The sequence below is a fragment of the Typopeltis vanoorti genome, chromosome 5 (genome assembly GCF_054136105.1).
Source record: "Typopeltis vanoorti isolate ZY-2024b chromosome 5, IOZ_Tvanoo_1.0, whole genome shotgun sequence".
Lineage (NCBI taxonomy): Eukaryota > Metazoa > Arthropoda > Arachnida > Uropygi > Thelyphonidae > Typopeltis > Typopeltis vanoorti.
In genome coordinates, this window is record NC_143553.1 from 74,210,550 (window position 1) to 74,354,728 (window position 144,179).

Here is a 144,179-nt window from a genome sequence, read left to right on the forward strand (position 1 = left end):
TCAAAAAGAATTAAAATAGAATTTAATACTTCCTATATTTCGTCCTAGTCACTAGGACATCTACAGGGATTACAAAAACAATTAATGTAACATGCCCACAAAAACTTACAATACTAAGCCCAACCACGTGGGTGACACTAAAGTCCTATCTAGGTGGAGCGCCCTCTAAGGGCGGTCGTAGGTGGCCTGGAATGTAAGGTGGGACCTTTGGTGATGAGTGTTTCCCAAATCTTCGGAAGCTTAATGCAACCGTATTTATTTAGATTTGGTTGGTTTCTTGGCCCCATTCAATTATTCTGTTCTTGATGGTGGATTTGATCTGCGTCCAGGTGGGGCAGAGATGTTGAAGCTGGGCTGAGAAGAGGGACGGGAAATCTAATGGTAACTTCCAGGGACCCGGATCAATTTCCACTTTTTCTAGATGATGGTACCTGAGCGCTATTAATTTATGGTCCGAGATGTTGTTACTGATGTTGATGTGCCTAACCCTCTCGACTCTAGAAAGGAGCGATGGCGATAGGTAAAATCGGTCTAGCCAAGTGCCAGCACTCGGCTAGACTGATTTTACCTATCGTTCGGCTACACATGGCCGAATCATGTGTAGTCACAGGTGTGGGGATTCAGATGTCGCCAGACATCAGTGAGCTGAGCATTCCGAAGGTGAACTTCCAAACGTCTGTAGCAGGATGTTCCTGATGTTGGGTTCTCCACTACTTTATCTAGGACCGGCTCTGCCACACAGTTGAAGTCACCCATCATGACGATGTGATGGGCACCATAGAGGTAGTTGTTGAGGGTCTGGAAGAACACTGGTCTTAAAGGTGCATAAGCCAGGGCGTAGATGTTGAGAAACCGGGTGGTACAGCCCTGGTACTTCCAGTCTCTGGTGAGAATTCTTCCTTCTGCATCCCTTTGGATGTAGTGAAAGGTTCCTAGGAGAGGGGGGGGGGTAGCATAAGTACCCCAACTCCGGCACTGAATGGTGTTGGGCCGAAGTTCTAATAGGACGTTAAGGGTTACTTTTGACTAAGTTTCTGAATGTCTCTGAAATGGTAGAAGTGAGTTTCTTGCAGGAACAATAGTCTGATGTTATATGCTAGCATCAATTTTCACACCGCCTCCTGTTTGTGTGGTGATTGGAGGCCTTTGCTGTTGATCGAGGTGATGCAAAAGGCTGGTGTCGTCATTGGATGTTTTATGCCCGTTCTAGATCTTCTGTTTTCAGGTCTTTAATGAGTCTAATCAGTGATTCAATACATAGGGGATGAAGTGGAATATCCAGCCCCCTGCAGGCTTGCTTCAAGTGTCGAACACGTGTTCGCAAGGACTTCGAACTCATGTTTGTTGTTGTTTATCTTGAAGCTTGTTAATTTGTCTTCGGAGATCTTATATTTGTAGGTGTTAAATTGCGACCCAGTATATCTTTTTATTCTCTCTGTGATGTTATCTTCTCTTGGAGGGGGGGGGGGGGATGGGAATCAAACTCCATCTCTGATTCTGAAGTGTTGTCGTTCCTTGTTTTGGATTTACGTTTTTTGTCCTTTTTAGGGCCCGATTCCACTTTGCGTTTTGCTGCCTTTGATGTTTCTGGCAGTGGGGCGGCATGTCAATTATTTCCCCCTCTTCAAGGAGTGTCTTCGCTTGCTTGAGATGAAGCAGTCTTTTCCTCGGAAATACCGGCTGGTGTTGCCGGTAAGACGACGGAAGTTTCCGGTTTTGTGGTTTCTGGTTCCGTCTTTGTTGTTTCCGGCTGTTCTGTTACCGGTGCCGCTGATGTTGCCGCAGGAGTAGCTACGGGGGTGGCAGTTGTAACTACTTTCTTTATTTTTCCTAGGACCGTCTGCTTGAAGATTTTCTCCCCGGTGGTTTTGGGGAGTTGTGGGAAGTCACCTTGTTCTTGGGTCATTGTGCCAGTGATTCGATGGGTGCCCCTGCTCTTTCTGTAAATGTGCGTAACAGGCAGCTGGTAACCCGATGTTCGGGGTTGTTACATTTGTGGCGGGGGTCAGGGCACTGGCTGGATATGTGCCCTATACTGACACAAAGCATTTGGCTCGGGGCATTCTCTGCCCAGATGTTCGAGTGAGCCACAACGCAAGCATCGCCTCTGAACTCCGGGGTAGTAGACCATGACCCATGCCGTACCGATGTTCACTAAGTTGGGCACTGGTGACCTCATGCCCATTGTAAAGGTTACTTCCCCTGAGAACCAAGTGGGATCTTCCTAGGAAATGCTCCGTCTAACGTTACTCACCTTTCCCCACTTAGCAAAGGCTTGTACCAGCAGGTCGTCGCTGGCTTGGATGTACTCCATAGGGAACCTGTCTATTCTGAGCGTCCTCACTTGGCTCCCTACCATGACTGGTGTTATATGGTTCCCTTGTACAGAGAAACCCTCCAAACGTTTGTCTATCGAATCGAGGTCTTTAACCACTACGAGGTATTTCCCTCCTCCATGCGGGGTGAAGGAGTAGATGTTCTGTGTTCCTATGGTCTCTTTGAGGATCTTTTGTTAAGACTCTAGGCTCCTCCAAACCTTAAATATCAAGTGTTCTCGTCCTGGGGGGGGGGGGGGGGGGGACTTGAACAAATTTACTCATTTTAAACTCTGCATAGAAAAAAAAAAGGAAAAGAATAGACTCTAAGTCAACCGACTTAGTGTTAGTAAGTTAGTTAACATGTTCATTGCCAATCACGCGATGCGAGTTCTCACCAAACGGCCGATCACGCGTTATCGCGTTGACGTCGCTAACTAAATAAAAAAATTAAAAAACTTTGGCCACCATACGAAATTCCAATTTTCAGCTTGGCAATGAAAGTGTTAATGAGCCGGAAAGGCTAATAATCCCGCTCTAGTGGGGATACAAAAAAAGTGTCTCCATTAGAACCAGCAAGTTAGTAAATTATTAACAAAGGAACAGAAAATCAAACACTTCCGATAGAAAAAAAAGCAAACCTACAAACACCACAACACAGCTCACAACCTTCCTTGTCAAAAAGACTGTGACATCACATACACAGATTCTACCATCAGGTCTTTATGGGCTAGACTGCAAGAACATTTCCGGGACTGTAACATCCCTATTCCAAAATATTTAAACACAAAAAAAAAAAAAAACGCAACATCAAAAAGAAAAATAGAGTACAGGGAAGACGGAAATAGCAGCTCACGCCCTTGAACAGAAACAAACCGCGCAAATTGACAAGGCCATAATAATAGACAAACAACACAACGAAACAATGCTTAGAATATCGGAAACAATTGCCATAAAATGTGAGGAAAACTCATTCAACGTCCACCGACCCTACCTAATTTCCGAATGTTGGAAGCTCCAAAACATAAAAATTAGGTCACGACTTCGACCAATAAGCAATAACACAACTCTCCACCCCCAAAGCAGACACGCCAAACCGTCATGACAAAGCCCTACACTTTTCCCGTAATGTTCCGATGACGATACAGGATCGAAACGGCTCGCACCCCGTTAACCTCCCCCGCCTCCACTGTTTCCCATATAACCCTTCCCCAAAAAGCGCCCTTAAACATTATTATGTATATATATTATTTTAAAAAAACCCGGGTTTTCTAATTTACTTCCCACCTTGCTTTAAACATCCCCTCCATGTTTCCGAGCCTCCCCCTTTTCTTAGTATGGAGAAAGAAGACATCCTAACTTCCAAACAAAGTATGTGCAAAATTTCTTCCTCTATTAATCTGCATATATTTGCCTTTAATATACACTTATAATACCCTAAGAATTCTTGAGTAAAAAGCCAACGCATTTAAAATAAGGGACACTCCTAAACGAAAACAGGCAAAAATAACCGTAAAAATAATAGTTTTTTAAGAAGAGTAACACGGGAATTTCCCAGAAATAATACCATACCAACTGTTTTACTTTCGACCTAGCTCTCAGATTCACAAGGTAAAATTGGCTTAAACGCTGTCTTGTATACAGCTAGTTTAATATTCTAATTTTGCTCTTATTTGACATAAACTTATTCATTTGACTTGATATTTTAATCGACTGTCCTCGTTTCGTCTAAACGCAGTCACTATTTTAGCCGCATTCATAATCTTTCTCAACCCCTTATAAACCGACACAGATTTTGGCAGAATCAACAAGTGTCTCCCCGATTTTTAAAAAAGCACGCATGTTTATGTGTGCTGACGCAACATGACCATAGCTATTCTTGTGCCTTTAATACATAAACTCTCTCACTTCTCCGTTTCAATCACTTGACAAAGACATCTTCCACGTTCTCCTACGGATCCTTTCGGCAACGAATTGTCGTTGAAAAATCCACAACTCTCTTCACATTCGATTATAGTCCATTTGTCTTGTTGTCAACGTCATTTTGTCTTCATTAACTGTAAGCTGGATTGCACAAAATTCGCTACAAAACCTTTTAACAACCTGATTACTATGCTTTCATTTTCAATTATGACTAATAACTTTTCACCGAAATGCACTCAGCTTTTTTTTTTAGCGAATATTACTTAAAATGAAAAATTTTTTTTGCTGGGACATTTAATGTTTCGTTGGGGGGGGGGGGGATTTTAATGACTTTTTCGAATGCCGAATTGATTCGCTAATGAAATGAAAGAAGGTACAGATATAAGTACACATAAGTCTATACGATGCATTGGATCATTCTGTAGGCATCTAAATAATTATTATTATTCGTGACACCTCCAAGGAGTCCGAAGACTCATCGCGAGAGGACACCCGTTGTACAACTCTCCGTCGCCAATACTACACCGAACTTACTACCAATCATCTAAATCAGCGCCATCTACCACCACAGCCAGTATTTTTTGTCTGTAAATTGCGTGTGTTCTGAAGGGGCGATTTGTCTGTATGCGGGATGAAAAACCCGAGTTTTCGGGAGAAAAAACCCTGCTACCACCGTATGAGATCGGCTAACTCACCTTCGATTGAAAAAGTCCATATAGAGAATAAGTTATTCTTTGCCTCTGAACAAAGTACCAGTAGAGCATTGATCAATGTTTAATATAAGATGCGAAACTGAAATTCATATGCTAAAGTTTAGGATAAGACAGAACAACTTATGTAATCAAATCTTTGGAAAGTTCGTCTAAACAATAGCGACCCACCGATATTTTTCAAAAGCTGAGGTGTATAATATTTGAGCTTAAAGATATTTAGAATAATAGAATAATAGATCTTCAGTAAAAAACTAAGCCATGATGAGGAGGCGATGTAATGTTGACACATAATGGAAAAATTACATTATAAATAAGATTCTCAAACAGTTTTGGAATGGCTGATCAAATACACGATAACAATTTGGAAATCAGTCAAAAGATTTGCATAAAAAATAGCAAAACTTTTGTTTTTTTTCTTTTCTTTCATATTCAAGTGAAATTTTCTCATGAAAGTGACAAAAACTGAAAATCAACAACCAAATTACAGGATTTTTTATGAAGTGAAACGTAAAAAAAATCCTCTAACGCCTTTTATTTCCCAGGGGAATACGGGAATTCTTTTACCCTTAACTTTCGAAAATCTTGGGAAAGCCTTCCCCATCTTCGCAATGAAATTTGAGCTCATTGAAATTATCGAATTTTGAAACATGGGGAGAGGACAGCAGACAATTTCTGCCATTTCGTGAACCTAAACCCCGAACACTCGAACTGTTGTCAAACAGTGTGAGTGCTATGTTCGATTTTACTGAGATGCATGTTAAAATCCCTGATTTCCGGAGGGATACTTTACAAGCCTGAGCAAAGATTTGCTACAGGAACAGGCTGGAAAAAAAAAAAAGTCGAATAAAAATTCCTCTGAGCGGCAACTAGAACTGAAAGTTATAATAGTCTTCCTGCTCGCTGTCTAGCGCTATACTGTAAGAAACATTACTAAAAAGCTACGCTGGCATCCGAATAGGTTGCAGAAGTAGACATTAGGAAATTAATGAACATGAATAACTCACTGTGAAAAAATGATTTTATAACAAAATATTCTCCAATGTTTAACAGGCGTTTCTGCATGAAATGATTATAACACAAGAGATTACAGAAAACAGATAATCCAACAGTGCAATCAGGACTCAGTAGGAGAACAACGGGCAGTTAATAAGAAAGTCAAGTTAATTTAAAATTAAATATTAAAAATAAAATATTTAAAAAACCAGTCCGCAACCTTCGGGTTCCGGACTGGTAGGCCAGTTCTTCTTGAATTCTTACTCGAAAGGCGGTTTCCCCCCCCCCCCCGGCGCCTAAGGTGCCCAAACCCCCGAGTTCCGGACTGGTAGGCCGGTTTTCTTTGAATTCTGATGACTCGAAGTTTAAAGACGCGACACTCAGGGTAGCCCTGAGTTTCAAATAACTTGACAAAAAACGTTACATAAGAAGGCTTATCGTTTTATATCTATAGGGCAGATTTGTTTATTACAAACTACAAATAATCATCAAAACTAGCATGTTTGGTATAGAGATCATGGAATATAGTATCCCAATGACTATACATAAATAACTGACTATTGACAAAGTCAGATCTTGCAGTTATATGCAATCTTCAGATAACAGGAATCAGAGCAGTTTGTGTCCAGTTGTAGGATGAAAACGGCTCTAATAAAAGAAGAGAGCTAATTTCGTCTCCATTTGTCCAGCTAGGCTTGCAACTTCCTGAATAGGTCAATAATTCAATCACATACATTTCAACAGCACTCTATTGAAAAATCCCATGTAAAAGAATTAAATGAAGAAGAAATTTGATGATGAATGGGGTCATTAACGATTAAAAATGAATTGCCAAATAACGTTAAGTAGATTATAATCATTTATTGGCCATCCAAACGGATAAAATGTATCAAAATACATGCTTCGTATCGATTTTATTTCTATAATATTCGGAGGTTACATTGACTTCAATGGACACTTCGCATCCATGTAATTTATGGACGAATATTCGTCAGGCCGATGCGGTGGTTAAACATAATTTAACATTAGTACTTCTAAGAGCAATTTAATCATCTCTTCAGCGTTGCATAAATATATTTACTGCTCTTAATCGGAGTTGTGAGGTGGTCTAACATTAATTGATGAAAATCACTTCATATTAAACCATCATCCTGATTATGTAAGTCCAAAGTCGCCTGCAAAAGGTCATATTTGTTGTCTAGAGCAAAGTATCTAAATTTTCTAATCATCAGTCCAACTAGGTCGTCCTAGGATGATAATATTATTTAGAATGAGCCTAACAAATACAGGGTGTCCACGTTTGACCCTCCGTAAATAACGTAAATAAACAAGTGTTTGAAAGGGAAAATAAGCATAAGTGTGGGAGAGTTTCTGAAATGAAGGAAAGAGTGTTGTATGGTGACTCGTTATTAAGAGGAGTGATAGATGGGAGTTTAACTAAATCGTACTTACCGGGTACGAAATTTAAGGATGTAAGTGAGAGTATTAGAGCGCAAAAACAGGGTGAAAGAATGGATAGTTGTGGCGGGTACGAATGAATTGAGAGGAGATAAACTTTTCTGAGAGAGGACTTGAAAGTATTGTTAAAGGTAGCGACAGAAAAGAGTGACAAAGTTAGAATAGTGAGTCTGTTTCTGCGGTATGACAGAGAGGAGTATAGAAGGAGGGCCATAATCGCAAGTGACATTATGCGCAGGTTATGCAGACGGTGTGGTGTGGAATTCGTGGACGAGTGGAGTGAGTTTGATGGGCGAAAGGATTTATACATACAAGATGAATGGCCTGCATTTGAATGGATTTGGTGTGCGGAGACTGGAAAAAGTGTTGCGTTGTTGAATGAAGTGAAAATGGATGTGCAGAACCAGGGAAACTAGAACTACCAAGGAGGGGGAAGTGGATATGCGGACATCAGACAGTTGAGTGTAAGAATGTATATAATGTACCTGACTGACAAAAAATCGGAATGGGAATAACACATCAAGATAGGGGTGGGACAAAGGGACCATTGCATTTCATGTATACTAATGCCAGGAGTATTAGCAACAAGAAGGAATAAATTTTGGCCTTGATTGGCTCTTCCTGCCACAGGTTATTGGCATTAGTGAAACATGGCTGACAGAAGATGATATAGTTAGTGGGATAGAATGTGTAGGTTATAGTGTGTTTAGGAGGGAGAGAGAGAATAAAATGGTTGGAGGAGTGTTATTGATGATAGCTGATGAACTGCAGCCAAGGAGAATTGAAGATATATCTCAGGATAGTGAAAAGAGCACATTTGAGGCTGTTTGGTGTGAGATTGAGACTGGCAGAACAAAATATACAGTTGGGTGCTGCTCTAGACCAGGTGATGGAATAGATTGTGGAGATAGTATGCATAAACAAATTGATGAAATGAGTGGAAGGAGGGTAATTATTATGGGGGATTTCAACTACGGTAGCATTGATTGGAAGGAGGAGAGGACACATGTGAGGAAGGAAATGGATTTCATTCAATTATTAAGGGATAACTATCTGAGACAGCATGTAATTGAAAATACTAGAGATGTGAGAGTGCTTGACCTGGTAATAGCATCTGAGAATTTGACTGTAATGAATTTGACCATGTTGCCACCTATTGGTGAGAGTGATCATAAGGTCTTGACCTGGAAGGTGGCTAAAGGTGTGGAATTTTCGATTAAGACAGGGTATATGTGGAATTACCGTGCTTGCAAGTATGACAAGCTTAGGAGATTGCTTGGATCAGTGCCATGGCATGTACAACTGCAAGGACTGGATGTCGATAGAGCATGGGAAGTGGTCAAGGAGCATTTATAGGAGATACTGGCTGATTGTATACCTAGGGTCCGAATAGTTAAACAAGTAGGGGTTAAATGGATGAATAACACCATTAAGCTTGAGCTGCAAAAAAAGAAACAACTGTCGAGGGAATTTAAAGAAAGGGGTGACCTGCAGGCACACGAACGGTATAAAGTGCAGGCCAGAAGGGTAACGAGTGTCGTAAAAAAAAGGAAAAGTGGATTACGAAAGGAAACTAGCTATACAAGCAAAAGAGAATCCCAAACAGTTCTTTCAATATGCTGCAAGCAAGAAAAAAACTGTACACGCCAAAATGATTTTAAGGAATGACGATGGTAAGGAGGTCACTGAGTCAGTCGATATAGTGGAGTTACTGAACGAGCACTTTTCAAAAGTATATCATCCAGGTGGTGACATTGAAAAAATGAAGGAAACATTAGTTTATATACGAGAATTGTGATGAATGAAGTGGAGGTGAATAGTCTATTACAGAACCTTAATGTGAATACATCTGTGGCATTGGATGGCATACTGGCACGGGTATTGCGTGAAGCAGCTAAAGAATTATCAGTGCCCTTGACCATGTTGTTTAATCTGAGTCTCGGGTCTAGTTTAGTCCCGAAGGTGTGGAAAGATGGGAAAATAGTTCCACTGCATAAAGGAGGATCAAAGACCACGGTTGCAAATTACCGACTGATCAGCATATCAGGAGTCGTTGTCAGGGTCTTGGAGAAAGTAGTCAAGGAAAAAATACAGGAATGGATTAATGAAAATGAAATACTGTATGGGGGAACAGCATTGCTTTGTGAAGGGTAGATCATTCCTCAGTAACTTGCTCAAGTTTTATAACATAGTGACGGCTGAAATGGATAAGGATAATAGGTTTACAGTGATATTGCATAACCAAGCTAAGGCATTTCACAGGATACCACACGGAATTCTAATCCGTAAACTACAACATATGGGAATGGATATAGGGTTGGCGAGATGGATAGGTGGGTGGTTGATGGAGAGATATCAGAGAGTAGTTTATTCAGGAGTAGAGTCCAAAAGACTGCCTGTGACTAGTGGTTTGCCGCAGGGTTCTGTTCTTGGACCACTGTTGTTTAATTTGTTCATTAACGATATAGGGAAGGATCTAAGAGGAACAGTTCATTTGTTCACTGATGATGCAAAGTTCGGTAGGGCAATAGTGAATGCAGAAGATGTCAAAATCTTGCAGGACGACTTGGATAGATTGGAGTCCTGGGCTAAAGAGAATGGATGTCAATTTAATGTAACAAAATGTAAGGTTATGCATTTTGGGGTGAAAAGATTATCTGCAGTATATCACATTGGTGCAACTGTACTCCAGGAGATTGATGAGGCCAGGGACTTGGGAGTGTTGGTGGATAGGGAGATGAAGTTTAGGGGGCACATTGCAAACGTAGCTAAATCAGCTCATCAACTCACTTGGTTGTTGAAAAATACTTTAACAAGCAGAGACAAACAGGATATTGTAAGTCTGTACCGAGTCTTGATAAGACCTCTATCTGATATGATTGAGACGTTCAAATTGCTAAAGGGTTTCTATAGGATTAATTCAGAGGATATTTTTGAGATCAGGACTGGTGGCGGGAGAACTAGGGGACACCTATGGAAGCTGAGCAAGAGTGTGGTTAGCAGGGGTGTTAGAGCTGGGTTCTTTACTTTTATTGTGGTAAATGAGGGGAATAAGATGCCAGAGTCTGTTGTGGGTACTAAGATCGTGAGTGAGTTCAAGGCAAGGGATAATAGATAATGTGAGAATGACATATAGTTGTGTGGACATGATGTTTAGGGCCTCCCTCGATGAGGCTAAGGACTTCCTGGAGTCGCCCATAATAATAGTAACAATAGGCTGACAGTACGGGTCTGCATAATGGATATAAGTTGAATGTCAAAAAGTTTGAAGTTATGCAATTTGAGATAGAAAATTACAAGCTATGCACCACTTTGAGGAAATATACTTAGGGAAATCGATGAAGCCAGGAATTTGAGCACATTTTTATGTAGAGAGTTGAAGCTTACAGGGCATATTGCCAAAGTAGCCAGTGTGGCTCACAGAATTACTTAGTCATTAAAGAATGCACTAGCAAGCAGGGATATGGGAGTTTTCATTCCTCTTTATAAAGCTTTTTTACGACTACATCTGGATTATTGTGCTAAGGGCTGGCTACCTGGGTTTCTTGGGAGCAAGGAAGTGGTGGAGAAAATCAATAAGCTAGTGGCCAAGATGGTGTGCGTTGTCTTTGGAATGCTCCCTATGAGAATATGTCAAGGTTTTGTGGGTTACAAAAGTTGGTTGATCTTCGCAAAAAAAATGCAAAAAAGGGGATATGAGATATATTTAACTACTTAAAGGATTTTATAGGATTTATACAAAGGAAATATTTTTGCACTTGACTTGACAGGAGATGAAAAGATATCATCCCTAGAAGTTAGGTAAAAGGATGGTTAGCAACTGTGTGAGGATTAGATTTTTTTACTTGGAGAGTGGTGAATGAATGGAATGGGTTGGCTGAGTCAGCATTGAGTACTTTGTCTGTTAAGAGTTTCACGATGGGTTATTACAGATACTCTGATGATAGTTTGGAGTCCTAAGCAGTGGCGTCTTAACAAGTTTGAGAACCCATGGGCTAAATAAATTGGGGCCTTAATTACATTTGGATTGAGCAATAATTAAATAATACATATAATTAATTATATGCGTTATTTAATACATATATGGATCAGTGGAGCCTCTGGGCTCTAGTCCATTTAGCTCAATGGATAAGGAGGCCCTTGTCCTAAGTTCAAGATGAGTCTTAGGATTCAACGGAGGCGCCCATGCAATAATAATAATTCTTGGAATTTCTCTTCTTCGAGTAGTGGTATAACTGAAACTTTTCAAACTTCCTCTCAATAGCCCTTCATCATCCTCTTTGTTAGCTTCATATGAACCTATTTGCAATTTCCTAGATACTACGTAGTTTTTGCACCTTACTTACTTTTCGCCTTACTTCAAAGATTCATGTCTTAGTAGTTTCTTATGTTGGAAATATTCCCCTTAGAAACTTGAAACAATTGCAGTCACCTATAATAAACCTAATAATAATAAGCTAATGCCTTTTATTCCCTTATAGGCAGGGGCGGCTCATGCATAGGTACTGTGGAACACCCCCAATTTTTCTCGATATATAAATATATTTATTATCTCTGGCACGGGCAAGCGGGTTTTTCCTCCCGGAAACTCGGATTTTTCGTCCCGTAAACTCAAGAAAATCGACCGTAGAACTCACATTATTTCAGACATTAAATATATTGTGTTAGGGTTAGGGACCACTAGATGGCGGCACATTTGAGCCGTCTCTCTTCACTGTGTACCGCTTAATTAGTGATAGCCTTGGGCCATCTATCTCTGATTGGTACCAGTGGAGATTGAACTGCCCACTCAGTCTCCAAAAGTTAGATAGGGCTAAATGGCCTCGCCTACTCCCGTATACGGGAATAAAAAGGCGTTAGCTGATTTTTTTTATTTATATTTGCCTGTAATATTTAATTTTATCACCAACAATCCTATAAAATTCTCTTATTTTCATAAAAAAATAATAAATATCCATCTTGTTGCCCTTAGGAGGGCAAAGGACGCCAGCAGCACTGTGGTAAACAATATGCGTGCTAGCAGCGCTGTGGTAAAAGTGCTGCTAGGATACATATTGCTATGCACGCAAGCATAGTGAGTGAATCGACATAGTGAGATGCGTGCTATTAGCGTAATGCGGCACTGTCCGTTGCGCAGTTCCACTATGTTTATATGCAGTTTGCGCCAGTAGTAGAGTGTTTGTAGTGCTTATTGTGTTTACTCTGTCTCTTTAAATATTTGGACATTGCAATTAAAGGATTTAATTAATGTGATGTCCAAAAATTGTGAATCCATACCTTTAATTACAATTAAAGGAATGGATTTTATTTTTAAGTAATTTCGAATTATACTAAGCTGTATAATTTTATCAATAATAAACAATATTTTTTCATGAAACAAAACAACAAAAAGAATATATTTTATTTTTAAGTAATTTTGAATTATACCAAACTGTATAATTTTATCGATAATAAACAATATTTTTTCATGTTTAATTTTTTCTAAAATATTTACCATAATTTTGATATTTTATCCAAACACGTATACATTGTACTTTCAGTGTATATGTATATTTCGAAAGTTTCAGCACCTCCACGATTTCAAGCCACAAGCCGCCACTGCTTATAGGGAGTAGGTGAAGCCTTTAAAGCTATATCTAGCTTTTGGAGACTGAGTGGGCATTTCAATCTCCACCGGTAGCCAATTAAAAATAGCTGGCCCATGTCTATCACTAATTATAGGAAGCCACCCATAAAGAGATCGGCAAGCAAGTGCTGCCATCTCTTGGTACCTAACCCTAACCTGATATGTTACTGTCTGACAAACTCGGGAACCTGTCGAAGAAAGGCTTAGAAATTCCTCCTCCAGTTGGCGACTAGACTTGAACCATGGGTATTGAGCTACCCAGGCCCCTTTAATAAACCTCTGTTCGCAAAAAATAAAATTAAATAAAAATCTTCTAACTCCTTTTATTTTTTCAAAGACAGTAGGCAAGGAAGTTTTAGCCCTAACTTTTGGGAATGCTGTTCTATAGGGCATTGCTTCCCAAACTTAAAGATGTAAAGGTCCCCCTTGGAAAAATTAAAATATTTCTCGGCCCCCATCGAAAACAAAATTCGTAATACAGACATATATTATTTTAATATTTATTATATTTATATTCAATGGTATTCAATTATCAGCCATATCTGGACGATTTCAATCGAAGGTGAGTTAGCCGATCTCATACTGAGGTAGCATGATTTTTTCTCCCGGAAATTCGGGTTTTTCATCCCGCATACAGAGCGTCGCCGAAAATGAAAATGAAGGTACAAACACAGAAAGAATGGATGACTTGATCGATAATGCAAATGGTGAAATAAATGCGAGTAGCGAAATTGCCCGTTTGAATGGTGCCATACACAGAGCTAAAAGACAACTGGAGCGTATGAAAAAAATGTGTGTTGAACGTAACGACAAATAACCGGCGGAAGTCTGTGACGGCAAATAATAGAATGTTCGCAAACGTCAATAAAATGAAGGAGCGAGTGCTGTATGGAGATTCGCTATTAAGAGGCGTAATAATTGAGAGTTTAACGAAGTCGTACCAGCAGGGTGCGAACATAAAGGATGCCACCGAATCTATTCGACTGCAAAAACAGACGGTGAAAGAGATGATAATCGTGGCAGGAACGAATGATTTGAAAGAGGACAAAATGGAAATGATAGAATATGTGAGGGAGTTGTTTGAGGTAGCAAAAGAGAAGAGTGAGAGAGTTAGGATGGTGAGTATCTTACCGCGGTATGACAGTGAAGTGTTTAGAAGGAGGGCCATAATTGCCAATGACTTTATGCGTGGGTTATGCATGGAGAGTGGTGTGGAATTTGTGGATGTGTGGAATGAGTTCGATGGGCGAAAGGACATATATAATATGGATGGATTCCATTTGAATGGAGTTGGTGTACGGAGACTTGAAAGAGTGTTGATGAATGATGTGGAAGTGGATATACAGACTCAGGAAAACTAGATTTATTAAGAGGGAGGGGGGAGTGGAGTAGATATGCAGACTTTAGGGAGGCAGTAGAGTGTATGAATGAGTAGATTATGCCCGAGCGAGTACGACGGACAACAAATCAGAATGGGATAGTTAGTATAAGGCATCAAAGTAGGGATGGGACAAATGGGCTTCTGCAATTCATGTACACTAATGCCAGGAGTATTAGGAACAAGAAGGAAGAGTTTTTGGCCATTGTTGGCACTTCCAGGCCACAGGTTGTCGGTATTAGTGAAACATGGCTGACAGAAGATGATAAAGCAGGTGGGATTGAATACGACGGGTATAGCGTGTTCAGGAGTGACAGGGTGAATAAAAAGGGGGGAGGAGTGTTATTGATGATAGCTGATGGTCTTCAGCCAAGGAGAATAGAAGTTGAACTGCATGATGGGGAAAAAAGCACATTTGAGGCTGTTTGGTGTGAGATAGAATCCAGCAGAACAAAATATACAATTGGGTGCTGCTATAGACTGGGTGATGGAGTGGATGGTGGGGATAGTATGCATAAGCAAATAGAAGAAATGAGTGGAGGGAGGGTAATTATTATGGGTGATTTCAATTATGGTAACATTGACTGGAAAGAGGAGAGGGCACATGGGAGGAAGGAATTGGATTTTATGTGGTTATTAAGGGACAACTATCTACGGCAACATTTATTGGAAAATACCAGGGGGCAGAGAGTGCTAGACCTAGTAATTGCAACCGAGAATGTGGCTGTAACGAACATGACCATGTTGCCACCAATTGGTGAGAGTGACCATAAGGTCATGACTTGGGAGGTGGCTAAAGGAGTCGAATTTACAATTAAGACAGGGTACATGTGGAATTACTGGGCTGGTAAGTATGACAAGCTTAGGTGTTTGCTTGGCTCAATGCCATGGCATGTAAAACTGCAAGGGCTGGATGTTGATAGTGCATGGGAGGTGGTTAAGAACTGTTTGCAGGAGGCAATGGTTGACTGTATACCAAGAGTCCGAATAATAAATCAAGTAGGGGTTAAATGGATGAATAACACTATTAAGCTTGAGCTGCAAAAAAATAAACAATTGTGGAGGGAATTTAAGGAGAAGGGTGACCATCAGGCGCAGGAACAGTATAAAGCTCAGGCCAGGATGGTAACAAGGGTGGTAAGAAAAGCAAAAGCAGATTACGAAAGGAAATTGGCCACGCAGGCTAAAGAGAATCCCAAACAGTTTTTTCAATATGTTGCAACTAAAAGGAAATATGCTCATGGTAGAATGATCTTAAAAAATGCTGAGGGTAGAGAGGTAACCGAATCAGTTGATATTGTGGAATTACTGAGCGAGCACTTTGCAAGACTATATCATCCAGGTAGTGACTTTGCAGGAATGGAAGAACCAACAGCTTATATGGGAATTGTGGTGAATGAAGTAGAGGTGAATAGTCTATTTCAAAACCTCAATGTCAATACATCTGTGGGATTGGATGGTATATCAGCTTGTGTCGTACTTGAAACGGTTATAGAATTGTCATTACATTTGACCATTTTGTTTAATTTGAGTCTCGGGTCTGGGTTAGTCCCGAGGGGGTCGAAAGAGGGGAAAATATTTCCACTGCACAAAGGTGGTTCCAAGACTGCTGTTGAAAATTACCGGAATCATTATCAAGGTCTTAGAGAAAATAGTCAAGAGGAAAATACAAGATTGGATAGAAGAAAATGGGATACTGTATCGGGGACTGCATGGTTTTGTGAAGGGTAGGTCATACCTCAGTAACTTGCTCACGTATTATAACACAGTGACGGCTGAACTGGATAAGGGTAATGGGTTTACGGTGATTCTACTGGACCTTGCCAAGGCCTTTGACAGGATACCACATGGAATTCTAATCAGTAAATTGCAGCATATGGGAATGGACATAGGGTTGGTGAGATGGATAGGAGGGTGGTTGATGGAGAGATATCAGAGAGTGGTTTACTCAGGAGTAGAGTCCACAAGACGGCCTGTGACTAGTGGTGTGCCACAAGGATCTGTTCTTGGACCACTGCTGTTTAATTTGTTCATAAATGATATAGGAAAGGATCTGAGAGGAACAGTTCATTTGTTTGCGGATGATGCGAAGTTGGGTAGGGAAATAGTGAATGCTGATGACGTCAAAATTTTGCAGGATGTTTTGGATAGATTGGAGGTCTGGGTTAAGGAGAATGGTTGTCAGTTTAATGTGGCAAAATGTAAGGTTATGCATTTTGGGGTGAAACGATTGGCGGCAGTTTACTGCATTGGTGGAACCGTGCTCCAGGAAATTGATGAGGCACGAAAATTAGTAGTGTTGGTAGATAAGGAATTGAAATTTAGGGGACACATTGCAAATGTGGCCAAATCAGCTCATCAAATCACTTGGTTGCTGAAGAATACGTTGAGAAGCAGAGACAAGCAGGTTATTGTTCCTCTGTATCGAGCCTTGATAAGACCCCATCTAGACTACTGTGCTCAGATTTGGTCACCTAGGTTTCTTCTTGATGGGGAGGAGGTGGAGAGGATCCAGAGGCGAGTGACCAAGATGATAGCAGGCCTGTGGAATTAACCGTATGAGAACAGGTCGAGGATTTGTGGGTTGCAAAAATTGGTTGATAGGCGGAAGAGGGGAGATATGATTGAGACATTCAAATTACTGAAGGGTTTCTATAAAATTAATTCAGAAGATATTTTTGAGAACAAGGCTGGTTGTGGGAGGACTAGGGAACATCCATGGAAACTGGGCAAAAGTGTGGTTAGTAAAGGTGTTAGAGCTGGGTTCTTTACTTTTAGAGTAGTGAATGAGTGGAATGCGCTCCCTGAGTCTGTGGTGGATGCTGTAACAGTGAATGAGTTTAAGGCGAGGTATGATAGATACTGTATGAATGTCAAATAGTTGTGATGAATATGATTTGGGGCCTCCCTCGATGAGTCTAATGACTCCCTGGAGTTGCCCGTAATAATAGTAATAATACAGACAAATCGGCCCTTCAGAACACACGCAATTTACAGACAAAAAATACTAGTTGTGGTGGTGGTGGAGGTGGGCGGTAGATGGTGTTGATGGAGATGATTCGTAGTAGAGGTTCGGTGCAGTGGTTGAGACAGTTGTATGTGTCCTCCGCGATGAGTCTTCGGACTCCTTGGAGGTATCAGGAATAATAATAATAAAACATTTTAAATTTGTTTTCATTATTTCACGACCTCCCACCCTCAGCAAAATTAACTGCCCCAAGCGGGACGAAGCCCACAGTTTTGGAAGCACTGCTATAGGGGATCAAGTAATTTCAAGTACTGTACTTTTTCACAATTTAGATTTAAATATTTTATAATTTCTGTAGTTATGAAAATTTTAAATTTAGTAATAAATTATTTTGATTTCTTTCTTTGTGTGACATATTATATTTTCCCAATATTTTGCTATTAAAATAATAATACGAATTTGACATATTTTCAATACCGTTTTGGGATATTCAGGTGGCGTCATTGTTCGTCCGATGTAATATTAAAGTATCTGCTAGTCTAGAAATGAGTGATGGTAGTGAACCACGTGCCAATTCTAAAGAAAACCATGAAAGTACAACATGCAATTCGGAGGATACTTTCATGAACGAAGAAGTCCAACAGTTTTTCCCTGAACGACGAGGGGAAAATTTTTATTCTGGCTGGATTGATAAAACTTTAACACATGGACGTGTAGAAGCCCAGAAATTGAAATGTGAACAGAAAGTCTACAACTGTGTTCAAAATAGTATGTTTTCATGTTGTCAGAGAATAAATTACATATTTACGCATTTTAGGTTTCTCAATAAATTTAAATATGTGTATAATATAATCTTGTCTACTTCTAATTATTGTACTGAAGTGGCTGAAAGAAATGTAGACATTATTATTATACAAACGCCTACAGTCATCAATGGATAAATATGGCAGAAAAAATAAGCAGCATTTCCAACCCAGTATGCACACTTGTAGTTTTCTCATGTTAATAAATTTCCAAAGGAAACTTCTTTAAGCTATACGACATTGGGAATCGCAAATAATTGACATCAAATGTGTGATAGAAGTTGATGCATGTTCGCAAAGAACAGGTCATCAAAAATATCAAGAATCAACTTTTTTGTGATATATACTGGAGATTTTCACACTTGCTGAAGATGACATGCATGATTAAAAATGCTGGAATGAAGGCTGTGCAGTTTCCAATTTACAACATTGCTTTCAGGATTATATTAGTACAGTAACGGTTTCATAGCATGCAGCTGATTTTATCACAGTTATTTATTTAAGCAGCATCATTTGTCTATCTTTCACACTTTAAGTGGGGACCCAGTTTTCTGTCTGGTTGGTCTTTGCATTCTATGGTGGACAGCTTTCTTTTTTTTGACTTAGCATAGCATGATTCTGTTCTGTCACTTGGCCTTACAGCCTTAGTTATCTTGACCATAATTCAAAATCAGCCAGGCTGCGCTATCACTTGTCCTCTTTCTGCCATATGTAAGTGACCTCTTGTTTTTAACTCTATCCATAGTTTTGCTGATGGACTATCTTTCTCATTTGACTAAATGCCTAATGTACAGTATTACAAATTTAAGATCCTCTATAAACAGTGCCTTAAACACTGAACTCCATCCATTCTTCAGTAATGTTAGGACAAGTTAGTCTTTTACATTGCATAGTTCTCCTTTTTTTCTCACAAAAAAAAAAAAGAATTAATTAAACCTTCCCTTGCTATTGTTACATGACATCTCCAAGGACATATTGTGGGCAGGCACTTCACTTTGCTGAACAAAATTCACTGCTTGCCCTACTTATTCCTCTAATCACACAACAACCATACTACTGCCATTAACACACTGCTTCATCTACTGCCTGCCAGAGAAATCAGATTTCTCTTCTTGAACTAATATTTACCTCTAGCCTTTCTTTGCATTATGGGATAATTCAGTGATTGTTGTGAAGCCAATAGCCTCTGTATACAAGTAGACTTGTAGTGAAGATATTTCATCTACAGACTTTGCTTGCTTACAATTGGGTAAAGATTACTTTATTATTATTGTATATTAAAACAAGAATATAATTTCTTGTCCAAGTATAATATTAATATACTATAATATTGTATAATATTCTAATTATATTACTATTATTATTTTCTTAACTTTCATGGAATCACAAGATTCAGTATAATTATACTATGAAGGATCTTTATGTATATCAAAGATATACATAAAGATACGTTTATTTTACATTAAAGACCAGAATTTTACATTAAAAGCAAATTACTTTTAGAGAGGAAAAAACTGAGAATATAATTAGCCTGTCTATGTTCTATTTATCTGTTCTAAAAAAGCATATGATGGTATTCACAGATTAACCCTTTAGTGAGAATTAACCTCCCTATCAGCCAAAGTAGATTAAGTACATGAGCCACCTTATGAACTCCAGGAGAAAAAAAAATCGGCTTTTCTCTCTTTCATCTTGTAATTACTTTAAAGTATATAAAAACATTTCACATCATTGAACTCGCATCCCCACTTTGGTGCCCATTCACTCATTTTATTCGAAGTCTTTTTGCAAGGCCAGAACGTTTGCTCTGCTTCTCGTAGTTCATCCCAACTTTGCATCTTCTGCAAACAACTGAATATCCCCATCCAATTCTCCAATATCATTAGCATACAGGTTAAACAGCAGTGCCCTAAAACAGATGCCTGAAGCAAACAACTAGTGACTTTCCTCTTCCAGGATATTGTTCCCCCATACACAACTTGCTGATACCTATGAGATAGCCAATCTCCAATCCAACGTACTAGTCTAATATCCAACCCCATTTGCTCTAGTTTGACTATCAACTTATCATGCGGTAATAGGATGGTGAGTCTGTTGCCGCAGTATGACAGTGAAGAGTATAGAAGGAGCGCCAAAATTGCTAAGACTTTATGCACGGATGCAGCAGGAGTGGTGTGGAATTTGTGGATGTGGTAGAGTGAGTTCGATGAGCGAAAGGATTTATATAAGATGAATGGTTTACATTTGAATGGATTTGGTGTACGGAGACTTGAAAAGGTGTTGTTGAATGAAGTGGAAGTGGATGTGCAGAATCAGGAAATCTAGAGTTTTATTAAGGGGGGGGGGAAGTGGAGTAGATATGCAGACTTTAGGGAGGCAGTTGAGTGTATGAATGTGTGTAATATGCTCGAGCAAGTACGAAGGACAATAAATCAGAATGGGATAGTTAATATAAGGCATCAAAATAGGGATGGGACAAATGGGCTTCTGCAATTCATGTATACTAATGCCAGAAGTATTAGGAACAAGAAGGAAGAATTTTTGGCCTTGGTTGGCACTTCCAGGCCACAGGTTATTGGCATTAGTGAAACATGGCTGACAGAAGATGATATAGCTATTGGGATTGAATGTGAGGGGTATGGTGTGTTCAGGAGTGACAGGGAGAATAAAATGGGGGAGGAGTGTTATTGATGATAGCTGATGAGCTGCAGCCAAGGAGTATAGAAGTGGAACTGCAGGATAGAGAAAAGAGCACATTTGAGGCTATTTGGTGTGAGATTGAGATTAGCAGAACAAATTATACGGTTGGGTGCTGCTATAGACCAGGTGATGGAATAGATTGGAGTTAGTATGCATAAGCAAATAGAAGAAATGAGTGGAAGGAGGGTAATTATTATGAGAGATTTCAACTATGGTAACATTGATTGGTAGGAGGAGAGGACACATTGGAGGAAGGAATTGGATTTTATGCGGTTATTAAGGGATAACTATCTGCGACAGCATGTAATGGAAAATAATAGGGGTCAAAGAGTACTTGACCTAGTAATTGTCTGAGATTTTGGCTGTAACGAATATGACCATGTTGCCACCTATTGGTGAGAGTGATCATAGGGACTTGACTTGGGAGGTGGCTAAAGGTGTGGAATTCACAATTAAGACAGAATACATGTGGAATTATTGGGCTGGTAAGTATGACAAGCTTAGGACTTTGATTGATTCAGTGCCATGGCATGTAAAACTGCAAGGGCTGGATGTTGATTGTACATGGGATGCGGTGAAGAAGTGTTTGCAGGAAGCAATGGCTGACTGTATACCTAGAGTCTGAATAATAAGTAAGGATTAAATGGATGAATAACACCATTAAGCTTTAGCTGCAAAAAAAGAAACAACTGTGGAGGGAATTTAAGGAGAAAGGTGACCGGCAGGCACATGAACGGTATAAAGTGCAGGCCAGAAGGGTAACATGTGTTGTAAGAAAAGCAAAAGCAGATTATGAAAGAACATTAGCTATGCAGGCTAAAGAGAATCCAAACAGTTTTTTCGATATGTTGCAAGTAAAAGAAAAAATGTATATGGCAGAACGATTATAAAGAATGCCGATGGTAAGGAGGTAACCGAATCAGTTGATGTAGTGGAATTACTGAGTGAGCACTTTGCAAGAGTATATCATCCAGGTGGTGACATTGCAGGAATGAATGAAATAATAGCTTATACGGGAATTGTGGTGAATGAAGTAGAGGTGAATAGTCTATTTCAAAACCTCAATGTCAATACATCTGTGGGATAGGATAGTATACCAGCTTGTGTCGTACATGAAATGGTTAAAGAATTGTCATTACCTTTGACCATTTTGTTTAATTTGAGTCTCAGGTCTGGGTTAGTCCCGAGGGGGTCGAAAGAGGGGAAAATAGTTCCACTGCATAAAGGAGGTTCAAAGACTGCTGTTGTAACTTACCGACCGATCAGCATATCAGGAATCGTTGTCAAGGTCTTGGAGAAAATAGTCAAGAGGAAAATTGGATAGATGAAAATAGGATACTGTATGGGGGACAGCATGGTTTTGTGAAGGGTAGATCATGCCTCAGTAACTTGCCCATGTTTTATAACACAGTGACGGCTGAACTGGATAAGGATAATGGGTTTACACTGATTCTGCTGGACCTTGCTAAGGCCTTTGACAGGATACCACATGGAATTCTAATCAGTAAACTGCAGCATATGGGGATGGATATAGGGTTGGTGAGATGGATAGGAGGGTGATTGATGGAGAGATATCAGACAGTGGTTTATTTAGGAGTAGAGTCCAAAAGACAGCCTGTGACTAGTGGTGTGCCACTGCGTTCTGTTCTTGAACCACTACTATTTAATTTGTTCATTAACGTTATAGGAAAGGATCTGAGAGGAACTGTGCATCTGTTTGCTGATGATGCAAAGTTGGGTAGAGCAATAGTGAATGCTCAGGATGTCAAAATTTTGCAGGATGATTTGGATAGTTTGGAGGACTGGGCTAAGGAGAATGGATGTCAATTTAATGTGACAAAATATAAGGCTTTGCATTTTGGGGTGAAAAGATTAGCAGCATTATATCACATTATTGGAACCGTACTCCAGGACATTGACGAGGCCAGGGATTTGGGAGTGTTGGTGGATAGGGAGTTGAAGTTTAGGAGGCACATTGCAAAAGTGGCTAAATCAGCTCATCAAATCACTTGGTTACTGAAAAATACTTTAACAAGCAGAGACAAACAGGTTATTGTTCCTCTGTATTGAGCCTTGATAAGACCCCATCTAGACTACTGTGCCCAGATATGGGCACCAGGGTTTCTTCTTAATGGGAAGAAGGTTTAGAGGATCCAGAGATGAGTGATCAAGATGATTCCAGGCCTATGGAATGAACCTTATGAGAACGGGTTGAAGATTTGTGGGTTGCAGAAATTGGTTGATAGGTGGAAAAGGGGTGATATGATTGAGACATTCAAATTACTGAAGGGTTTCTATAAGATTAATTCAGAAGATATTTTTGAGAATAGGACTGGTGGCAGGATGACTGTGGGCCATACATGGAAGCTGGGCAAGAGTGTGGTTAGCAAGGGTGTTAGAGCTAGGTTTTTTTTTTTGGAGAGTGGTGAATGAGTTCAATAAGCTGCCAGAGTCTGTTGTGGGTGCCATGACTGTGAATGAGTTGAAGGTGAGGTATGATAGATACTGTGTGAATGTTGAATAGTTGTTCTTGACATGATGTTAGGGCCTCCCTCGATGAGTCTGTTGACTCCTTGGAGTTGCCCGTAATAATAATAATTTATCAAAAGCCACTGCAATCCATCTCCTTTGCCCAATGAAGCAATCACCTTATTGTAATAATTGACCACTAATAATACTGCTATTGTCAACCCGATTCTGGTTCTCACCACCCTCTCCAACACCTAAACCACAACAACTGACACACAGATTGGCCTGTTATTTGATGTTTGAGTTCTGTCACTTCCCTTATGAAGTGGCACAATCTTGCTTTCCTTCCACTCCTTTGGAACCTCAGTGCAAGACTCATATTAAACAAATATGTCAAGGCAAGTGTCTACTCCTTGGCACATTCCTTCAAAATACGTGATGATATATTATCAAATCCCATATCCTTATTAACATTGCTGAATTCCCCATATACCTCTTGCTCAATTAGTCAGTCCCTCCTAATCATCAACTGCTCTCAAACTCTCCATGATGTTACATTCACAAGACTGAAAGACCTTTATGAACTGCTTATTAAATAATATCTCAACTATATCTTCTGCAGCAGTTGTTCTTATACCATTTTTTCTCCAATCTGTCAATTTTTTTTTTTTTTGCTGGCTAGATGAAAGAAGTCCCTAGGATTTTCTCTTTTTTTTTGGCTTGATTAGCTAATTGCTACTCATACTTCACTTTTGCTATTCTTATCAATCAAGTCACCCTCCTTGCCTGTTCTTTGTAATCCTCATAGAACTGATTATTACCATTCCTTTTTGTTGCCTCCATAATGCCTTTTTCCTGTGTTTTGCATGCTTAATCTCTTCTTTCTTCCAATTTGCTTGAAATACATTTAGACATTACTTCTACTAGATAGTTCTTGAATATCATCCAAGAAGCATTAATCTCCTTTCCACTCAATTCCCCATTCCATGCTATACCTGCACGCTGTCTCCTGATCTTCTCATAATCTCAAAATGCAATTGGTTAATTTTTTTTCTTCATTTAGAATGGTTTTCAGTGATAGTATTTGATGTCTCTTTTGTGAAATGTTATTTCAACTTAACTGCTGTAAATATATGTGGTGAAAATGTCTGAAGCACATGATATCCAGATTAATTCAAAGTGTGTGTTTTATTATTGTTATTACATGACACCTCCAAGGAATCCAAAGAGTTGAAGGGAGGACACCTACTCTACAACTTCCCTTCTCCACCACTCAGTTTGCCAACTACAGCAAACCGCATCATCTATACCAACGTCATCTACTGCCTACCACCACTAGTGTTTTCACAGACAATCACAAACATCCATGCCCACTGCAGGATTTGAACCTGCAGCCTTTCGGCTGGAGAGTAGATATGCTATAACCACTCAGCCAACCAGGCCGGCACCTACATTTTTGAGGTATTCCAATTGCATCTTCTCTATCTACACCAGGAAATGAAATATAAATAACTTCCTTTTTGTGTAATTTCCTATTTGTTTGATTTGAAAGTGCACTTCAATATCTGAAATCTCTTTCTTCATTTTATTATTTTGAGAAAAGAAATAAAATAAGACCATTGTGATTTCTGCTGAAGCAACTGCTTCTGAAACTGAACTATTACTTTGCAGTTTGTAAAGTAATAGTTTCCCTATACTTATATTTATTGCATAAAAAAGTTAGTTTTGCTCTCCCTCTACTTAAGTGACTGAAGTTCCGAATATTACTGCAATTAATGCTGATAGCTTCCATTTCTAAAATTATGTATGTCTCAGGTATAGTAGCTAATAACCCTTTCTACCAAAAACTAACTAAGATTACTTCTTGTTGAATATCCATCCACGTGAGGTTGGTCAACCTATAGTACATGAGTATTGTGGATGGGCAAGAAGGAATTTGTTGACATTTACATGTTGCATTCCTTGGGAAATACATAAGATGCAGACTGTTCCAGAGGGTAGAAGTGGAAGGAATGAATGAAGAGAAGGAGAAATTTGTTCGAGTTTGGAGATGCACTGTGAGATAGTGTTGATTAGTTATTGCATGCATTTGAATGGACTTGACAGAGAGTGGGTCTGTTATTGGTGCTAATTCTGATTAATAGTGGCCATAGAATAGGCAAGCTGCAAAAACTGAGTATCTGTGTGAAAGCGAGTGAAGTGTATTATTAAAAGAGGGGATGAGTGAGTGCCATTAATCAGTCTGACTGTGCTTTTCTGTGCATAGTCTAGTATCTTTAGGGAGCCATTAGGAGGAACTACCCCAGATATGAGGACAATATTCAGTGGTCATATGGATTTGTATAAAGTTGTTTGCAGTTCAAGCACCTTGAGCAAAAAAGAAAACCTATTTTTTTGGAGGCCAAGGAGACAATATTTGTAATACGTTTATGCCAAGAGAAATTTGAAGTTAATGTTCTTCCAAGAAGATACTATAATAAATTTAGTTTAATCCTTTATCCAAGTGTAAGCAAACAAAGTTTGTGCCTGAAAATATCTTCAGGACTGAGGTAAGGTAGTGCAACACCAGGCAACTTCAAGCAAAGGTGGACCAAGCTTTCATCACTCCTTGTCGCAGTATCTCCCATAATGCAAAGCACATCTCCTTGCAGACATGTATACTGATATGCATTAAGGGAAGGACCACTACCCAGACCGATTTCAACCTTTATTGAGGTGTATTTAGGTAAAGACTTCTCTAAAAATTAGACGATCCCGAAAGATCGCCCAACTCAGCTTTGTTTCACTCAGTGAGACGCTCACCCCGTCACCAAGAAGAACTTCTCAGTGTTGGCTCTACCCAGTGGCAGGCTCACCCCACCACCACCACCAGACAGAGCCATAATCTCAGCAGTGGCTCTACTCAGAGACAGGCAAAAACCTACCCCAAGCAGAGCTTCTTATATATATCCAGAATGGGAGGCAGACCAAAACGTGGAGATACTAAGGCAGAAGCAATAGGAGAGGTCATATTTACCTATAGGAGTTGCCAGCAGGTGTACCACCTTATTATTGAATTACTCTGGATTTAGAGAAAGATGTTGGAAGTTTATTTTTCACTTGGTTAGACTATAATAATTTTAGTTTAATCCTTTATCCAAGTGTAAGCAAAGTTTGCACTTGGAAATATCTTCAGGACTGAGGTAAGGTAGTGCAACACCAGGCAATTCTGAGCAAAGGTGGACTAAGCTCTCATCACTCCTTGTCTCAGTATCTCCCATAATGCAAAGCACATCTCCTTGCAGACATGTATACTGCTATGCATTAATAGTGGAAGGGCCACTACCTAGACTGGTTTTAACCTTTATTGAGGTCTCGTCAGCAGGAGTAGACCCAAATGTGGAGATACTATGGCAGAAGCAATAGGAGAGCTTGGTCCACCTTTGCTTGGAGTTGCCTGGGGTTGCACTACCTTACCTCAGTCCTGAAGATATTTTCAGGCGCAAACTTTGTTTGCTTGCACTTGGATAAAGGATTAAACTAAATTTATATAGTCTAACCAAGTGAAAAATAAACTTCCAACATCTTTCTCTAAATCCAGAGTAATTCAATAATAAGGGGGTACACCTGCTGGCAACTCCTATAGGTAAATATGACCTCTCCTATTGCTTCTGCCTTAGCATCTCCACGTTTGGGTCTACCCCCCCCCACTGACGAGACCTCAATAAAGGTTGAAACTGGTCTGGGTAGTGGCCCTTCCCTTAATGCATAGCAGTATACATGTCTGCAAGGAGATGTGCTTTGCATTATGGGAGATACTGAGACAAGGAGTGATGAGAGCTTAGTCCACCTTTGCTCGGAGTTTCCTGGTGTTGCACTACCTTACCTCAGTCCTGAAGATATTTTCAGGCACAAACTTTGTTTTCTTACACTTGGATAAAGAATTATACTAAATTTATTATAGTCTAACCAAGTGAAAAATAAACTTCCACCAAGATATTGTAGATCAGGTGTGGCCAACTTCATTCTATACCAGGGCTAATATATGATGAGTGGTAGCATCACGGGCCGCACACTTTTAGAAATAACTAATAAAAATAAACTGCATTTTTTCAAGACAATAGTTATATGTATTGAATCATTGAATCATTGAATCATTACTATATGTGTTAAATCATTTTTCTGCTGGAAGAACAATATAAATACTTGATTGATTTAAATATAAGTTGTTAAATTAAATTTAATTACATATTTCTGTTTTTTTACATGTAGCACAACTTAATGAGAACACTGTGGGTGTTCATTTGCGGCAGCAGGTTCATTTACATATTTTTGTTTTTTTACATGTAACACCAAGGGCTCACTTTAGTGAGTATGGGAGTGGCAAACCCGAGTTACCTGATGCTGGACCATACCTTATTTCCATGTAATATACATCTGTTATATTATCTATAGAATGGTCCCTACTCTTATTTCTTTCTATCCTTTTCTTCTTTCTTGTTCCTTCCCCCCAATGCTATTAGAGTAATCGAGGGCTAGGGGTGATTCTTTCAATGTTTCTACTTTTTTCATCTCTTCATGCATAGAAGGCAACGGGAAACCACTATGCTTCTACTTTTTCCCTAGTGTGGATGAGCAGTAAAGATCAAAATGACGAGCGATGCACAGCTCAGGATGGGTCCCCTGGGTCCAGAACTGCGCAATTGACTACCAGGGAGGTCACTTGTTCCCATATGGATATGGACCATTGTTGGGATATTTGGATTGGGAGTGAGAAATGAAAGAGGAGATATACTGTTGGATTTCTGTAGAAAGCATGATTTAGCAATTATGTACACTTGGTTTAAGAAACATCCAAGAAGATTGTACACATGGAAAGCCCCAGGGGAGGATATAAATAGTAGAAGAAATCAGATCAATTATATTTTGATAAACAAAAGATATAGAAACATTATAAAAGATGTGACAACATATCCAGCAGCAGACTGTGATACAGATCACATATTGTTGTCAACTAAGATAAGGATTAATCTAAAAAAGGTAACTACAGGGAAATGGAACAAATCATGGAACATGGAGCGGCTGAAGATACCAAGTACGGCGAATGAATTCTCAAAGATAGTAGAGGAAGAAATGAACAAGAGAAATATACAAGAAAATGATGATGCAAGTGAAAAATGGAAGATTCTGAAGGAAAGCATAATTACTGCTACAGAATTACATTTAGCTAAAAAAGAGGAGGAAAGTGAGAAAAGAAAGAAACAATGGATGATGGAAAATATTTTGAGGAAAATAACACAAAGAAGAATGTTAGTTAATAGTAAAACAGAGGAGAAAAAAAAGCAGTATAAAGACTTGAGTAGGGTGATACAAAGAGAGATAAGAAGGGAAAAGGAAGAGTGGTTAGATGAAATAAGTAAAGATACAACAGCAAAGGCAGAAAGAAAGGACATAAAAGGTGTTTATAAAAACATTAATATGATGACAGGAAGGAGAAAGATGCTAAGGACTGGAGCAATCAAGAATGAAAGAGGTGAAATTCTGATAGAAAAAGAGAAGATATTACAGAGATGGGAAGAATATGTAAGTAAACTTTACAAAGACAGGGAAAGAGGAGAAAATCAAAGGAAAGAACATAGTGGGCAGAGACTATGCATCATGAGGGAGGAATTGAATTTCATCTTTTGAATCTAGCAATTCAAAAGATGAAAGAAGGAAAATCCCCTGGAATAGATGGTGTACAGATAGAACTTATAAGAAATATAGGTGAAAAAGGTATGGAAGTGTTATGGCAAATTATTAACAGAATTTATGAAGGACAAGAATTAACAGAGGAGTTTAGAAGATCGATTTTTATCCCCATTTCAAAAAAGATGGGAGTTTTAGACTGTAACAATTTTAGAACGATAAGTCTTATAACTCACACAGCAAAAATTCTGGTGCAAATAATTTTAGAGAGAATTAGGAATAAAATAGAAAAAGAAATGAACGAGGAACAGTTTGGATTCAGAACCAACAGAGGAACTAAAGAGGCTATAACTTGTCTAAGAATTATTGGGGAGAAAACACTAAACCATGGTGGAAAGTTGTTTTTGGGATTTCTAGATTTTGAAAAGGCATTTGATACAGTGAAACATGAAAGGCTTTTTGACATTCTAGAAAATACTGATATTGACTCTTATGATTTGGAAATTTTAAAGAGATTATATTGGTCACAAATACCGTCAGTGTGTGTAAATGGAGAGGAAACAGGAGAATTCCCGGTGGAGAGAGCAGTCAGACAAGGATGCAAGTTATCACCATTATTGTTTAACTTTTATAGTGAACAAATGTTTAGAGAGGCACTTGAGGATGTAGAAGAAGGAATAAAAATAAACAGAAGAATCATTAATAACTTAGATATGCGGATGATGTAGTAGTGATGGTAGAAAGTGAAAATAGGTTACAACAAATTATTCAAAGAATTGAAAACTCTTGTAAAGAGTATGGACTAAGAATTAACACAAAAAAGACCAAGATAATGATAATGGGTAGAAAAATAGAAGATAATATAAAAATAAGATGTGGAGGAAAGATTTTAGAAGAAGTGGAAAGATTTCAATATTTAGGTAGCTGGATCTCAGAGAAAGGAACTTCAGAGTTGGACATTAGAAATAGAATAGGCAAAGCTAAATCTGCATTTATGGAAATGAAGAGAATTTTAATAAACAAGAACACTAAAATAGGCATTAGAATTGGAATAGTTAAAGCAACAGTTTGGAGTATTGCAAGTTATGGAAGTGAGTCATGGACACTAAGAAAGAGAGATATGGAAAGAATTAATGCATTGGAAATGTGGTGTTATAGAAAGATGGAAAAGATTAGCTATACAGAAAGAATATCAAATCAAGAATTTTAAGAAGAGTTGGGATGGAAAGAACACTGTTCAATAATATTATGCAAAGAAAGACTAGATTTGCAGGACATCTTCTGAGAGGTTCTTCGGGACCTGACAAGAACTATATTACAAGAGAAAGTTGAGGGGAAGAGAAGACGTGGAAGACCAACTAGAGAGTGGTTTAATGACATCGTGGAATGGACTGGTTTAAGAATGATGGAAGCGACAGACAGAGAGAAATGGAGAAGAGCTGCTCATCTGCTGCAACCCTCTTGCTAGAGGATGCTACCGGACGACGACGACATGTAACACTACTTAATGAGAACACTGTGGGCGTTCATATGTGGCAACAATTCAGAACAAATCCTGAAGGTGGTCATCAGTTAGTCGGCTTCTTTGTGACGATTTAACCGCCCTCATAGTTGAGAAAGTGCATTCACATGTGTACATGCTTCCAAACATAAATGCAATTCTCAAGCTGAAATCACTCAATGCAGGATATTTTCCCTTGGTACCAGTTTCCAAAAGTCAATACCTATCTCCGCCCTTGGCTGTAAAAAGGGGTCACTTTGAAGGTTACACAACTCCAATTGAATAGTGTCATGCTGCTCTGAAATGTCACATTTTGTTAGGTTGTTAAATAATGTCAGTTGTGGTTGAATGTAACTGAAGTCAGAAAATCGCTTACTGAATTGCTCCAAAAGTTGGTCTAACATTGGCACAGAAAACTTGAAGTCAATGTCATGGCTCTCCTCCATCAATCCCTGCAGGAAGGAAAATTATAAGTTTCCTCTACTAGGGTGAATTTAAAAACCTTCAGTCAGCTTATGAACCCATCTAGGTGTCCAGCTAAATCTGAGATTGTTTGGTTACGTCCCTGTAACTTCACGTTGAGTTCATTCATGTGGTATGCGATGTCTGTTAGAAAGGCGAGTAAGCTGTTAAAATGAGGATCACATAACTTTGTGATTTAGTTCTTTGTTTGTTTTCTCGTGTTCCTCTAAAAACTGTTTTATTTCCTTTCTTAAAGCAAAAAACCATTTCAAACAGTTCCCTCTGCTTAGCCAAAGTACTTCTGTGATAACACTAAATCATCATATTCTACTTCCATTTCTTTTTGTTAGAAAAGAAAGAAACTTGCGGTGTGTCAAGGCCCGATTTCCACCCTTAATTAGATTCATACACTTTATTACAGTTTTCATAACATCCTCTACCCTTCAGAATTTTACACTGCATTATCCTGATGTATAATGCAGTGCAATACAAGGCAATTGATTCCAGCCTTCCTTAGTAAGCCAACTAAGCCTGTTTGAGTACTACGCATTGATTTGGTGCCATCTGTCACAATAGCTGTGAGATTGTTGATGTCACCAGTACCATTTACAACCTTCATAACCGCATCATAAATATCTTGGCCTTTAGCTGTGTTATGCAATGACTAATGCTAGTAGCTCCATTAATAACAGTCTTTGGAAACAGTTCGAATGAAAATTAGAAGTTGAGCTGTATCTGTTATGTCAGTTGATTCATCCAGAGCCAATAAGAAGTAAGCTGAATCTGTAACAACACTTTTTAATTTATTTAAAAAGTGTTAGTGGGACTTTCAAACTCACTGGCAATTTTATCTTTCTCAAATGCACGTGCCATTTTCACAGAACAGTGTTTTACAAATTCACCATCGATAATGTTTTTTTTTTTTTTTGCTATCTCTGCGCTTACAACAAACGATGCCAAGAGTGAGCTTTTGTGTATCGATGTTGGTTTAGTAAAAATAGATTTCTGAGCACTAACCTTTCTCTTCAAATTACGTACAATTTTAGTACATACTTGTCCAATGTATTCTTGGTGTTTAGCGGCATGGGTGCTGTGTATACTGGCGTTTGAGGTTATATTCCTTGTGCACAGACAATACTTGCAAACATACAAGTTCACTAAGCTGGAAGATCATGTTTATAAACTTAACACTGAAGAACTTCTCTAAACTACCAACAGTTATTAGTTAAATGCATGACAATTGTACATACATACATTCAGACATATAAACTTTCAACATTCATCAATAGCATTTACAGGTTTCTTGTCTCAGATGTGACATTTAACACTGTATGTGAATTGCATCATGTTTCCCTCTGAAACATACAAATCATGAAACCATATATTTTGGCAGACTGCATTACATGCTTCAACATATATGGTCATTTATTTGTGTTAGTGCCAGTTTTAATTAATCTTCCAATCCAAAGCAGGAAATTCTCTTCTTCTTAGATTGCATTGTTTAAAATCTAATATCTTTTGTTAATAAGAAAAAGCAGTCTACTGAGGGGCTCATATTCATATATACACACTATTAAAAACCTTTTCCTGTATGATAGAATAGTTCACATTTAAATTTATGTGATTGAAATGTAATATAAAAATGTTTTGTTTAATATATGTTATATAATGGATACTTTGTATTATTACTAATATGATTTTTTTTTTTAATTTTATCTTCTAGGCCCTCTTGTAAAACTGATGATGAGTGCCCTGAAATCAGCAGGATGGTTAGTAATTTACTTAAGTTATCTCTCTCTCTAATTTGTCTAAAAATCAAGACATAAGAGGAAGAATTCATCATAAAATATTATTACTAGAATCCTTTATGGTTAATTTTAATGTCTTTATTTGTAAAATTTGTATTTCACATGTTAAAAAACTTGCAGAAAAAAATAACAAGATTACTTTGACAGATTAACGTACAAGTTGCATTCCCTCCAGTTCACAAACTTAATACATTCCTTACCTCACCTAAAGACAAATATCCTCCTCTTTCTTATCCTGGAGTTTACAGAATCCCCTGCTCTTGTGGCTTATGTTATTATGGACAAACTGGTCGATCTGCACAAATTCATCTTGAAAAACATCAGGAATACATTTCTCTTAAAGAACTCAACAAATCCAGTTTAGCAAACCACGCATTATCTACAAAGCACGATTCAGTGGAACAAAACCAAAATGTTATACAAAAGTTACTTTCTTCTGGAAAGACTCTGCAAAGAAAGCTGTAAAGTGCACATTCACAACATAAACCTGAACAAAAGTGATTGCTTAAAACTTTCTCAATTTTGGGAAGTTATATTAACTAATATTCACCATTAATGTGTTCCATAATTTGTAATTAAATTTTATTTATATTTAAAAATAATTTATTAACTAAATTAATTTATTGTAATTTATTTTGAATATCTATTAATGCAGATGGAGATATTCTCCTGCAGCTGATGGTGCACATAATATCACGTGCTTTGAATTGAATTGTTGTTCTTTTTAGTGTTTTTCCTATAACTGTATTGACAATGACTTTGAAACTTAACCAAAAAATTTTCAACTTCAGTGATTCTGGCAATAATATTGGGTTGTTGCAAATGAAGTGGCCAATTTTAAGGACGATTGAAAAAGAAGAGAATAAAAAGAAGAAGAATACCTGTTTAATCAAAGTAATCTCCAACAGCATCAATACATTGTTGCCAATGTGTGGCAAGGTCATTTATATCACATTTGTAAAAATCAGTGTCTCTGGAAGTGATGAAGTCCTCCACTGCCCGATAAATTGATGCATCATTAGCAAAGCATTTCTTGGAACAACAATGGTAATCTGTTGGGGAAATGTCAGGAGAGGATGAGGCACAATTTCTTATCCCAAATTGTTGATTTGCTGTATGGTTGACACTGCCGTATGTGGTCAGGCGTTATCCTGAAGTAATAGGACTCCATGTCTATTCACAAGTGCTGGTTGCTTAAGGCACAATTTGTCATGCATTTGCCGCATATCTTACAATATTGAGCTGCATTTATCGTTTCACCTTGTGGAAGGAATGAGTAGTGAATAACACCAGCAGAAGACCACCATACAGTAAGCAACATCTTCATTGGATGCAGAGGTGCCTTTGGAGTCCTTCCTGGAGCGTCTTTCACTCCCAACCACTGCGACGAACGTATGCGATTGTTGTAGAATATCCACTTCTCATCCACAGTCACAATTCGTTGCAGGAACCTTTCTTCTTTATTTCTTAAGAGAGAAGAGCACACTTCCAAATGCCGTGCTTCGTTTTCATCAGTGAGTTTGTGAGGCACTTACTTGTCGAGCTTCCTTATTTTTCCTGTTATTGCCAAGTGCCGTGAAACAGTTGAAAAGTGTACATTTAGTGTCTGGGTGATCTCTCATACGGTTTGTCGTGGATCTGATTCGATTAAATCCTTTAATTCATTTGAATCAATGGAGGAAGGACGATGGCTACGGGATTAGTTTTGTAGCCTCAAATCTCCTGAGCGAAATTTTGCAAACCAACGGCGAGTGGATCTCTCATTAGTTGTTCTTCCACCGAATGCTTTATTAATGTTTTTTACTGCAGCCACTGCAGAATTTCCTAATTTGAACTCGTAAAGATATAGCAACCTTAATTGACTTGATGTCGGTAGTATTCAGTGTTTAATGCTCGTTGAACAAAACAAATACTACAATTGCATCACCCACGTGTGATGCTGTCACATGACATAAGAAATTTGCATATACCTCAGCGCTTGCTTTCTTCAGCAACCAGTAGAAACCTGACAGTCATTCAATGGCCATTTCATTTGCAACAACCCAATATTTTATAATGAATTTCTCTCTCACATACACACCCACACATACATACAGAACAAAAGTAAATACTGCTCATATTTTAATGAAAAAAATTGTGAAAATAATAAATCTTTTTAGTCTTCTAATCTCTACATATATGGTTCTCAGAAATGTCTCTTATTATGAGACAGTTGTACTGCAATAGCTGTTAGGTTCAGAATGATGAAATTTGACTGACTAGTGGTTCGTGAGAAATTGATGGCACAGGCATTAGAATGGCAATTGCTGTTATTTTGATTTGTAGATTGTCAGTCATTCTACCTTTCTGTGGGCTGAAGATTTTGTAGTAGTTCATCCAAATCAGTCATAGCATAGATTGTGATGAGAAGCTTGTTTCAATAATCTCTAAAGCAAAATCTTAATCAAACATCATGTATAAGAGATCGTGCAGCTAGAATACCTTCACAATTTTTATTATGCAGTGCTGAAAATCTTATTTTATTATACAGTGCTGAATATATATATCCAGACCAGTCCAGTAGTATCCTCTAGCAAGAGGGTTGCAGCAGATAAGCAGCTCTTCTCCATTTCTATCTGTCTGTTGCCTCTGTCATTATTAAACCAGTCCATTCCACGATGTCATTGAACCACTCTCTAGTTGGTCTTCCACGACTTCTCTCTCTAACAACTTTCCCTTGCAATATAGTTCTTGTCAGGACTATATTACTTGTTCCCAAAGAACCTCTCAGAAGATGTCCCACAAATCTGGTCTTTCTTTGCATAATATTCTTGAGCAGTGTTCTTTCCATTCCAACTCTTCTTAAAACTTCTTGATTTGATATTCTCTCTGTATAGCTAATCTTTTCCATCTTTCTATAACACCACATTTCCAATGCATTAATTCTTTCCATATCTCTCTTTCTGATTGTCCATTACTCATTTCCATAACTTGCAATACTCCAAACTGTTGCTTTAACTATTGCAACTCTAACACCTATTTTAATACTCTTGTTTATTAAAATTCTGTTCATTTCCATAAATGCAGATTTAGCTTTACCTATTCTATTTCTAATGTCCAACTCTGAAGTTCCTTTCTCTGAGATCCAGCTACCTAAATATTGAAATCTTTCCACTTCTTCTAAAATCTTTCCTCCACATCTTATCTTTACATTATCTCCTGTTTTTCTGCCCATTATCGTTATCTTAGTCTTCTTTGTGTTAATCCTTAGTCCGTATTCTTTACAAAAGTTTTCAATTCTTTGAACAATTTGTTGTAATCCATTTTCACTTTCTGCCATCACCACTACATCATCCACATATCTTAAATTATTAATGAATATATATATATATATATTATTATTATTATCTGAGACCTCCAGGGAGTCAAGGACTCATCGAAGGAGGTTATAAATCACCCAAAAAAAGCTATCGTCATACCATCCCTTAATTTCACTCACACTAGATGCATCACTACCCCTAAGGGTAAATTATTCCACTTACTCACTGCTCTCTGGGAGAAAAACCTAACTCTTACCCCTTTCTTGACTTCAAATAAATTTAACTTCCATGGATGCCCCCGTGTTCCCTCTCCGCACCTTCCATATAACGAAAAATTTCATCAGTTGATATCCTATAACACACACACATTCAAAATTTATAGACCTCTATCACCCCTCTTTCTCCTGTTAACCAGAGTCTGCATCCATATACTCACAATCTGTCCTCATAATCTAAATCCCATAATCCAGATATAATTTTGTAATTCTTCTTTGCACCCTTTTCACAGCTTCTTTATCCCCTTGGAACCCAGGAGACCAAATCTGTGCACAGTAATCCAGGTGGAGTCTTATCAAAGCTTTATAAAGAAGCAAAATGACTTCCTTATCCTTACATGTCAAGGTTCGCTTCAACATCGCATTATCCTCTGAGTATTTGCAACTTTTGCTATGTGACCTTTGAACTTTAAATTCCTATCCACCAATATGCCAAGATCCCTTGCCTCTTCAGTTTCTTGTAACATAACCCCGTAATATAATATGCCGCTGGAACTCTAATCACACACCAATGTGCATAACTTTACACTTACTAACATTAAATTGACAGCCATTTTCGTTTGCCCAAATTTCCAGTCTATTCAAATCATTTTGTAATTGCTGAATATCAGTAGCATCTCTGATTGCCTTGCCTATCTTTGCATAATCAGCAAACACTTGCACATCTGATGTCATTAATGTATAGATTAAACAATAGTGGTCCAAGGACTGATCCCAGAGGTATACTACTGGTCACCTTGATATGTCTGTCAACCATCCCCTGATCCAAGTCAAGAGTTTATATTCCAATTCCATATTCTCCAGTTTATACAATAGCCTTTCGACTGGTATCCTATCAGATGCCTTAGAAAAATTCAACATTATCATAGCGTATCCATTCCCTTTATCCAAACTCGGCTGTAACATTGTTATAAAATATGAGCAAATTACTAAAACATGACCTTCCTTTAGTAAACCCATGCTGTTCCTTGCAGAGCATAGCATGTTTGTCTACCCATTTTCGTATGAGAGTTTTTACCAACTTCTCTGAAATCTTCACTACCACACCAGAGATACTGATAGGTCGGTAGTTAGACACACCAGTTTTTGCACCACTCTTGTGCAATGAAACTATCATACATTCTGTCCATTCCTGTAGTATCATCATTCCTGAGAGGAGACTCAAGTTATACAAACATGTGAAAGGCATAGCCAATTTGGCTGAACATTCCTTTAGCAAATGGGCTGATATTCCATCTGTTCCCTATAGACAAATTCTTATCCAAGTTATGCAACAGCTCTTCAACCTCATTTTCATGAACCTTTAACTCTTCATCCAATGTAACACTGTGCACCATGTTACATACACCTGGTTGATATATCTTAGCAAAGTGAGCACTCATTAACTGAACAATCTCCTTGGCTTCTGGCACTCGTGTACCATCTGCATTCAATAAAGTTATTCTTCCACATTCATATTTTATTTTACTTGTGGCATAATGATAAAATTCTTTTGGATTGCCTTTAGCTTACATGACCAATTTCTTTATACTCTGATTTAGCTTTTCTCACAATACTCATTACTTTTCTGGCCTGAGCTTTATATATTTCATAACTCCTCTCACTCTTATTCTCACAATATTGTTTCTACATCATCTTCTTCTTGTTGATCTCTTGCTTAATAAGGATGTACATCCGTTTCACTCTCAACCTATTTATTCTTCAAACACTAAGGATACCTTCAGATACCACCTCATTTAAGCACTTTTTTCAAAGATTCACATGCATTACTGACATTTTTCCCATTCAGTAACTGATACCATATGATCAAAGATAGTATTCTCTTAAGTTGGTCATAATTTCCAGCTTTGTAGTTCAGCATGTAACATGTTTTAATTGGAGCATCAATATAATTGGATACTTCCCAAGAAAGTACAGCATGATCACCGTCACCAATTAGTGGTAAAATAGCCATATTATTGACAGAGATTGAATATGATATGCATCATATTTCTCTGTGTCTTAGACATTTGGGTTGATTACATGATAATCAGTCTATTAGTGACTCATAAAATAACAATATTAATAAATCTGGAATTAAGAATCTTTACCTGAATGGTAGTATTTTGAGTTCTAAAAATACACCTCCATTGTGCACTTGGGAAAAAAACAGAACATGCCTTTCAATTGGAAAAGTCCTGCATACTATCATAAACTATTTGTCAAGTCACAGTACTATCAACACTGCAGCTGTGTAATGTTGACAAATGAGGAACTTGTTACACACATTTGACCTATCAATCAAAAGATAGTAGGATTAGAGTATGGAAATAATTTCATGAAAACCCAAAACCTATATGTGTTTCTCTCACATTTCAACAAAAGTATTTGTGAAAAATGATGACAACTGCATTGCTTAACTTTCCTTCCATAGTAGATAATGGATGAAAAGCAATGGTGAAATCATTTATGAAGAAAAATGTGCTGCAGGATCCCTTGGGAGTCAAGTAACATGTCAGACAAGTCCATTCTTATTTTCTGGGTACACTTTCTAGTAGTCACAGTGTATTCTATCTGGAGATGGTGTGAGCTTTTTTCAAGTGAAGATAATTTACCTGTTCTCATACAAAGGTAATAGAGTTTTTCTCCCAGAAAATGCAAGTTTTCATCCTGTAAGACAGAAAAATTGGCCAAAAAAAACACAGGAAATTAACAAACAAAAGTACTGTCTATCAGGGCATATGATGGTTCTGCAATAGGTGATCTCACTGCAGGGTGTTGAGTCTTTAGGAGCCATTTAAGAGATAAGAAATCTAGATCTGTGCTGAAGTTCAGACCAGAATTAGGTCTGGAATATTGGAAACCTGATCTAGGAGAGAAAAATTGGGAACCTGGATTAGTGATTATACAAATCTGAGATAGGAAAATGGCTAGATAATTGATTTAGTAACTTGGGAGACTTGAGGACTACTTTAAGAAAATTTTGTGCCTACATAATGCTTCTGAAGGCAGTTTTTTTTTTCATTTTTTAAGGTTTCTTTTTTAATGTGGTATAGTATTGTTAATGTGAAGCTCAAAAGATAATAAATTATTGGCTTTGAATCAAGCATTTTAATTTTATCTTATCTTTATTTTATAATATTTGTCATAATAATTATGCTATGTTACTTTTGGTTTGGATTTAATGTATACAGAAGCGTTTAACGTTCTTGAATAATTGCTGCAAGGGGTCATAAATTATCAACTTTATAACTGAAAGTTTATGTAGAAAAAATATATAACATTATATAACATTCACAAGGCTGTGAATGTTATGATTTGCATGAATTTTTGGATTTAGCTCAAACTTAGAACAAAACTGATTGTCCTTTTATTTGAATCTCTGTCCATTTGAAATGGAAATCACTAATTTACCTTAATATTGATATTTAGTATTAAATGTAATATTTAGTATCTTCAGTTTTTATTGAATAACATGCTGTATTTCAACTATTATGCTTAAGGTTTTTCATTTTAAAAGTGAGTGTGCATGCATTTTGTGCAAACTGCGCCATAAACACATTATGCTAACTGCTGAGTCTGTGAGAGAGAGTGTTTATTAACCGACCTGTCCTCTTCAGGACAGCAAAATTAATTTTAGAGAAGTTTTTGATGCACCCCAAATATGAGGCAGTATTCCAAGGGAAGTCAGATTTAGAATTTATACAGAGTTAATAGCTATACAGATAAAAAAGTAATATTTTGAGCAAAAAAAGATGCTAAATTTTTTGGAGGCTGAGATTGCTGAAGGGGTGTATTCATGCCAGGGGTAAGTCAACCTGAGAAAGAGAAACTGCTGTTCATTAAGCTGATCTATTCACTAATCATTATCAAAGGTAAGAGGAGAAGCTGAGGCCTTTTTTTTATGAGAAAAAAGACCATCCCCCAGAGTGCTGTCATCAGCAAACTGGGCAGTGTTTTGGGATCAGTAAGAAATGGTTGTTTATATATATGAGGAGGAAGATGTATAAATATTAAAGACCTGTGTAACATGTGCATTAATAGGAAAATCTGACAACAGAATACTCTCCACAATTACTTATAATGAATGGCCTAAGAAAACTTGCAATCTAGTTATGAAAGGTGAAAGGTGTAGAAAAGGTGCATAAGATGCAGTTTGCTGGGAAGCTCTCAATGCTGAACTATATCAAATGTGAAGTGCAACAGCACAAATTTCTCCAAACTTTCCATTTGCACAGATCTGGAGTTGAGTGATGTAGGCAAGGAAATCTCTGTGAATCTGGCCTGATGGAATCCATATTGGTGGTCACCTAGTAGTTGACAATTCTCCAGGTATTGAAAAAGTTAACTCTTGATGACTTTCACAATTACTTTAGGCAACACTGGATGAGAGCAGTAGGTCCATAGTATGATGGTAGACACTTATTATCACTTTTTTGGAATCAGCTGCATATGAGCTACTTCCGTGCTGTGTAAGGTGGCTGTCAGCTGAGTATAATACATTTTAGAGATAATAAAGAACACAGGTGTTAGCTTAGCAACATATATCTTGAGAACAGTTGTTGGGATAAAATCAGGATCTGAACCCTTTTTAGTTTGCATGTCATTCTGCTAGAAGTCCACAGAAGGTATGTGATGCTGTGTTCCAAATAAAGATGGAGGTGTGCCTTGGTCCATGCAGGAGCTCAAAGAGAATGATGATTCCCAATGGTCAGCTTTATTTTTAGGTGATACTGCCATTTGGGTGAAAAGACAGATATGAGCACAAATGGACAAAAATTGTGCCCAATATTTTTTCCAAGGGACTAGAAGGCATTACTGCCATTATTGCTGGAGGTGTTTTCTCCACTTAACCTTTATTTTTCATTATTTTTTGTAATTGTTTTACAGATTTTGCATATATTAGTATGGGACAGGGATGGGCAACCTTTTTAAGTGTGCATGCCAAAATTGCCAAATCTTTGATGCAAACTTTTCTCACATACCAACTGAAATTTTGAGGAACATATTATTATTTGCTGTCTTTTAAGTATTGGGAGAACCTTTTCAAATAAACAAAAATCACACTAGTGCAGTAAAATCAAAAAATATTGTCATGTAAGATTGAATGAATGTAAAAATTAGTGACAGAATATTTACTTAAAAGTCCTTCTATGCTGTTGATAGTATGTATATTATTTATTTACCTTTAAGTGTAATCTAGCTGCCACATACAACCATGCAATTTAAAGACACAATTTTTAACATCAGCAAAAGAGTAAACAATAGTATAACTAAGATGAAAAGCCAAAAGGCTATTTTTCGGGCAAAGTTGATCAGTTAATGGGATAAAAATCCCTTATTGTTTTTCAGCCAGTAAGCGAAACAACGATCGAAAACTACGATCTGAACGTTTCATGCCGACGAACTGTCAGCATATCCAAGCGTAAGTGACCACTTGGTAGTGCCACACCACGGCAACTCGTTGCAAAGGTGGAGCAAAATCCCTCACTGTTCTTGATATTTTCTCATAATGTAAAACACACAGCTCTTAGGAGATGTAATACTGTTTTACATTATGAGGAGAGGTCACTACCCAGACTGGTTTCAACCTTTTTTGAGGTCTCATCAGTGAGTAGCTAGACCTAGAATATCAGAGTTTAAGTGAAAAGAACTTACATACTTTTGCTATACGATTGCCAGAAAGGTGTGTCACTATATAATATTATTATAACATAGTATAACTAAGATGAAAAGCCAAACGGCTATTTTTCTGGCGAAGTTGATCAGTTAATGGGATAAAAATCCCTTATTGTTTTTCAGCCAGTAAGTTCGTCGGTATGAAACGTTCAGATCGTAGTTTTTGATCGTTGTTTTGCTTACTGGCTGAAAAACAATAAGGGATTTTTATCCCATTAACTGATCAACTTCGCCAGAAAAATAGCCGTTTGGCTTTTCATCTTAGTTATACTATGTTATAATAATATTATATAGTGACACACCTTTCTGGCAGTCATATAGCAAAAGTATGCAAGTTCTTTTCACTTAAACTGATATTCTAGGTCTAGCTACTCACTGATGAGACCTCAAAAAAGGTTGAAACCGGTCTGGGTAGTGACCTCTCCTCATAATGTAAAACAATGTTACATCTCCTAAGAGCTGTGTGTTTTACATTATGAGAAAATATCAAGAACAGTGAGGGAGCTTGCTCCACCTTTGCAACGAGTTGCCGTGGTGTGGCACTACCAAGTGGTCACTTACGCTTGGATACGCTGACAGTTCGTCGGCATGAAACGTTCAGATCGTAGTTTTCGATCGTTGTTTCGTTTACTGGCTGAAAAACAATAAGGGATTTTTATCCCATTAACAGAGTAAACAATAATTCTGATTTAAAAAAAAAAAAATTTTTTTTTATAAAGCTCAATGAGACAAGTTTTTTCAAGTTTTTCCAACATATTACATTATACAATCTCTAATCATTTTACTTGACTAAAGCACAATAAAAGAAAAAAAAATTAAAGATATTCTTTTATTAATTCTTAATCCCTTATGACTAATACATAAAAATTACAGATAAAGTAAAATGTTATTTTACCTACATAATATATTAAACAGAAGTTAATCTTTAACATTTTTTAACAGAAAACATGAAATAAAAACTAGAGAAAAAAAACGAATGGACATTTTATCTATTTGGCATCAGTGAGATGTCTGCTGCTGCATCATTGATGACAGATAATTTATATCAGGTTTATATTTTGTAACTTTATAGATATCCATGCACTATTAGTTTCATCTATAAGGCTACTCCTATTACGAGACTTAAAGTTCATCACAGAACAATGATTAACAAGAATATGTAGATGCAAAAATGGATAGTAATACTGTTGCAATGGTTTTTAAACATACAAAAGTTTCTGGAATATTATTCCAAGTCCTTAGTACCTCATTTTTCATACTTCTGTTACTCCCATCTGTAATTGCTCCTTTTCAATATTTTCCAAGTCTGAGGTCAACAAATTTCTGTCTCTAAATTGAACTACTTTGAAAATCAATAAACTGCATTTCTAAATCATCCATACTTATCCACAAAAACATCTGCAAGTTTAATTCATCCAGTTTTATAGTGTCTGTAAACAATGAATTTTGAAGTCTCTTCTAATTCTCTGAACAACATATTTAGACAGAACTGCTTGACAGTTGACACAATGATGTTTAAAAATAGCTTTTGAAGGCATTATATTGGCTGTCTGTTTTATCATCCTTTTGGACATCATTGATTCATTTCTTTAGGTTTGGAAAATATCTAAATTTCTCACTGTCTCCATCCCTGTTAAAAACTCTTAGTTTCGTTTCAGATGCCTTTGTCATCAAACATAACATCAAGAGTCTTACCAGAGGCCTGTAGTTTAAAGTTCAAGTCATTTACATGTTTGCAAAAATCTGCCAAAATCATTAGTTTACAAACCCACATGATTTCATACATTTCTTTATAAGATATTTATTGATTAGTCAAAAAGAGATTTATCTCATCCAGACATTCAACAAATTGTTTCAGAGAACAAGACCAGAACAAAGCCAACGAACATTGTTGTACATTATTAGTTCATTGTACATCAAATCCACCTCATTCAATAGATTCTGAAATTATGTTTTATTCAAAGCATTTGCAGAAATGTAATTAACAATCTTACTGTTTGCATCACTTCTTGAAGTTCCTTTAGGCAAGCTTTTACACATAAAGTCTCCTTATGTATGATGTGATGAAAACCTATCAGATGTTGGATCTGTATTAATTTATTTAATTATTTTTAAAGTGAGCCTTGGGTTGCATGTCGGAAAAAGGTTGTTGTGTGCCATGTTTGGCATGCATGCCAAGGGTTCCCCACCCCTGGTATAGGAGTTAATGAAACTGGAGCTTTCTCAAACCACTTATGATTTGTTGTTATTTTTTTTTTTTTTTGGACTACTCTGTTGCACACATCTTGGAAAGTATTGCTTGGGTATTGGATGGGAATTTTGAGCAGAATGAAGGTCCTCATTCCAACATAGATAATTCCTGTCACGTGATCATAACAAATATATGGATATGAAGAAGAGAAATATTAGTCTGCCAAAGAATACAAAGTAGTGAATGGCTTAGGGGAGGTTGTACTACAAGAATGCAACTGTTATGAGATTATGATCCATATTAACAAGTATAGAGGTCACTTCAGTAGTGTACTTGGAAAGAAAACTGGTTAAGAAAAAGATCCAGAGTGTTTGGTGTATAGAGAGGGTTTTCTGGTTTTTAGAGAAACTGTTTACTTTTGGTCACTACGTACAGCAAATATAGTATGCCCATGCTCTAGAGATCTTCGCTTGGAGACTTGCCAAGAATAGGCGATTCATGCTGAAGAGGAGAAAGAAATGAAGGACGTATGAATTGATCACCAACACACGAAATCACATGGTTTATAGGTAAAATTTTCCAACTATTATACAAGCAACATAGTTAACTACAATGATCATAAAAGAGAAGTTAATTTTCCGACATGTAATAATAAACAACTCATCCCACAATACGGATTAATTACCCTATTATCGGAATGGATTCTCCTTCTGTTGACATGCGCAGAAGTCGAAGGGTCTCGAATCTGTGGGCATACTATACCTCAGCTTGTTTTCCTGCTTGGTCAGTGGAATTGGAAAAAGGGAACTAGTTGGAGTAATGGACATCAAAGTCATTGAGGAAAATGACTTCCCTATTAGGATAGTTCGATTGTAGGAAATCAAACACTGAAAATCAAAGAGGTCAAAATGATTTTCAGAATTGGGGAGCAATAAAGACAGTAGAAAAAGAGAGATTCAGTTTTAGCCATCCTCTTTTAATGATGTCCTCACAGTTTACACAGTATGACCCTAAACTTCAAGTCTCTCCTTGCCTTGCTACTCCCATATCCCTCATTTCCTCCACCTCCTTTAATATTTTCTCACCAGTTGTATATTACATATCTCATTCTTGCTTAAGAAACTTCAGCACTTTACAGTTTGTATCAAGAACTGCATGCTTGCCACTCACTTGCCCACTGACACACACGCACACACTATTCACATTCTCCTTTAAGGCCACAATATTTGCTCTGTACCTGGTAGTTCTCCCCACTTTGCATGTCCACAAACAACAGTATCTCCAAGTAGATGTGTCCTAATACAATTACTGTATTTTTCGATAGATAACATGTGCATTATCTATGCAAAAAAGTCTAAATTTGTTAAAAATGAACATGCGCGGTATACATTTGAAAGGTATGAGAGGTAAATTAAATGTAATAACAAAACTAAGGTAGAAGTATTACTTAATATTTATTGAACATTTCACTATTCAAATCCAAAAAATTCTTCATCAGACTCAATATTGAAAGAATCAATTGCGTTAAAAATTTTGTTTTTAATGCAATTTAACCATATTTCTTCAGCTTCATATTCATTGTCACCAGACACCACTGCATTCCTTTGTGCTTTAATGAAACCATTTCTAACTCAGTTTTCACTTACAGCAGCCCAACTTTCTACAATCCACGTAACTATATCTTTATATGATGTTCTTTTTATCTGCCCTGTTTTGTTATATTCATGGATGCCATTCATCATCTAGTCTTCCCACTTAGCCTGCAAATTGTTTTTGAATGGTTTATTTACTGCAAGATCAAGGGGTTGGAGTTTTTTTGTTAAACCACCTGGAATGACGACCAATTTGGAATACTTACAATTGTTTTAACTTCTGCTATTGTGTGTGCCCTACACGAATCCAACACTAACAAAGATTTTGGGTTGAAAAATGCCATTTTTCTCTTTCGCCACACATTCTCCAACCAAAATTTCATAACCTCAGAATTTATCCAACCTTTATCATTAGCAGTAACAATAATATCTTTGGAATCACAACCTTTTGGAACAGTCTTTCTTTTGAAAATCACCATTGGTGGCAGTTTGGAACCATCTGCAGTTATGCAGAAAACCACAGTAAAGTTAGACCTTTCGTGCCCTGTTGTAGCAACTGAAATATCTTTTGCTCCCTTCAGATTCACAGTCCTAGAACTAGGCATGTCAAAACTTACGGGAACCTCATCCATATTCCCAAAGTAACAAACAAATAATGATTTACTTTATGAAATATTTTAAAACAAGATGTACGGAATAATGTAACTTCCTAAAATACAAAAATTGTACACCTACCTTTCAATTGTTGATGTAACTAGTTACAAGAGAACGATGCAGTCCACACAAGTTATCTTTCGGGCCCAATGGTCACACAAAAATCATAGTAATGTCACAGTGCTCCCCAATAATGTGAAAATTGTAAAATTTGGAATTAAAAACATCGTCCACTTCTACTAGCAATGCACGTGCTTTTAAAGAATTCCTCCATCCTCTGTCTGTACTTCCTAACTCTACCGCTAGTTGGTGCATGCACATTATCTATACATCAAAAGGAGTGATGAAAATGTTGGGGGTGCATGTTATATATCGAAAAATATGGTAATATACAAATTAATGTGTTAAAACCCAGAAACTCAGGTTTTAACAGCAGTTGCCTCAAAAACAGACATGTAGGAACACAATCCTAGTGACTTTCCTCTTATGGGCATTGCTGATCCACACACACACACACACATAGCTTACTGATATCAGTCTGATAGCTAATTACCTATTCAGTTCACTAATCAGTTATTTAACAATATTCATTCCAATTTAGTTACCAACTTGTTGCGTGGTGGTCTATCAAAGGCATTTGCAAAATCTAAATACAATGCTGTATCAACTCCCTTGTCCAATGCATTTTGTCACTTTGTCATAATAATCAGCTCAGCTAATACCTTTTTATTCCCTTATAGGGAGTAGGCAAGGCTGTTTTAGCCCTATCTAACTTTTGGAGACTGAGTTGACAGTTCAATCTCCACTAGTAGCCAATCAGAGATATCTGTCCCAAGATTACGATTAATTTTAAGTGGCATCCAGAGAGCCTCCGTAGCTGAGTCAGTATAGATGAAGCCCTTTAGTCGGAAAGACCTGGGTTTGATTCCCGTCCATGACATGAGGAACCTTTATCTGGTCTCTTTCGACTAAAAGGTGAGTTAGCCATTGGGAAAAAACCCTCTACAGAGGTAGAGGGTTTTATCACCTGGAAACTTGGGTTTTTTGTCCCTCAGAACAGGTAAACCCGCCCCATGAACACACATACAGATCTACAGTCATAAAATACATACCTAATCTCTCACTAGGCAGGCTCAACCAGTCCTAAGGACAGTTCAGGAATGGGGGGGAACCCCATAGAAATAAATAAATAAATAAATAAATAAAATGGCATCCAGTGAAGAAGTGACTAACAAGTGCAGCCATCTTGTGGTCCCTAATCCTAACACAATATTTTTAATGTTTGAAATAGTATGTGTTCTACTGTCAGGTTTCTTGAGTTTACAAGAAAAAAATCCCAGTTTGTAGGAGAAAAAAATCCACCAGAGATTGACCAACTCGGGAACTTGCCAACTAGAAAATTGAACCTAGTTCATTCTTCAGGTGGCCTATCACTGAGGAGTGCAAACACAACTTCAACTGAGCTACACAGGCTCTCTTGTAATAATAAAATAAAAATGAATAAATAGTAAGTAAATTATAAACTATTATTTAATAGTCTGTATAACCATTAGTGAAAATAAGAATTTTTTTTTTTTATTCAAGTGATTTCTATTTTATCAGTGAACTAGATTATCGACGTAACATATCTTGTGAAATGTGTGGTGAACATGTTACTGGTGGTTATGATCCAGAACTGAATCAGGTTATTATCTGCCAAAACCGAGTAAAGTCTACTGGGATAACTCAGGGAGTATTGGCTCATGAGATGCTTCACATGTTTGATTATTGTCGTGCAAAATTGGATTTGAAAAATCTTGACCATCTTGCTTGCACTGAAGTAAGTATTTTTTTCACTTAGTTTAGATAATAATACTCCCTTTCTTGTAAAACTCAACAGTTAATCTGAACTCACCATTACATACAGTAGTTCTAAAAACATACACACCCAGTAGTTTTGTCCTTTAGTGTTAGCTAGGATACAGCACACCAAATTCTGAATGAAGGTAATGTTTTTATTCTCAAATACAATTCACCACAAAGTAAAGAAAATAACATAAAAAACATGGTCAGTCGTGTAATCTTCACAAAATTATCAAATTAAAGAACGATAACATGTAGACAAATGGCTTCACTTATTATATTATATGTTACTGTGTTTAATGTTCATGTACATTAGTACATGAACATTAAACACAGCAACATACAGGTGATAAGAATATGACTGTTCTTATTCCTGCATGCTCTGACTACAGTGCTGTTTGCAGTTTCTTCAGAATAACAAACAACACTGGTTCTGTGGCTTGGTGGAGATCAAATTGAATATATATTGTCTATACAAAGTTCCTGATAATATGCATATTATTGTTTCCTGCATTTTGTCTCTTTTTATTCCCTTTTGCTGTACTCATCAAATGTTACTGCTCCTTAACAGGATTAAGGTCGCGTTGTTAGGAGACCATGGTAGTAATTTTAATGTTTGTTTCTGCAGGTAATACCTAAGACTTCGGGGGTCTAGTGATAATAAAATATTAATGGAAATGCAAAAATAACCTTTATTTTTAGCCTGATAATTATTTTAACTGTCAGTATATAAATGACACTTTTTTTTATCTCCATTACATTGTGAGGTGAGGTAACATTTATTTACTCATATGTCAATCCACTTTTTTGCTAATCTTAAAATGAATATTCCTCCTGACAGAGATATGTGCAAACTTCACTTTTAATGGCATTTTCGCATTTTTCTAAATACTTCATTTTTGTAATGCTACTGTATGTATTTAACCTACACTTAAATTGTTAGATTAAGATCTGATCAGCATGTAAAAACACAAGCATATGAGACATTTATGGAGGACAAAAATGAAGTATAAAAAAAAAAAAAATCTTGGTATCTTTAACATATTTACACCCAAGGTATAAAACTTTCTCTCTCTCTCTCTCTCTCTATATATATATATATATATATATACTAACTAGTCTATCACCCTGAAAACAAGGTGATAGAGAGGCTAGTTAGGACCAGGATTCAAAACTGGGTTGGCAGCAGCAGCAGAATTCTCTTTGACAGACAACGCGGGTTTGCTAAAGAAGAAGAATCGTGTTTTAGCATTCTGTATACTTATTATAACAGGGTGCAGATGCTTTGAACAAGGAAAATGCATACACACGGTGGTTGATTTAGATTTTGCAAACACTATCAATAGATTGCCATATGAAAGCTGGTAATTAAATTGGCACAGGTGGGATTGGATGGTAGATTAACACATTGGATTGAAGATTATCTATCTGATAGGTATCAGCAGGTTGTGTGTGGGGGAGCATGATATCCCAGAAGAGGAAAATCACTAATGGTGTTCCCCAATGGTCTGCTTTGGGGCCATTGTTGTTTAATTGTATGTAAATGACATTGGGAAGGGCTTGAATAGTGATATACATTAATGATATTCAAGTGATAATGCATTAACAATAGCTATGAAGAGTAAAACAGATATTGTAGCTTTGCAAGAGAAGGGCAAGTGGGGATTCAGCTCACTGTAGCAGTGTGTAATTTTATGATTTGGGAAGTGAAAATGGGGGTGGAAAGGGTGGTGAAGTGCAACATATAGCCTCTCCCACTCAAATGTACCTCACCTTCCCGTGGTCCATCCTGTTCTAAAAGTACAAACGAGGCACTGGCGACCTAGTATGGGCGGTATAACCTTAACACCCTAACAGAGTAAATGCTGTTAGATCTGCCTGTCCAGAGGCGTTAGGTGTCAGCCCTACCACTGGAGTTACTCAGCGACAGGTTAGCAACCTGCCCTGGGGAAATTCAAAATACTTTCAAGTTTCATGCAAAGAAAAGCCGGACGGACTGTCAGGAAAAAGACCACAACCCAGGAAACGGCAAACAAAATTGGAAAAAGGAACACATAATGAAGATTGCAACATGGAATGTGAGAAGCATTGCACACAAAGAAGAAGAACTTGATAAACAACTAAACCAAGCTAACATAAAGATATGTATAGTAACAGAAACAAAGAAAAAACAAAAAGGTACAAAAGAAACAAACAACTATATACAAATCTACAGTGGGGTAAAAAAAGAAGAAAGAGCAAAAGCAGGTATAATGATTATGGTACATAAATCCCTAAAGAACAATATTGTATATTACAACTATTTGAATGAAAGACTAATAGAAATTAGACTCAAGACATTAAGAGGCCACATAACAATATTTGGTGCATATGCACCAGAAGAGGGAAAAGAAGAAGACAGTAATATATTTTATAAAGAATTACAGAATGCCATAGATAAAACAAACAAAACTGACTATTTACTGCTAGCAGAAGACTTAAATGCCAGAATAGGAAACAAAAAATACAAAACAAACATAGGTAAATTTGGCGAAGATACATGTAATCAAAATGGTCGCAGATTGCGCGATTTTGTCATTTATAATAATATGAGAATAATGAATTCAATGTTTAAACACAAGGAAATACATAAATATACTTGGTCAGCCAGAGGATACAAATCAGTAATCGACTACGTTATCACAAATTTTAAATTAGCGGAGTTAATTTTAGATGTAGGAGCATATCGAGGCTTTGAATTAAACTCTGATCATTATATGGTATCAGCAAAAATTCGTTTTAAACCAAAGTGGCTAAAAACACACAGAATTGAAAATTCTTACCAGCCAAGCTACAAAATTTCTTCATTGCAGGATCTTCAAGTTAGACTACAATATCAAAAATGCACAAACTTAAAAACAGAAACCACACATGAATCAAGTGACATAGAAGATGAATGGGAAAATTTGAAACAAATTCTCACAAAAGCAGCAACAGAAACCATAGGAATAAAGCACAAATGGATTAGAAAAAGAGGACTACGAGACTGGAACAAACAAATAGAAAATATAATAAAAACCAAAAAGGACAGTTACCAGAAATGGCTAAATTCCAAAACAATAGAAGCAGAAATAGAGTATAAACGAAATAGTGCAATTGCAAAATAAGAAGTAAGGAAAAAACATAGAGAAAGATGGAACAGTTTCGTAACAGAACTAGAAAAGGATTTATTTAAGCCACAACCCAAAACCTATAAAGTAATAAAATACATGAATAAAGAAATAAAAGAAAAGATAAAAATACAAACAATAGATTTAGAAAAATGGGTGACCTATTTCCAAAATCTCTGGACAGATGAGAACAATGAATTAAAATTTTATAAAACAAAGAATGACCTAATAGAAAATATCATAATGTTAGAACTGAAAAATATCATAAAGAAGATGAAAAATGGGAAAATGCCAGGAGAAGACAATATAAATATAGAACTATACAAAAATGCAGGTGAAAAATTTAATGAAAGACTTATGAAATTTTTTAATATGGTTTGGATGTCTGGAAAAACCCCTAACTCTTGGTAAAAAGCACTGGTTATCCCAATCTATAAAAAAGGAAACAAAGACAATTGCAATAATTATAGGGGAATTAGCCTGCTGAATGAATACAGGATATAAAATATATGCTGGAATATTAAAAGAGAAACTAAGCAGCATTGTAGAAGACAAATTACTAGAAGAACAAAATGGTTTCTGAAAAGGTCGATCCTGCATAGATCCAATTTTTACTTTAAAATTATTAATAGAAAAGAAAAGAGAATTTTAAAAAGAAACACACGTGGCCTTTATTGATTTTGAAAAAGCCTTTGACAAAATTAGCAGACAAAAATTGTTTAAAATATTAACCGATTTAAACATACCAAACCATCTTTTACAATCTATTCAAGAAATATATACAGGAAATAAAATAGCAGTTAAATTAGAACACACCTCAGAATGGAAAGATATATCAAGAGGAGTATGACAAGGATGTACCCTCTCACCTCTGCTTTTCAATATATATATAAATGAAATATTAACAATCTGGAAATGGCATAACCCATTTGGTATACAAATGACCCTGCAAATGAAGATAGATACACTACTATTTGCAGATGATCAAATAGTATTAGCTACATCAGAAGATGACTTACAAAGATCATTAAAATCATTAAATGATATCTCAAAGCACTATAATATGACAATATCCAAAGAAAAAACAAAAATAATGGCATTCAAAGGAGAAAACCCAATAAGAAAAAAAATAGTGATAGATAATAAAATACTAGAACAAGTAAACACTTTCAGATACTTGGGATGTGATCTATCATACGAAGAAGAAAAAGACATAGACACTAAAATAAATATCAAACTTTGTCAAAGTAAATGGTATAATAAATAATATATTTAAGCCATCCCTGGTACAAAAACACACTAGAATCAGACTATATAATGTCTTGGAGGGTTAGGAGGGTTTTTTTGTGTGGAGAGTGGTAGGCATTGCCTGAAAGTATGGTGAGTGATATCTGGCCAGTAATGCCAGATATCACTCACCATACTTTCAGGCAGTGGTGATTATAGCTGACCAGTACTGCATTCATTATCTCTGCAGACAATGAATGCATTTAAGTCAAGATATGATAAGCTGTTTGTATAAGAGTGGAATCTTTTTCTATAAGTTTCTTGAGCCCATGGAGGTCTCATGATAATAGTTATAATAAGCACATTGACAGAATCAGCCAGTGCAGTGATAGAAAAAGCATGCCATAGTGGACTAGAAGTGAAAAAAAAAGTGATCTAGGAAAAGAAGAAATTGCAAAGAAGAAAGTTCCTGGCAAGTAAATCAGCATATGCTCTTATAGTGTAAAAATGTTTATATATAAAACTAGGGCATGTGTTAAAATAGATCAAAGTTGTCGGAAGAACATAGATGGTAAATTATCATGAAGTTAGCAAAATGTTCAGAATGTTATTAATAGAGTCGGAAGATGCAGTATATCTTAGCAGGATTTGGAGATAATAAAGGTGACAAAACTTCAGGATATTGTAGAAATCTAATAATTCATCATCATCAAATTCCTGCCATGTACTCTCAAGGGGTGTACAGGATATGATAGTACTACATGAAAAAAATTACATCATTACTAACTTCCTATCTACCATTTTCCACCAAGTCGGTCTGTTACTTGTCAAGACTCCAACATTATCAGATCTTATATTTCTATCGTTTAAGGCACTTTGTACCGTATCAATCCACCTATATCTTGGTCTTCCTCTGGGTCTTTTTTCTGCCAACCTGGTAGAGAACACTTCTTTTGCTATTCTTTCTTTGCCCATTCTGTTTAAGTGACCATACCACCTGAGATTAGCACTGCTAACGCATTCCTGGATTTTGACAATGTCAAGTTCTTTCCTAATATCCTCATTTTTAATATGATATTGCCATCTGTTCACGCCTATAATCTTTCTCAGGACTCTCATATCTGTGGTCTCTAGTCTTTGGTCAAAAGTTTTACTTCTGACCCAGCTCTCAGATCCATAAGTTAAAACTGGTTTGAACACTGTCTTGTATACAGCTAATTTAGTGTTCCGAATGAAATTTTGTCATGTCGTACCATCATTTTTTATTTTGGTTTAACCAATAAGAATACAATTTGGTTGGCTAAATCCCAAATTGCCAGCCCATCCTTGTTCATTCAGTATCCAAGTAGATACCCAACAGGGTGCACCACAAGAAGGTGAGGATTGGACATTAGGTCAGAAGCCCTGGTCGGTTCTCTGCATTCCTTTAAAGGCTATGTGGAGGTCTCCTCTCAGTTATACAGCTTTGACCCTTAAGCACCCCTTTGACCCGTAAGTACTAGAAATCTAGTAATTACTGATGAAAAAAGTTGAGAAATCTGAAATGGAAAGGCAGGTGGTGGTGGTGATATCTGGCCAGTAATGTTCAGATTTTACTTGGTAGTACTTCATAATATTAGGTAGCTTGGTCAGAAGATTAAATTCTACATAATTGGAGGAACTAGCATAGTATCTTTTGTGATTTTCTGTTAATTGCATTGCATGTTTGGGTCACTTAAGGATCAAAGCCAAATAACTGGAAGGAGACCACCAAATCGCCTTAAAGGAATGTGGAGAACTGACTGTGTCTTGTGACCTAATCCTAATATCCAATCCTTACCTTCATGTAGTGCACCTCATTAGTAGGCATCCACAGGTTACTAAATGAACAAGAATGGGCTTGCAGTAAACAACTTTTGTTGGCTTACACCACAAATACTTATGATGGTGCAACATATGAGATTTCATGTCAGCTGGGGCATTGCTCAGTTAAACAAGGCTCTGCTGTTTTCATCAGAGAATGAACAGCGAAAAGTCAGCTACTGGACCAAATTCCAACTCAAAATTGAGAAGAAGAATAAACCCCAAGTCAGAACTGAAGATAGGAACCACTATTGTAAGGAGTATTAATGGAAAGGAAATTGAACTTTCAGAAGAACTGGGAAAACACTACATATGCATAATTGGCATTACTGAGAAAAAGAAGACAAAAATAGGTGTAGGATGTTATATTCAACCAATAATGATCAAGGAAAGTAAGGAGTAGTGATAATGTTCAAACAAAACATAAATATAAACTTCTTGATTGGAAGGTAGTTTCAAGTAAAGTTATGTGAGAAGACTTCAAAATGGGGAAATGGACAAAGAAGAAATTTATTTTTGCCTGTGGTCCCACAGAAGGTCTTACCCCCCCCCCCCCCCCCAAGGAAGAACTGGAGGAATTTTTGAGTTATTGAGCAGATAGTTGACATAAAGAAAGTGTAAAAAATGGTCCTGTTGGAGATGTAAACAGCAGACTAGGAAACAAATCTCACCAGGCATATAGAAACGTTTTGGGAAAATTTGGAGAAAAAGTCAAAGCTAATCATAATGGTAAGTATCTGCTAGATTTCTGCATTACTGACTAGTCATTACTAACCATGTTCCAACATAAAGATATGCACAAGTTCACGGAGAGAAGCCGCATGAAATAAGTAAAGCTTCATTGACTATGTCATTCTTGATAGTAATAGATATCTTTGTGCTGTTTAAGGATATTGGTAGGGAGGATTTAAAATTGGGAGTACTATCACTTAGTTCTAAGTAGGGTAAAAATTAATATCACATTGAAAAGAACAGTATGTAAGAAAGCTTTAAAAAGTATTAAAGTTGATCAGCTTTTGGAAAACGAGAACAAACCTTAGTGGCAAACTCTCAAGAAGACATTGATTGATTTATCTAGGGAGGTATGTGGTGAAGTTGCCTTTAAGGATAGCAAAATAAGACCCCCCCCCCATGGTGGACACAAGAAGTTAAAGAAGCAGTCCTGGAAAAGAAGAAAGAATATCAAAAGTTTCTAGCAAATAAGTTGACATGTTCCCCAAAATGAATATGGAGAAAAATGCAAGAGAGCTTAGCTATGTGTAAAGTAGCTAAACAAAAAGTCATGAGATGACTTTGGTAAGAATATAGAAAATAGATATCAGGAAAGTGGCAAAATGTTCTGGAAGCTATTGAAAAATTTTAGAAATGGTGGGAAGAGTACTGTAAAAGGAATCAAAGATGATAAAAGTGACATGAAAACTGAAGATAAAGGTATTCTAGATGTCTGAAGTAATTACTTTGAAAGACTGGTAAACAAAGCAGAACAAGCAGTGACAAAACAGTAATTTTCAATAATTGAGGGTTGAAAAACTTGAAATCTGGAAAGGCAGCAGAAGTAGCTGATATTCGACCAGAAATTCTCACGTATGGAGGAATAAAAGTTTTGCTGTGGTTACACTTCATAATTCAGAGGGTATGTTCAAAAGGTTGAATTCTAGATGATTGGAGTAGAGCTCTTATAGTTCCCATCTATAAAAAAAGAAGGGAATAAAGTTGAAGGTGAGAATTACAGAGGAATTTCTCCACTGAGTATTCCAGGTAAGATTTATGCAAGCATACTTGAAAAGAGGTTGAGAAAAATGTTTAAGAGAAACTTGGTGAAGAACAAGCTGGGTTCAGGCCAAATAGAAGTCAGATTTTCACTTTATGACAAATAGTTGGGAAATTATGGGGATATAACAAAGATCTAAGTTTTGTAGATCTGGAGAAGGTATATGATCAGGTGCTCAGAGAAAAGCTTTTCAAAACACTATTATTTTATTGGGTAAATGGAACATTATACAGAGCAAGCATAATCTATATTTAATTTGTAAATATAGATTATTTACAACTTAAATATTATTAGATTATTAACCCAGCAGTTAGAATTGAAGAAAATACAGGAAAAGATGGTTTGATTTAAAATCAGGGGTAAAAGAAGGACGCTCATTATATCCACTCATATTCATCATCTATATGGATCGCATTATGAAAGATAGATTCATTAAACTTGATATTATAATTTGAGATATCATACTTAGCTCTTTGCTTTATGCAGATGATGATGTACTCCTAAATACAGTGGAACCTCGATTGTCGAACAAATCGGTTCCCGAACATATTTTCTGAACCATAAAAGCATCGGTTTCCGAACAGAATCTCAGTTCCTAAACAGACAAACCGGCAGCCACTTGACCCCCCCCCCCAGGGTGAGATGTACGGCGGGAGAGCGTCACTTAACGCTGCAGCCTCCTCTCAATCCAGACACCTGCTCGAATTTGCAGTGCCTTTTCTTGATTTTCTTCATGTTTTGCTGTTTTTTTTTTTGTTTTGTTTTGTTTTTTTATAAATTATTATTAAATAAGTCACCATGGGACCGAAGAAGGATAGTGATAGCAGCAAAGTGAAAAGAAAAGTTGTTAGAACCATGATAGAGGTGAAAAAAAGAAATCTTATCCAAATATGAAAATGATGTTCGTGTCTCAGATCTTGCTATGCAGTTCGGTATGGCGATTTCAATGATCTGTACACTACTCAAAAGTAAAGAGGTGATCAAGGAAGCTGATGTTGCAAAAGAAGTGAAAGTTCTTACTAAACAAAGATCTCAGATGATTGAAGTGCAAAAATCGTTGCTGATTTGGATAAACAAGAAACAGCTCTGGTGATAGTGTTTCTTAGACTGTAATTTGTGAAAAAGCGAGGCAGTTATATGATGGCCTGTTTAAAAAAAACCCTGGTATGAGTGGTACTAATAAGGCTTGGGTAACTAGGCAATTTTTTATTCAGTGGATTCATGAAGTCTTTCCCCCAAATGTGAGAAAATACCTTCAAGAAAAAAATTTGCCATTAAAATGCCTTCTTGTGATGGAAAATGCTCCTATTCACCCTCCAGGCTTGGAGGACGAGTTAGTGGAGGAGTTTGATTTTTATCACAATGAAGTTCCTGTCCCCTAACACGACTCCTCTAATTCAGCCCATGGACCAGCAGGTCATTTCGAACTTTAATGAACTCTATACCAAAGCACCGTTTCAAAGGTATTTTGAAGTGACCTGTGACACAGAATTAACACTCAAAGAATTCTGGAAAAATCACTTCAATATCCTCCATTGCTTAATATTCTTGACAAAGCCTGGGTGCAAGTGACTTACAGGACCATAAACTCGGCCTGGAGGAGATTGTGGCCAGACTGTGTAGCAGACAGAAACATTGAGGGCTTTGAGTTTGAGTATGTTGCTGTTGTTGATGATGATGTCTCTGAGCAAAATTATGGGCTTGAAAGTTGGCAGTGCTGATGTGGAGGACTACAGGAATGAGCTCATCATGAAAGAACTGGAACACCTTCAGAAGGATAAGCAAAAGGCGGTGGTTGAAGAAATTCTTCAAAGACAGAGGAAGGAAGAGAGGATTCCTAGTTCCTTGATCAAAGAAATGTGTGTGAAATGGGGTGAGGTGAAAAGTTTTGTGAAAAGAGATCACGCTTTTTCGTCTATATTTTATCTATTTATTGTGTTTATTCTTTTTATGTAAGATTTTATGCATTAAGTACTGTTGTAAAGGTTTAAATAAGCAATTATCTGGGGTTTGGGAACCGATTAATCCATTTTACATTCATTCTTATGGGAAAATGGTTTCCGTTTTCAAACAAATCGGTTTCCGAACAGCCTTTAGGAATGAATTATGTTCGACAACCGAGGTTCCACTGTATATCCATTTCAAGTCTTCAGAGTTCTCTAACTAAATTGTATAACAGCTATAACAAATTTGGCATGAAAATCAGCAATAAAAAAACCAAAACTATGAAAGTAGGCAATAACATAGAAACCTACAGATTCTACATTCTTTATGTAGCCCCTGTCTTATCCTAATTTACGCTCATGCACACACCTACACATTTTACCGTTTAGGCAGTTGGAACCGAAATCCTGCAGAATAGGTTGATTACTCCCTATTCCTGGAGGTGTTCTATGCGTGTAGAAGCATGTGTTCTGGGGGATGAAAAACCCAAGTTTCCAGGTGAAAAAACTCCCTACTTCTGTATGAGACTGGAGTTCCTCACATCATTGACGGGGATCGAACCCAGGTCTTTCCACCCAAAAGGCTTCGTCCATACTGACTGAGCTATGGAGGCTCATAGAACCTGTAGAACGAGTAAAATGTGTAGGCTTAAATTTTAGCTATTTAAGCAGTTTTTAGTGAAGATTGCAAATTAAATTGGAAAATAAACAACAGATTAAGCAAAGCTGGTTTGGTGGGGGAATCAGTTGAATTGATTTATATGGAATAAGAGAGAAATTAGCCAAAACAACAAACTAGTAGTTATACAAGATAATGTACAAACCAGTTTTAAGTAATGGATCTGAGAGTTGGTTTAGAAATAAAGTACTTGATCAAAGATTAGAGACTACGAATATGAGAAAGAGTTCTGAGAAATTTGGAGATTGAACAAATGGCATAAATTTCAGCACATTAAAAATGAAGATATTAGAAAGGAACTAATATCTTCATTTTTAGCATTGTTAGCATTCAAGAATATGTGAGCAGTGCTTATCTGAAGTGGTATGGCCACTTAAATAGAATGGATTGAAAAGGTTAGTCAGAGAGGTGTGATGCCAAGATGGCAGGAAAGAGACTCAGAGGAAAACCAAGGTCTAGGCAGATTGAGTCAGTCAGAAATGGTTTAGAAGCATGAAATGTTCGATACAACAGTACTGGAGTACTGACAAGTAATAGACAAATTTGAAGAAAAACTGTTGTTAGGAGATTACTAATAATGTAAGCTTAATCACATAGTGCTATCATAGCAGCCTGAACACTTCTTGAGGGAATGGATGTCCATTTGCTAGGGTAAAATCTGGAATTGGCTAATTACCTTCAGTTCAAACAGTCAAAAGGCAAATGTTGTGTCTTCCTTGTAGCTGTGATACTGAGGTAGGGACTCTATTTAAAAAAAAGATGGGGAGAGAAAAGTGGTCAGCTTTCACTTCAAAAAACAGAAAACTTATCCAGTATAACAAAATTATCCTCTGTCTTTGCTATAGTGAAAGCTGACTATAAAACTGAACGTGAGAATTATCAAAGCATTTCTCTGAGTGTTCCAAATAAGACTTATACAAGCATGTTTCAGAAGAGGCTATAAAAATTGTTAAAGATGAACTTGGATTAAAAGTTGGAGTTTCAGGTGAAATAGATGTCAGCACAGTTAAAGTACAACATACTGCTTCTCCTAGTCAAGCACGCAACCCCTATCATCTCTTGATTTGGCTTCTTTCACCAGAGAGAGTGAGAGACTGGCAAAATCAGCAAGTATTCCCACCACAAAAGAATAGCTTCCTTGTTGGAGCAAATGTCAGCTAGACATGCTAAATGATAGATAACCTTTATTGCCTGGTGAAACACAACTATTCTTTTTTTATATTGAAGCCTGAAGTGTTTTATGCCATGTTTAGTCTCCTGGGCAAGGATGGTTTTACCTTCTCTTCTCTCCCTCTCATACACACACAGACACATACAGTGTGAGTGATACACAATGAAGGGTATCACTGGTAAAAAAAAAAAAAGTTTTTGAAAAAGCTTTTCTACTTTTTTGTCGCAAAAAAAATTGCATCCACACCCACTTCAGTCAGGACATAAATGCATAAATGATTTACATCACCTACAGACATCCAACCCTAATATGCTTGAGACCAAACCTTAAATAATAGTTACAATAACCACAGTACATCTTAACTGTCCAAATCACAGTCTATAAACTTCTGCCACGGGGGTAATACTTGTCCATGTGTATGCCTGATATTCTGTAACGGTGTGTGTTCACGGGACTGGTTTGCCTATTTTGAGAGATGAAAAACCTGAGTTACTGAGATAAAAAAATCCTACACCTCCATATGAGGCCGGTTAACTCACCTTTAGTCAAAAGAGACCAGATAAAGGTTCCTCACATCATGGAGAGGATGATGTGAGGAACCCAGGTCTTTCCAACCAAAGGACTTCGTCTATACTGACTGAGCTACGGATGCCCAACAAGATATCATGGCAGTTAAAAGCATGTGTAAAGTGTCTTGAGACAGATATTTCACCTTCATTCTTGGCCTTAGAATAATGCATGAGACATTTTTAAACAGTTATCAATAAATTAAAATTTGGCTTTGAAAAGGTTAAATGCATCAAACATATCTGACCTCTTACTTTGTAAGAGGCCAGAAAGTTGGCAATGTCTAAAGACAAAGTTGATTTCCTGGCATCATTCCTCTTCTTGCCTCTCCTCCTGCATAGATGACTAAGACAAATACCTCCAATCTTACTAGAAACAGTGTACACATCTCCTTTAGTCATTTGCCAGAAAGACATCAGAAGAATCTTGAATAACCTAGATAACAAAAAAGTTAGCACCAATAGCATCTCCCCATTTGGACTTAAAAGTTGTGCCCTAGAACTGATGGCATGCTTTATAATCTCTGCACTCTTTTACACTTGGCTGGCATCTCTCCCAATATACGTAAGCCACCCTATTTCAAAAATAGGGAGATAAGTATGCTACAAACTGCTGACCCATTGCTTTCACTTCAGTCTTCTCTAAAATAATGAAGAAAGTCATCAATAAGTTAGCATCTTCACTACCTGGAGACTCACCAGTTAATAACTACCAATATGGATTATGCCACTCCAGATCCGCAGCCACCAGTGATCCATGCCAGTATAACCCATCACCTACCTGGACACATGCAATGAAAATGTTTAGAGAAATCTCTTGTTTTTCTCTTGATATTTTCCAAAGCCTTGATCAGGTCTGGCATCACGATATATTCTTCAATTTACCATTCTGCATAACTATATTACCTGCATTCTGTTGGTTATTTACTGCATGTGCTGGTAGACATCTTTCTCTCTCTCTCTCTCTCTGACAATTTTTGCACACAAAAGTTCCTGGTTAATTTCACCTTATTTTTGCTAATACCTAGCTTGCTAGGCAAGACCAGTAAAGGCTAATATTCATCTTTAGCCATTCCTGGTAATTTTATCACATCTGTATGCTTTACAGTGGCTGCACTGCATAGTTCAGAAAGCCTGGACAGAGGGACGAATTCCCGATGATTGGAGTAGAGCTCTCATAGTACCCATATATAAAAAGGGAAATAAAACTGAATGTGAGAATTACAGAGGTATTTCCCTACTGAGTGTTCCTGGCAAGATCTATGCAAGTATACTTGAGAAACGGTTGAGAAGAATTGTGGAAGAAAAGCTTGGTGAAGAACAAGCTGGATTCAGGCCAAATAGAGGCTGTCAGGATCAGATCTTCACTTTACGACAAATAGTCGAGAAAGCATGGGAATATAACAAAGATCTGTAATTAAGTTTTGTGGATTTGGAAAAGGCATATGACAAGGTGCCAAGAGAGAAGCTATTCAATACGCTACAGTTATATGGTATCAGTGGGGAATTATATCAAACAATACTTAGTCTTTATTTGAGTTGTAAGTCAACAGAATTGAAAGAAGTACAGGAAAGTGGTTTAATGTTAAATCTGGTGTGAGACAAGGATGTACATTATCCCCTCTGTTATTCATTATCTATATTGATCACATTATGAAGGAAAGTGGTATTAAACATGATATCAAAATTGGAGATGTTAATGTCAGCTCTTTGCTTTATGCAGATGATGTTATTACTTCTAAATAAATCTGCTAGAAGTCTGCAAGATTCTCTGACTAAATTGAATAACTGTTGTAATAGATATGGTATGAAGGTCAGCACAATAAAAAGACAAAGACAATGAAAATACAGAATCATTGAAAATGTCAACTGTGTTGTGAATGGAGAACCTGTGGAACAAGTAAAACATTTCAGCTACTTAAGCACGATTTTTAGTGAAGATGGTAAATTAAATATAGAAATAGACAACAGGATCAGCAAAGCTGGTATGGTGGGAAGTAAATTGAATAAATTCATATGGAATAAGAGAGAAATTATTCGGAACACTAAATTAGCTGTATACAAGACAGTGTTCAAACCAGTTTTAACTTATGGATCTGAGAGATGGGTCAGAAGTAAAACCTTTGACCAAAGACTAGAGACCACAGATATGAGAGTCCTGAGAAAGATTATAGGCGTGAACAGATGGCAATATCATATTAAAAATGAGGATATTAGGAAATAACTTGACATTGTCAACATCCAGGAATGCATTAGCAGAGCTAATCTCAGGTGGTATGGTCACTTAAACAGAATGAGCGAAGAAAGATTAGCAAAACAAGTGTTCTCTGCCAGGTTAGCAGCAAAACGACCCAGAAGAAGACCAAGATATAGGTGGATTGATATGGTACAAAGTGCCTTAGGTGATAGAAATATAAGATCTGATAATGTTGGAGTCTTGACACGTAACAGACTGATTTGAAGGAAAATTGTAGATAGAAAGGTAGTAATGATGTAATTTTTTTCATGTAGTGCTATCATATCCTGTACACCCCTTGAGGGTACATGGCAGGAATTTGATGATGTATGCTTTCTCAAAACTTGCTGTTATTCTTTTCTGCTCAAGATAGTACTTTTACCTGTCTAGCCACTCACTCTGTACAAATCCCAAATTTGTCCAATTTTAGAATACTGCTCTCAAATTTGGGGTATTGCACCAAGCTTTCCTAAAAATTGATGGTATCCAAAAGAGGGCTGTTTGGTTGATTGATTATACTGTTCTCACTCACACTAATCACTATCTCTCAGTGATTGGTGTGAGTGATAAAATTCAAAGCAAACCCAGTGAACCTGCTTCTCTTATTTCTTTTTCATTTTATGTACTTCTCTGGAACATCTGTTCCAGAGGAGTACATTCCTTGTAGCACACTGCCGAAGGACTTCAACTGCCAGTTGGTCAAAAATAATGAATAAGAATAGATTATTTCGTTCTTAACTCTTGCCCACATATGGCACTAGTGTGCTAGAGATTCTGAAACCTTGTGTGTGTGTGTGGAATTGATATTAGAAAAAAAAAGCTAACAGTTTTTTCATGGGTAGAGTTATGATTAAAAAATATGAGTATTTGACCATGAATGAAATTGCTGATAGGCATATTTATATTGTAACATATGCTAGCATTGGATATTTGTTGGAATTATAGCCAACGCTGTGGCATCAGAATGTGTGCATGTAACCTGTTTGTTTTCCATCTGATTTACCTGCTTTGTGTGTGTGTGTGGGGGGGGATTTCTTGGAATAAAAGACTTCCACTTCTGTGTGATTGACTGACTCACTGTCACACCATCCACTGCCTTACATGATGATATGCATGATAATGCATAGATTGCTTGGATCAGTGCCTGGCATGTAAAACCGCAAGGGCTGGATGCTGATAGTGCATGAGAAGTGGTAAAGTAATGTTTGAGGGAGGTAGTGGCTGACTGCATACCTAGAGTCAGGAGAGTAAATCAAGTGGGAGTTAAATGAATGAATAACACTATTAAGCTTGAACTGTAAAAAAAGAAACAATTGTGGAGGGAATTTAAGGAGAAAGGTGACCAGCAGGCACATGAACAGTACAAGGCACAGGCCAGAAGGATAACTAGTGTGGTAAGAAAAGCAAAAGCAGATTATGAAAGGAAGTTAGCAATGCAGGCTCAAGAGAATTCCAGATAGTTTTTTCGATATGCTGCAAGTAAAAGAAAAAAATGTATATGGCAGAATGATTTTAAGGAATGCCAATGGTAGGGAAATAACTGAATCAGTTGAAATAGTAGAATTGCTAAGTGAACACTTTGCAAGAGTATATCATCCTGATATTGCAGGAATGAGGGAACTGATGGCTTATACAGAAACTGAAATGAATGAAATGGAAGTGAATAGCATATTACAGAACCTTAATGTGAATACATCTGTGGGATTGGATGTGACTAGTGGTGTGCCACAGGGTTCTGTTCTTGGACCACTGCTATTTAATTTGTTCATTAATAATATAAGAAAGGAACTGTTTAGTTATTTGCTGATGATGCCAAGTTGGATAGAGCTATAGTGAATACACATGATGTCAAAATTTTGCAGGATGATTTGGATAGCTTGACAGACTGAGCTAAGGAGAATGGATGTCAGTTTAATGTGGCAAAGTGTAAGCATTTTGGGGTGAAAAGATTATCAGCAGTATACCACATTGGTAAAACTGTACTCCGGGAAATTGATGAAGCCCTACAGATTTGGGAGTGTTGGTGGATAGGGAGTTGAAGTTTAGTGGGCACATAGCAAAAGTGACTAAATCAGCTCATCAGATCACTTGGTTACTGAAGAATACTTTGATTTGCAGAGACAAGCGGGTTATTGTTCCTCTTTATCAAGCCTTGATAAGACCTCATCTTGACTACTATGTGCAGATCTGGGCACCAAGGTTTCTTGGTGATGGGGAGGACATAGAGAGGATTCAGAGGCGAGTGACCAAGATGGTAGCTGATCTATGGAATAATCCTTAAAAGACATTCCACAGATCAGAAATTGGTGGATGGATAGGCAGAAAAGGGATGATATGATTTAGACATTCAAATTACTGAGGGATTTTTAGAAGATTAATTCAGAGGAAATTTTTCAGAATAGGTCTGATGGTGGGAGAACCAGGGACCATTCACGGAAACTGAAGAAGAATGTAGTTCGCAAGGGTATTAGAACTAGGTTTTTTACTTGGAGAGTGGTGAATGAGTGGAATAAGCTGCCAGAGTCTGTTGTGGGTGCCATGACTGTGAACGAGTTCAAAGCAAAGGATGATAGAGTACTATGCGAATGCTGAATAGTTCTTGACATGATGTTTAGGGCCTCCCTCGATGAATCTAAGGATTCCTTGGAGTTGCCTGTAATAATAATAATGCTCTATCATGTGTTTTGTGAATCATACTCATAAAAAGTTATAAATCTGTAGAACATTAGTATATTGTGGGTAGAGTAAGGGGTTAAATAATCCAGGATCTCTGCTCTCTGATAGTAAGCAGGCAGGATACCCCTACACTAGGACAATGTAGAATAACAGTAAATTATATGAAACATACAATTTGTGATGTACTCCCTAGTCATAATTCTTACATTATATAATTATATATATATATATATGTTGTTGTTTTTTTAATATCATCATCATCAGTTTTGACCTCTTGTGTTTTTGCAATTGAGAAGTTTAACCTTTATGCATATATATTCTAGATACGTGCAGCAAATTTAATGCATTGTTCTTTCCTTGGTGCTGTTAGTATGAGGAATGCATCACCATTTGAGATTGCTGAAAGGCATGCTGTAAGTAAATTATGTTTAGCATTTAGCTTTGGGATTTTAAAGAACAATTAATATCACATCTCTTTTAGTTTTATATAAATGCAATCTAGTGTTAATTGTCATAACAGTATTCTAAAGTATGTTTGATGTAAAAGAAATTTGTAAGCTTCATCATGTAAATAAGAAACTGCTTTGGAATGCAATAGGATTCTTTTTGGGAAAAGAAAAACAAAACATATCAGTTATCACTACAAAACCATAATTTTGATGTTTTGAAGATTTTCATAAATCTGTATTGCAGTTTTGTTCATAAAATTATATCAAGCCTTATTAGTATTATATATAAGGCTTGATATAATTTTATGAACTGCTTGGAAAGAAGTCAACGGACACCCTCCTCCATGGGCAAGGTGCATCATCTGCCATATAATGAGTCCAGACTGGTTGGGTAGTGACCCTTCCCATAATGCATAGCATTATACATACTCGTAAGGATACTAAGGCAAGTGATGTGAAGTCATAAGCTTATATATACAAGCTGCCCCAGTCCTGAAAATAGTTCAGATGCAAACTTGTTTGCTTACACTTGGATAAAGGATTAAACCAAGTATATAATTTCTTGGTATCTTTAATTTATAGTATGGCCAAGTGGAAAAACTTCCAACACAAAATTGTATAGAAATACAAGAATCAGGAAGACCCCCATATTCTTTCATACTGCAACAAATGGGCTATTGCCTAAGAGGCCATGAAGACTCATAGGGCCATTCTTCTTCTTCAGGATATCCTGCTGTATCAGTGGACCCAGCAGGTTCTCCTTCCATCTCCCAGTGTGCCCATCAACATGAACAGTGCAGCATGCTCTTCATGAGATAGAATTTTTCGGGTGGGCTGCAAAGAGGAAGCCTTTCATCTCATAGACGAATGCTCAGCGGCGTCTACACTGTTGTGAAGAATGTCAGCGCTGGATCAGCGATGAGTGTCACCTTACTCTCCACCAATCGGATGGATGTGTGTGAGTTCTAGAGGACAGAAGTAGATGGAATAAATGAGTAAGAAAAGAAGCATACTGTAAAGGGATGTTGGACAGAAACTGCTCTTGTTTTAACAGGCCTAACAACAAGTGGAGGAATGATGTTTGCCAATTTACTGGAGCAGTGATCATGAAAGTACCTGTAGAAGAGAGACAGAGCTGAGACATTTCATCTATGAAATAGAGGTTGAAGTGAGCCTGTAAAGTAAGGGTCATCTAGGAGCTGAATTGCTCCTCTAGACGGCTTCAAGAATTTTTAAAGCGGTTTTAGATGCACCACCCATCTTTAGAATACTGTATACACATTACGTGTATACAGTATTCTGAAGATGGGATTTAGGATTTACATAGGGTTAGTAGCTGGGTGGATGTAAAATAGCTTCTTAAATGTAAAAGAATGCCTAGTTTTTTAGAACAGAAGCTATTGATGTGATATGTTTGTGCCAAGAGAGGTTAGAAGTAAATGTCAGTCCAAGGAGAGAGAGAGAGTACATCCTGTCTAGTGATATATGTATTACTGAGGATGAGAGAAGGCGAATGGAGAACCCTTTTGCAAGAGAAAAGTCAGGACTGCATTTTGGTGGCATTGAGGATGAGTAGATTATCCTCACCCCACTGAAGGATGATATGGAGATCAGTGTTACAGTACTGGTTGCAGATGATCATGACAAGATGTAAGGAATGTCTGAGAACTACCTGGTTTGTCAAGGATGTAGGATGAGCAAACTATGGATAGGATTTGTAGTGATTGAAAGCAGGTCATTTATGTATAAAAGAAAGAGGGTAAGTGAGAGAATGGAGTCCTCAGGTACTCCTGCATCGGTGTCAAAGCTTGAAGAGAGTGTGCCATCCACCATGACACACAGTGAACAACTAGAGAGAAAGCTGGCACATACAGAGGATGGCAGGTAGACCAAAGGAAGGCAGTTTGCAAAGCTGGTCTTGATACCAAACATGATCAAATTGGAAATATTAAGGGCAACAGCACACATTTTTCTGAACCTTTCAATGGCATTTGTCCAGTAGTGAGTGATGCAGGCTGAGATATAGCTGTGGACTTCATTGTCAGAATCTATACTGGTCATTGCTGATTAACTGGTGATCTTCTGGGTAATGAAGAAGTTAACCATTGCTATCTTTGTTCATTATTTTGGAGCAGATTCAGGTGATGGTAGGCTTTGTCTCCCTTCTTTGGAATGAGTTGGATATATATTAGTTTCCATGAGATGCAATAGGTGGCAACTGATTATGGAAGATTGAAGAGATGATAGAGAACAGGTGTTAGCTCTGGAACATAACATTTGAGTACAGTAGGAGAGATGCTATCAGGATCAAACAACTTTGTAGTGTTCAGATTGTTTAATATTCTTCTTATGTCTTTCTGTTGAAAGGCCACAAAGTCATAGAGTGCTCAGTTGTTGATATGAAAGGTGAGCAATTAGCCTTCATCGTCGATGCAGGAGTTAAAGGAAACGAGAGATGGTAGGATGTCAGCTTTTTCTTTGGGTGCTATAACAGTGATGCTATCTGGATGGAAGAGAGGTGGGAATGCAGGCGAGCAGAAGCTGCATCCAATAGCTTTTATTAGGGACCAATAAGCACTGCTACTGTTTGGACAAGAAATGAATTTTCTGCTAGTGGCTTTTATGAAGTTAGATTGGATTTCTGATAGTTATTTACATTTCTTGGATGTTTCTTGAATATGAAGCTTGGGTTCTAGATGCAAGCCACCTGCATAAAACTTAGTTTTTCTCTTTGATTGCTGGCTTGGAAAGTGGATGGAAATTTTGAATGGAATGGTGGTGAATGCCTTCATGCCACTGAGTGGAATGCCATGGGAAAGAAGAGTAGTAGTTCTGGAAATAATCCTACTGTGTAGTGCTAGAGGACACAAGGTTCGGTGTAGTCAGAAGATGGCTGTTCTTTGAGACAGGAAACAGACTACATTATGGTCTGGGTTGTTGAGAAGAGAGGTAACTTCTGGCATGTCTGGAAGAGAACTAGTTAAAAAAAAATAAAAAAATCAAGGGTATTGGAAGAGTGGAGAGAATTATCTGGAATTTGAGTAGGTACCTGCACAATTTGAATTAGATTGTTGCTTAAAAACTTCATCACATCTGGCTTGATCTGTAGTGTTGGAGAAGGGGGACCTTTGGAGTTGTGAACATTCAGGTCACCTAGGACAATGACTTCGTTGTTTGGGTAGCTGGATTGTAGATGGTCAAGTTTTATTGTATTGTAGATGGTCAAGATATCTTCACCTTCCTCTCAAGGAGAGGAAGGTGAAGATATTTGTGTTTCAGAGTTTAGAGACCAGTAAATTCAGCAGATGAATGTTATCAAGTTTGGTAAGGAAACCTTTAGCCAGAGGAGGTCAAACGCAGAAGATTCTAAATTTGGCATTCTCTGGCAGGCATTGCTAGAATGTACAAAGGCACAGGTACTGCCTTTGTGGCAAATGAATGGTTATGAATGAAATAATGGTTATATATAATGATGCAGTTATTTTGTTTTCTCTTAAGTGCTTATCATTGCCCAAGACAATATTATATTTAGTCTCTACTTACTGGAAAATCATTTTAGTCTGTGTAGATGTTGCACATGCATGTAGCTAAAAATATATCCTGTGATCCTAAATTATCAGATTAAAAATAAAAAAAAGTTGCATATTAATGAAGCATTTAGAATTGGAATCATTTGTTGTTCCTATACACACATTCTTTCTTATTACATTTCTAATGTCAGTCAAGAAACAAACTATGTTTTTTTATGAAATTTCTTTGGCTCACATACATACATATTAAAGATACAATGCTTGACTAACCAGGATTTAACTTGATTATGGGATTTAGATAGTAATTTGATATTTATTGTAGACAAACTGAAATATTTTGAAAACAAGAACTAAACATTAGAGACTGAATGGTAAAATCGGAAGAAAATTATTGATACATGTGGCAAAGAAATGCTGCATTGGCAAGCACTCCAGGCAAGAACAAATCATATAGAAAAGTTTTCTTTTCTTTTAGTGTTGCATGGTGATCAGCATTTGTTTTAAAAATTATGGACTTTGCAACTGTGTTATAAATAACTATTTTAATTTCCCAACGTTTAGACCTTCATATTAAGGTCATCATCTGGAGTATATACAGATATACGAGGACAAGCTGAGTTACATTTCACACAGTAAGCTAAAGAAACAATGATTTGATCACCAGTTATTCTACTGGCATGACCTCTAGTGAAAAAAAATAAAAATACAGATAAAATTAAATATTAAAAACTACATCAAAGCTAAATTCTATTTAAGATAACATGGGAAAAACATTCTTTCATATAGATAGTTTTCTTGCAGTAACAATGATGTCCTATTTTTAACATGACAATTGTAATATTAGATTTATGATTCTGGATTATCTACAGTCCTATTTATAGTTAGCTCTTGAGGAGAAAGGTTCCTTGGATATATGTGCCTTCCACATGTTTGGGTTTTTAAACCATCATTATTGTTCAGATTGGGGTGGTTGATAAGAATCTCACAGGCTTCCTTAAATTTGCATTCATACCACATTTTGGTGTGATGTAAATAACTAGCACCAGTTGTTTACATCAGTGTTCTTCAACCTTTTTACACCTACGGACAGGGAGAATAGGAGAAATATTTTGCGGACCATGATGGCTAAGACAGAAACATAAACCAATGTAGATAGTATTTTATTTATTAAATCCAATGTTATAAAATTACAATTTTTAGCTAGTGTGACACTGCTGCTGCTTAGAGGTTAGAAAATTTGATATATGTGGCTGGAGCGTTGTTTCTGAGAGAGACGAAGAAATTTTTGACGGACTGCCAGGAAATTTCCGTGGACCAGTGCCAGTTCGCAGACCACAAGTTGAGGAACAAGGATTTACATCACACCAAACATGGTACGAATGCAAATTTAAGAAAGCTTGTGAGATTCTTATCAACCACCCCAATCTGAACAGTAATGATGGTTTAAAAATCCCAAACATATAGAAATCACATATTCTACCCACAGGACCTTTCTCTCTAAGAGCAGACTATAAACAGGACTGTAGATAATCCAGAATCATAAATCTAATATTACAATTGTCATGTTAAAAATAGGACATCATTGTTACTGTAAGAAAACTATCTATATGAAAGAATGTTTGTCCCATGTTATCTTAAATAGAACTTAGCTTTGAGATAGTTTCTAAACATTTAATTAATTTTATCTGTATTTTTTTTTTTTTTTCACTAGAGGTCATGCAGCAATCAAATCATTATTTCTTTAGCTTACTGTGTGAACTGTAACTCAGCTTGTCCTTATATATCTGTATATACTCCAGATGATGACATTATTATTATTATTATTATTATTTTGGGTAACTCCAAGGAGTCGACAGACTCATCGAGGGAGGCCCTAGCATCATGTCAAGAACAACTATTCGACATTCACACAGAATCTATCATACCTCGCCTTGAACTCATTCACGGTCGCACCCACAGACTCTGGTAGCTTATTCCACTCATTCACCACTCTCCAAGTAAAAAACCTAGCTCTAACACCCCTGCTAACCACATTCTTGCCCAGCTTCCATGTATGGCCCCTAGTCCTCCCACCACCAGTCCTATTCTCAAAAATATCTTCTGGATTAATCCTATAGAAACCCTTCAGTAATTTGAATGGCTCAATTATATCACCCCTTTTCTGCCTATCAACCAATTTTTGCAACCCACAAATCTTCAACCTGCTTTCATAAGGTTCATTCCACAGACCTACTATCATCTTGGTCACTCTTCTCTAGATCCTCTAACCTTTTTCCCATTAAGAAGAAACCCCTGGCGCCCATATCTGGGCACAGTAGTCTAGAAGGGGATCTTATCAAGGCTCGATAGGAACAATAACTTCTTTGTCTCTGCTTGTTAAAGTATTTTTCAGAAGCCAAGTCATTTGATGAGCTGATTTAGCCACTTTTGCGATGTGCTGGCTAAACTTCAACTCCCTATCCACCAACACTCGCATATCCCTGGCCTCATCGATTTCCTGGAGTTCGGTTCCACCAATGTGATATACTGCTGCTAATCTTCACCCTTAATATGAAGGTCAAAACGTCGGGAAATTAAAATAGTTATTTACAACAATGTTGTAAAGTCCATAATTTCTAAAATGAATATAGAAAAGTAGATAAATCCCGTTAATTCCTGGTAGACAAATCAGCATATGCCTTAGACATGAAGTGAAACTAACTAAAAGGCATAATGTGAATATGTGTTGTTTTCAAAGAAAAGTACACGGTCACATCAAATAATTTAGCTTTAACCCCTTTAACCGCTTTGTATATTGCACCAAAATTGATTTTGAATTTTGGTTTCACATATAAATACAACCGAATAGATGCTAGACAATCTTGTGCCTATTTCCTTTCAGCCGAGAAAAGTTGCCAACGCGTGTATCGGCTATTTCGTTTGCATTTGCACAAATTCATCATTTTTCAAATAATGATGAATATGATCCAACAAATCACCCTCGCCGAAAACTCGCCCAAAAAATTGGCAGAAAACGACCTCTTTCTGATTTTTAATTGGTACGTTAAGGGGTTAATGTTTTAATTACCTTAATACAGGAAGTAAAAAAAAATCAATTTTCTCATATCTATACTTGAATAAGATTTATGTAAGTGCTTGAGAAGAGGCTAAGAAAAATTATGGAAAGAAAACTTGGAGAGTAACATGCTGGGTTCAGGCCAAATTGACTTTGTTAGGATCTGATTTTCACTTTAAGACATAGTTGGGAAATCATGGGAATATAACAAGGATCTCTATTTGAGTTTCTCTTTGAAAATCATCTAGAAAAGGCATATGACATGGTACCAAGACCTGTTTGAAATGTTACAATTATATGCTGTAAGCAATTAGAGATGCTACTGATATTCAGCACTTACAAAATGATTTGAATAGGCTGGAATTTGGGCAAACCAAAATGGCTGTTGGTTAAATTTTAGTAAGTGTAAAGTTATGCACTTTGGTGTGATTATATTTTCAGCAACATATTATATTAGCAGGGTTATGCTACAAGAAACTGATAAGGCAAGAGATTTTAGCATATTGGTGGATAGGAATTTGAAGTTCAAAAGTGACATAGTGAAAGTTGCAAATACAACTTAGAGGATATTGAAAGTTTATTTTTCACTTGGTTAGACTATAATAAATTTAGTTTAATCCTTTATCCAAGTGTGAGCAAACAAAGTTTGCACCTGAAAATATCTTCAAGACTGGGGTAAGGTAGCACAACACCGGGCAACTCGTAGCAAAGATGGACTAAGCTAACATCACTCCTATCTCAGTCTCCCATAATGCAAAACACATCTCCTTGCAGATATGTATAATGTTATGCATTAAGGGAAGGGCCACTACCTAGACTAGTTTAGACCTTTATTGAGGTCTCTTCAGTGGGAGCCAGGCACAGAAGTGGAGATACCAGGCAGTAGCAATGGCGAGGTCATCTTTACGTATAGGAGTTGCCAAAAGATGTGCCACCTTTTTATTAAAATTACTCTGGATTTAGAGAAAGATGTTGAAAGTTTATTTTTCACTTGGTTAGACTATAATAAATTTAGTTTAATCCTTTATCCAAGTGTGAGCAAACAAAGTTTGCACCTGAAAATATCTTCAGGACTGGAGTAAGGTAGTACAATACCGGGCAACTCGTAGCAAGGAGATGTGTTTTGCATTATGGGAGATACTGAGATAGGAGTGATGTTAGCTTGATCCACCTTTGCTACGAGTTGCCCAGTGTTGTACTACCTTACCCCAGTCCTGAAGATATTTTCAGGCACACTCTTTGTTTGCTCACACTTGGATAATGGATTAAACTAAATTTATTAAACTCAGAGGATAATTGCGATGTTGAAGCGAACCTTGACATCTAAGGATAAGGAAGTCATTTTACCTCTTTATAAGGCTTTGATAAGACCACACCTGGATTATTGTGTGCAGATTTGGTCTCCCAGATAAAGAAACTGTGGAAAGGGTGCAAAGAAAAGTTACAAAGATTATATCAGATTGTGAGATTTAGATTATGAGGACAGATTGCGAGTATGTGGATCACAGACTCTGATTAACAGCAGAAAGAGGGGTAATATGATAAATGTCTATAAACTTTTGAATTGGTATTATAGGATAGCATCTGTTAAAATTTTTCGTTATATGGAATGTGGTGGGAGAACATAGGGACCATCCATAGAAGTTGAGTTTGTTCACAGTCAAGAAAGGGGTAATAGCTAGGTTTTTCTCTCACGGAGCAGTGAGTGAGTGGAATCACCTTGGAATTACCTTTAGTGGTAGTGAATGCATCTAGTGTGAATGAATTTAAGGGTAGGTATAACAGCTGGTTTGGGTGATTTATAGCCTTGCTCGATGAGTTGTTGACTCCCTAGAGGTCTTAGATATAATAATAAAGTGGAACATTATATGGTTTGAGGTTAGGTTGAATCAGGTGTGAGACAGACAAGGGTGCACATTACCTCCAGTGTTATTGCAGGAAAGTATCATTAGGCCTGATAACAAAATGAGAGCTAGTCAACTCAACTCTTTACTTTATTCACATGATGTTGTTTTCTTATAGAAATCCAGAAGTCTGTAGGATTCTGTAACTAAAAATTATATTCACATGATGTTGTTTTCTTATAGAAATCCAGAAGTCTGTAGGATTCCCTAACTAAAAATTATATTCACATGATGTTGTTTTCTTATAGAAATCCAGAAATCTGTAGGATTCCCTAACTAAAAATTATATATTTGTTTAATTCTTTATCCAAGTGTAAGCAAACAAAGTTTGCACCTGAAGTATCTTCAGGACTGGGGCAACGCGTGGCAAAGGTGGACTGACTTCACATCACTTGCCTTAGTATCCCATAATGCAAAGCACATCTCCTTGCAGACATGTATAATGCTATGCATTATACATGTCTGCGAGGCATGTATATGCATTATGAGAAGGGTCACTACCCAGACTGGTTTCAACCTTTATTGAGGTCTCTTCAGTTGGAGCCAGACCCAGAGGTGATACCAAGGTGCAGAAGTCATATTTCCATATGCGAGTTGCCAAAAGGTGTTACAGCTAATTATTAAATTACTCTGGATTAGAGAAAGATGTTGGAAGTTTTTTCACTTGGTTATACTATAAATTATATATTTAGTTTAATCCTTTATCCAGGTGTAAGCAAACAAAGTTGGAAGTCAGTCCACCTTTGCCATGGGTTGACCCAGTCCTGAAGATACTTCAGGCGCAAACTTTGCTTATTCCCTAACTAAATTGAATAATTGCTGTAATATATTTGGTATGAAAATTAGCAGTAAAAAGACAATGAACAGGCAGGAACATTGAGAATATTAACTGAATGGGGAATAGAAATATTTAGACACAATTTTAGTAACGATGGCAAAGGAAGTGTTGAAAGAGAAACAGAATTTGTCTAATCTAGCAGTATATAGGACCGTGTTTAAACTAGTTTAACTTATGGATCCGAGAGCTATGTTAGAAGTAAAACACTTGATCAGACTGAAAACCACAGATATGAGTGTTTTGAGAAAAATTAGAGAGTTAACGGATGCCATCAATAGCAGAATCATATTGAAAATGAAAATACTAGGAGGTAACTTGACATAGCAAATGTGTGAGCAGAGCTAATCTTAGTTGGTATGATCAGTGAAATAGAATAAGAGAGGAAAGATTAACAAATCAAGGGTTTGGTGACAGAATAGTTGGGAAAGACCAAGATCTAGGTGGATTGATACAGTAAGAGGTGTCTCAAAAGCATGAAATGCAAGATCTAAAAATACTAGATTTTTGACATGTAACAGATTTATTGATGTGTAAATACACCTTCATACCAAGACCTTTTTACAGTAGAGCTGTCTCAAACCCTCCCCCCCCTTCTTTTTTTTTTTTCATTTTTATTATATGGCTCTCACTCATGAAAGATTTATGTTCCATGTTGTTATTACAGAAGATATAATTTCAGTTTGATGCTTCTGTGGCTGAGCAATTTTAGCAAGTTGAGTTCAAATCTATTCTGTGACAAAAAAAATTTATAAACATTTTTCAAAGCTGGGTTAGCCATTTTAAGCAAGAGTGTTTGTGTGCGTGAGAAACTGGTTTTTCCTCTTACATTTACACATTTAAAAAAAAAAGTTCCAGTGAATTACTAAAATATCAGGTTTTGATGATCTGATCATAAAATGAAAAAAAAAAAAAAAAAACAGAATGAATGATAATTATATTTAATGTCAGTGGAGTTGCATTCTCACTGTCATAAAATAAGTCAGCATGTGAGGGAAAACTTTCCAAAGCTATTAACACTGAAGTATGCTTAATTGAAAAAAAAACTGAAAGAATTAAAAGTTAGAAGTGAAATTAGCTTCAAGTGCATTTAGAATTATACAAAAGGGAGGGAGAAAGAGAGAATAATTTAGATTTTCATGGGTATAGTTTCAGGATTTAACCTTTGAATGTCTTGCTAGCATTTGTATAGATGATGTTTATTTTATTATGATGCCATTTATTATTACAAGGTACAAAAATCTTATGGTTATTAATTTTAGGAGTGTGTAAAAGCAAAAGCACTTGCTTCTATTGTTAGTATACGAAAAGATCAAGGAGATGAAGCTATTGCAGCTATAGAGCGGGTATTCCCTAAGTGTTATAATGATCTTGAACCTGTGGGAAGAAGATTGCGAAGAAACTCCCATGATATGGAGAGAGCATATCGAGAAAGATACCGTTATGGCTACTATGATTGACTGATTCTATTTTGTATAGGTAAAATTTGTAATTTTAAAGTTAATTGAAATTATTTTTAGTGTTGCTGGCATAGGAATTCACATTTAGAGACCTCATCTGTCTTGAAATATGAGAAGTATTTGAATAAATATTTAAAAAAAATGAGAGTGCAAATTCCTTCACTAGCATTTTATTGAAAATACAATATAAAACTACATGTTGATAAGTCTATGAAGCTCAATAACTGTTTACATGGGTTGAGCACAAAAGCAAATAATGAGATAAGGAGCAATCTATTTATAAATTAGGGGTCATTTAGGTGGTTATGTGTGTTTAAGAATTGCATGCTAATAGCCATAAGACAGGAAAAGAATGGTAAAAAGCAGTGTCTAATTGGTGGATGATGAGAAAGCTTAACTTTCAATATACCTTCATCAGGGTTTATTGAAAGCTTTCCTTTTTAGTGTAATACAGCAATCCATCGATTAGTGCACCTAATGCGTTTAAAACAGGCACATTAATTGAATATAATAACCTATGGGAAAAAGTATAATTCATTCCTCAAATTTCTTTTTTGACCCTTAATTTTTTTTATAAAAGAATTAAGGTATGTCTCAGGGCCTAGTTAAAGGAAAACCATGAACCTGAAGGAGAATAAAACATTCAGAATATAAATTTTATTATTCTACTTCTTAACAAAGAATTGAGCTAACGTAGTTTGGCGTGAATTCTGTTTCCTTTTTTTCATACAGCTGACGTTATGGCCCTATTGCCTACATCTGCAAGTTTTACTGCTTCTCTCTTTATCAAGGTCAGCCTCTAAGCATTGCTGCTTAAGAACTTCGTCTGCACGAAAAATATTTCAATTTGTTTCTGTGAAATCTCTTTGGACTTGTCAGTGATTAAATTTTCTTCATATTCTTCAGGATCTTCCCTCTGTGCATCTAAATTTAGCAGGTTGGAATTTCTCAAAATGAGATTTAATTGACTTAGATTCATTTCAAAAGCCTCTAAAATCATTTGCACAATGTGGAAGAATGTGCTTCCAAACGGCTCGCATATTGCTAGCATTAATTTCATTCGACTTTGTAACTTTATAACCAGGTTGAGATTTCTCTCATTTGGCTAGAAAAGTCTTGAAAATTGAAAATAATAAGTCTATTACCTCAATATGATAAAATGAATTAAGAACAAGGGCTATGATGGCAAACAATTTGATATGTAGGCTGTGTGGAAGGAATGGGTGCGAGTCTTTGGATGTGTGGAGTGAGTTTGAGGTAAAATTAAATTTGTATAAGAGGGATGGCCTGCACCTGAATGTGTTTGGTGTCAGGAGTCTTGAAAAACTAATAATTGGTATGAGACCTAACACAGAGAGGCCGGGAAACTAAATTATAATAAGAGGAATGGCGAGAATATGAGTATAAGAGCAAACAATGTTATATAATTGTGCTAATGATGGAATGGGCATTCTACAAGTTGTCCAACTGTGTCATATATAAAAGAACATGCAGGTAGATTATTATGACTATATACGTGAATACTAGGTGTTTCAGAAACAAAGAATAGAGTTTGTTGCCTTGGTCAATATGTTGGGACCTCGGATTATAGTCATTAGTGAGACCTGGTTATCATAATCAGACATACTAATGTGAGTGTAAAGGATACGGTATTTTTAGGAAGGATAAACAGGATAGAAGAGCAGGGAGTGTGCTTCTAATGATATCGGATGACTTGAATCCAGTTAGTGTTAAGACCTATGATTGTAGTACTAGTAACAATATTTCATGTAGCAGTCAATTTGAAGCTATCTGGTGTGAGGTGGAATCTAACAAGATCAAGTATGTAGTGGGGTGTTGTTACAGACCGGGTGGATCGGTTGCTAGTGGTGAAGAAATGCATCGCCAAATAGAGAAGATGGGTGCAAAAGGAGTAATCATAATGGGAGACTTTAATTATCCAAATTTAATTATATTGATTGGATAATGATCTAAGTAAAAGAAAGAATGAATATGAAAAAATAACTCTTCTGAATGCAGATGGTGTGAGGATGACTGATGCAGAAAAGGCTGTTGAACTAATGAGTGCCCATTTTGCTACAAGCTATCGACCTGGTGTATGCAGCACTGAGTTCACTTCACTCACTGAATGAATGAAGAAACTCAGGTGTATGAAGAGGAGGTTTAGAGCTGTTCCACAAACTGAATAAGAATTCAACAATAGGAAATGATGGGATATCAGTACAGGTGCTAAAAGAGTGCCCAACTGAATTGGCTATTCCTTTGACCAGGCTGTATAATTTGAAATCCTGTATATATCATACAGGATTTCAAAGCATGACACATCTCATAGGGTGATGCATGATTGGAATGGATTGTCGATTGGATGTTGTGTGTGTGCAAGCAGTGTGAATGAATTTAATAATAAGTATGATAGATGGTGCTTGTAGTATGTGGCTTCCCTTGATGAGTCCCTGACTCACCAAGAGTCCCTCTTAATAATAATAAAATTACCCTGGTCAGTTAATTGACCTGTTTTTATTAAATAAAACTAATGTAGGTGATTCCAAGGTATTTTATTGGCATTGCACACTATTATGAATGAATGGACTGAATCTGGGAACTCATTCCATTCATTCATTCACCACTCTCTAGGTAAAAAATCTAGTCTTCATGCCCTAGCCAACTCTTACCCAATTGCCAGGGATGATCTCTTGTCCTGTCTTCTCCATCCAAGTGCTGAAACATTATCTTTATTAATCCTATAAAATCATTTTTAAGTAACTTAAATGTTTCTATCATATTCTCTCTTATTGCTTATCAGTCAACTTTTGCAATCCATAAACTCTTGATCTATCTTCATAGGTAGTATTTCACAGACCACACACCTATTGATCCTCTCCACCACTTTTCATCCCCAAGAAATCCAGGTGACCAGACCTGAGCATAGTTATCCAGATGTGGTTGTATCAAGGCTTTATAAAGAGGAATGATTACTCCCTTATCTCTGCTTGCTAGTATGTTCTTCAGTACCATGAGCTATCCTAGTCACTTATCAGTATGTTCTACTATCCCCCAAATCCCAGGCTTTATTTTTTCTGCAGTACAATTCCCTCAATGTGGTGCACATCTGTAATCGTTTTATCCCAAAATGCACATCTTTACATTTTTCCACAATAAATTGACATCCATTATATTTTGCCCATACTGTCAGCTTATTTAAATCATCTTGCAAGCCCCCCCTGCAAGATTTAAATAAGTGCAAGCCCCCTACACCACATTGAGTAACTATTACTCTACCCAACTTTGCATCATCAGCAAACAACTGAATATCTCTCTTCAAATTATTTCCTATATCATTTCTGTACAAATTAAATGGCAGTGGTTCAAGCACAGAGCCTTGCAGCACACCACTAGTTGCCTGCTTTATCCTGGATTATGTTCCTCCATATGCTACTTTTTGGTCTTTGTCCATCAGCCATTCTCATATTCATATCACCTGTATCATATCCATTCCATTTCTTCCAGTTTGCATACCAGAGTTCCATGTGATATCCTATCAAATGCCTCACCAAAATCCAGCAAATATCATTGTGTAGCCATTTTCTTTATCTAATTCAGTTGTCACTCTGTTGTAAGGCATGACTGACTTTCACAATGCCATGTTACCCTTCATAGAGTATCATATCATTATTTTGAGGTTATTTTAATCTGCAATCTAGAAAATCTCATAAGGATTTTTAGTATATATTTTTTATGAATCAGTAATAATATAACACTTGAAATATACATATACAAACTTAATATATTAGTTCTCACTTCCACAGCTTTGAATCTCCCATGCCATTAGTTTATATGTTGTTCCATTAATTTATTTATTATTAATTATTATTTATTATTAATATATAGTTCTGAATTTGGTCCAAGAGTTCTGATTCAGAACGCTTGGGCCAAACTTTAAGGGGTGATAGAACACACCTAAACAAGCACTTTTCGTCATGCAATGCATGGTCCAAACTCGAGCAGTGAAGCGCTAGAGGGCGCTTTCCAGTGAACACTTATAAGCGCTGGTTTTTGCAGTTGTTATTTCTACCATGGAGTGTAAAAAGGATGTATTCTTTCACAAATCAGGAGAAGGCTGACATACATTTCATTTACGGAGCTGCGGACGAGAATATGAGGGAAGCCCAAAGACTGTACCGAGAGCGCTTTCTGACCAGACGCATGCCTGATCGTAAAACCTTTCAGCGATTGCACTGGTATCTCTGTCAAAATGGGCTCCTTTGTCAGTGGCATGCAAGGAGTGTGAGGACAGCACGTGTTACAGAGGAAATTCTACGTAGGGTTGCAGATTGTTCCGAATGTAGCACGCTAGCAATTTCCCATGCTGTACATGTGCCACAATCGACGGTGTGGCGAGTTCTACAAGACGAATGATTACACACCTACCATGCACAGAGGGTGCATGCCTTGACACCTGCAGATTACCGGCCTTGTGTGAATTTTGCACAGTGGTTTCTGCAGCAGACTGCAGTACAGCTGGACTTTGATGCACATGTCTTATTCACTGACAAATGCACCTTTACATTTGAGGGCATTTTTAATACCCACGATTATCATGTGTGGGTGAGCAGAAATTCGCATGCCACATGTCCAGATTCATACCAGTGGCATTTCTCCATAAATGTTTGGGCTGGAATCCTACATGATCATTTGATTGGCCCATACCTTTGGTCGGCATGACTGAATGGGAGAATGTACCTCGTATTTTTACAAGAGGTCTTGCCAGAATTACTGATCCCTGTTCCAGCAAACATTCAAACACGTATGTGGTTCCAACACGACGAAGTGCCACCCCCGTTGCATCCATGGCATTCTGATGTGCGGAATGCCCTTTGGAGCAACATTTCCAGGACAATGGAATGGTTGGGTGGTCCCATCACTTGGCCACTATAATCGCCCAATCTCTCATGTCTGAACTTTTTCCTATGGGGCAATATGAAAAGCCTGATCTACGATAGCCCCCATCGATTCCAATGAGGACCTTATTGCCAGGATTTCTGTGGCCGCTGCTGCTGTACGAGAAATGCCTGGTGTTTTCGCCAATGTATGCCAATCATTACATTGAAGGTGTGAAGCCTGCATTAATGTTGGTGGTTGCTCTTTTAAGCAGTTTCTGTAATTTGTTCAATAAAATTCTTTAATTTATATTCTGTAATTTCTACAATTGTTTCAAATCTGCTCTGTCATTCTTGTGTTTCTTCATTTCCTGACACAGTAGTTGCTTACCCCTAGCTGCTTCACTCCTTAAGTTTGGACCATGCATTGTATGATGAAAAGTGCTTGTTTAGGTGTGTTCTATCACTCCTTAAAGTTTTGCCCAAGAGTTCTGAATCACCCTGTATATGCAATTTGTGTAATAATTGTTAAGTGCCAATTGACATTACTTGTGCTATAAAACTGCATACTTTTATTACTTTGGGTATGAAATTGGGGGAAACAGGATAAAGAATGAAAAGTGAGTCCTCATTGTTGATTAATGTTCTGTGAAGAAAGTTTGGCTAAGTGTATTCATGGAAAAGCTACTTCTGTAACTTTTGATGTCCAGTGATTTGGAGAACCAAAAGATCACATAATGCAGGTGTTTTCAAACTGGATTCGGCAGCACACTACAATTCTGTGAAAGATTCAGGAGAGCTTTATAAAATTTGACATTTATTTCTTTACTCACAATTTGATGAAGAAATTTAGGTATTTGAGAATTATTTCAGTAATTAATTAAAATTTCCACTTTTTCTAATTCTGTATTGTTTTATAATTTGAGTTTTGTGGGCTCAAACACAGAGTGATACACTAACACATGGCCCATCAAGAAACTGACCAATAAAAACAATACATTATGTGCTTAAAAGTGCCTGTCAAAATCAGAAGATATATGGCTTCTGGTTACTTATTCTTCTTGCTTCAGTTTTGCATCTTCAGTACTTCAGTGCAGGCTGTTTATCATTTTTTGTTTGGTCTACCAGCTGGTCTTTTCATATTGTTTCCAGTCTCTTCTTAGTTTAATTATTCTTTTTGGGTCCTTCCTATTACCATGTAGATTCCATTCTGCTCTTCTCTTTATCCATGCATTTATCAGTTGCAGTTGACATTTTTCATAAATCGTTTCATTTTTTACTCTTTGTTTTTTTTACATCATCATCATCAAATTCCTGACAGGTACCCTCAAGGGGTGTACAGAATATGATAGTACTACATAAAAAATTTACATCGTTACTAACTTCCTAGCTACAATTTTCCTCCAAATCAGTCTGTTACTTGTCAAGACTCCAACCTTATTAGATCTTATATTTCTATCATCTAAGGCACTTTGTACCGTATCAATCCACCTATATCTTGGTCTTCCTCTGAGTCGTTTTCCAGCCAACCTGGCAGAGAACACTTGTTTTGCTAATCTTTCCTCTTCTGTTCTGTTTAAGTGACCATACCACATGAGATTAGCTCTGCTAACGCAGTCCTGGATGCTGACAATGTCGAGTTCTTTCCTAATATCCTCGTTTTTTATATGATATTCCCATTGATGCCATCTGTTCACGCCTCTAATCTTTCTCAGGACTCTCATATCTGCGGTCTCTAGTCTTTGATGAAGTGTTTTACTTCTGACCCAGCTCTCAGATATATAAGTTAAAACTGGCTTGAGCACTGTCTTGTATACAGCTAATTTAGTGTTCTGACTAATTTCTCTCTTATTCCATATGAATTTATTCAATTGACTTCCTACCATACCAGCTTTGATGATTCTGTTATCTATTTCCATATTTAATTTACCATCTTCACTAAAAATCGTGCCTAAGTAGCTGAAATGTTTTACTTGTTCCTCAGGTTCTCCATTCACAACACAGTTGACATTTTCAATGATTCTGTATTTTCATTGTCTTTGTACTTTTATTCTGCTGACCTTCATACCATATCTATTACAACAGTTATTCAATTTAGTCAGAGAATCTTGCAGAATCCTACGGGTTTATTTAGAAGTTCAACATCAACCGCATAAAGCAAAGAGCTGACATTAACATCTCCAATTTTGATATCATGTTTAATACCACTTTCCTTCATAATGTGATCCATATAGAAAATGAATAACAGAGGGGATAATGTACATCCTTATCTCACACCAAATTTAACATTAAACCATCTTCATGTACTTTCTTCAATTCTAACTGCTGACTTACAACTCAAATAAAGACTAAGTATTGCTTGATATAATGCCCCATTGACACCATATAACTGCAGCGTATTGAATAGCTTCTCTCTTGGCACCTTGTCATATTCCTTTTCCAAATCGACAAAACTTAAATACAGATTTTTTTTATATTCCCATGCTTTCTTGACTATTTGTCGTAAAGTGAAGATCTGATCCTGACAGCCTCTATTTGGCCTGAATCCAGCTTGTTCTTCACCAAGCTTTTCTTCCGCAATTCTTCTCAACCGTTTCTCAAGTATACTTGCATAGATCTTGCCAGGAACACTCAGTAGGGAAATACCTCTGTAATTCTCACATTCAGTTTTATTTCCCTTTTTATATATGGGTACTATGAGAGCTCTACTCCAATCATTGGGAATTTGCCCCTTTGTCCAGTCATTTTGAACTATGCAGTGCAGCCACTGTAAGACTTTTATACGACCATACTTCAGCATTTCTGGTCGAATATCATCTACTCCTGCTGCCTTTCCACATTTCAAGTATGGATATGTATTCCTGACTGTGTGCCTGTTGAGTGTTTTTTACCACTGTGCTATCACTACTTGTTTCATTTAGCAGTTTTTCGAAGTAGTGACTCCATACTTCAAGGATATCTTTTTCTCCCGTTTTCATGTCACCTTTATCATCTCTAATTCCTTTTACAGCACTGTTTCCTTGTTTTCTAAACTTCTTCAACAACCTCCAGAATATTTTGTCACATTCTTGATATTTATTTTCTATATTCTTGCCAAAGTCCTCCCATGACTTTTGTTTAGCTAGTTTTACACAGTGTTTAGCTTTCTTACATTTATCTCTGCATTCTCTAAGAGCACAAGCTGACTTATTTGCCAGGAACTTTTGATATGCTTTCTTTTTTTCCTTCACTACCTCTAATTTCCTGTGTCCACCATGGAGTTCTGATTTTTCTATCCTTGCAGGCAACCTCACCACATGCCTCTCTGGCTGAATCAATCAGTGTTTTCTTTAAGGCTTGCCACTAAATCTCCATGGTTTGGTTGCTGTTCTCAAACTCTTTAATTTTCTTCAATAATCTTTGTGTATTTTAGTCTACAGTTCACATCTGAGAGCTGCTCAACTTTTATTCGCTTTAAATCTTTCTTACACGTTATTCTTTTCAATATTAAATTCAGTTTTATCCTGCTCAAGACTAAATAGTGATCACTTCCAATTTCAAATCCTCTGTACACTCTAGTGTCCTGCACCAGGGAGAAAACATCACTGTCAACAATAACATAGTCAATGAGACTTCTTATTTCTTGCCTCTTCTCTCCATGTGAATTTGTGCACATTTTTATGTTGGAACATGGTGTTAGTAATATCCAGTCCATATCCTGAGCAGAAATCCAACAGGTATTTCCTATTATTATTAACTTTGCTCTTTTATCCAAATTTTCCCAAAATATTTTTGTATGTGTGACAATCATTTCCTACTCTGCTATTTAGATCCCCAACAAGGACTAACTTTTCCTTTTGATTGTGTCAGTTGCTTTTTCTAAAGCATCAAAAAATTCCTCCACTTCTGCCTCAGTAGAACCTTCTGTGCGACCATAAGCACAAATAAGTCATCATCATCATCATCAAATTCCTGCCATGTACCCTCAAGGGGTGTACAGGATATGACAGTACTCATGGAAAAATTACATCATTACTAACTTCCTATCTACAATTTTCCTCCAAATCAGTCTGTTACTTGTCAAGACTCCAACATTATCAGATAAATAAGTCTCATTGCACAAATAAGTCTCATTGTCTAATTCCCCATTCTGATATTTGCCCACATCACTCTACTTGAGATTGCCTGCCATTCAAGAAGATTAGCCTCGTATTTTGTGTTGAATACTATAGCTACTCCTTCTTTTCCTTGATTGTTATTGCCTGAATATAACATTTTGTATTTATTGCTCAGAAAAATCTCACCAGTTTTTGTCTTTTTTGTTTCAGTCACCCCTATTATGTCGATCTGGTGCTTATCTAATTCCTCGGCTAGCTCCATTTCTTTGCCATTCAGGCTTCTTATGTTGATAGTACTGATCTTTAATCTGGTGATGTTGAGTTGGGGTGTGCTTTTAGATTTGTTCCAGTAGCTGACTTTTCACTGTTCACCCTGGATCCCTGGTGAAAACAACGGGGGGGGGTGGCTTGTTTAACCAGGTGACTACCCAGCCAGCATGAAATTTTATCATGTTGTACCATCATTTTGTATATTGGTTTAAGCCAATAAGAATACAATTTGTTCGGCTATATCCCAAATTGCCAGCCCATCCTTGTTCGTTCAGTATCCAGATAGATGCCCAACAGAGTGCACCACGAGAAGGTGAGGATTGGACATTAGGTCAGAAGCCCTGGTCGGTTCTCCACATTCCTTTAAAGGCTATGTTGAGGTCTCCTCTCAGTTATACAGCTTTGACCCTTAAGCACCCCTTGTATGTTTTTTTACTTAATGTTTTAATTTTGCATGTTGTATTTTTCACTTTGACGCTGTTAAGGGACTTACTGTGTGTGTTGCATGGTTATTAGTTATCCCGAAGGATAAGTAATTTTTTCTTATTTTAGTTGATGATAATAACTTATTGTAGTTTTTGTTGTAAATGGACATGATTGACTGAGTTATTTAGTTTGTAAGTAAGCCTTGTATTTTTTTGTTTAAACATGATATTGTCAGTATAGTGCCAATGCATGATAGAACAATGGCAGTAAAAAACATGTTGTCTGGTGATTTTAATTTAAGGGATTTTGTGCAGTGCAGCGTGTGAGTGAGAGATATGTTCATCGTGAAAATTAAAGTGTATGTGTAAGAAAATTGAAATTATAGAGAGAAAGAGAGTGTATTAAATATTTCAAAAGTGATAAAGTGAGTGTCTTTTAGTTCAGTGCTTCCCAAACTTCTGGATGTCAGGGTCCCCTTTATAAAAATTAAAATATTTCACAGCCCCCCCCCCCAAAAAATTGTAATCAAGACATATATTATTATAATATTTATTGTATTTATATTCAATACTAATTTATAATTTATATCCAAAAACATATGCAGCGAATATTGCAAAAATCAAATGTAAATATTACATTTTTAGCATCTTACATACACATTTGACATGGCATTATCTCAGATTTTTATATAGATAGATATATTGTTATTGTACATTTGCATATTGTACATAAGCACATGAAACGTAAGATGATTAGTAATAAAGAAACAATTAAAAACATAAAAGAAGTTTAATAACAATTTAATGTGATGGATGTGTTTCAATACTGCTATACAAAAAGTCAATATCAGGTGAAATATTTGAAATGGCTATTCTTAGATTTCTTTCCAAATCTTCCATTGATAAGCAGGACCTATGTTTATTTTTAATTACCAATAACAATGAAAATGCTGTTTCACAAAGGTATGTAGATGCGAAAAGAATCAACATATTTAAGGCTGCGTTTGCTAATGATGTCGTCGAATCCAAAATTCGGATAAATCACTGTTAAGAAATTCTGATTGGAGGGTTGAATCTGCTCTCATATCAGTTAGTTCTTTTTGGGATGAACCATGGAAGATTGCTAAATTGTAGAGAAGGAGCAAATGGCTTATCCAATCATATTCTTTATCTTCATTCAAATTAGGAAAATATTTTTCTAAAAAACCATAGAATTTGTGAGGTGGTTAATAATTATCCTTTTATTATCTGTTGATAGTAAAATATTATTTTGTTTAACATATTTATGAAGAGAAGTAAACATTTCCATTTTATTATCCTTAAAACTTTTTAACCATGCAGAAAGTTTACTTTGAAATGCTTGCAATTTAATGTTTAGTGTTAATATATTAGTGCTTTTTCCTTGCAGAGAAAGATTCGATTCATTAACTTTTTTGAAAAAATCCAACTGAAAAGAAATGAAACACAACTAATTTTGATCACAAAAAATGAGATGATAATATGGGATTCTTATCAAGAAGAAAAATTCGTAGTTCATCTTTCAGTATTAAAACTCGTTTCAGAACTTTTCCGTGGGACAACCACCTTGCTTCTGTGTGATAAAAAAGAGTGTCGTAATTGGAATCCATCTCTTGGCATAAAATACGAAACAGTCTTGTATTAGTAGCATTACTTTTTATATAATTAACTACAGTAGAAACTTCTGATAACACTTTACTCAGTGATTCTTCCATTTGTCGAAATACTAAGTTTTCTCTATGGATAAGGCAATGAACATGTCTTACATTTGGATAAACTTTTTTTACTTCTGCTACAAAACCTGAAATTCTCTCCATTATGGCTGCGGCACCATCAATGCAAATTCCAATGCACTTTTGCCAATCAAGTTTATATTCTTTAAAAAAATTATTCACTTTTTCAAATATATCTTTTCCTTTGGTTGTACCGGAAAGATTTTTGCAAAACAGTAGATCTTCATGAATTTGAAAATTATAGAGGTATCTAACAAAAACCATTAAATTAGCGTCCTTTGTATTATCCGTAGATTCAAGCTGAATGGCAAATGCATTATGTTGTTTGATTCGTGAAATTAATGTAGACATGATATTATCGGCAATGCAATCTATTCTTCTTTTAATTGTGTTATTAGCACAGGAATTTTTTTTAAAGGTTCTGATATTTTGGAACCATAGATAGTTTCGCACATTTTTATTGCTGCTGGTAAGGTGAGGTCTTCACCAATTGTGTTAGGTTTCTTTGTTTTTGCAATTAATAAAGCAATTTTGAAAGATACTTTTACTAATTTGCCATTCAGTTTAGCATGCTTTGAAAAACATTTAGTTTGTCGTTTTAATTCTTCAGCCTTTCTTTGAAAAAACTCAATTGTCTTACTCTTATATTCCCCACGAACAGTATCTAAATGGCGACAAAGTTTTCCGGGTCGCATGCTATCATTTGATAACTTTATAGCAGATTACACACATAGGTTTGTTTGGATTATTATATGATGGTACAAACCTATATTTCAAATAAGAAGGATCATATTTTCGAATTTTTTCATGCAACATCTTTTGCCTCTTACCGTTTGGTGCTGAAGACGACGCAGGCTGTTCTGGTAAAATATAAAATACTGTCCTTTTTTTTTTTGAGTCTGTTTCTGCTTCTTCTGATTGTTTGCTGGATTTTTTTTTTATCAGCCACTTATTAAATTTTTAACGTAGAATAGATCAGATAATAGCACCACTTACTGATACTGGCACACCACAGACTGACAACATGAAATTAGTGAATATTACCTGAATAAGGGAATCTCCAGACCAGGAACATTTTTCTCTTTTGTGACTTTTATCCCTTTACAGTAATTAAGCCTAATGTGAAACAGACAGCAAAGGCAGGTTATTAAAACTTGCATATGATTGGTGCGGTATTAACAAAAGATCGTGCGAGCAAAAGATAAAAGCATAGCTGAAAATTGAGTTGAAATGCTGACTCTCTTCAACCGAATTCCATATGTGAAACTTCCATAACATTCACTACATATATATTTCTTAGTTTTAACACATTCGGTTGAATTTTATTGCTGCCTTGCGAAATCGAACTCACACACATCTAATTAATAACAATAGTTTTTAGTTAGATATCATGTTTGCCGTATGATTTTGCTTGAGTCTATACAGCATAGTTTTGTATGAGGGGACATGTGATTCATTAATTAGTGTCGTTTTTATCTTAGTTGTCTCTAATTGCACTATTTGTTGAGAAATATATTAGCAGACTGCTCATACCTTAATCACTGACATAATAAAAGTACTTGTTTTTCTTGCCTCTGTAGTATAGTGACTGTTGGAGAGGGTGTGTTGTTTACCGCTGCAAACAAGTTACTATTGCCCCACGTGAACTTGTTTAAGCTCTTTTTCATGTGTAAAGTATATGCGAAACTTTTATTGGCAATGGAAAACTAGCTCGGATGAAAGTGATAATAAAAAACGAGTTTTGATATATATATAAAGTCAATATCAACAGTCGCTTGATTACTAACACGTGATGAAAGGGATGGGAAGATTTGGAGCTTCCCCGGAGAGCAAAGTAAATACAAGTAAATACAATTAACCGCTGCTTTGAAATGAAACTTATATGAATAAGCATATATTTAGTAATATTCATTAAGAACCGAAATACGCAGGAAGCAAAGTTTGTTAACCAACACCAATGTGTGAATTTTTCCATAAAAATAACAAAAAAAAATAATAAAAGTTAAATACGTTTCTTTTAAAGAAAAATCTACTTAGTCCTAAAACATTTTAAATTTGTTTCCATTATTTCATAGCCCCCCTCAACAAAACCTATGGCCCCCAAGGGGGCAGTGGCCCACAGTTTGGGAAGTGCTGTTTTAGGTGACAAGAACGGAGCAAGTGTTTGTAGATCGGACAGTATCGATGGTAGGATGGAAAATGTCGGAATTAATGTCAAACGTGTGGCCATAGAAATAGAGATATAAATAAATAGCATGCTTGAATGTTATCCTTTACAGAACAAAGTGCAAAATTGAAAAAGTACAGAAGCAGCAAATTAGCAGGACTGAGAAAAGAAAGAAACAGGTGGCCCGAAGTAATAATAAAGACTGAATGAGCAAATTTAAAAAAAAAAATTATTGAAAAAATTTATGTATTAGACTCAATGATCGGGGGAATAGTTTTAACTAAAGTGTAACAAAATCTTGTTTCCCTGTTGCAAAAATTCATGATATTAGTCATGCCATCCGGATGCAAAAAGGTAAGGTGAAGGAACTGATTGGCTTGGTTAGCATAAATGATTTAATGAGGCAAGAAGTATTCTATGTGGGAGGATGCAAATGAGTTGTTAGAAGAAGCAAAACTGAAGAGCAAGAAGGTGAAGATTGTGTCTCTTGCCACTCTATAATAGAGGCAAACTGAAAATTAAAGTTTTTGTTTGCCAATACATAGGTTGTACAGAAGGAATGATATAGGATTTGTGGATCTGGTGGTCTGTGTTTGACGGAAAGAAGAATTTGTATAATGCTGATGGACTGCATCTAAATGGGTTTGGTGTTAGGTGTCTAGAGAGAGAGCTATGTTCACTGTGTATGCTGAAGTGCAAATTCAAGAAAGCATAAGCAATTAGAGTGGAAGCAGGTGAATTTGTGTGAAGGCACACATAATTCTCACACTGCACTTGGTCATTTCTCACACTGTGAGAAATGACCAAGTGCAGAATCTAGTCCAGGGGGTCTTCAACCTTTCAGACAGTGTGGGCTGCATTAAAAATTTCAGTGAAGCCTGCGGGTCACTAAGCTATACTGCGGTATTTAGAATTGTAAGATGCTTTCCAGATTCACAAGGAATGCTGTGCATTTGATACTTTACATAAAATCCTATAAAAATAAACAAACTCAGCTTTAGGAGCGTAGGTAGGAGTCGGGTTCATGATAAGTAAATACAATCAATACTTGAAAAAAGATAATTTAATGAAGAAAACATTCATTTTTTTACAATGTCAATGGGCAACTTGGCAATGTTTTTCCTTGACCAGCTTGTCGATATTGGCATCGATGTTGGAAGTTGCTCAGTAATCTAAGTTCTTGTCTTAGACTTCAGATGCTTCATTCTGGAGGAGAACTGCTCACATAAGTATGTGCTTCCTAACGAAGTGCACATCTTCAAAGCATGCCGGTGAAGATTAGGGAATGTAGTCTTGGTAAAATGTAAGCAAGGGCACATTGAATAATTTTTCTCTCAAAGAAGAATTATTTTGGAGTTCAAGCAGCTCCATTTGTACTGAGCCTGACATTTCAGCAGCATTGACTTGAATGGCATTGAAAATAAATCTAAAGAAGACTGTTGGTTACGAAAATCACTAAATCTCTCTTCAAACTCACTTCGCAACACAGCTAATTTTGTGGTGTATTCATCAAGAGACAAACAGTTGGACTCAGCGAGAAGCTGAAAATGAGTTAAGTCTGTTTTTGGAGTTGTGCCTCCCAAAGTTTGAGCTTGGCCACAAAAGCTTTGATGTGATCAAACAGTGTGTGCACCAGTCGATTTTTGGATTGTAGCCGCGTATTTAGGTCATTCATATGCAACGAGATGTCAGTCACAAAGACAAAGTCTGTCATCCACTTCAGATCGTTAAATTCCACAATTGGATTCTCCTTGGTTTGCATGAACCTGTATTTCGCTCCTTAAATAAAGACACTTTTAAGAACCTTTCCTCTGCTCAACCAATGCACATCACTATAATAAACCACATAGCCATGATCTGCTTTGCACTCTTGGTTCAAAAACTCTTGGAATTGACGATGATTCAGTTCTCTTGCTCTAATGTTGACGACAGTCACGATAACTTTCATGACATTCTCAAATCTAATAGTTTTCGTGCACAAATTCTCTTGGTGGATTAAACAGTGGTAATGGACAAAATCTTTTCTTTCTATTTCTGGTTCTTTCCGTAGCAGCACAACAAACCCTTCGTTCTTTCCCACCATATCATGGGCACCCTCGAGATTGGTTAAGCTGAGGTCAAAATGCTGGAGCATTTTCTTGGCGGCTTCAAGAATATCAGTGCCTTTTGTTGTTCCCTTCATAGGTACGAGTTCTAGCAGTTCTTCTGTCACATTGAATTGTTGATCAATGCCATGGACAAAGATAGCCAGTTGTGCTGTATCCTTCACATCTGTGCTCTCATCTAAAGCAAGTGAATAATTTTTAAAGTTCCTTCAATGTCATTGGCAAGTTCACGTCGTGCTACAGTTATCCCAGACATACTTGGTTTTTTAAACACTTCCTTATTATTTGGGCACAGAATATCCCCAGCAGTGATGAGACACTCTTTCACAAACTTGCCGTCCAAGAAGGCTTTTGATTTTTTAGCAATTTTTTCAGCTGTTACATAATTTACTTTGACCCATGCTTCGCTCTCTTCCCTCTGCCTTTTAAAGTATCCTGCCAGCATTTTAAATCCATTTGGAGACGGTTCACTTTGTCCACACAAAGCCACCCTTGAAGGTTTTCGAAATTGGACGCATGCTTTGTCTCATAGTATCATTTTATAAGTTTCAGTAAGGAAATACCGAGAGTAGACATATTACTAACAATTATAATAACGGAATTAACTCGCATCAATTATTCTTTATTCGTAGAATTTTCACCTGAGTATCACAGGCATCATCAGTACAGGTACAAGGCTAATTAAACAACTGTTATATTCACAAAGTGCCACCTAAGCAGCTAAGGTTAAATTTCCTAAATTTATTTATTTTTTATTTTAATTATTTAATTATTCAATTATCATAATTTAAAAAAAATATTATTTTTTAATATATATATATATATATATATTTACATATATATATATATATATATACAATTATGCGTAACTTAGGCAGTTACGCATAATTGTGAGAGTGTTTAAACCTATATGTTAGTGCCCTGAAGAAGCCAACAGATAAGTGTGGCGAAACTAGTTGGTCCAGTTAATTAATTAAAATATTGATCAACACTTGATCGGTTAACCAAATATTATTATTTACTATTTATGATCAAGAAAACAACCTTCATGATGTTTCACGTTTCTTTGTATAGCCATTCCATTAGGAACCGACTTTTGTGAATGACTTTTGTCTTGTTCCACTTAACTCTATGTCTGGTGTTGATGGCATGTTCTGCAATTCCAGACTATTCGGGTTCAAGGTACTAGATGTACGACTGGTGTTCTTCTAACCGGACCTGAGCAGATCTTCCTGTTTGTCCAAAATATGATAATCCACATGAGCAGGGAATCTGGTAGACACCTGGATAGCTGAGATGTGGGAGCTTGTCCTTGGGAGACATTAGGAAAGTGGAGATTTTTCTGACAGGTCGAAAAGCCATACAGATATTTAGTAGTTTCAATACCTTAGCTATGCGTTCACTAACCCCTTGTATATAGGGGATAGGTATATGTGGGTTCTTTTGTACTTGAAGAGGATGCTGGAGCACGACTACTTCAAGCTCTTTTTGTGAAGGATTTCTTATAGCCATTGGATATGAAGGAGGAATTAATATACTGTAATTCTTTTTGTAAAAGTTCTTCTGAAGAACAAAAGAAGTGGGTTCTATGAACTAGTGTTTTTATAGTACCTGCCTTTTGGCTGGGAGGATGGTGCTGTGATTCAGCGTGGATGTACTGACCTGTGTGAGTCTCTTTCCTATAGGCTGTGAATTGTAGATAACCATCTGGTGGCGAAGAATCAAGAGGTCTAGAAATGCTAACTGCTTATTTACTTCTACTTCTAGGGTGAACTGGATCCTTGGATGAAGTGCATTAATTTTTGAGAGAAACAGAAGAACTACAGTATATTAATTTCTCCTTCATATCCAATGGCTATAAGAAGTCCTTCATAAAAAGAGCTTTAAATAGTCGTGCTCCAGCATCCTCTTCAAGTACAGAAGAACCTACACGTATACCTATCCCCTATATACAAGGGGTTAGTGAACGCATAGCTAAGGTGCTAAAACTACTAATATTTGTGTGGCTTTTCGACCTGTCAGAAAAATCTCCACTTTCCTAATGTCTCCCAAGGACAAGCTCCCACATCTCAGCTATCCAGGTGTCTACCAGATTCCCTGTTCATGTGGATTATCATATTTTGGACAAACAGGAAGATCTGCTCAGGTCCGGTTAGAAGAACACCAGTCGTACATCCAGTACCTTGAACCCGAACAGTCTGGAATTGCAGAACATGCCATCAACACCAGACATAGAGTTAAGTGGAACAAGACAAAAGTCATTCACAAAAGTTGGTTCCTAATGGAACGGCTATACAAAGAAACATGTGAAACATTACTTCACTCCCCTAACCTAAACAGATCCGATGGTTTACGTCTTTCTCCCCCTGTGGGAGATAGTACTTTATAAAGCAGCAAATCTTTCCTAACATATAATTGTGTATATATATATATTAAAAAATAATAATTTAAATAAATTTAGGAAATTTAACCTTAGCTGCTTAGGTGGTGCTTTGTGAATATAACAGTTATTGTTTAATTAGCCTTGTACCTGTACTGATGATGCCTGTGATACTCAGGTGAAAATTCTACGAATAAAGAATAATTGATGCGAGTTAATTCCGTTATTATAATAGTTAGTAAAAGTGTCATTTTATATTGTATTCTTTTGATGCTGACTCATGACAAATTAAACACACTGGCTTATCGTCGATCGGTCCACTTTTCATTATAAACCTGACAAGAATCGCTTGATTTTAGCTTTTTACTTGTGGATGCCATGGTGATGGGAGGTGAATCCAAAATTGCCATGTAATGGTTATTATCCACTGAATGTGTCTCACACTAATGAAAAAAGTCTGGCAATATAAAACCACAATAGGCTATGGCTGACACGACGAACCTGTGTGCTATTATACATGAATATCACACCGTTTATGACTGACTGACCAACTGTGGATGAGATCCTCTTGTATTTATATGAAAATAACGAGGTATCAAGAATCTTCGAGATGTATCTGGACGGCACTAGACAGTGCACTGAAACGAACTACTGCTTCAGCCACCTGCACTGTTAGTACTAGTACTTAAGTACCGCTTGACGCTGGTAGATGACTGAAGAAGCATATCTATTTTTATAGGATTTTATGTAAAGTATCAAATGCACAGCATTCCTTGTGAATCTGGAAAGCATCTTACAATTCTAAATACCACAGTATAGCTTAGTGGCCCGTGGACTTAATTGAAATTATTTTTTATTTAATTGTGTTTTAATGTTAAGTAATCATTTATTCAAAATGACTGGCGGGGCTGCAGGCCATGGGCCATGCATTGAAGACCCCTGATCTAGTCTATCAAGCAAAAATATTGAAAAGATAGTCATTTCAGGAAGTAAAGGTGGAGGGGGGGGCTTAAAGGGATGCTGCAGTTTCTGTATACTAAGGCCAGAAGTATCAGGACCAAGACAGAAGAGTTTTTGGCATTGGTTAGTACAACCTTGCCAAAAGTTATTGGCATTAGCGTGGTGTAGTTATAGGGATAGAATGTTGAAGGGTTAGTATTTTCAGGGAAAATAGGATGGGAGGGAGGGTACTCCCATACTGATGATAGCAGATGAATTGCAGCCAAAAAAAATAGGAAATTGATGGGAGGAGTGGCTGTTCATTTGGTGTGATATTAAAGCAAGTAAGACAAAATATACAGTTGGTTGTTTGCTATAGGCCAGAGGGATCCACGAATGATCTGGATGGCATGCATGCAAGTCGAACAATTATGGCAGACTTCAGCTATGGTGTATAGACTGGAAGGAAGAAAGATCATATGGCAGGAAGGAAATGGAATTTATGTATACCTATTGAGGGATAATTATTTGAGGTAGCATGTGATGGAAGGGACTAGGGGTGTGAGAGTAGTGGACCTGGTCATATGATCAGAAGAGCTATCCATAACGAATGTGGTTACATTGCATTCTATTGGCAAAAGTGACCATTTGGTCTTGTCTTGGGGAATTGTAAAATATAAGGAACATTCTATCACGAAGGGGTATTTGTGGAACTACAAGGCAGGTGAGCTTAGAAGCATCTTAAATATGTGCCATGGCATAAAATACTGCAAGGGAAGAATGTTAGTAGTGCATTAGAGATAGTTAAGCATCATCTGAAGCAGGTGTGGCCAACTTCATTCTATACGAGGGCCAATATATGATGAGTGGTAGCGTCACGGGCCGCACACTTCTAGACAGAACTTAAATAAAAATAAACTCTGCATTTTTTTAAGGCAATAGTTATATGTATTGAATTACTATATTTGTTAAATCATTTTACTACTGGGAGAACAATATAAAATACTTGATTGATTTAAATATAAGTTGTTAAATTAAATTTAATTACATATTTCTGGTTTTTTTTTACATGTAACACAACTTAATGAGAACACTGGGTATTCATATACGGCAACAAGTTCATCAAAGTCGATTTTCAACGATGATGATGATGATATTTGTAACAAATCCTGAAGGTGGTCACCAGTCAGTCTACTTCTTTGTGTGCAAACACACAAAGGTTTGTTTGCAAGTTAAACAAAGGCTCTGTGGTTTGTCGTCGTAATTGTTTATAAACAGAAACTCATTTTCCCATTTCTCCTGAAATGACCTGTTTTCTTCACACATCTTATTTCTTACTCATAGTACACAAAGGCTGAAGTAACTGACCAGGGAACACCGACTGCAACAATAACACTGTTAACTGTGAAACTGAGTCTCTGAAACTGATCACTGTAACCAGAACAGAGCAAGTGACTTTCAATGATGCGTTACTTTACTCTGGAGCGCATAGAAATCTACCACTCCCACTACTACAGCTCGCACAGAGCATCAGTAGATTTTAAAAATTGAGTAATCTTTTAAAAGGAATTTTGATTCCGTGTTGAGAATATAAATTGTTTCTGTCATCAAAAATAATGAATATAACTAGTATATCAATCAGAAAATCTGCGGTCGAAACTAATAGCTAAATTGATAATACATATAATTTAATATAGTTTTTATCCTGCTGCAGGCCACACAAAATCACGTTACAGGCCTGCTGTTGGCCACCACCTATGATCTAGAGGAAGCAGTATTAAATTGTATACCTAAGGTAAGGAGAGTTAATCAGATCGAGGAGTAATATCATTAAACATGAGCTACAGAAGAAGAAGAAAATGCTGTGGAGGGTATATAAGGAGAAAGTGACCAGCAAAATCATACAAGGCTTAGACAAGAAAGGTGACCAGCATAGCAAGGAAGGCAAAATTGGATTACGAGAAGAATCTAGCTGAGCAGGCCAAAGGAAACTCCAAAACAGTTCTTTCATTATGTAAAAAGTAAGAGAAAGAATGACTATGGAAGATTAATCTTAATGAGTGGTATGGTCACAAGATGGGCAGAAGCAGATAAAATAGTTGAGTTACTGAGTGACCACTTTTCAAGGATGTATCATCCAAATGAAGTTACTGCTATAACATATGTGATAGACACTAATATGGAGGTTCTCAGGATATGAAATCTTATCAAAGTTCTCTAAAGGATTGTCCATATTACTTAATCAAACACAAATTTCTATCTTCTATCACTCACCGAGACATATAACAAAAGCTCTCTACATTACCAAGTTCTTTCCAAAGGTCTATTAACTACCACGTGTTGTTCTGGTCATCCTTCGATTGGCTTTCTGAGCACCTGGCTTTGTGGCTACGTTGTCCTTTCTGCTGCTGCCAGACACGAATTAGTTTGTGCCACGACTAAGGGCTATCTTCGCTCCTTTCGATGATACATCCAGCGACTGGCACGATTCTGCATAGGCTGATGATTCACATGCAGCTTTGTGTGGAATCTTCTCCAGCATAATCAGGAAAGTGGCCCGCTGTCTGACATTGTTACACCTGGTTTGTTTGTTCTCCGATCACAGGTCAAGAATCCTCGAGATGAAAATCCGGAACAAAAAGCCTTGCAATATGGCACGCGTTGCTTTATATTCTGTGTTCGAGCGCCCTCTTTTTGCTGTATTCTTTTCCCGCACTACCCTTAAGTTGATCCTTTACTCTCCCTTTTGCTGTTAGGTGCTGTCTTCGAGGAAAGTGTGCTTGCGTCATTTTCCGCATAAGCTATAGCCTCCGGCATTACGATATATACATGCTGTTCAAACACGACTTTTAACTGTCACTCATTACCTGTCTGGCGACTTGTGTTATTTTAGATAGCTTAACAGGACACAAATTTAAGCTAATATATCTTTTACAAAGAATCACTAATTTGACATAATTCTCTAATCTAGTGTTAGATCCTAAGTGAAGGAATCTTGGAAAGAAATCATTCATTTGGAATCTAACATATAAAACTTGCTGACAACAAGAAATACCTGCACATCAGCTGTAATTAAAAGTGAAACTTCACTTTATGTAAAATTTGTATTCTTTATTTCAAGTGCCTTATATTTAAGCTGATGTGATTATATTAAGATTTCATTTTTAAGTATGTCTAAAAAGAGATAATCTGATTTTAATTTAAACCTCACTTAAGGTATGTAAAATTTACTGTGAGTCATCTAAGTTGCTAAGTAATAATTCCTTCCAGGAATTATTACTTAGCAACTGGAAGCTGTACGTGTACAGCGTAATGCTAGCGGCTATAGCTTTACTCGGAAAATTACGTTGCCATGTATTCTGTGAATCCAAGTATAACAGCATTGTAAAAGCCAAGGATGAACCCAAAGGGGTGAAAAGATAAGGGCCGTGTGCAAAAAGGGGACTGAGAAAAGAGGGCACTCTATAGAAGAATATAAGGGGTTGAGCCCGTATCGGAACTCTCTCTCTCTCTTGTCGTAACATTTTCCTGTTTTGGGGATTCGGAAGTTAACGGGCAGTTTCGCTGTGTGTGTGTGGGGGAGTCTGTGATAAGATGTCGGACTGCAAGCATTCTTAAAACGAAGTAGGATTCAATGCAAATCTGAAGGAAAAAATTCCAGTCCTAGCAGAATCAAGCTGTCGCTGAAAAGTCCCATCGAGTTGTTCCTGAAACGCAAAGATTTGAGTCTGTTTTCAGCAGAAGGAATGAAGATAGCATAACCCCTATGTTACCGTATGGATAGCCATTAGATGAGAAGTATCCAGACATACACATGGTGCAGAACGACATGGAAAAAGCTTGGTAAGGTGCAATTACTCTAATTTTGTGTGAAAGTTCATTAGAAGAGAGAAGATTGTTTACGAATATGAAATTAAAAACTGCATTCCAAAAGAACCCTGTGGACAGTCTCTATTTAGAAAGTTAACCTCCTTTGAGAGTAAGAAGAATTGTTTGGAAGAGATCTTTTTGTATGTGATAGGATTAACTTGATGTGATAAGAATAGTAGAATTTAGTATCTTAGTAACATTAGAATGTTTGTTAGTTTTCTCTTGTGAGTAATAATACTGAAAGGTATTTTAGCTTAACTTCATATCATTTGCTATCTATCCAATGTGTAGTTACTGTGTTTGGCATGCCTTATGAGATTTAATTAGTTTAGAATGTGTTAATTTCTTAGTTCGAGTTTTATTTAGTATTGAGCATAATTGAGTGTATGAATTTTGTATTGTGTTTTAGATATTCCAATAAACCTGAGTCATGCCTGATTACAATTCCAAATTACCACTTATAAAAATAGAACCTATTTTGGTGGGAAGGATTTAGAGAGTGAATATAATAATAGATTTAGGTCACGACTGCAATAATCTAAATCTATACGGCAGTTTAAGTAAGATATTGTGGAAGTAATCTCCCTGAGCAAGGATCTTTATTGATATAGGATACTGGCTGGCGCAGCAAAATATAAATTTGCCAGTATCCAAAGAGGAAACAATCCTAGATATAAAGTAGAGATAAGATAGATTTAAGTAAACAACTAATTAAGATAAATCATATAGTATATATAAAAACAACTTTTTAAGACTATTACTCCGTTTGTCAACAAATATTTCTAATAGATTACACATATTAATGCACATTCTCATATACAACAAACAAGGTCTTTCTTACTTTCTGCTGGTGTGCAGGTATTATCTTAAATTAGTTAAATTTTTTATGTTAGATTCTGAATGAACAACTTCTTAGAAAAAACTCCAGGAAATGTGAATCTAGAGATTTAGGGGTAGTGGTATACAGTGTATTAAAGTTTAGAGTATATATTGATAAGGTAGCCCATAAGATTACTTGCGTATTGAAGAACACATTAACATATAGAGATAAGAAGTTGTTATTCCTCTTTATGAGGCCTTGATACATCCACTTCTGGATTACTGTGCTGAAGTCTGGTCTCCTGAAGTGCCTTAGAGCAGTGTTTCTCAAACTTCAGATATCTGTGTATCCCTTCTTAAAGTTTCACTATTACCAAATACCCCCTTCTCAAAATAATAATAAACAAATAAAGTATATTTCATTGTAAATGTTTATTTTATGTTCATGTAAACAACATTAATGATTTATTTTTAATAGAACAAAATTTGGAATAGGTTCCTCTTCATTTTCCATCTATGAAAATCCATGTCATACTTACAAAGATTTTTCATCTTCTTCCTAGTTGGTTCTTTAGAGATGTCAGATGACACACCCTTATCAATGTCATTTGATCGAGATATAACGTTTTCTTGTTGCTTACAGCTATTGCATTTGCTATATTACTCTCTTTTTTGCATTTTATAAATCCAATAGGAGAATTAATAGATAATTTATTGAGAAATATATACGTTTAAAATAATTATTTTTTTTTCTTAATATGATTCCATGCATTAATGATGCATAGCCAAAAATTGCCGCATACCCCACTTTGAGAAACACTGCCTTAGAGGACTGAAATTGAATATCTGATAGTGTTAGTATCTTAAGAGATTAATATAGAGGAAAGGAATCATTAATGGTGTAACCTTTTCATGTGGTACTAATGTTCTTACCACTGGAGATTCCAAGTAGCATAAATTTTTTTTTTTTTTGAAATTGATAATGGTACCTTCGGATTATATTGCATGTAAGGATATATCAGTGAATTTTTGTTGGTGTTTTTTCTTTGTGAGAAAAGTAAGTAGTCTGGTATGGGAATATTGCAATCTTGATAATGCTGAATGAGACATTACTTTGGTAGATCCAAAGTAATGTCTCATTCAGCATTATCAAGATTGCAATAGCTGTAAGCAACAAGAAAACGTTGATATTGACTGGCAATTAAACTTATAAACAACATTGTACAGTAACATGTTGGTTCTGAGCTATAGAGATTTTGTTTTAATGATGACTATTTTATTATTTGAAGATGGCTTTGTGTATGAGAATTTAGGACTATATACAATTTTGATATCTTCTTTTGAGAAAAAGATACGTGATTTTAGGCCAAGTAAATAGTATAGTATAAATTATAGATGTCAAGAAATTATATTCTTGGTTTCATCCTTTATCAAGTGTAAGCAAATAAAGTTTGTAGGTGAAGCAACTTCACGATTGGATCACTAGCATATAGAGCCTAATGACTTCATCATTGCCTTAGTATCATATAATGCAATGCACATGTGAAGTCATTAGCCTCTATATACTATAGTAGCCCAGTCGTGAAGATATTTCATGTACAAACTTTGTTTGCTTACACTTGAATGAAACCAAGAATATAATTTCTTGACATCTTTAATTTATAGTATAACCAAGTGAAAAAACTTTCACAAAATGAATAGTTGAGGATATTGTCAAAATTGAAGTCTCTTTCAGTTGAAAGCCATCACCAACCAATTTTTTGATACAATAAAGGTGATAGGAAATGAAATGAATTTTTTTGTAATTGGTTTTCCTCTCTTTTCTGGCTATGTGATAAGTATTTCTATGCTCAGTTATTATCATGTTCAACACTTCTAATTATATACAGTCTCAGCTCTGACTAAGTCATGTACATAGTACTGTGCCATCTTTACCTTCAAAATATGCGCACTGGTTTGTCAAATTAATAATCCTTCTTTAATTAAGATCTCTTTTAGAGAGGCTGCTCCCTTAATAAAAAAAAAAACTTTGCTTTTTTTAGTTTGATATCACATACTTTATTTTGCCTTGATTGCTTCCCCATAAACTTTAGTGTAATGAGTGATGAGCAGTTCCAGCAGGGGAAAATGACCTGCTTCTGTGATGGAAGATTACTTGATTTCTTCAAACCAACTTATCTCCCATCTTTGTTTCCATTACGAATGTTCTTACAAGAAAATTATGTACTCATAATGTGCACAATGTTTTTTTCCTCCTAATTGGCAGCTTTTTATTTTTTTTTAATCATTGAACAATATTTAACCAAGCTTAAATTTTGGTATACATATAACAAACTGGTATGCTGGAGCAGGGGAAGTTTCATTTTTCCATTCTTGCTCTTAAATGGAGATTGCACTTTAATCCTGTTTATAAAATTCTTATTGATCACTGTTATTAGTATTTATGTGTGATCAATAATTATAGCAGTAATTTTATTATCTTTAGTTTATAATAGACTTTCACTATAGTAGATTTCTAGCGATTAAAGGAATAGTCTGTTATAGTGAATTCTTATTGACATAGCATTCTTGCAGTGGATGAAACTTTTTTGATAGGTTTGTTATTGTAAAATTTGAGTACATTGGTGTTTTGGTAAGATCAGATAAGCAACTTTTATATATCATGAATAATCAATATATGCCATCCAGTCCCGCTGTTGCTGTATCTTTAATACCTCTATCTCATTGACCCCTCTCTCATTCAATCTAGTTCCCCTTCAGCTTCCAAAGAACTAATGGGTTTATCTGGAATATATATCTTGCCAAAGTGATTACTTAAAACATGGCTACTTCCTGCGCATTCTTCCTTCTACATACTGAAAGAATTCTCTTAGATTTCCTTTAGTCACTTCAGCCAACTTTTTTTTTTTTTTTTAGTTGGATTTTGCCTTCCCCATTGTGGCTATCACTCTCCTGGCCTATTATTTATACTGCTCCTGATCATTTTTTTTTTTTTGTTTTAAAGCTTTGTTCATCCATTTAATTACTCTGGGAATGCAGTTGGCTATAGCTTTCTTTTGACCCCCCCCACCAAAAAAAACCTTATAGTTCCACATATTCCGATTTTTAAACAAAACTTCCATATGATTTGCTACCAAGTTTTCAGGCTGCACAATCAACTTATGGCAATTGGATATACGACAGTTATTAAATTTACATACAGATGAATCATTACATCATTTGATGCAGTTTTGTCCACAATTCCAACTTTGATCTCTTTTGTCATGGTTTCATCTTGCCAGATTTATCATTTATTGATACTACTTTCTTCTTTGAGTATTCTCATCTCTTCCACACTATTTTGATCTATCCATTTTCATCTTGTTTATATCCAATCCTCTGTAGCTCAGTCGTATAGACAAGACCTGGGTTCAATTCCTGTTGATGATGTGAGAAGTCTCTTTCGACTAAAGGTGAGTTAGCCAGTCTCATATGGAGGTAGAGGGTTTTTTCTTCCCTCAAACAGGCTACAGTCATGAATACTTATGGCAATATGTGTTTGAGATAGGGTCCTCACCACATGTCATTATGCCCATAGTTAACCATGAGTAGCATCATGGTAGTCAACCTCATATATAGGAGATGGCACATTAAATCGAGATGAATTCATTTTTTGCTGCTTTTCATATATCGCTTGTATATTTTTTGGCATTCACATTCTTTTGCTTATCTTTACTGTCTCTGAAATCAAAATTATACTTCTTTATTGCTTACTCTTTTGCCAAATACATCTGACTATATTTATCTGATCTGCAATCTGGCAAGGAAGCCTAAGTTTACAAGTTTCACTAATAAGGATTTAATCGAAAACTACAATGCAACATACGGAGGTTGTTCAATAAGTTATAAGACTATATTTATACAGAAAACAGATTACCTTTAATCGTCATCATTTACATGGTCTTTTTCCAAGTAACTACCGTGAGACACGATGCATTTGTCCCAACATTGCGTCCGCGGCTTTTACACATGCTTTGTTGCTTTCGAAATGGCAGCCTCTTAGTGGTTTCTTGAGCTGAGGAAACAGCCAGAAATCGCACAGTGCAAGATCAGGACTGTATGGAGGATGTGGTAGGATATCTATGTTGTTCTTCTGCAAAACGTCCATTACACCAGCAATATGTGGCCTTGCATCATCATGGTGCATTAAGAAGCCATTCTTCAGCAATGGACGCTTCCTTTTGACGTGCTGTACCATTGTCCGTAAAACATCCGCATAGCATGAGCCATTTACAGTATTCCCGGGTTCTACAGCATGTTGGTAAACAATGCCTTCGTAGTCAAAAAAACATTGTGGTCATAACTTTACCAGCCGATTTTATAGTTTTTGCTTTCTTGGGGGTAGGGCGAAGACGGATGCTTCCATTCACTGCTTTGTATGGTCATAGTGATACAATCAAGCTTCATCTGCTGTAATGATGCGTTTTAAGAAGTTGTCGCCTTCTTGTTCCAGTCTTTCTTTCCATTCTATGCACACGTCCACTTGATGCTGCATTTGCTCCGGTGTCGAGAGTTTGGGAATCCATCGGGCACATAACACGTTTAAGTCCCAAATGTTCAGCCATGGTTGAGTGAACACTTCCCACAGAAATATTTAGGACAACATGCAGCTGGCATACTGTAATTCTGCGATCCTCCTTGATGATAATCGCTGCTGTGTTGATCATTGTCTCTGTGATTGACGTTGAAGGTCTTCCCACACGTTCAAGACCTTCTACATTTTGCCTTCCTTCTTTAAAAGTTTTATGCCAGCGAAAAACGCTTGCCCTCGACATTGCTTCATCGTGGAAAGCTTCGCATATCATGTTAAAAGTGTCCGATGCCGATTTTTGCAAACGCACACAAAATTTAATCGAATAACACTGTTCCAAGGACGACTGGTTGTGGCTCATAGGCATGCCGAAACAAGCTTGCGTTTAGTCACGTGACACTCTGGCACATCAGCCCGTATACGCCATCTATCAACCTCTTTTGTTAATACAGACAGCAACATTTCTTTATTCCACAGAAATTAATATTGTGATGAGTGGTTTCGCGACAGTAAAATTAGTCTTATTACTTATTGTACAGCCCTCGTACAAGCAGTCTAATGAAAAATGAAGAAAATCCCCCCCCACACACACACACCCCCGACAACAATTGGAACACTGACTGCATACATCACTTATTAATCAAGTGTTATTCAGTTTTGCAAATCTATCTGTAAATAGCTAGTAATGACAAATATTGATTATTTATTGACAAGCTTTAAAATTTTCACATTTCATAATGGGTTAGATCAAAGATATTTTTTTTTATTGATAAGATGTAAATTTGACTACTCAGTTTTTTTTTTTAAAAAAGAAAGATTTGCACTGTTTATTAATTAATTTTATTCACTGGGCACAATAAATACAGTATAATTTAAACAATTATACCTATTTTCTAGAAGGTTTCTTCTCTCTCTATTTAATGTTATGCTGATCTGTGGAACCATAGTTTAGAACTGTAGACATTATTGAAACAAATATGTAGTATTAAATTAATACACATCTGTTTACATTCTTTGCCAAACATTATCAAATCCCAAGGCATAATTTCAGTTTGTAGGCACAAAGGCAAATGATTTAAACAAGACCACATAAAAAAATTTTGGGCTCCATTCTTTGGATTCATTCCCACAGCGAAACCTTGCTGTGCTTTGGCATTGTTACATCTCTGAAGTTACTTTTTTTAGATTTAAGAAGAAAGTCTTTGTACATTGCATATCTAGAAATTTCACTTGACATTATGTACCATTTCAGTGTAACTTAATTCTCAGTCACGTAAATTTTATAATCTGTTCATTTTGCCACTCTTAGGTTTTATCTTTCCTTGGTAACCTTTAGAAAATTCAGATCACTTTACAGGATTTTATCTGTCATATGAAGGACTCCATTGGTTGCAGTTATATCAGCATACAGAATATTTGCATGATTCACTGTTACACAGTCTGAAAAGGAAGAGAAAAAAGATTTGAGTATGTATATTAATTTTATGAAGTTTTACAAAAAAAAAAGCAATTATGAAACATGAAATTTATGACTATACCTTTAAACTACAAAAATTCATAAATTAAATAGAAATGTTTTTTTAAATATTAGCTCCATACATCAGAGATTTTGAAACCTATAAATGAATGCCATGTATGGGCAAATAGTCAGGAAGGAAGAAAGAAAGAAAGAACCTGTTTGTGATTTTTGAACAGATGAAAGTCAGAGCTCTGGGGAGAAATTATATGGTAGGTCGAAGCTGAATTAGGTAGTTGTTGAACAGCAACTTAAGTTTTTACATGCTTACAAGAAAATAGAGAAGTGGTGCCCATAAAAATACCTACAGAAACAGAATCTATAAGAGTATTCTAATGGATATTTTTGGTGTATCATCCCAAATCCAAATAACTTTTTTTGAGTTTCCAGAGGATGATAATCCATTGCACTGATTGCAGGTTGAAGGGGGTAAAAAATTGAGCACATTATTCTCATGATTACATGAGAATAATGTGCTCAATGCCCCCTTCAAGACCTCAACATTGGATAAAAGATACTTGTTAACAACTTTTAACATTTGTGGATGTCAGCAAAATTCATTCTGAGAATCTACATAGATAATCAATAAAAAAAAAAAAATCACTTTCAATGATTACAGGAATTTGTTAACAGACAGAATTTAAGCTATCATTTCACTAAAAAAAAAAAAACAATGTGATTCCAAAAGAAGTATTTTTTCAGTATGTAGAAATGTTATTGGAACATTTATACATGCATATCTGTGGAATGTGCATACCCAAAGGACCTACTTGAGAGCTAATGATAAACATTAAGAGATAGGTTTCCCATTCTGTTTTATTGCTATCCATCTTCAAGGCCCACCTTTCCTAATTGGGTTGTGGGGGCAGCAGCTGCAAGAGGAACTTCTAATGGTCACAATCCTCCACCACCACCAAGCTCAGGTGTTCTGGTGGGACTCCCACTCATGATTCTGGATATAATCTATCCAGTGAGTCCTTGGCCTTCCACGTGGCTTTCCACCCTCTGGCATTCTGACCAGCCGCCTGTACCATCGTAGTTATTGCTATATCCTAGGAAATTACAGCTCATCCCTTATATTATTTAATTATAAAAATACACTATATAATTTAAATCGTGATATTGTTGCATGATCTGTGGCAACCAAAACTAAAAGGTTACTTTGATATCTATGTAGAAAATGCTTTGTTAACTACTATATTTTGCCTATTAGCAATGATCTCGTACGTAAAATTCAATAATACATTTAATCTTGACAGTATAAGAAAGCTATACTATTGTAAATTTAATCTAATCATATCTTTTATTCACTAATGTTGAAAAATCTTAACTAACCCATTTTTCCATCTAAAAACATAATGAAAAGGTTTAAGATACATTTTAAATAGTAGAAAAAAGTATTATGACTGACTTTGGTTTTCATTATGCAGGGGTCTTACAAAATAAATTTAAATTGTGTAAAACTAAATTAATATACTGCACAATGGAGTTAAAATTGTATATAAATAAATCTCATGTTTCTTATTACTAATACTTGTAAATTTTACAAATTAAATTCTTTCCAGTATGAATGTTAATACACTAAAGTATTACAGGTCTTTGTTCTGAGTGAGTATCCAGCTCAAAGCAATTAGGGTTTTGATGATGATGATGAAAAAGTTTTGTTAGTATCCATTTTTGAATGAATTGCAAGCAAGTGCTCACAAGCTGCAGTTTATAACTTACTAAGTAAGTGTGAGAAGTATTGTGGTGATGAACATTTTTCCTCCCACTGCAGGGTGAAGGCCACTCCCATTGGTGACCCAGTCCAACTTGGGTTAATGAATGTATAAAGGTGGAAGACAATCATAAACATCCATGCCCACACAGGATTCGAACACACAGCCTCTTGGCTGGAGAGTAATATGCTAACCACTCTGCCAACCAGGCCAGCATTGTGGTAATATAAAGATTTTTATTAAGGTAGCATCATTTAGGAGTTCAAAATGTGCTTGTTTGCCATGATAGAACAAAGCTATTATGCAATGACTACTAATTCAGTCTAAGTTTGGAAGACGTGTGATGCAATTAAGAAAAAAACTGTTTGTGTCACCGTTGCAAACCTTCTGAGATGGTTTATTCTTGTGACCTGATTCCAACTGACTTCTTTATTCTCTCTTCTTTCCTGTGCAAGTTTATCAGTATATCGCATATTCTGTTTAGCCAGTTTGTTGAATTCTTCATACATTCCTCTGTTAATTGCACATAGTGTTTAATACATAAAGGAAGATGAGGCTGGATATATACAGGCATATTTCAGCCAAATAACTGTTGTATAAACTTCATTGTGGAATTCGAAGATAGTCCATTCTGTTTGTGTGTCTACTGGAAAGCTTACATGTTTTGCAGGTGAGTGAGACCAGTCTCCAAATGAAATCCTGCTACCCTTTTGCAAGGCTAACTAATTCACCTTTAGAAGAAAATTGAACTCAAGCCTAAAAAAAAAACAGAATTCAGCACATGCTTGAGCTGGATACTGCAATATCAAACTTCAGTATCTCATTTGTTTAATTGGGCAACATCTCAACTAGCATTCCATTTTATCTTGTTTCACCATCACTGTCTTTTTGTTTAAGCCAATATCCCATATTACCAGCTCATTAAATTAGAACAATACCACAGATGGATTATAAAGATATTAAACTCTAAAAAAATTACTGAAGTAGTTTAAAAATTTGCAACAAATCAACCTGTAAAGTTGGCAAAAATGGACATGTTCCCTTTCTACAGCTAGTGATTGGTCTAGCTGTATATCTGCAAGGTACTATTTTGCCTACATTCCTAGGAACCTTTCCCACTTCAAGGCTTTCATTAAATAACTAGGTCAAGGGCACAGAGCCAACTCTTTTGCACATTCATTAATAAGATATTCAGGATGTAGGAATGTCATCCATTCTAACAGCCTTATTAACATCTAACCCAATACATTTGGTTCTCTCACTTCTAATTACCTTATTTGCCTCCCTTCTACACATTACACACTATTTCTTAATGTGAATACACTGATAAGGTGCTTATTGAACAACTATACCCCCTTGACATGGTCAAGTTGCTATCATAATTTTCCAACATGTTATTCTTCCTCTTGCTTATCACATAATACAGGAATTACCATGAGTTATCTTTGGCCTGCTTATCTAATCACCTCTCATACTGCTCATTTACTTTATGTGCCTTGGGTGTTTGTACCCACTAACATGAAAACATGTTAGTGGTTTCATGTTTTTCACTTCTATTCATTTGCTGAACACCGCTTTTGTCAGATGCTTCCTAATCAATTCCCATCAACAACTTATTAGCCCATGGTATTAATGCTACTTGATTACAGAGCTTTTCATAAACACCTGGCAGAAAAGATGAATAGTATAGAATTTTATAATTCCACATACCCATTTTTTGACAGTAATCCTTTCCTGTCTTACTACTTCCTAAACCAGCACTTTATGATTAAATTAAAGATCCCAAGAAATTATATTCTTGATTTATCCAAGTGTAATGAAGACAAAGGTCTTCAATTTCATCAACTCTTGCCTAAGCTCTTACACTCTATTTCCATTCTCTTCATTCATTAACAATCTTTGCAGCATACCCACTAAAAAAAAAATTCCAAGAGTAAAACCATCTTTGAGTTGAGGGTTTTTGCACTGCCTTAATGAATCCAATTTCAGAATCCACAACCAATGAGAACAAACACCACCAACAAAATTAAGATAATACACCAGTGAAGCACTATTATAAGGAGAGGAAAAAAGCCACACTATATTATTAGTTTTGTTTGAAAACACCATTATGTTAATTTGCAACACTTGTAGTATCATCTGTACTGGTGATCTTCCTAAATTATCACTAAAGCACCTCTAGAAATATGAGCATTCATAATTTTTTTAGGTCTTTATGAAATACTTCTCTATGATCAAAACAAGGATTATACATATTTATGTGATAGTGAACCAGTATTTTTCACAAAGATAGTAAGTATGACATATACCTCATTGTATTAAAATATATGCACATATATATAGTGTTATGTTAGAATTTTATGCATAAAATTATTCAGTTTAATTAACTAGTTCTATACTAATTGTTTATACATACTTGGGAGAATATTTAGGAGTAAATTGCTGTCATCTTCTGCCTTGACTATCATTTCATCTTCAACTCCTGTTGTATACAGTGTTCCTTTCACCAAGTGACGCAAAAGAAAATCTAGAAAATAAAGCATTTCATTTATGATGACTCAGATTTTAAATAAAGCCAATGTTGATGAAAGATAAAAAGTTTCTATAGTTATTTTTTTATAGCATAGAAACCTCATTATAGAATACAGTATACAAAGGCAACAACTTCCTTTCAGTGAAATCAAACTTGAGAAGGTTGAGTTTCAGTAATCCCCTAAAACTAGGTTACTTTCCAATCTTTTGTTCTTAGAATGGTTATGCTCTTTCTGTCTAGCATACAAAAGCACATTAAAGAACAGAAGATTGGGGAGTAACCTAGGTTTTAGGGGATGTTATCAATGTTTTGAGCAATACTGAAACTGAACCTTCTCAATTTTGATATCTCTAGGAAATTTGTTTGATTTTAAAATAACTGTAGAATGTTGTGTTCTTGATTGAGAAAATTCTAATTCAGTTATGTTTGATGCAGAAGTAATCAGCTTATGAAATGAATTATGCTTTTTTTTATTGCCTTTAAATTGAAGTTGTACGTATTGCATAGCCAATGGATTTTCTTTTACCTTTATGCCATAAAACAATCAGCTAATGATTTTTCATTCATTTATTAGGATTAATGGCTTATTACCAATTAATTGGCTTTTCTGTAATGTTTACTGCATAGTGGAGCTAATACCATCTTCGTGGGACGTACGTATAAATCTTACATGTTTTCTAACAAGTCTATCTGTTATGCAAGGGGAAGAACCTAAATTTCCAGGAACTAAAAATGGCTCATTACCTTTGAAATTGTTTTACATCTTAGATATTCATCTGTGTTCTTTCCAACCCAAGGAAATATATTCTAGATGTACTATATAGGCACTCAAACAATTTAAGACCAAAATGAATTGGCAATTAAGTAAATTATACTGTAAAATGTCTTTCAGAAGTTTGTAATTACTCATTAAATTATTATTTTTACAAACTTACTTTATAGACTTCATCAGCATAGATGTTTCTAATACATGAAATAATTCAGATTGTTAAAATGTCTTTACTTTTAATCTAAAAGGGAAGGACAATGTCCACATCACAATTAGTTTCAACTTATAAAAATGTTCCAACCAAATCTCATAACACAATGCTGAGTTAAAGGATATTTGCCGTAGCAGATTATGGCAAACAAACAATCAACTCCCCCTGCACTGTTTTTGATACTTAGTGTACATATGATTGAAATGTTATGATTTAGTACACCAACCAAAAATTTTAAGTAAAAGATAAATATTTAGTCCAAAATTGGCTTTGGATCCCTTTTAGTTATTATTTAAATCTAATAACCTTACAAAATTAACACTGTGAAATGTAACAGCATATTTACGATGAGCCATTGCAAAGCAGAACATATATTGGCATTAAAACTGGTTGATAGGCCAAAGCTGTTGTAATATTCTACACACACACACCAGATGTAGAGCTTATACAATGATCTCTCAATTTTCCCACCTTTAAATATCAAACCCTCAGTAAACCAATCCATGAATGGGTTAACATGTCTAACTCCTAGAACATCCCCATATAACCATATATTCAGTTAACTGTATCCTCGATTAAACGATTAGAGAAATAATTGAGAGATAACTATAGTATAGTCAACTTTCACTTTAGCAAATGGCATTATAACAAACTCTTTCAATATAGCAAATTACCAAAATCCAGCCCACACTCTTCACCTCAAACCATTCTTGTGGTCTCAATGAGTGTTATAATGAGAATTAACTGTTTAAGGGGGGGGGGGGGGAACACCACTAGAATGGAATCATTAAAGATTTTTCTGTAATATTCACCTCAATATGTGCTGATCATTTCACTCATTTAAAATTCCTCATATAGATATTGTAGGAGGGGGAAGAATGAGGAGTCATTCTTTTTTGGAAATTGTGTAAGCATCTCATCTTATCTTTCTCTTGAGATGTTAGACCTGGTTGCCTGCCCAGGGAAATCAGGAGTACACCTGACATGTACTACTTGCAGAATGATTTGAATAAACTAATTCTGGCATGCAAAATTGACTTTCAGTTCAATGCTAGTAAATATAAAGTTATGCATTTTGGTGTATGATCTGCAGGATTCCTTAACTAAACTGGATAACTGCTGTAACAAATTATGTTAATATGCACAAACATAGAGAACATCAACTTGGAAAACCTATAGAACATTCCAGCTAATTAAGAGTTGCCCCAGTCCTGAAGATACTTCAGCCGCAAACTTTTTTGCTTACACTTGGATAATGGATTAAAGCTAGTATATAATTTCTTGGTATCTTTAATTTATGTGTAGAATGATGCTTTCCATTATTAAAAGTGCATGTTCAGTCAAGCTTAAGTAATTAATAAAGTATTCTCTATGTACCTTTTGCTGCTTTAGGATCCTTCTGTAATCTTTTGTATTCTTCAGCTGGCAACTTCTCAAAAGCACACTGGCTTGGAGCAAAAAACGTGTATGGTCCATTACCTGTTTTTAAAAATTAAAAAAAGTTTTATAATTCTTCCATATAAATATAATGAAAAAAGTTACAGAAGAATTAAGGTCTAAAGAATAACTATTAAACAAAAAGTTCTTATCCTTCTTTCTTTTAACAGACTGATCAGCAGAATAGAGCTTGTTTTAGTGAGAGAAATTTCTTTCACAAATCTACTTTTTAAATCTCCATTGACAAAAATAAATATTGTCACCCTAATATCAAGCCAGCTAACTTGCATAAATTTTTCACATCCTAGATAGGATCTCAGTCATCTTTCTAACTGTTTGTGCTATGGTGTTATAGGAATATTAGCAAATTAAGATAGAGTTCAAATGCTCTATTGGTGCTACTGGTGAAATTACAAAAATTCATAATTCAGCTGTTATTTACATAGAGCTTTAGACTTTTCCAACATGTGAATATTTATTTTTGGTATCATTTGAAATGATACCAAACTGATTAACAAGAACAACTAAATATAACAAATTTGTTGACAATATCTAACTGGCTACTACACAATTGTTTAATATAACAAAGACTCGCTGTTTACTACATATTTAATCAACATGATATATGCCACTACTTAGCATTGAATACACAAAGTAGAGCATTCTTCTTTGCCTACCACATTTTAGCTATATAGTAACTTTTGTTAAGTAACTTAAAACATTACTTAACTTTAGACAATTTGAAATGTTTATCTTATTGGTAGTTTTAGATTCACTAAATTCTGTGTCTAAATTCCTACTCAACACAGCACATGTTAGCATGTTTCTTTAAGTGCCAACACTTTAAGAGTTCTCGATGAACTACAGCTCAAGGGGTTGGATAAATCATTCTCTCACTTTGCATGGGCAGTTGCAATCATTTTGCAAAGAATTTTTCCAAATTTCCCACAGATTTTTCTTGAGTGAATTTTCCTGTGATGAATTGTTGGTAAAGAATTTCAATCACAACAGATACTTGTGATCTTGTTACAGAAATCATCTACATTGGAATGAGGACCTTCATTCCCCCCTCATTATCCAAACCAGGTTTTTCTGAAAAGTGTGCCTCAGGATGGTAAAAACAGCTTATCATAAGTAGATCTAGACAAAACTACAGCTTCACACATTACTTATACTGAATGAAAACATGCAAAATGATCATTAACAGGGCTAAGTCTGACTATGAAAGGGCTAAATGTAGAATGCTTATCACCTGTACCATTTGGTCCCTTCCAATAGCTGTCTGATGCAAATTCTGTCCATGCTCCACTTCTCTTTCTCTCACCTAGATGAAGTATTACATCACCTAAAAATAAAGCTGATCTCCTGCATCACATAGACACGAATCTTTCTTTTAAGGTTACACGGTGATCAGCACGCATATTTGTAAATTTAGGGACACAGAAACACTTGTTGAACAGATTATTTTATTAATTACTAATAAAATAAAACTTGACGTTTCGACCCCTATATCGAGGTTATCATCAGAAGAATACAACTGTATAAGGAACCATGCTCATGCCCTGTATACCGGTAAACTAAATCTACGTAGTTAACAAATCCTTTTTCCTAGCCTGACCTCTAGTGATAAAAAGTAAATAAATAAAATAATATATATATATATATATATATATATATATATATATTTCTTTGACACCTGGAGAACTGTCATCTAATCAGTGACCACCAATCAAGATCTGACATTTACCTCCAGCTTCTCCTGCTACAAATACAACACATCAATAGCTTCCTCAGCCTCTAAAAAACTAGGCATTTTTTTCTGTTCAAGAAGCTTATTTTACACTCTCCCACCCAGCTACTAACCCTGTATAACTCCTAAATCTGCCCATCCTTAGAATACTGTTCATGCACTTGGGGTAGTGCACCTGAAACCTCTCTAAAATGTTTGATGCCAGAGGAGAGCAATTTGGCTCATGCATGACCCTTCTCTTACATGCTCACTTTTAACCTCTATCTCACAGATGCAATTTCAGCTTTGGGGAGGGGGTGTCTCTTCTGCAGGTACATCCATTGTCATTGTGCCAGTGAATTGGCAAATATCATTCCTCCACTTACTGTTAAAACAAGAGCTTTAGCTTTCCAATATCCCTTTTTTCAGTACAACTGCAAGCACATTGAACCAGTTTCTCTGCTTCCTTTATTATTCTATCTACCTCTTTCTTTTGGAATAGCTTACTTTCATATTGTGTATCCTTTCAACCTCCAATTCTTTAAGAAAAATGTGTTTGCAACTCAAAGAAATCTGCACCTCTGCCATGTGTTAGGTGCAGATTTCTTTGTTTTCAATCCTTATCTGCACCTCACACATGGTGCTGATGTGCTATTGGTTCTTATACCTCTTATGTGCAGGATAAATATATATCTTTCAATGGAATGAAAATAACCAGTCACCTTCAGTGATTCTGAAGCAGTTTTGTCTTGTCTTTTTTTTTTTCTTCCAAAGAAAACCTTAGTTCTCAGACCTTTACATTTGATAATGTTCAGTTTAACAGTTAAGACCAAATCTCTCTCTCTTCTCAGGCTAACTCTTACTCCTAGCCTTTCCTATAATCTTGTTACTTCTGTTACTTACTGCTTGGCTTCCAAAAACTTGGTATTTTTTTTTTTCCCCACATATTTCATTTCTCCAGCTACTTACTCTGTACTATCTCAAATCCCTTCAACCTTGGAATACTGTGCTCATATTTGGGATGGTGCACCTAAGATCTCTCTAAAATTTCTTGATGCTGTTCAAAAGAAACAAGTACATGCAGAATTGGCATCCATTGTACCATTCGTCTTTGCTTAATCTGCAGTTCGGTTGTTTGGCAGCCCCCTCTGTGACACACACACACACATTTCAGCCACTGTCTTGTGTCTCTTGTACAGATATTTCCATGGTTCAGCAGAACTGGCATCAATCATATCCCCTCTCCCAATTTCTGCTATTCCTACAAATAAATACAAGGAAAAGCTACCTAGTGTCCTTTTACAATTGAACTTTCTTATTCACAGAACTGCATTCCATCTATCTCAGTTACCTGGAACAACCTTCCCCATAAAACATTCTCCAAAGATTACAACCACCAGCTTTACAAAAAGAATATCAGATTACTTTGTTATTTACCCTAACCTATACATGTCATCACTTAATAGTAGCATTTATGCTGCCATTAATTGATGACATGTATTATATATTAATTGATGATAGGTTAGGGTAAAGGCCTTGCACCCCCTCTTGTTTATGGGAATGATATTACTAAAAAAACTTCTTGGGATTTATCCAAATGCTTAACTCAGTTTTCTTTAAAAATATAATACAGAAGAATAAACTTTTATAGTTGTTGGCTATTGATTCATTCAACAGACTTCGAGGTTGCTATACTCTTTTTTTTTTCTTCAAAAAACAAGTATGGCAACCTCTTGTTATCAGGCACACCAGTTATACATAATCCTGAATATCTTAAAAAATATTAAATACTGCTGTTATTTCTATAATGTGGCATTAAGTAATTCCAATTACCTTTAAGCTCTTTTTCTAATCTTGCTACCTTAATAAGCTCGGTAATATTCTTTAGACGAGGCGACTTTGACACAGTCAAATAGAGGTCTCCAACTGGTGGGATTAATGTGCGGTTTACAACTGTCAGTGTAACCTCACCAGAATGACGAACTGCAACCACAGGAGCTCCAGAGACTGTTGTGACCTAAATAAGAAAATATAATCTAGTCATGTAAAATTCAGAAAATAATTTAAAATAAATCATAAGATGTTCTATAAAACCACATATTATATGTACAAGTTGTAAAGACATAATTTATTGTAATGCAATTAAGGCAGCATGCAGTTTTCTTGTGAATTGTCCATATTGTCTATTAGACATTAAAATTATCTATGGCAGAGCCATACCCCATATTTTAAGGAAACTTCGGTTAACTTAATCCACCTAAATTTTGTCTTTTAAGGGATTCCAGTTTTTGATGAGTTGTTATTGTTTCTAACCCAATTCTCATTTTTACCATTATGCACCCACTGTTCTCTTCACTTTATTTATATGACCTTTTTTTTAAAAAAAAAAGATTTGTTAATCAGAATTATTAGTACAGTGCATGTTTTATATCACTGGAAGCATGGGGTGAAGATAAATCTAGTTTCCAGGAGAAAAATTGCTACTACATGTCTGAATCAAAAAATTAGAATAATCAAAGATAATGTATTAAATGAATTGCAATTCTAATTTATTTCATAGAAAATAATTATTACCAAATATGAATTAGCATCATCTAAATCTATGTACTTTGTAGATTACATAACACTGTAAACACGTTAAAATGTAATATAAATGATAAGAAAACTGTTATTTGAAAACGTTCATAAAATTAGAATAACTTTTTAACGTGGTTCAAAATATTAGAATATTCCAAAATTTTCCTATTGGTTTTGAGGAAAGCATAAAAATAGCATATATTTCAGTAGTTGCGGGACTGACTCGTGTGTGATGAATCGTTTGCATGTGGATTTCAGTTAATCATTTGCTAAACATGGGTTGGACGAGTGACATATCTGAAGCTAATAAATTTCATATGGTGTCTCTACACAAAGAAGACCAAACTCAACAGTTTATAGATAAGGAATTGAAATGTTCTCAAGCAAGCATGAGTCGAGTATTTAGATAGTATTCTAATAACATAACCGGAGTTTTCAACATAATTGCTGCAACAGCTGTTGAAAGCTAACTACATCAAGAGATGAGAGGAGATTGAAGAATATCGTGAAGACAAATCACTTCCGACATGTAAGGTATTTTCACAGGAGATGGAAAGTACTAGGCATGAAGGTGTCTAAATCTACAATGTTGAGATGACTTCACAAATTAGGTTTTAAATCATGTGTGCCTAAGACAAAGCCACTTTTGGCTTCCAAACTAAAGACAGGTAGAGTGCGATGGCATAAGCAAAGACTGTTGTGGTGGCAAGAGGACTGGAAAAGGTACCTTTTAGCAATGAAAGTATGTTTTGTGTGTCCCATGGTCATCAAGGGATTTGTGTTTGGCATCTTAAGAAAGAAGCATTTGATAAAGAATGCATGAAATGTTTGGTGAAATTTGCAACCTCTCTCATGGTATGAGCTTGTATGACTGCAGAGGGTCCAGGTAGGCTATCTATTGTGTATGAAAGAGTCAATTCCAAAGTGTACCAAGAAATTCTTGAGCACTATGTTACCAGCATCAGAAAATTTATGTGATGGTGATTTCCTGTTTCAGCGAAGGCCCAAAGAAAGGCAAATCAATGTAATTCCTTGGCTGGCAAACTCACCAGATATAAACTCCATTGAGAAATTGTGGGGAATTATAAAGAAACGTCTTCAAGAAGTTGCCTCAACTAAAATGAACTTGTTTCTAGTCTGCAGACCACATGGACATGTTTTGATAAAAAAAAAAAAGACTGAACCACTAGTAAATAATATGCCCAACCATTTACGAATGGTCATAAAACCTAAGGGGAATGCAGCAAATTACTAATTATCATGTTGTTTCTCTTTGACTGTAATTGCGCATTTATATTTGCATTATTCTAATATTTTGAACCAAATTAAAAATTATTCTAATTTTGTGAATGTTTTCAAGTAACACTTTTCTTTTAATTTATATTACTTTATGAGTTTACATGATTATATAATGTACACGGTACGTAGATTTAGATGATTCTAATTCATATTTGGTAATAATTATTTTCTATACAATAAATTAGAATTGCAATTCATTCAACACATTTTCTTTGATTATTCTAATTTTTTGATTTGGAGGTGTACTTTTACCTAAGACTGGCTAATTTAGTCTTGCATGAAAAACATAATTGAACTCTTTCCCAAACAAGTAAAACAAGCAGTGGCAGTTAATTTTTAGTACTGTGTTTATAACACGTGGTTGTAAATTTCAACTTTTTTAAAATAAAACAATGCTTATTTTATTATTGTATTTTAGAAGCAATTAGTTTATTAATTGCATTATATTAAGTGACTGATGATTTTCATCTTTTGTTTAATATGAAGGTCTGCTTTCATTCTAATAAATATTATTATAACAAATGTCAATATAACTGCTGTAATCCCAGTCAAGCTCCATTGGCACATTGCTGTTAGAAAGAAAATTTACTATAGTAAATTATACTTGCCAAAAAATTATATTCTTTTTTAATCTTTTATTCTGGTGTAATCAAACCAGGTTATGTGTGACGTATTTTCTCGACTAGGCTACTAACATATCTATATAGAGACTGTTCACTTTGTATCAGTTATCTCAATATTCCATAATGCAAAGCATACTTCCTTTCGGATGGAGCCTCCATAGCCTAGTTGGTTTTGGCAATGACCTGGGTTCGAATCCCATCTAGGATGTGAAGAATCTTTATCAGGTCTTTTCAACTGAAGGTGAGTTAGCTGGTCTCATACTGAGGTAACAGTTTCCCTCCTGGAAACTCATGTTTTTCATCCCATGAAACAGAAAAAACTAGCCAGAAGAACACATGCAATTTACAGACATAATACACTCGCCTGTTGCTTTGGCTGTAAATCCAAAATTAAATCCTTTCAGATATGTATATTACTATGCATTATGGGAAGTGTCACTGCCCAGACCAGTTTCAATGGGAGCCAAAAGCTATTAAGGCTGAATTAATGCAGAAATCATATTTTCCATATACAAGTAGTAAAAATATGTGTCACATTACTGTTAAAATATTCTGAATCCTTCCTATAATGCGCAAAATATACAATAACATCTAAAAGAAAGCGCTTTGGATTATGGAATACTGCAGTAATTGATTTGACAACCTCTATCTATATGCAAGTAGCACCTAGTTGAGAAGATACTTCACATACAAATGTTATTTGCTTTACACTTGTGTCAAGAATTAAACAATATAACTTCAAGTATAATATACGAACTATCCACTATAATAATCTACTCTTGTAATTCCAACAAGTTTGCTATAATGTGAGTCAACTATAATGAGTATCCATACAATTCTGCTTGGAAGCCTGGAAATGACTTGGGAAAAAAAAAAGTACTTCATTTGGTCTCAGAATTTCCAGATTGCCTGACTCTTTATCTAACTAATAGTATTAAAAGTAAAAAATAATACAAATAATATTAGCTTGTTTAAGAAGTGGATCAAGAAATTCAGTTCTTTTGCATGAAAATTTATTTTTATTTTAAAAACTTGTCATCTAGGCAATAATAAATTTAGTTTAATCCTTTATCCAAGTGTGAGCAAACAAGGTTTGCGCCTGAAAATATCTTCAGGACTGAGGTAAGGTAGTATAACACCAGGCAACTCGTAGCAAAGGTGGACCAAGCTACTATCACTCCTATCTCAGTATCTCCCATAATGCAAAACACATCTTGCAGATATGTATAATGTTATGCATTAAGGGAGGGCCACTACCCAGACTGGTTTCGACCTTTATTGAGGTCTCATCAATGGGAGCCGGGCCCAGAGGTGGAGAAACCAAGGCAGAAGAGGTCATTTTTACCTATAGGTAGTGGCCCTTCCCTTAATGCATAACATTATACATATCTGCAAGGAGATGTGTTTTGCATTATGGGAGATACTGAGATAAGAGTGATAGTAGCTTGGTCCACCTTTGCTACGAGTTGCCTGGTGTTGTACTACCTTACCTCAGTCCTGAAGATATTTTCATGCACAAACCTTGTTTGCTCACACTTGGATAAAGGATTAAACTAAATTTATTATAGTCTAACCAAGTGCAAAATAAATTGCTATCTAGGCAAGTTTCATACTTCTGCAATTTGAATATGCAAGCAAGGAACAACTGCAAGTAAGTGTCCAAACTGGAGAAGTAAGGTTCTGAACAGGGTTAGAGGCAACAAATTCAGAAGGTCAAGCTGTTCAGTTTATTAGTACTCGTTCAGCATACTAATACTTTGTTTTGAGTGGAAATTGCATAAAAAGATATAAATGTTTATAGAGATATATAGAAAATTCAAATATGTAAGTCTTATGGAGCATGTAGGTTATAAGTTTAAGTAAACCAAGAAGAAAATTCACATAATGATTAGGAAGAATAGTGATGCCTGTGTGGTAATTCATGACTTCAGGTCACAGACATCACTATTATGCTTTACTATTGCTTATACACACACAATTTTTCCTGTTGATCTATTCAAATATTAATACTTATGATAGAAAATACACATTTTTGAATAGACTATTTTCTGAAGATGGAACATCATTTTTAATACCATCACAGGCTTTCATTAAGAGACATATACATATATTTTTTTTTTTGACAACTCTAATTTTATATAAATTATCAGCAGAGGTTTATAGATATCCAAGAAAGATTCAAACTCATATCTGTTGGATTGAATTTCAAGTACTTGCTTCTGTTATCAGATCTGAAGTACATCTTCTGTTGAAGATGTACTTCAACAAAAATGGCATTATTATTTATTATAACAGTCAGTTACCAAGGTTTATCAGTTTATCTTAGATGCGCATGCACACAAAGAGAGAGAGAATATTACTTACTGTGCCATTGTGGTAAATATTGTATCTGATGGATTTCCCATTTAGCAAGGTTGGTATCAGCTGTTCATTATTCATTTTGGATGCATCAATATTTTTTGGTACTATGTGATACTTCACTAGAGGTTTAAGACGCTTGACATCTGTAGTGGTAGCCACTCTTAATGTTGGTGTTAAGGCTTTGATAGCATCGTCAGTTGGAATATAGATGGTATATTTTCCTTGGATACAAACAAATTAGAGATTAAGTTGATGCTCATTTTGATAAGGGCTTTACAAGCCCTGTGGTTATTAAAAAAAAGGTTAAAAAAAGACCAGGTCAGAAAACTACATTAGCACCAAGCTCCAAAACCAGAACACATGAAATCAGAGTACATGGCAAAATTAGGAATCTCTCTGTTTTTGTATAATTCAATAATTTATCTAACAAATGATGCTTTCATATTTGGGATTGGAGTGCAAGGAAGCAGAATAATGGCATAAGGAAATAAAGTACCTTAAACCTATCCACATACACTTTTAAAAATAAAAACAAGATATTTAATTATCATAATTACATTAGAAATCAAATAACTAAAACAAAGGCAGTTATTTTCACTAGAATCATTTTAGATCATGTCAGTATCTAATGCAGAGAAACACTTTTGGCAAAAACAATCGGTTTGATTTTGAGGGCGGGGAGCAAATATTTTATGAGGGGATGGAATAGGTTTCCAGAGACTGCCATGAGCTCTGTTGGTGAATGAATTCAAGGAGGAGTATGATAGGTACTGTGTGAATAGTCATTAGTGTGGGTCTCTCACAATGAGTTGAACTGCATGGAGATGCCTGAGAAAATAATGATAAGATATAATTTGCTGTGTGTTTTATAGCAACATGTTAAGGAAGTGACATTAAATGCTTAGTGAATTATAGCATGAAGTTGATTCTGAGGAGTGGAAAGAGAGAAAGATAGTACCATTGTGCAAGAGTAAAACAGAAGCATTGCACTATGAACTATTTGCATTTCTTCTGCAGTAATTAAAGATTTTGGTAAGGGTTCATGTGAAGAATTCAGTGGATTAAAGTGAGATTCATTGCAGAAGCCATATGTACATTTTAGTAATCTAATCACATTTTATAATCAAGTAACAAGAGCAGTTGATGAGGTGATATTTGAGTTATATTAAGCAGGTTCAGATAATCAGCTCTTGAATTGGAAATCTCACAGGATTGTGCAGACTGGTATAAAGAAGGAAACTGAATCTGTGACAATGGGATGTCACAGATTCAGTACTAGGGACTATAACTATTGCTTAGAAGGTGATATATGTAATATGATTATGCCAAGAAAGTTTGAAGATAAGAGTTATCCCAAGGAGGAAATCCTCATGTCTAAAGATTTTGGTGTTGTCATAAGTAAGACAAAGTGTTATTTCCACTGCAGTTTATTAGCAAAAAATTAACAAAATTTTCAGACCGAGCTGATGAAAATGATTGTGGAATTTGATATTCTGGAAATTTTGGTCATTTATGAGTGTGTGGTGGTGTGGGGGATAATGCAATGTTTTTCAAATTTGCAGCCAAATGGAGGTCATTGATATGCAAAAGGAAAAGAATTGGTGAAAGAGAAGAGTTTTGTGGAACTCCAGCATTAGTTCCGAAGTATGACAAAAGATCCATCCATGATCACACAAAAACAGATGGAAAGCTGACATTTCTAAAGTCAAAGAACAACCACTTTAAATTCCATGAACTTTACCATTGCATTAGTCTAATGATGTGTGAAATAAGCAAAAAAAAAATCCCTTGTTGATCAACAGTTATAGATAGCTTTCCCCTTTACTTTAGAAAACTGAAATGACAGAAACTGGACTGTAATTTCATGCCAAAGATTTGTATTCCTTCTTAGGAATCGATTGAATACAGGCTAATTTCAAGGCTGCAGGATAGCTACCAGCAGAATAGGAGAGAATAAAAAAAAAAAAGCAGTCTAGAACAAAAGTCAAGTGAGGAATATAAACCTTCAGAACATCTGGAGAAATGCTAACAGGATCAAGAAATTTTTTTGATGGTCAGTTTTTACAAGATTCTTCTAATCTTTTACTGGTAAAAAAATCAAAGAAGGCATTGAATGTTGCATGTTTGGAATAGTACCATTTGAAGCAGATGGTTCATACCCCTAATTTCACAAACACATTTTGCAGACTGCAGACGAGCTTCTCGCATAAGGTGAAACAGAGATATTAGATTTCAGCCCATCCAAATGATGTCTTAGATGCATGTGAAATAAGTGAAAAAACACCCTCCTCATCAAGTCGTATTATTTTATCAGAAATGAACTGAGCAGATCCAGATGTCATGTTAACTTGACAGTCTCCTAAGAAAAGTTACCTGAATGTTTCCCTTCTTTTCACCAACACACACACACACACACACACAGTAAGTGCTAAGTTCTTCTCTTAGCACTTACTGTGTGTGTGTGTGTGTCTAAAGTAAGTGCTAAGAGAACTTAGCACTTACTTTAGACACGGTGGGTTGTTTAATATCTGTATGTGCTATTGGGCAAAAATTATTTTCAAGTCCACCGTTGGTAACATATTGAAGAAATTAAATTTTACAGATGGTTTTTAATGACAAAATGAAAAACTTTGCATTGATATAAAGAAACTAGTTTCTAAGGCTAACATTATTGACTCTGAATGGTTTGCTCTCTAGAACTGTGTCCATTTAGTACTAATGTGCTATATAAATATAAAAGTGATATATGTTTTTCAACACATGCATGGGTGGAATATATATATATCTTTGTATTTTTATTTATTATTTTTTACATAGTTCAGAAACCCCTTTGTAGAGACCAAACTATATTTATTATAACTAATATTTATTAACCATACTTAAAATAAATTTCTAATACCAAGTTTTTTTATGCTTTTCTATATTTATATTCTGTACAGTTGTTTATATACAGAGCTTTAAAAAGACCAAGGGAGAAAAAAAAGCAAGCCCATGTAAAGAATGATGACACTGGGACTAGAGAAAATGAAATTGTAAAGGGGTCAAACATCTTTTCATACAGCACTCAATAACATGATGGCAGTAGTAGCATATACAATTACTTTACTTACCTCCATCTTGGATCACTTTATTGAGTCCTGTTCTAATCATCCAGTTTAGAAAGGTGTTGGCACTGAGATCTCTTCCAAGACTTACCACATTAGTGTCTAACCCAACTTCAGATGGAACTGTTTGAAAAAATGAAGATCTTTAGCTTGCGTTTAACAAGTTATCTTTGACAAAAGTAATATATGCATAAGTATATAAAATTATTTATTATTTCGGGTAACTCCAGGGAGGCCCTAAACATCATGTCCACAACTATACGACATTCTCGCAGTATCTATCATACCTTGCCTTGAACTCGCTCACCGTCATAGCAACCACAACAGACTCTGGCAGCTTATTCCACTCATTTACCACTCTAAAAGTAAAGAACCCAGCTCTAACACCCCCTGCTAACCACACTCTTGCCCAGCTTCCATAGGTGTCCCCTAGTTCTCCCACCACCAGTCCTGATCTCAAAAATATCCTCTGAATTAATCCTATAGAATCCCTTTAGCAATTTGAATGTCTCAATCATATCTCCCCTTTTCCGCCTATCAACCAGTTTCTGCAGCCCACAAATCCTCAACCTGCTCTCATATGGTTCATTCCATAGACCTGCTATCATCTTAGTCACTTGCCTCTGGATCCTCTCCACCTCCTCCCCATCAAGAAGGAACCGAAGTGACCAAATCTGGGCACAGTAGTCGAGATGAGGTCTTATCAAGGCTCGGTACAGAGGTACAATAACTTGCTTGTCAAGGTATTTTTCAACAACCAAGTGAGTTGATGAGCTGATTTAGCTACTTTTGCAATGTGCCCCCTAAACTTCATCTCCCTATCCACCAACACTCCCAAGTCCCTGGCCTCATCAATCTCCTGGAGTACAGTTCCACCAATGTGGTATACTGCTGCTAATCTTTTCACCCCAAAATGCATAACCTTACATTTTGTCACATTTAGACATCCATTCTCCTTAGCCCAGAACTCCAATCTATCCAAGTCATCCTGCAAGATTTTGACATCTTCTGAATTCAGTATTGCCCTACCCAACTTTGCATCATCAGTGAACAAATGAACTGTTCCACTTAGATCCTTCCCTGTATCGTTAATGAATAGATTAAACAGCATGGTTCAAGAACAGAACCCTGTGGCACACCACTAGTCACAGGCCGTCTTTTGGACTCTACTCCTGAATAAACTACTCTTTGATATCTCTCCATCAACCACCCACCTATCCATCCCCATATGTTGTAGTTTACGGATTAGAATTCCATGTGGTATCCTGTCAAACGCCTTTGCCAGGTCCAGCAGTATCACTGTAAACCCATTACCCTTATCCAGTTCAGCCGTCGCCTTGTTATAAAACTTGAGCAAGCTACTGAGGCATGATCTACCCTTCACAAAGCCATGCTGTCCACTGTACAGTATCTCATTTTCATCAATCCATTCCTGTATTTTTCCCTTGACTACTTTCTCCAAGACCCTGACAACGACTCCTGATATGCTGATCGGTCGGTAATTTGCAACCATAGTCTTGGATCCTCCTTTATGCAGTGGAACTATTTTCCCCTCTTTCCACACCTTCGGGACTAAACCAGACCCAAGATTCAGATTAATCAACATGGTCAAGGGGAGTGATAATTCTTTAGCCGCTTCACATAAGCCCCGTGCCGGTATAACATCCAATCTCACAGATGTATTCACATTAAGGTTCTGTAATAGACTATTCACCTCCACTTCATTCATCACAATTCCCGTATAAACTAATGATTCCTTCATTTTTTCAATGTCGCCACCTGGATGATATACTTTTGCAAAGTGCGCACTCAGTAACTCCACAGTATCGACTGATTCGGTGACCTCCTTACCATCGTCATTCATTAAAATCATTTTGGCGTGTACAGTTTTTTTCTTGCTTGCAGCATATTGAAAGAACTGTTTGGGATTCTCTTTTGCTTGTATAGCTACTTTCCTTTCGTAATCCGCTTTTCCTTTTTTTTTTTACCACACTCGTTACCCTTCTGGCCTGCACTTTGTACCGTTCGTGTGCCTGCAGGTCACCCCTTTCTTTAAATTCCCTCCACAGTTGTTTCTCTTTTTGCAGCTCAAGCTTAATGGTGTTATTCATCCATTTAATCCCTACTTGTTTTACTATTCGGACCCTAGGTATACAATCAGCCATAACCTCCTGTAAATGCTCCTTGACCACTTCCCATGCTCTATCGACGTCCAGCCCTTGCAGTTGTACATGCCATGGCACTGATCCAAGCAATCTCCTAAGCTTGTCATACTTGCCAGCACGGTAATTCCACATATATCCTGTCTTAGTTGAAAATTCCACACCTTTAGCCACCTCCTGGGTAGCTAAAGGTGTGGAACTAAAACACCTTATGATCACTCTCACCAATATGTGGCAACATGGTCATATTCATTACAGTCAAATTCTGAGATGCTATTACCAGGTCAAGCACTCTCACACCCCTAGTATTTTCAATTACATGCTGTTTCAGATAGTTATCCCTTAATAATTGAATAAAATCCATTTCCTTCCTCACATGTGTCTTCTCCTCCTTCCAATCAATGTTACCATAATTGAAATCCCCCATAATAACTACCCTCCTTCTACTCATTTCATCAATTTGTTTATGCATACTATCTCCACCATCTATTCCATCCTGGTCTATAGCAGGATGATAATAGCCTCAAATGAGCTCCTTTCACTATCCTGTGATACAACTTCAATTCTCCTTGGTTGCAGTTCATCAGCTATCATCAATAACACCCCTCCCCCCATTTTATTCTCTCTGTCCCTCCTAAATACACTATAACCTACACATTCTATCCCACTAACTATATCATCTTCCGTCAGCCATGTTTCACTAATGCCAATAACCTGTGGCCAGGAAGAGCCAATCAAGGCCAAAAATTCTTCCTTCTTGTTCTTAATACTCCTGGCATTAGTAAATTACATCTGTAATTGCATTAAGCTCAATATATTATTATTATTACGTGACACCTCCAAGGAGTCCAACAACTCATTGCGGGAGGGCACCTACTCTACAACTCTGTCTTCACCACTCAACCCATCAACTACGACTAACTGCAACTACACCAATGGCACCCACCACCACCACTATTTTCACAGACAATCACAACCATCCATGCCCATGGCGGGATTCAAACCCGCAGTCTTTTGGCTAGATAGCAGATACACTAACTACTCGACTAACTAGGCCAGAAATATATACACACCCTTTCAATACTTAATGACTTAAAAATCTGAAAACACTCTAGTGTGTGTGATGTCAGGGAGCATGATGTCATCCTTATATGTGCAAGTGTTAACATGCACGTATTATATTATGAGATTCTTAGTGGAAGAACCTTTGGCTTTGTATAATTTGCTGTCAATCAAAACGTCCTCTTGAATAATGATGGGAATGAAATCTAGATCTTTCTAACTAAAGGACATATATTATTATTATTAGAATGAACAAGAAACGAAAAACATCATATCTTGGCCACATCATGAGAAACAGCAAATACCAACTTCTACAAACTATTTTGATAGGAAGAATTGGTGGCAAAGGAACTAGAAGAAGAAAAAGAATATCATGGTTTGACAACATCAAGACGTGGACAGGAAAGAGCAGTGCATAACTGCTCAGATTAGCACAAGAGTGCAGTTTGTTCGCCAAGATGGTCGCTGACCTTCGATAGAAGATAGCACAATAAGAAGAAGAATGAACATACTACATAGAGAAAGTATATGCACTTTCAAAACAACAACAAAAAAATGCATGCGATTCTAAAGCTACTCTTTGGCTATTCCTTCAGCAAGACATGTAGCGGCAGATCACCCATCTTCTGCTTGGCCTTTATTCTTTGCATCACATGCAGTATGATCTATCATATTTAGTTCTCAGAAAAGGAGTGCAAACAAAGTTTCTATGTGGCATTCTAAAGATCCAGTACTAATGCCCTAAAAAAAAATTAAAAAAAAAAAAAAACCTGGTCTGCAAGAGGGTATTAAGGAATTGGTGGGCAGAGAAGAAATGACTGCCCACATGTCAAAAAGTAATCTGTTAATACTCCTTTTTTGAAGAGTAGGAGGTCGTAGTCTTTGGGGAAAGGCTGTTTCAGAGAACCGAGGTAGATGGAATGAAAGTGGCAGGTTCAGTGAGTTAGTAATAAAGTTATAGAAAGGATGTTGGTAACTTGTTTGTATTACTATAAGTTTAACAGACGTGGGGAGTAGGAAGATGATGGATGACAATTCCAACTTATTTATATATTTATAAATATATATACTCTATATTTATATTCTGCACATGTCATTTACAAAGAATGGAAGGCAGACCATATATGATAGCAATCATCCTTGTGCCAAACTTTATCAGATGACGAAATTTTGAGTGAAACAGCACAGGTTTCTCCAAACACTCCATTGCACGTGGGTGATGCAAGCAAGATCTGATGTGGAACTTGCCTGCAGAATCCATATTGATGGTCACTGATTAGTTGACGGTTTCCAGTTGTTGAAGTCATCTGTTGATGACTTATTAATTTTGACATCATTAAATCAACAGCTTGATGGCATAGGTCTTTTTTTTTTTTTTTTTTTTTTTTTTTTGAATTGGCCATATATATGGACTTACCTTTATGCTGCAAGGTGGATGAGAGAACTAAATGTAATACAGTGCAAATATGGTAGAAGATAGGCATTAGTAGCACATCTCCTCTGCACAATGACTGGGACACCAGGACCAAAAGCCTTTTTGGTATCTGAGTGGTTTGATATTCATTTGATGATCTTTCTCTCATAACACCATCAGAGGCATGCGATGCAATGTTTCAGATAAAGTTAGAAGTCATTTTCCCTTAGAAATGGCCTCTTTTCTGGCTCCTTTATGTAAAAGAGCCAGCAGCAGGTCAACTTAGATGTGTATTACAGTACTGCCATCTTCTGAGAGAGGGGGGGGGGGAGCAGGAGTACAGATGGGCAGAAATTGTGCCCAACTAGTTTTTGCATGGAACTAGAAGAGCATGACTGCCATTGTCACAGTTGGCAAGTTTTCTACACTTAACTCTTGGAAAGCTAGACTTATCTTGGATAATTATTTAGTCTTTGATAATTTTTATCCAAGTGTTGGGAACTTCAATGCAGGCTGTGCATGAAGATGAAGTTTTCGTCTTAAGCTATTTATGATATCCAAAGTGTTGGCCGAGTGGAGAGGATTCTCTAGTGTTCTAGTTGGTAGGCAACTCAGGTCACTGTTTACCACACATACCCTTTTCTGCTGGTTTTGAGTCAGTCTGTACTTCATGATCATATTAAGTTTCAGAGGGGTTATCTTTAAAAGGTACATGTGATATAACTATAAACAACAAAATTAAGCAATGACCACAGTAATAAACTTCTGTACGAAATACGTTCATTAAATTTTATTGCTGTGGTCGTGTAATTTTCATGTTTTCAGAAGGTTGGATAACTATCAGATCATTTGTTAACATCTACTGGTGAAAACCAATACTGACTTTTCAAATATTAATCATGACAACGAATATAAAGGAGAACTTGTGTACCCCTAGTGAAATGGCATATGCTTCCACAGCACTAGATCACCAGAAGTGTTTTAAGTTTCAATCTGGAGAAGCTTTTTTCCACCAGGTCTTGAGTTAGTTGACCTTTGGCAGAGGCAAGTTGGATTTTTCCTCTTGGAAACTTGGATTTTAACGACAACTCAAGAAAATAAACCATAGAACTCATGCTATTTCAGCAATATATAACCCTTAGCAGTGTGTGTGTGCGTGCGCACACACACACACAGCTAAGGGTTATGGACCACATAACCCAGTTGTGATGTACTCTCCTCGTCAGATGTCTATGAAACTCTGATGGCCTACTGCAAGCTGTCATGTCAGTGAGAGCCAAGGGTGGAGTTTGGCTGAGTAAAAAAAAAAAAGTTATTCAGGGCTAAACGGCCTGCCTTACTCGAAAAAAATCCTACTTTCCTGTGCCACAGATCAACCAAAACTGTTTGATCATTTAGTTATTGTCAGCGACCAGAATCAAGTGTACAAATATTCGATAAAAATGAAGTTAGAAAAGCAATGCTGGGAAATAAAGCTCCTACCAAGATACCTTTAGGAAACAAAGACAAATGTGTGAAAGTTCAGCTATATGTAAAAATTGCTAAACAGAAGTCATCGAAAGGCTTCGCTAACAGTATAGAAAATAAATCTCGCAAAAGTAGCAACTGTTTTTGAGGCTCTGAAAAATGCTTAGAATGGAAATCAGAATTTGTAACAAAAATTGAAGGAATTACTTCGAAAATTTATTAAACGAGATAAACAGTGGCAGCAAATATCCAAAGGGAATGAAGTCAGTAGTGCACATTAATACTGTAGTAGAACTCTCAGACTGCTAATCAGTAAAAAAAAAAAAAAAAAACGAAACGAAAGAACAGACGAAAATTGTGGAAGAAGAAATAAGGTTTGGGCCAAATGGCATTTTCCCTTTCAAACAAATAACAGAAATCGCGAGAGAATAACAAGAATTTGCCTTTTAAATTTTAAGAGATCTTTAGAAGCATATGAAAAACTCCAAGAAGCTTTCAAAATACCATAGTTATATGGAGTAAATGGGACATCATGCGATATAAAGTCTATATTTAAGTCATGTAAACTGTTATGTACACTTTAGAGATTAGCATTTTCTGCAATTACTTTTATGATAGTCTTCGACCATTCAGTAAGAATATTTAAAAAAGATAATAGTATAATCAGTCATGCACACATACACGTATGTTACTGCTAAAGACATGGAGCATTGTAAAATATGGCCATAAATTCAATAATAACGGCATTATTCACAGTCAACACCATCTTCATTTTAACATGTATTGTATTATAGCCTATAGACTTCAACTCAGCTGTACTGTGACCAACTGAATATGTGGTATAGAGATGTAGTGAGGATGAAATTTCTTTTATTTCTTAATCACCAAGCATATTGGCATCGCCTTACTTGTTAGAAACCTTAAGTGGGGGGGATCATATTTGGAGTCCACAGTATGGTCCTTTGGACCACTAAATGATAACTGATCCAAAACGTTTTGGATGTAATATGCAGAAATGCTTACCAGATGTTAAAACCACAGCAATGATTAGCTATGCAGGAGAACATTAAAAAAAATCTTACTTAATCAAGCAAATTTCACTCCTCTCTCTCTCTTTCAGACTTATTAATATAAAGTTTACTTATACTTTGACTAAAGTTATTTTATTTATGATAAAATAACTTTACTCACTCTTTTCCAATTACATGAATTTGCTAGATCATTCCATTTTTTTTAAATTTTATTTACAATATAGCTTTTTTTATTTGAAATGTATAGTACATACAAAGATTTCCTATTTACTTTATTCCTTCTTCGCATAAAATTCATCAGAAATCTTATAATATGCTGTTTTTCATGTGCATTTCTATTAATCAGGCATCATGGCAAAAAGGATTTGGTGCAGATTGAAAAAATTACATGAATTCGTACTCACTTGGTTTCAGAACTGGTGGGGCAGGAAGTACTTTGTCAATGACATATATAATTCCGGTTCCAGTAAAGATTGGGGGCATAACGATTTTCACTCCATTGACGAACCTTCCTTCTGTTGGAAAAGAAAATTAATTAGCTTCCTCACTCTAAAATATGGCGATATGCTCCTAAGTTATGCAGGATTTAATTACTCAAAAGAAAGGACCAAAACACTTCTTAACTATTAAAGTAATCATTAAAGTATTCAAAAACACCATATTCTTAAAATACTTTCAAGAGGAGGGGAAATTCCTGAATGTCAACAGCTGCACACCACTGTCGTAAAAAATAAAAGAGTTAAAAAACAGAATTCTTGATTAATAAAATATAACCATCAGCTGAAGTGGGAAATTGGTTCACTATCTCTGGACAAACTAAGAAATTGGATGATAGAATCAACATGCAAATATCAAATATTACTCGCCAAAGGAAGAGAAAATCAAAAACATTAACGAGATTAATAGGGAGGCCTGTTCTTGATTTAAATGAAATTGGATGTCCAAAACGTGAAAACATAACGTGTACTTTTAAATGCTTTTGGAAACATAACATTCTGTGCTTTTAATAATGCTCAGAAATATATGTATTGGTTTCAAAAAAATAAATATGCAACCCTTAATTTTACTACAATAATAAATTCCCAACGATCACCAAATGAAAATTAACTTTCAGATGAGAGTCACATTGTCAAAAACCACATGATGGCAATTCCACAAGCATGGGAAGAACCTTTGAACAACAGCGCAAATTTAACAATAAGAAGATTAAGAAACAAAAAAATAGATTGTATTTTTCACTTTATTTTCTGTGTTAGATTTTGTAAATAATATTTCACTCAAATAAAATATGTAAATTTAAATGAACAAATTGGGTGTTGTTGATGTGTTATACAAATTTAAGTAAGACCATAACATTTTTTTTCCCCTTGTAAAATTTCATGCCACAAACTAACTAGAGACTTTTTTTTTGACTCAGTGAATTAAAAGTCTTATTTGTTCATGCAAGTCCTCAAATATTTCAAGAAACTCAACTCTTGGAAGCAAAAGGAATAATAGGGTATTAAATTAATAGCCAGAATTTTAGTGGAGAAGATTTCACCTGAAAAGTCACAATACTGTTAGAATTTGGTTATTTTACAGAGACATTAGATATTTTAAACCAACACGTTACTAAAAGTCTTAAAAAGATTGCTGTAGAAAAAAGGTATCGTAGTGTGCAGATAAAATCAAATGAATCAACATGCATATATCAAATAATACTCATCATTGGAAGATAAAATTTAAAAAAAAACATTAACGAACTTAATAGCCAGACACCCATGCTTCATTTAAATGATGAAAACAATATTTGCATGAATTTCAAAACTTTGAAAAAGCTGATGGATTTCTTGTTTGCTGTGATCATAAATATTTATTTGAGGGTAAACTTTTTTTTCTTTCTGAGCTAATTTTCATTTGAAATAAGAATAAATAATTATTCATTTGTATTGGAAAGAATATCTAATATAACGATTGTGTTAAAAATATATATAAATATCTCTACTGTGAAATAAGTGTCAGGCTGAGAGGACAATAGTCAATTGGGACTAATGGAAATGAGTTTTACATAATTGAACTATGTAAAAACCATAGTTCAACTTGTTTTGAAATATCACATGGAGAAAAATTACGTGAATTATACGTAAGCACCAGTGGGAAATCATACACTATGAACATCGGTGCAAATGTGAAATTAGAAGAATAAGGGGAAAAAATACCGTCTTTTTTACTTTATTTAATTTCTGTATGTTAGATTCAGTAAATACAATTTGTTAATAATATTACAGTAAAAATAAAAAGGTAACAGAAATTAAGTATATATATTAGAGCTAATATTCATTTGAAATAAATTCCAGTTTCCTAGCTACACAAAATGTAAAGAAACTAACAAGCCATCTACTTGAAAACAATAAGTGTATACAATCCTTAATCAGGAATGAAAAAGTTTAGGATATGTGTCATCACAATGATGTGAATGCTAATCACTTAGTCATATGTAAGTTTGAGAAACATCCAACCACGGGAAAATGATACCTTTTGAACAATACCACAACTCATATATTACAGGATGTGATTAATACAAACAGACTAAACTACAGACTAATACCAAAAATAAATGAGATTAACAGAAAGGCAAACACTGAGTTTACTTTTCTTCCATGATGTCAGTAATCAGAGAAGCTCCAGAAGTGGGGGGGAAAACATGGAAAATTATACTTTTTGAACATCATCTAATACAGGATATGATTAGTTGTATACAAAATGAGTAACTATAGTTCCATAGTCTGATAAGAGAACCGAAAACTAAGACCGGAAATTAATGAGTCATCTCCAAGAAAACGAACAGAACCAAACGGGTAGTAATCTAAACAATGTGTCAACTATATTTTCTGGTTACTTACAGAAATATCTTTCAACTCCTATTTTTGTGTGTTTTTGTGCTGTAAATATATGTTAGCCTCAGTAACCTATAATGAAAAAGTCAACTGCATTTTCAGACTTGTGTTTGTGTTCTGTGCTGTGAATATATGTTAAAAATCAACATTTGGAATATTCAGAAAACCTAGATAGTACCAACATGTTCCCATTCTGGAAAGAAATGCAAGTTAATTTTTTTTTTAACTTAAACATAACAATCGATAATTGTAATTTCAATAATCACTGCTCGTATGTTTTGGTAAGCGTAATTCTAATACTGAATAGTTTTTTTTTCATAAGAATAATCATAGGGTACATATTAGAGTATCAACATTAGTGACTTTTCATGTCTAATGTGTGTGTATGTTTGAGGGACACCAGCATATAATTAAATTATTCAGAAAAGCCTAATCACTGCCGCCATCACGACTCTACTCTAAGAATTCCCACCCTTTAACAGGAAAGAAATACCCAAAACTGTATTGGAAAATTAGTGCAGCCATCTATAGACAACCAAAGACTAAACATGACGGATGAGTGTGTCACCCTGGAAAAATTCCAAGATATGTTATCTCAAAAACATCGCCCACAATTCCACAAACCAAAACACCATGTGATATCACAGAGAGACATATGTTCCCCAGAAATTCCCAAACATAACATCACGATTCTTACTCTAAATACCACCCACAATACTATACACTAACCCAACACCATAGCATATAGTATTAGTATATGCTAACCCAACACGTATATTATAGTAACCCTCCTTATGTCCCTGTCAGAAGGAGGACCCCAGCGAAATTCCAAACATTCCAAACTGTATAATAATACACATCCACATCACGATTCCTTCTCTTATCTTGATCTGGTTAAAAGTGTCCCACAAATCACGACACGATTCCTTATCCACTAATATATCTCCCTTTTCCATTCAAAACAATAACGTCACTTATCTACATCTGATAATAACAAACATTTGCTACACGATTCCTTATCTTATCTTGATCAAAGTGTCCCACTAATCACGATACGGATCCTTATCTCTACTCATCACCCATAATTCCATACGCGAACAAAACAAACGTGACGACACACACACAGATGGTCCCCAGAAAAATTCCAAACATTCCAAACTCATGACGTCACACACACAATGATGTCATCATCTCAACAACCAATCACATCATGATTCCTTATCTTGTCACTAATGGCTACCCTTCTACTGTCGTTGTTGACAGTGAGCTGGAGACTGGTGCGTGGGCATACGACGGCCTCTCAGAGAAAACATTGGCTGCATGCCCCTTCTTTCTTAATTTACATATTAATAGCACGAATGAGATGTGCTTGGTGATCTGTTCCTGTTCACAAATGATACGACGTTTTGATGCGTTATCAAATATGAGGATGACATTGTGGTATTTCGAATATACTAGGTCAATGATGCATAGCAACTGGAAGGTAACGGATTTGTGTATACCCAGTGAACAGTGGATTGAAATTAAGATCTGTATGTTAAACACTTAATTGGTATCAGAAGATTGTGGCTATGTTTGGGACATTCATCACTGGGAATAAGGAAATGACGATTTCACTATACAATACTTATTCCTTCTCATTTAGGTTAATGCTATGTGGGCTTTACACTTGCAATTCTGTGAGGAGAAAGTTGACAGAATAAAAAGATTTGTTACAGAAAATAAATTTGATTATAGGATATTTCTTATGAACAAAAGCTGAGGACATGTGAGCAGCAGGGTTCAACACGTAATCACCACTTGCTTGTTGGAGGTGTTTAACAATCTTAACAAATTTAATAATAGGTGTTCAGCACAAATGGAATATGTTCAGAACAACTCGGATGAATTTTATGAAGAGCACAGCAAAATGCACATGAAAACTGGCACGCGACGACAAATTGTAGTTGCAGTTTTGGTATTAATTAGCCATCATAGCGCAATTTGAAGAATAGTGGAATATTGCGCCCTTCGATTGGAAAATAACTGGGTTCGTCGTCGTGACGAGGGGAATCCTTATATGGACTTTTTAAATTGAAGGTGAGTTAGCCAATCTCATACGGTGGTAGCAGGGTTTTTTCTCCCGGAAACTCGGGTTTTTCACATCCCGCGTACAGACAAATCATCCTTCATAACACGCAATTTACAGACAAAAAAGTACTGTTGTTGGTGGTGATGATAGGCGATAAATGGCGTTGAGGGTAGTAATGTCGTAATGGAGAGGATGAGATGCGTGTAGCGAAGTACTGCAGAGTAGTGTGCCCTCCCACGATGAGTCCTTGGACTCCCTGTAGATGTCACGTAATAATATCACAACACAATATTAATCGAATCTAGGGACTCATAGAAACGAGTAGTGCAGAGTGCTATAAACAGATATCAAGCTTAACCACCTAATGCTGACAGTGCATGAGCATTCCAATACTGCTCTACTTATTGTCAGAATAATCTCTTTAACCCTCTCACGGTGATTCCATGCACTACTCTAAACAACATCCATTTATCCAAGGCCCAACAGCAATACGTCAATGTGATACTCCTTGTTCATCAAAGGTCCTAATTACAACAACAACAAAATGCACTGTCGTTGATACCTCCATCAATTATCAATCAATAATCTTATATATTCCAGTCAAATCACTCCACCGAACACCTGCAACTGGAATCCACACGTTCAGTTTGTTCATAAGAAATCTGCTATAATCTAGAAACTATTTTCTGAAGAAAATCTCTCTTTCTCTCTCTCTCTCTCCCCTCAGAAAAAAAAAACCGTGATGACAAGCCCAAATCACATTAATAAATAAGAAAGAATAAGCCCTTGTATAGTGAAATCATCGCTCCCTTATTCCTACAGATGAGTATTCACAGCATCGCCATAATCCTCTGGGACTATTTAACGAAACCCAACATATTCAAATCCACTATCCACCAGTATACCCAAATCCCTCACCGGCACAAGTTGCCGTGCATCAGTTCGATAGTCAGTACTAAATTTATTTGATCACAAACCATAACTTACTCGAACTTAGTATATTCGAAATATCACAATATCATCCTCATATGCGATAACTCTTCCCAACTTTGTGTCATTTGCAATCAGCTACCGATCACTAAGCACTATCCATGCTATTAATATGTAAATTAATCAGGAAGGGCTCAACCAGGCATTCCGTGAAATTGCACCCCCCCCCCCACACCACACACATAACTGCTGTCATTCACCCAATCTGTTATCTGCCTCCACGAGCTATACATCCACATCCAACTGTACAGGCTAATAGTACGACAAGGCAATATGTTACTGCTATGTCCGATAATCATTGCACTGATGAAAAAAAGCGGACTATTCTTATGAGGAACTGCCTGTAATGATGGAGCAACCATTCCAGTTATTAGTATGATGGCAAGGTAATTTATTCTGATTGCTGAAAACAAGTACTACTCTAAAGCCCAGATATTGGGAAGATATTGGAATATGCAAAATTGGGAAGAGCGATAATCAATTCAAATGATGTGGATATTTTACAGGATGACTTAAATAGGCTGACGCTATGGACTGAGGTAAATGGCTGTCAGTTCAACGTGGCTAAGTGTAAGGTGATGCACTTCGGGAGGATGAAATCGCATGCTGTTTACTATATTAACGGAACTGAACTGCAGGAAGTTGATGAGATAAGAGACTTGGGAGTTATTGTGGACAGAGAACTTAAGTTTAAAGGGCATATTGCTAAGATTGCCAAAACATCACATCAAATTACATGGTTGTTGAGGAACACACTAACAAGCAGGGATAGGGAAGTTATTATTCCACTCTATAAGGCATTAATAAGGCCGCATTTGGACTATTGTGCACAGATCTGGTCGCCAGGATTTCTTGGTGATGCGGAAGTGGTAGAAAGGATTCAGAGGAGGGTTACAAAGATTGTTGCAGGTCTGTGGGATGTTCCCTATGAGGATAGATTGATGATCTGTGGGCTCCAAAAACTAGCTGATAGACGTAGGAGAGGAGATATGATAGAGGTATTTAAATTGTTAAAGGGATTTTACAGGATTGATACTGATGATATTCTTAAGACCAATGCAGGATGTGAGAGAACGAGGGGTCATCCCTGGAGATTGTGTAAGAGTGTGGTTAACAAGGGTGTTAGGACTAGATTTTTTACTTGGAGGGTTGTGAATGGGTGGAATGCTTTGCCAGAACTGGTTGTGAATGCTTCAACTGTGAATGAATTTAAGGAGAGGTATGACAGGTATTGTGTAAATAATGGTTAGTGTGTCAATGTCGGGTCTCCCGCGATGAGTCTTTTGACTCCATGGAGACACCGTTAAAATAATAATAATAATAATAATAATATTGTTTTCAGCAAATTATAGTCGTCCTTTTCTTAATTTGAACGCTCGAATTTCACTCCAAGAAGTTCAGGTCACACATTCTTGTGAATAGTGGAAAAATGTGCAATATAATGCATTTCCTCTTCTCTCCATTAAGCATGTGTACCAAAATGAACAACAGAAAGATCCGTTTTTCATTTAACAATATAAAGTATATATAAATGTAATTTATTAATGATATATTTATTGAATGATATATCCTGAATTATAACTTACTAAGTTTTTTTATAAAATTAATATTTATTCTAAGGAATCCTTAAGGGAAATGTGACATTTCATAAACTGACTTACTGAAATGATATTTTTAGTTTCAAATCAAAAATAGTTGTTTTTAATAAATTTAGTTTAATCCTTTATCCAAGTGTGAACAAACAAAGTTTGCGCCTGAAAATATCTTCAGGACTGGGGTAAGGTAGTACAACACCGGGAAACTCGTAGCAAAGGTGGGCCAAGCTAACATCATTCCTATCTCAGTATCTCCCATGATGCAAAACACATCTCCTTAATGCATAACATTATACATATCCGCAAGGAGATGTGTTTTGCATTATGGGAGATACTGAGATAGGAGTGATGTTAGCTTGGCCCACCTTTGCTATGAATTTCCCGGTGTTGTACTACCTTACCACAGTCCGGAAGATATTTTCAGGCGCAAACTTTGTTTGCTCACACTTGCATAAAGGATTAAACTAAATTTATTATAGTGAAATTATTAATTTATTATAGTTAACCAAGTGAAAAATAAACTTTCAATAGTTGCTTTTATCAGGATAAACTAGTTACCAAGAGGCCTACATTAGATATTAGGACTGCGAAAGAAAGATTAATAAGTTCGATTCCACTCTCTGACTGGATGAAATTTTCTAATTTTTTTTTTTTTTTCCAGGATTGCTAGTTGATTTTTGATTTTCGGTTGGGGAAGGAGGGAGTAAGAGTTTTTTCCTCAAAGAAACTGGGGTTTATAATCTTGCAAGTCGAAAAAAATTAACCTCAATATCACACATACACATTTTAAATACTACTAAGAATTAGGAACATCGCCTCTCGTTTAGCATGCCACAGGAAAGCTCTTATCTTTGAAGATATCGCAAGTGGGGTAAATCAGCAGGTTCAACGATTTCCAAAAATGGTGGGACTACAAGAATTCTAAATAGCTGGTTTAGACGGGTAAGCAAAAAAAAAAAAAAAAAAAAATTACACACACGTAATAAGAAGCATTTTGTGTTAATTTTTGCTCGAATAACAAAAAGGAACACAGCCCTTAACTAGTTGGGTCCTTAGCACTATTCAGTTACTTGCTACTCTACAAAACTCACCTTCTGACACTGTGATCCGCAGCTTTCCTCCTCTTACAGATGGTAGTACTATAGAGGGCGTTAGAGGATCGATGACATAAGCGCCATCTATCACATGATTTAAAATCACTTCTAAAAATAAAAAAAAAAAGACACACAATTGTTACTGGGATTACACAAAATAGATTCTTAAGAACACTCATGTTAAGAATTATATGCAAGCAGAATTATATATTTGACTGAACACGAGCAAGAAATTTCAACAGATTCCCTTGTGCGGACAGCTGAATTCGTGAAATTTGGGTTGCTTAAGTTATAGTTGTGATTGGCTGTAATAGTGTCTTTACTCTAATTGAATGAGACTCTAACTTTAGCTGCGTTTCGCCTCTCCGCTCCAGAAATGGAAATCGGTGTTTTATCTACAGATTAAGAAATTTAAAAAGAAACCACTGTACCACATTGGTAAAAATACGCAGGTATGGAAGGCATAATTGGGATAATGGTAGAGAACTGAAGTTACGAGTCACTGCCGTGACACTCGATTTGTACTTACTAAGGTTGCAAAGACAGAAATATTATCCAGAAATGGCACAGTGACAAAACTTCTTGATTTAATATAAAAAAAAATAATAAATAGCAACTAAAATAAAGAGCCAAAAGGCTTCACTTTGGCGATGCAAAATTTATAAAAATTAAGTGGATATTGAATCCATCACTATGAAATTTGACCAGAGAGCTTACGGGAATACACTTGCTGGTATTTATAGTACATAATATATAATACTGTTAATATATTACACAATATATAGTATATTGCATATAGTATATTAGACAATACATATAATACTGTACAATATATAATACTACTGATATATGGTATAATTTATTTAAGTCACTTATGGACATGTGATTCTTGTCTGTTAATGTTCTTTGGCACCGTTTGGTCTGTATTCCATAGAACATTAATTTAAAAACTTAAGTTAAAAATAAAGCACAGAAGCACTTTTTTTTTCAAAAAAAGCATATTTCTTGTTACTCACAAGGAAACGATACAAAACAAATTCTTGCAGACCTATTTCAAGTAGAAAAATGCTTTAGAAACATTAATCTAAGTAAACAAATCTAACCGGATTTGAGATTGAAGCTAAATATTCTCTTTCTTAAAAATTGAAAAATGTTGGTTACAAGTACCAACAACGTTAAGATCTAACCTATGGTACATACATTATTTCACTTCAATGACATGCTTAATATTTTGAGATACCAGTATGTAAATACAAAATAATAAATAAACAAAGGATATACCTTGAAGCAGAGACTTGTTATTGAACATCTGAAGTTGACCAAGGCCGGAAAGTTTATTAAATGCTTGGTTTTTTGGAGCAAAGATTGTGTACAAATGTGGTCCTAAAAGGAAAATTCACTCATTTAAAACAGTTGAAAGAAACAAGGGCTTAGGATTCAAATATTTTAGGTAACACTTGCAAATACCAGCAGACGTATAAAACTTTTGCCTTAATTATTGAAACGGTACATAATTTATAAGGAAATTTGAAATCAGTTAAACACTGATATTAACGTCTCCAGAGTTTTAATAATTTAGCGAAATTGAAATTAATCCACATTCATGACTTACCTATAAAAGTGTTCCGTAAATGAGTCTGTATTATGAGTGACACTAAAGTACGAAGATCTGGACGAGATTGCAGACCAGTTAAAATGTCCAGAGGTGGAGGAGGCATGTAAACTTTATCAATTACAATTACTCCACCATTGGTTGCTGGTTTGATGAGTTGAATTTTGGCTCCCGCTATCAGAATGACCTAAAAAGTAATAAAGATTAAATTTACGTATTTACTTGCTTATCCCTTAGGACAGTGGTTCCCAACTTTTTTCCACTAGTGTACTCCTTTAAAACCCATTTCTATAAATTGTACCCCTTGTTTTTAAAAACTGACGTTTACTGTTACATAACTAACGTTTTGCATTTTGTTTACTTTACTTGTTTTTCGTGTACTCCTGAACGGCCCAGCACGTACCCAAGGGGATATAAAAATATACCCCCTTGGGTACGTAGCACCGTTTGGGAACCGATGCCTTAGGATAAGGGATGATAGTTCATTCATTGAAGGCAAAGAATGAACGGCCCCCTATATTTGAATATATTATATTAAACAGTAAGTACATCGTCTGCTTGTGTTAGTCTCTAGTGCTGGTGGTCAGTGGGTGCTGTGTAAGGAATAACATATCTATTGCACTTTTTGTGAGTACTTCACGGTACTCACAAAAAAAACGCAAAGTAAAACAACTTAAAGGATTGCAAAATAAATTAAATTACTTCAGGCGTTCAATTTTTTTTTTTTTTTTTTTTTTTTTTTTTTTTTTTTTTTTTAAATAGGTAGCTGTATTGAAGAGTTGGTGATCGCAATGATTTCGGAAAACATCAATTGGAAGACTATTCAAGAGAAGAGGTATAGGGAATGAAGGAGGATAATTGAACAAGTTAGTTCAATTAGCGTAGAGCTGAATTGTATATGGATATTAATCAGCAGTTTATCGTGTTGGTAAATGCAGATAAAGGAATGGCAGTAGTGTATGTCCATGGAAATACTTATAGAAAAGATGATGCAAAAAAAGGTCAGTTGGAAGGTGATCAAGAGGGAATCAGTGAGAAAAGGGAAGGTCATCTATTAAGCGATTAAAATTAAGAATTCCGAGGAAGAGTTTGAGTGCACAATATTCCAAATATGGGAATAATATTCTAAGGCCGATTAGAGATTTATAAAGTAACAGGTGTTAGTAGAAGAGAAGTATTGTCTAGTACAGGAATCGACAAACTTTTCTCTGAGAAGGGCCCGTTAATTTTTTACGCTTAACGTGTCAAGTATGCCATGGATATCATGTGACTTATATAAAAGGTAGGAAACAAAATTTATATTTTTAATTTTTTTTAATGCAGAATATAATTGTGTACAAAAGCGCCTCCGTAGCGCAATTGGAAGAACGATGGTACATTGCGCCCTTCGATTGGAATAGGCCTAAGTTCGATTCTCGTCGCGACGGAGAAATCTTTATCTGGACGATTTTCAATCGAAGGTGAGTTACCCGATCTCATACGGAGGTAGCAGGGTTTTTTCTCCCGGAAACTCGAGTTTTTCATCCCGCATACAGACAAATCGGCCCTTCAGAACACACGCAATTTACAGACATAGAATACCAGTTGTGGTGGAAATGGGCGGTAGATGGCGTTGATGGAGACGATTCGTAGTATAGGTTCGGTGTAGCGGTTGAGACAGTTGTAGGTGTCCTCCCGCGATGAGTCTTCGGACTCGTTGGAGGTGTCAGAAATAATAATAATAAACAAATAGATTTTTGGGAAATTTGAGAATAACTGAATTATTTTTATGAGACATAACTACGCTTAATTGAGAGTCAAAGTTAATGTTCCCAGTCATTAAAATCGATTTCAAATACAGAATCAGATAAAGCTGATATGTGACCACGTT

General features: G+C 36.1%; 2 protein-coding genes across 2 annotated transcripts; one reads left to right on the plus strand and one right to left on the minus strand.

Moving 5' to 3' along the window:
- Nucleotides 1-17,911: 17,911 nt before the first annotated feature.
- LOC150106535 (mitochondrial inner membrane protease ATP23 homolog) lies at nt 17,912-111,715 on the plus strand. The gene is made up of 6 exons (XM_090392517.1): nt 17,912-18,142; nt 32,700-32,745; nt 48,056-48,272; nt 65,879-65,968; nt 76,591-76,807; nt 111,400-111,715. Exons 1-5 carry the CDS (start codon nt 17,920-17,922, stop codon nt 76,786-76,788), a joined length of 774 nt encoding a protein of 257 aa, XP_090248643.1. The 5' UTR covers nt 17,912-17,919; the 3' UTR covers nt 76,789-76,807; nt 111,400-111,715.
- LOC150106536 (periostin-like) lies at nt 106,354-111,086 on the minus strand. The gene is made up of 2 exons (XM_090392518.1): nt 110,709-111,086; nt 106,354-106,498 (listed from the first exon to the last, which is right to left on the minus strand). Exons 1-2 carry the CDS (start codon nt 110,833-110,835, stop codon nt 106,410-106,412), a joined length of 216 nt encoding a protein of 71 aa, XP_090248644.1. The 5' UTR covers nt 110,836-111,086; the 3' UTR covers nt 106,354-106,409.
- Nucleotides 111,716-144,179: the final 32,464 nt, after the last annotated feature.

Coding starts and splice junctions, on each gene's coding strand:
- LOC150106536 (XM_090392518.1), bottom strand. CDS start 110,835: ATGCTTTATTTTCTAGATTTTCTTTTGCGTCACTTGGTGAAAGGAACA. Junction 106,499..110,708: donor ACTCCTAAATATTCTCCCAA/GTATGTATAAAC, acceptor CTTCCTTTTCAG/ACTGTGTAACAGTGAATCAT.
- LOC150106535 (XM_090392517.1), top strand. CDS start 17,920: ATGAGTGATGGTAGTGAACCACGTGCCAATTCTAAAGAAAACCATGAA. Junction 32,746..48,055: donor GCCCTGAAATCAGCAGGATG/GTTAGTAATTTA, acceptor CTATTTTATCAG/TGAACTAGATTATCGACGTA. Junction 48,273..65,878: donor ACCATCTTGCTTGCACTGAA/GTAAGTATTTTT, acceptor TATATATTCTAG/ATACGTGCAGCAAATTTAAT.